The sequence below is a fragment of the Pleurodeles waltl genome, chromosome 12 (assembly GCF_031143425.1).
Source record: "Pleurodeles waltl isolate 20211129_DDA chromosome 12, aPleWal1.hap1.20221129, whole genome shotgun sequence".
NCBI lineage: Eukaryota > Metazoa > Chordata > Amphibia > Caudata > Salamandridae > Pleurodeles > Pleurodeles waltl.
Genome location: NC_090451.1, coordinates 27,430,326 through 27,574,504, shown reverse-complemented (window position 1 = coordinate 27,574,504; position 144,179 = coordinate 27,430,326). Strand labels below are relative to the sequence as shown.

Genomic DNA, 144,179 nt, shown 5'->3' with positions numbered 1-144,179 from the left:
GTGCACTATCTCTAGGGAGCACTGGTGTGTGGTTCACTGAGGGGCAGAGTGCACTATCTCTAGGGAGCACTGGTGTGTGGTACACTGAGGGCAGAGTGCACTATCTCTAGGGAGCACCGGTGGGTGGTACACTGAGTGCAGAGTGCACTATCCATAGGGAGCACTGGTGTGCAGCACGCTGAGTGCAAAGTGCACTATCTCTAGGGAGAACTGGTGTGTGGTATAGTGAGGGCAGAGTGCACTATCTCTAGGAATCACCGGTGTCCAGGACTCTGAGGGCAGAGTGAACTATCCCTATGGAGCACCAGTGTGTAGGACGCTGATGGTAGACTGCACTATCCGTACAGAGCACCTGTGTGCAGGACGCTGAGGGCAGAGTGCCCTATCTCTACGAAGCACCGGTGTGTGGTACACTGAGGACAGATTGCACTATACCTACGGAGCTCCGATGTGTGATACATTAAGTGCAGAGTGCACTATCCCTACGGTGCAACGGTGTGTGGTACATGAAGGACAGAGTGCATTATCTCTAGGGAGCACCGGTGTGTGGTGCACCGAGGGCAGAGTGCACTTTCTCTAGGGCTCACCAGTGTGTGGTACACCGAGGGCAGAGAGCACTATCATTACAGAGCTCTGGTGTGTGGTACACTAAGGCAGAGTGCACCATCCCTACGGAGCACCGGTGTGTGGTACAGTGAGGGCAGAGTGCACTATCTCTAGGGAGCTCCGGTGTGAGGTAGACTGAGGGAAGAGTGCACTATCTCTAGGGAGCTCTGGTGTGTGGTACACTGAGTGCAGAGTGCACTATCTCTAGGGAGCACTGGTGTGCAGGACGCTGAGTGCAGAGTGCACTATCTCTAGGGAGCACTGGTGTGTGGTACACTGAGGGCAGAGTGCACTATATCTACGGAGCACTGGTGTGTGGGATGCTGAGGGCAGAGTGCACTATCTCTAGGAAGCTCCGTTTGTGGTTCACTCAGGGCAGAGTGCACTATCTCTAGGGAGCACTGGTGTGTGGTACACTGAGGGCAGAGTGCACTATCTCTAGGGAGCACTGGGATGTGGGATGCTGAGTGCAGAGTGCGCTATCTCTAGGGAGCACTGGTGTGTGGTTCACTGAGGGGCAGAGTGCACTATCTCTAGGGAGCACTGGTGTGTGGTACACTGAGGGCAGAGTGCACTATCTCTAGGGAGCACCGGTGGGTGGTACACTGAGTGCAGAGTGCACTATCCATAGGGAGCACTGGTGTGCAGCACGCTGAGTGCAAAGTGCACTATCTCTAGGGAGAACTGGTGTGTGGTATAGTGAGGGCAGAGTGCACTATCTCTAGGAATCACCGGTGTCCAGGACTCTGAGGGCAGAGTGAACTATCCCTATGGAGCACCAGTGTGTAGGACGCTGATGGTAGACTGCACTATCCGTACAGAGCACCTGTGTGCAGGACGCTGAGTGCAGATTGCACGTTCTCTGGGAAGCACTGGTGTGTGGTACACTGAGTGCAGAGTGCACTATCCCTAGGGAGCACCGGTGTATGGTTCACTAAGGGCAGAGTGCACTATCTCTAAGGATCACCGGTGTGTGGTACACCGAGGGCAGAAAGCATTATCTCTAGGGAGCACCGGTGTGTGGTACAATGAGGGCTGACTGCACTATCACTACAGAGCTCCGGTGTGTGGTACTCTGAGGGCAGAATGCACTATCTCTAAAAAGCACAGGTATGTGGTATACGGAGGGCAGAGTGTGCTATCTCAACAGAGCACCGGTGTGCAGGATGCTGAGGGCAGAGTGCACTATATCTAGGGAGCAGCGGTGTGTGGTGCACTAAGGACAGAGTGCACTATCTCTAGGGAGCACTGGTGTGTGGTACACTGAAGGCAAAGTGCACTATCTCCAGGGAGCACCGGTGTGTGGTAGACTGAGGGCAGAGTGCACTATCTCCAGGGAGCACCGGAGTGCAGGACGCTGAGTGCAGAGTGCACTATCTCTACGGAGCACAGGTGTGTGGTACAGTGAGGGCACAGTGCCCTATCCCTACGGAGCTCTGGTATGTGGTACACTAAAGGCAGAGTGCACCATCCTTACGGAGCACTGGTGTGTGGTACACTGAGGGCAGAGTGCACTATGTCTAGGGAGTACCGGTGTGTGGTACACTGAGGGCAAAGTGCACTACTTCTAGAGAGCACCGGTGTGTGGTAGACTGAGGGCAGAGTGCACTATCTCTACGGAGCTCTGGTGTGTGGTACATGAAGGGCAGAGTGCACTATCCCTACGAAGTACTGGTGTGTGGTACACTAAGGGCAGAGTGCACTATCTCAATGGAGCACCGGTGTGTGGTACACTGAGGACAGAGTGCGCTATCTCTAGGGAGCACCAGTGTGTGGTACACCGAGGGCAGAGGGCACTTTCTCTAGGGATCACCGGTGGCTGGACGCTGAGTGCATAGTGCACTACCACTAGGGAGCACTGGTGTGTGGTACACTGAGGGCAAAGTACACTATCCTTACGGCGCACTGGTGTGTGGTACACTGAGGGCAAAATGCTCTATCTCTAGGGAGCACCGGTGTGCTGGACCCTAAGTGCAGAGTACACTATCCCTAGGAAGGACTGGTGTGTGGTACTCTGAGGGCAGAGTGCACTATCTCTAGGGATCACCGGTGTGCAGGACACAGAGGGCACTATCTCTACGAAGCACTGGTGTGTGGTACACTGAGGGCACAGTACACTATCTCTAGGGAGCACCAGTGTGCTGGACGCTAAGTGCACTATCCCTAGGGAGGACCGGTGTGTAGTACACTGAGGGCAGAGTGCACTACCTCTGGGGAGCACTGGTGTGTGATACACTGAGGGCAGAGTGCACTATCTCTAGTGATCACCGGTGTGCAGGATACTGAGGGCAGAGTGCACTATCTCTAGGGAGCAACGGTGTGCAGGACGCTAAGAGCAGAGTGCATTATCTCTACGAAGCACTGGTGTGTGGTAAACTGAGGGCACAGTGCACTATCCCTAAGGAGATCTGATGTGTGGTACATTGAGGGCAGAGTGCACTATCTCTATGGAGCACAGGTGTGTGGTACAATGAGGGCAGAGTGCACTATCTCTAGGGAGCACAGGTGTGCGGGACACTGAGGGCAGAGTGCACTATCCCTACAGAGCACCGGCGTGTGGTACACTGAGGGCAGAGTGGACTACATCTATTGAGCACAGGTGTGTGGTACACTGAGGGTAGAGTGCACTATCTCTACGAAGCACTAGTCTGTGTACACTCAGGACAGAGTGCACTATATCTCTACAGAGCACTGCTGTGTGGTGCACTGAGGGCAGAGTGCCCTATTTCTAGGGTGCATCGGTGTGCTGGACGCTGAGGGCAGAGTGACCTATCCCTACAAAGCACCAGTGTGCTAGACACTAAGGCCCTCATCCTGACCTTGGCGGGCGGCGGAGGCCGCCCGCCAAAGTCCCGCCGTCAGGTTACCGTTCCGCGGTCGAAAGACCGCGGCGGTAATTCTGACATTCCCGCTGGGCTGGCGGGCGGCCGCCTTCAGGCCGCCCGCCAGCCCAGCGGGAAAGAGGCTTCCACGATGAAGCCGGCTCGGAATCGAGCCGGCGGAGTGGAAGCTGTGCGACGGGTGCAGTTGCACCCGTCGCGTATTTCACTGTCTGCGCAGCAGACAGTGAAATACATTTAGGGGCCCTCTTACGGGGGCCCCTGCAGTGCCCATGCCAGTGGCATGGGCACTGCAGGGGCCCCCAGGGGCCCCGCGACCCCCCCTACCGCCATCCGGTTCCCGGCGGGCGGACCGCCGGGAACTGGATGGCGGTAGGGGGGGTCGGAATCCCCTCGGCGGCGCAGCAAGCTGCGCCGCCTTGGAGGATTCCAAGGGGCAGCGGAAAACCGGCGGGAGACCAAAGCGCCGCGGTCAGAATGCCCTGCGGGGCACCGCCGGTCTGTCGGAGTGCTCCCGCCGACCCTGGCCCCGGCGGTCTAAGACCGCCGGGGTTAGAATCACCCCCTAAGAGCAGAGTGCACTATCCCTAGGGGCACCAGTGTGTGGCACACTGAGGGCAGAGTGCACTATCTCTAGGGATCACCAGTGTGTGGTACACCGAGGGCAGAGAGCACTATCATTAGAGAGCTCTGGTGTGTGGTACACTGAGGGAGAGTGCACTGTCTCTAGGGAGCAACAGTGTGCTGGATGCTAAGTGCAGAGTGCACTATCCCTACGGAGCACCCGCGTGTGGTCACTGAGGGCAGAGTGGACTATATCTATGGAGCACAGGTGTGTGGTACACTGAGGGCTGACTGCACTATCTCTAAGAAGCACTGGTGTGTGGTACACTGAGGGTACAGTGCACTATCCCTACGGACCTCCAATGTGTGGTATACTGAGGGCAGAGTGCACTATCCCTACGGAGCACCAGTGGGTGGTACACTAAGGGAAGAGTTCACTATCCCTACAGAGCACTGGTGTGTAGTACACTGAGGGCAGAGTCCACTATCTATAAGAAGCACCGGTATGTGGCACACTGAGGGCAAAGTTTTGTATCTCTATGGAGCACCGGTGTGCAGGATGCTGAGGGCAGAGTGCACTATCTCTAGGGAGCACCGGTCTGTGGTACACTGAGGGCAGAGTGCACTATCTCTAGGGATCACCGTGTGCAAGACACTGAGGGCAGAGTGCACTATCTCTAGGGAGCATCAGTGTGCAGGACGCTGAGGGCAGAGTGCCCTATCTCTACGAAGCACCGGTGTGTGGTACACTGAGGACAGATTGCACTATACCTACGGAGCTCCGATGTGTGATACATTAAGTGCAGAGTGCACTATCCCTACGGTGCAACGGTGTGTGGTACACGAAGGACAGAGTGCATTATCTCTAGGGAGCACCGGTGTGTGGTGCACCGAGGGCAGAGTGCACTTTCTCTAGGGCTCACCAGTGTGTGGTACACCGAGGGCAGAGAGCACTATCATTACAGAGCTCTGGTGTGTGGTACACTAAGGCAGAGTGCACCATCCCTACGGAGCACCGGTGTGTGGTACAGTGAGGGCAGAGTGCACTATCTCTAGGGAGCTCCGGTGTGAGGTAGACTGAGGGAAGAGTGCACTATCTCTAGGGAGCTCTGGTGTGTGGTACACTGAGTGCAGAGTGCACTATCTCTAGGGAGCACTGGTGTGCAGGACGCTGAGTGCAGAGTGCACTATCTCTAGGGAGCACTGGTGTGTGGTACACTGAGGGCAGAGTGCACTATCTCTAGGGAGCACTGGGATGTGGGATGCTGAGTGCAGAGTGCGATATCTCTAGGGAGCACTGGTGTGTGGTTCACTGAGGGGCAGAGTGCACTATCTCTAGGGAGCACTGGTGTGTGGTACACTGAGGGCAGAGTGCACTTTCTCTAGGGAGCACTGGTGTGTGGTTCACTGAGGGCAGCGTGCACTATCTCTAGGGAGCACTGGTGTGTGGTACACTGAGGGCAGAGTGCACTTTCACTAGGGAGCACTGGTGTGTGGTTCACCGAGTGCAGAGTGCGCTATCTCTAGAGAGCACCGGTGTGTGGTTCACCGAGTGCAGAGTGCGCTATCTGTAGGGAGCACCGGTGTGTGGTTCACCGAGTGCAGAGTGCGCTATCTCTAGGGAGCACCGGTGTGTGGTTCACCGAGTGCAGAGTGCGCTATCTCTAGGGAGCACCGGTGTGTGGTACACTGGGGGCAGAGTGCACTATCTCTAGGGAGCACTGGTGTGTGGTACACTGAGGGCAGAGTGCACTATCTCTATGGAGCACTGGTGTGTGGGATGCTGAGGGCAGAGTGCACTATCTCTAGGAAGCTCTGTTTGTGGTTCACTCAGGGCAGAGTGCACTATCTCTAGGGAGCACTGGTGTGTGGTACACTGAGGGCAGAGTGCACTATCTCTAGGGAGCACTGGGGTGTGGGATGCTGAGTGCAGAGTGCACTATCTCTAGGGAGCACTGGTGTGTGGTTCACTGAGGGCAGAGTGCGCTATCTCTAGGGAGCACCGGTGTGTGGTACACTGAGTGCAGAGTGCGCTATCTCTAGGGAGCACCGGTGTGTGGTTCACTGAGGGCAGAGTGCACTATCTCTAGGGAGCACTGGTGTGTGGTACACTGAGGGCAGAGTGCACTATCTCTACGGAGCACTGGTGTGTGGGATGCTGAGGGCAGAGTGCACTATCTGTAGGAAGCTCCGTTTGTGGTTCACTCAGGTCAGAGTGCACTATCTCTAGGGAGCACTGGTGTGTGGTACACTGAGTGCGGAGTGCACTATCTCTAGGGAGCACTGGTGTGTGGTACACTGAGGGCAGAGTGCACTATCTCTATGGAGCACTGGTGTGTGGGATGCTGAGGGCAGAGTGCACTATCTCTAGGAAGCTCTGTTTGTGGTTCACTCAGGGCAGAGTGCACTATCTCTAGGGAGCACTGGTGTGTGGTACACTGAGGGCAGAGTGCACTATCTCTAGGGAGCACTGGGGTGTGGGATGCTGAGTGCAGAGTGCACTATCTCTAGGGAGCACTGGTGTGTGGTTCACTGAGGGCAGAGTGCGCTATCTCTAGGGAGCACCGGTGTGTGGTACACTGAGTGCAGAGTGCGCTATCTCTAGGGAGCACCGGTGTGTGGTTCACTGAGGGCAGAGTGCACTATCTCTAGGGAGCACTGGTGTGTGGTACACTGAGGGCAGAGTGCACTATCTCTAGGGGGGCACCGGTGTGTGGTACACTGAGGGCAGAGTGGACTATATCTATGGAGCACAGGTGTGTGGTACACTGAGGGCTGACTGCACTATCTCTAAGAAGCACTGGTGGGTGGTACACTGAGGGTAGAGTGCACTATCCCTACGGACCTCCAATGTGTGGTATACTGAGGGCAGAGTGCACTATCCCTAAGGAGCACCAGTGGGTGGTACACTAAGGGAAGAGTTCACTATCCCTACAGAGCACTGGTGTGTAGTACACTGAGGGCAGAGTCCACTATCTATAAGAAGCACCGGTATGTGGCACACTGAGGGCAAAGTTTTGTATCTCTATGGAGCACCGGTGTGCAAGATGCTGAGGGCAGAGTGCACTATCTCTAGGGAGCACCGGTCTGTGGTACTCTGAGGGCAGAGTGCACTATCTCTAGGGATCACCGTGTGCAGGACACTGAGGGCAGAGTGCACTATCTCTAGGGAGCACCAGTTTGCAGGACGCTGAGGGCAGAGTGCCCTATCTCTACGAAGCACCGGTGTGTGGTACACTGAGGACAGATTGCACTATACCTACGGAGCTCCGATGTGTGATACATTAAGGGCAGAGTGCACTATCCCTACGGTGCAATGGTGTGTGGTACACTAAGGACTGAGTGCATTATCTCTAGGGAGCACCAGTGTGTGGTGCACCGAGGGCAGAGTGCACTTTTTCTAGGGCTCACCAGTGTGTGGTACACCGAGGGCAGAGAGCACTATCACTACAGAGCTCTGGTGTGTGGTACACTAAGGCAGAGTGCACCATCCCTACGGAGCACCGGTGTGTGGTACAGTGAGGGCAGAGTGCACTATCTCTAGGGAGCTCCGGTGTGAGGTAGACTGAGGGAAGAGTGCACTATCTCTAGGGAGCTCTGGTGTGTGGTACACTGAGTGCAGAGTGCACTATCTCTAGGGAGCACTGGTGTGCAGGACGCTGAGTGCAGAGTGCACTATCTCTAGGGAGCACTGGTGTGTGGTACACTGAGGGCAGAGTGCACTATATCTACGGAGCACTGGTGTGTGGGATGCTGAGGGCAGAGTGCACTATCTCTAGGAAGCTCCGTTTGTGGTTCACTCAGGGCAGAGTGCACTATCTCTAGGGAGCACTGGTGTGTGGTACACTGAGGGCAGAGTGCACTATCTCTAGGGAGCACTGGGATGTGGGATGCTGAGTGCAGAGTGCGCTATCTCTAGGGAGCACTGGTGTGTGGTTCACTGAGGGGCAGAGTGCACTATCTCTAGGGAGCACTGGTGTGTGGTACACTGAGGGCAGAGTGCACTATCTCTAGGGAGCACCGGTGGGTGGTACACTGAGTGCAGAGTGCACTATCCATAGGGAGCACTGGTGTGCAGCACGCTGAGTGCAAAGTGCACTATCTCTAGGGAGAACTGGTGTGTGGTATAGTGAGGGCAGAGTGCACTATCTCTAGGAATCACCGGTGTCCAGGACTCTGAGGGCAGAGTGAACTATCCCTATGGAGCACCAGTGTGTAGGACGCTGATGGTAGACTGCACTATCCGTACAGAGCACCTGTGTGCAGGACGCTGAGTGCAGATTGCACGTTCTCTGGGAAGCACTGGTGTGTGGTACACTGAGTGCAGAGTGCACTATCCCTAGGGAGCACCGGTGTATGGTTCACTAAGGGCAGAGTGCACTATCTCTAAGGATCACCGGTGTGTGGTACACCGAGGGCAGAAAGCATTATCTCTAGGGAGCACCGGTGTGTGGTACAATGAGGGCTGACTGCACTATCACTACAGAGCTCCGGTGTGTGGTACTCTGAGGGCAGAATGCACTATCTCTAAAAAGCACAGGTATGTGGTATACGGAGGGCAGAGTGTGCTATCTCAACAGAGCACCGGTGTGCAGGATGCTGAGGGCAGAGTGCACTATATCTAGGGAGCAGCGGTGTGTGGTGCACTAAGGACAGAGTGCACTATCTCTAGGGAGCACTGGTGTGTGGTACACTGAAGGCAAAGTGCACTATCTCCAGGGAGCACCGGTGTGTGGTAGACTGAGGGCAGAGTGCACTATCTCCAGGGAGCACCGGAGTGCAGGACGCTGAGTGCAGAGTGCACTATCTCTACGGAGCACAGGTGTGTGGTACAGTGAGGGCACAGTGCCCTATCCCTACGGAGCTCTGGTATGTGGTACACTAAAGGCAGAGTGCACCATCCTTACGGAGCACTGGTGTGTGGTACACTGAGGGCAGAGTGCACTATGTCTAGGGAGTACCGGTGTGTGGTACACTGAGGGCAAAGTGCACTACTTCTAGAGAGCACCGGTGTGTGGTAGACTGAGGGCAGAGTGCACTATCTCTACGGAGCTCTGGTGTGTGGTACATGAAGGGCAGAGTGCACTATCCCTACGAAGTACTGGTGTGTGGTACACTAAGGGCAGAGTGCACTATCTCAATGGAGCACCGGTGTGTGGTACACTGAGGACAGAGTGCGCTATCTCTAGGGAGCACCAGTGTGTGGTACACCGAGGGCAGAGGGCACTTTCTCTAGGGATCACCGGTGGCTGGACGCTGAGTGCATAGTGCACTACCACTAGGGAGCACTGGTGTGTGGTACACTGAGGGCAAAGTACACTATCCTTACGGCGCACTGGTGTGTGGTACACTGAGGGCAAAATGCTCTATCTCTAGGGAGCACCGGTGTGCTGGACCCTAAGTGCAGAGTACACTATCCCTAGGAAGGACTGGTGTGTGGTACTCTGAGGGCAGAGTGCACTATCTCTAGGGATCACCGGTGTGCAGGACACAGAGGGCACTATCTCTACGAAGCACTGGTGTGTGGTACACTGAGGGCACAGTACACTATCTCTAGGGAGCACCAGTGTGCTGGACGCTAAGTGCACTATCCCTAGGGAGGACCGGTGTGTAGTACACTGAGGGCAGAGTGCACTACCTCTGGGGAGCACTGGTGTGTGATACACTGAGGGCAGAGTGCACTATCTCTAGTGATCACCGGTGTGCAGGATACTGAGGGCAGAGTGCACTATCTCTAGGGAGCAACGGTGTGCAGGACGCTAAGAGCAGAGTGCATTATCTCTACGAAGCACTGGTGTGTGGTAAACTGAGGGCACAGTGCACTATCCCTAAGGAGATCTGATGTGTGGTACATTGAGGGCAGAGTGCACTATCTCTATGGAGCACAGGTGTGTGGTACAATGAGGGCAGAGTGCACTATCTCTAGGGAGCACAGGTGTGCGGGACACTGAGGGCAGAGTGCACTATCCCTACAGAGCACCGGCGTGTGGTACACTGAGGGCAGAGTGGACTACATCTATTGAGCACAGGTGTGTGGTACACTGAGGGTAGAGTGCACTATCTCTACGAAGCACTAGTCTGTGTACACTCAGGACAGAGTGCACTATATCTCTACAGAGCACTGCTGTGTGGTGCACTGAGGGCAGAGTGCCCTATTTCTAGGGTGCATCGGTGTGCTGGACGCTGAGGGCAGAGTGACCTATCCCTACAAAGCACCAGTGTGCTAGACACTAAGGCCCTCATCCTGACCTTGGCGGGCGGCGGAGGCCGCCCGCCAAAGTCCCGCCGTCAGGTTACCGTTCCGCGGTCGAAAGACCGCGGCGGTAATTCTGACATTCCCGCTGGGCTGGCGGGCGGCCGCCTTCAGGCCGCCCGCCAGCCCAGCGGGAAAGAGGCTTCCACGATGAAGCCGGCTCGGAATCGAGCCGGCGGAGTGGAAGCTGTGCGACGGGTGCAGTTGCACCCGTCGCGTATTTCACTGTCTGCGCAGCAGACAGTGAAATACATTTAGGGGCCCTCTTACGGGGGCCCCTGCAGTGCCCATGCCAGTGGCATGGGCACTGCAGGGGCCCCCAGGGGCCCCGCGACCCCCCCTACCGCCATCCGGTTCCCGGCGGGCGGACCGCCGGGAACTGGATGGCGGTAGGGGGGGTCGGAATCCCCTCGGCGGCGCAGCAAGCTGCGCCGCCTTGGAGGATTCCAAGGGGCAGCGGAAAACCGGCGGGAGACCAAAGCGCCGCGGTCAGAATGCCCTGCGGGGCACCGCCGGTCTGTCGGAGTGCTCCCGCCGACCCTGGCCCCGGCGGTCTAAGACCGCCGGGGTTAGAATCACCCCCTAAGAGCAGAGTGCACTATCCCTAGGGGCACCAGTGTGTGGCACACTGAGGGCAGAGTGCACTATCTCTAGGGATCACCAGTGTGTGGTACACCGAGGGCAGAGAGCACTATCATTAGAGAGCTCTGGTGTGTGGTACACTGAGGGAGAGTGCACTGTCTCTAGGGAGCAACAGTGTGCTGGATGCTAAGTGCAGAGTGCACTATCCCTACGGAGCACCCGCGTGTGGTCACTGAGGGCAGAGTGGACTATATCTATGGAGCACAGGTGTGTGGTACACTGAGGGCTGACTGCACTATCTCTAAGAAGCACTGGTGTGTGGTACACTGAGGGTACAGTGCACTATCCCTACGGACCTCCAATGTGTGGTATACTGAGGGCAGAGTGCACTATCCCTACGGAGCACCAGTGGGTGGTACACTAAGGGAAGAGTTCACTATCCCTACAGAGCACTGGTGTGTAGTACACTGAGGGCAGAGTCCACTATCTATAAGAAGCACCGGTATGTGGCACACTGAGGGCAAAGTTTTGTATCTCTATGGAGCACCGGTGTGCAGGATGCTGAGGGCAGAGTGCACTATCTCTAGGGAGCACCGGTCTGTGGTACACTGAGGGCAGAGTGCACTATCTCTAGGGATCACCGTGTGCAAGACACTGAGGGCAGAGTGCACTATCTCTAGGGAGCATCAGTGTGCAGGACGCTGAGGGCAGAGTGCCCTATCTCTACGAAGCACCGGTGTGTGGTACACTGAGGACAGATTGCACTATACCTACGGAGCTCCGATGTGTGATACATTAAGTGCAGAGTGCACTATCCCTACGGTGCAACGGTGTGTGGTACACGAAGGACAGAGTGCATTATCTCTAGGGAGCACCGGTGTGTGGTGCACCGAGGGCAGAGTGCACTTTCTCTAGGGCTCACCAGTGTGTGGTACACCGAGGGCAGAGAGCACTATCATTACAGAGCTCTGGTGTGTGGTACACTAAGGCAGAGTGCACCATCCCTACGGAGCACCGGTGTGTGGTACAGTGAGGGCAGAGTGCACTATCTCTAGGGAGCTCCGGTGTGAGGTAGACTGAGGGAAGAGTGCACTATCTCTAGGGAGCTCTGGTGTGTGGTACACTGAGTGCAGAGTGCACTATCTCTAGGGAGCACTGGTGTGCAGGACGCTGAGTGCAGAGTGCACTATCTCTAGGGAGCACTGGTGTGTGGTACACTGAGGGCAGAGTGCACTATCTCTAGGGAGCACTGGGATGTGGGATGCTGAGTGCAGAGTGCGATATCTCTAGGGAGCACTGGTGTGTGGTTCACTGAGGGGCAGAGTGCACTATCTCTAGGGAGCACTGGTGTGTGGTACACTGAGGGCAGAGTGCACTTTCTCTAGGGAGCACTGGTGTGTGGTTCACTGAGGGCAGCGTGCACTATCTCTAGGGAGCACTGGTGTGTGGTACACTGAGGGCAGAGTGCACTTTCACTAGGGAGCACTGGTGTGTGGTTCACCGAGTGCAGAGTGCGCTATCTCTAGAGAGCACCGGTGTGTGGTTCACCGAGTGCAGAGTGCGCTATCTGTAGGGAGCACCGGTGTGTGGTTCACCGAGTGCAGAGTGCGCTATCTCTAGGGAGCACCGGTGTGTGGTTCACCGAGTGCAGAGTGCGCTATCTCTAGGGAGCACCGGTGTGTGGTACACTGGGGGCAGAGTGCACTATCTCTAGGGAGCACTGGTGTGTGGTACACTGAGGGCAGAGTGCACTATCTCTATGGAGCACTGGTGTGTGGGATGCTGAGGGCAGAGTGCACTATCTCTAGGAAGCTCTGTTTGTGGTTCACTCAGGGCAGAGTGCACTATCTCTAGGGAGCACTGGTGTGTGGTACACTGAGGGCAGAGTGCACTATCTCTAGGGAGCACTGGGGTGTGGGATGCTGAGTGCAGAGTGCACTATCTCTAGGGAGCACTGGTGTGTGGTTCACTGAGGGCAGAGTGCGCTATCTCTAGGGAGCACCGGTGTGTGGTACACTGAGTGCAGAGTGCGCTATCTCTAGGGAGCACCGGTGTGTGGTTCACTGAGGGCAGAGTGCACTATCTCTAGGGAGCACTGGTGTGTGGTACACTGAGGGCAGAGTGCACTATCTCTACGGAGCACTGGTGTGTGGGATGCTGAGGGCAGAGTGCACTATCTGTAGGAAGCTCCGTTTGTGGTTCACTCAGGTCAGAGTGCACTATCTCTAGGGAGCACTGGTGTGTGGTACACTGAGTGCGGAGTGCACTATCTCTAGGGAGCACTGGTGTGTGGTACACTGAGGGCAGAGTGCACTATCTCTATGGAGCACTGGTGTGTGGGATGCTGAGGGCAGAGTGCACTATCTCTAGGAAGCTCTGTTTGTGGTTCACTCAGGGCAGAGTGCACTATCTCTAGGGAGCACTGGTGTGTGGTACACTGAGGGCAGAGTGCACTATCTCTAGGGAGCACTGGGGTGTGGGATGCTGAGTGCAGAGTGCACTATCTCTAGGGAGCACTGGTGTGTGGTTCACTGAGGGCAGAGTGCGCTATCTCTAGGGAGCACCGGTGTGTGGTACACTGAGTGCAGAGTGCGCTATCTCTAGGGAGCACCGGTGTGTGGTTCACTGAGGGCAGAGTGCACTATCTCTAGGGAGCACTGGTGTGTGGTACACTGAGGGCAGAGTGCACTATCTCTAGGGGGGCACCGGTGTGTGGTACACTGAGGGCAGAGTGGACTATATCTATGGAGCACAGGTGTGTGGTACACTGAGGGCTGACTGCACTATCTCTAAGAAGCACTGGTGGGTGGTACACTGAGGGTAGAGTGCACTATCCCTACGGACCTCCAATGTGTGGTATACTGAGGGCAGAGTGCACTATCCCTAAGGAGCACCAGTGGGTGGTACACTAAGGGAAGAGTTCACTATCCCTACAGAGCACTGGTGTGTAGTACACTGAGGGCAGAGTCCACTATCTATAAGAAGCACCGGTATGTGGCACACTGAGGGCAAAGTTTTGTATCTCTATGGAGCACCGGTGTGCAAGATGCTGAGGGCAGAGTGCACTATCTCTAGGGAGCACCGGTCTGTGGTACTCTGAGGGCAGAGTGCACTATCTCTAGGGATCACCGTGTGCAGGACACTGAGGGCAGAGTGCACTATCTCTAGGGAGCACCAGTTTGCAGGACGCTGAGGGCAGAGTGCCCTATCTCTACGAAGCACCGGTGTGTGGTACACTGAGGACAGATTGCACTATACCTACGGAGCTCCGATGTGTGATACATTAAGGGCAGAGTGCACTATCCCTACGGTGCAATGGTGTGTGGTACACTAAGGACTGAGTGCATTATCTCTAGGGAGCACCGGTGTGTGGTGCACCGAGGGCAGAGTGCACTTTTTCTAGGGCTCACCAGTGTGTGGTACACCGAGGGCAGAGAGCACTATCACTACAGAGCTCTGGTGTGTGGTACACTAAGGCAGAGTGCACCATCCCTACGGAGCACCGGTGTGTGGTACAGTGAGGGCAGAGTGCACTATCTCTAGGGAGCTCCGGTGTGAGGTAGACTGAGGGAAGAGTGCACTATCTCTAGGGAGCTCTGGTGTGTGGTACACTGAGTGCAGAGTGCACTATCTCTAGGGAGCACTGGTGTGCAGGACGCTGAGTGCAGAGTGCACTATCTCTAGGGAGCACTGGTGTGTGGTACACTGAGGGCAGAGTGCACTATCTCTACGGAGCACTGGTGTGTGGGATGCTGAGGGCAGAGTGCACTATCTGTAGGAAGCTCCGTTTGTGGTTCACTCAGGTCAGAGTGCACTATCTCTAGGGAGCACTGGTGTGTGGTACACTGAGTGCGGAGTGCACTATCTCTAGGGAGCACTGGTGTGTGGGATGCTGAGGGCAGAGTGCACTATCTCTAGGAAGCTCTGTTTGTGGTTCACTCAGGGCAGAGTGCACTATCTCTAGGGAGCACTGGTGTGTGGTACACTGAGGGCAGAGTGCACTATCTCTAGGGAGCACTGGGGTGTGGGATGCTGAGTGCAGAGTGCACTATCTCTAGGGAGCACTGGTGTGTGGTTCACTGAGGGCAGAGTGCACTATCTCTAGGGAGCACTGGTGTGTGGTACACTGAGGGCAGAGTGCACTTTCACTAGGGAGCACTGGTGTGTGGTACACTGAGGGCAGAGTGCACTATCTCTAGGGAGCACTGGTGTGTGGTACAGTGAGTGCAGAGTGCACTATCTCTAGGGAGCACTGGTGTGTGGTATACTGAGGGGCAGAGTGCACTTTCTCTAGGAAGCACTGGTGTGTGGTTCACTGAGGGCAGAGTGCACTTTCTCTAGGGAGCACTGGTGTGTGGTACACTGAGGGGCAGAGTGCACTATCTCTAGGGAGAACTGGTGTGTGGTACACTGGGGGCAGAGTGCACTATCTCTAGGGAGAACTGGTGTGTGGTACACTGGGGGCAGAGTGCACTATCTCTAGGGAGCACCGGTGTGTGGTTCACCGAGTGCAGAGTGCGCTATCTGTAGAGAGCACCGGTGTGTGGTTCACCGAGTGCAGAGTGCGCTATCTCTAGGGAGCACCAGTGTGTGGTTCACCGAGTGCAGAGTGCGCTATCTCTAGGGAGCACCGGTGTGTGGTTCACCGAGTGCAGAGTGCGCTATCTCTAGGGAGCACTGGTGTGTGGTACACTGGGGGCAGAGTGCACTATCTCTAGGGAGCACCGGTGTGTGGTTCACCGAGTGCAGAGTGCGCTATCTCTAGGGAGCACCGGTGTGTGGTTCACTGAGGGCAGAGTGCACTATCTCTAGGGAGCACCGGTGTGTGGTTCACCGAGTGCAGAGTGCGCTATCTCTAGGGAGCAATGGTGTGTGGTACACTGAGTGCAGAGTACGCTATCTCTAGGGAGCACCGGTGTGTGGTTCACTGAGGGCAGAGTGCACTATCTCTAGGGAGCACTGGTGTGTGGTACACTGAGGGCAGAGTGCACTATCTCTAGGGGGGCACCGGTGTGTGGTACACTGAGGGCAGAGTGCACTATCTCCAGGGAGCACCAGTGTGTGGTATACTGAGTGCAGAGTGCGCTATCTCTAGGGAGCACCGGTGTGTGGTTCACTGAGGGCAGAGTGCACTATCTCTAGGGAGCACCGGTGTGTGGTTCACTGAGGGCAGAGTGCACTATCTCTAGGGAGCACCGGTCTGTGGTAGTCTGAGTGCAGAGTGCACTATCTCTAGGGAGCACCGGTGTGTGGTTCACTGAGGGCAGAGTGCGCTATCTCTAGGGAGCACCGGTGTGTGGTTCACTGAGGGCAGAGTGCGCTATCTCTAGGGAGCACCGGTGTGTGCTTCACCGAATGCAGAGTGCGCTATCTCTAGGGAGCACTGGTGTGTGGTACACTGAGTGCAGAGTGCGCTATCTCTAGGGAGCACCGGTGTGTGGTTCACTGAGGGCAGAGTGCACTATCTCTAGGGAGCACTGGTGTGTGGTACACTGAGGGCAGAGTGCACGATCTCTAGGGGGGCAACGGTGTGGTACACTGAGGGCAGAGTGCACTATCTCCAGGGAGCACCGGTGTGTGGTATACTGAGTGCAGAGTGCGCTATCTCTAGGGAGCACCGGTGTGTGGTTCACTGAGGGCAGAGTGCACTATCTCTAGGGGGGCACCGGTGTGTGGTATACTGAGTACAGAGTGCGCTATCTCTAGGGAGCACCGGTGTGTGGTTCACTGAGGGCAGAGTGCACTATCTCTAGGGAGCACCGGTGTGTGGTTCACTGAGGGCAGAGTGCACTATCTCTAGGGAGCACCGGTCTGTGGTAGTCTGAGTGCAGAGTGCACTATCTCTAGGGAGCACTGGTGTGCAGGACGCTGAGTGCAGAGTGCGCTATCTCTAGGGAGCACTGGTGTGTGGTACACTGAGGGCAGAGTGCACTATCTCGAGGGAGCACCGGTGTGTGGTTCACTGAGGGCAGAGTGCACTATCTCTAGGGAGCACCGGTCTGTGGTAGTCTGAGTGCAGAGTGCACTATCTCTAGGGAGCACCGGTGTGTGGTTCACTGAGGGCAGAGTGCACTATCTCTAGGGAGCACCGGTGTGTGGTTCACTGAGGGCAAAGTGCGCTATTTCTAGGGAGCACCGGTGTGTGGTTCACTGAGGGCAGAGTGCGCTATCTCTAGGGAGCACCGGTGTGTGGTTCACCGAATGCAGAGTGCGCTATCTCTAGGGAGCACTGGTGTGTGGTACACTGAGTGCAGAGTGCGCTATCTCTAGGGAGCACCGGTGTGTGGTTCACTGAGGGCAGAGTGCACTATCTCTAGGGAGCACTGGTGTGTGGTACACTGAGGGCAGAGTGTACTATCTCTAGGGGGGCACCGGTGTGTGGTTCACTGAGGGCAGAGTGCACTATCTCTACGGAGCACAGGTGTGTGGTACAGTGAGGGCACAGTGCCCTATCCCTACGGAGCTCTGGTATGTGGTACACTAAAGGCAGAGTGCACCATCCTTACGGAGCACTGGTGTGTGGTACACTGAGGGCAGAGTGCACTATGTCTAGGGAGTACCGGTGTGTGGTACACTGAGGGCAAAGTGCACTACTTCTAGAGAGCACCGGTGTGTGGTAGACTGAGGGCAGAGTGCACTATCTCTACGGAGCTCTGGTGTGTGGTACATGAAGGGCAGAGTGCACTATCCCTACGAAGTACTGGTGTGTGGTACACTAAGGGCAGAGTGCACTATCTCAATGGAGCACCGGTGTGTGGTACACTGAGGGCAGCGTGCACTATCTCTACGGAGCACCGGTGTGTGGTACACTGAGGACAGAGTGCGCTATCTCTAGGGAGCACCAGTGTGTGGTACACCGAGGGCAGAGGGCACTTTCTCTAGGGATCACCGGTGGCTGGACGCTGAGTGCATAGTGCACTACCACTAGGGAGCACTGGTGTGTGGGACACTGAGGGCAAAATGCTCTATCTCTAGGGAGCACCGGTGTGCTGGACCCTAAGTGCAGAGTACACTATCCCTAGGAAGGACTGGTGTGTGGTACTCTGAGGGCAGAGTGCACTATCTCTAGGGATCACCGGTGTGCAGGACACAGAGGGCACTATCTCTACGAAGCACTGGTGTGTGGTACACTGAGGGCACAGTACACTATCTCTAGGGAGCACCAGTGTGCTGGACGCTAAGTGCACTATCCCTAGGGAGGACCGGTGTGTAGTACACTGAGGGCAGAGTGCACTACCTCTGGGGAGCACTGGTGTGTGATACACTGAGGGCAGAGTGCACTATCTCTAGTGATCACCGGTGTGCAGGATACTGAGGGCAGAGTGCACTATCTCTAGGGAGCAACGGTGTGCAGGACGCTAAGAGCAGAGTGCATTATCTCTACGAAGCACTGGTGTGTGGTAAACTGAGGGCACAGTGCACTATCCCTAAGGAGATCTGATGTGTGGTACATTGAGGGCAGAGTGCACTATCTCTATGGAGCACAGGTGTGTGGTACAATGAGGGAAGAGTGCACTATCTCTAGGTAGCACAGGTGTGCGGGACACTGAGGGCAGAGTGCACTATCCCTACAGAGCACCGGCGTGTGGTACACTGAGGGCAGAGTGGACTACATCTATTGAGCACAGGTGTGTGGTACACTGAGGGTAGAGTGCACTATCTCTACGAAGCACTAGTGTGTGTACACTCAGGACAGAGTGCACTATATCTCTAAAGAGCACTGCTGTGTGGTGCACTGAGGGCAGAGTGCCCTATTTCTAGGGTGCATCGGTGTGCTGGACGCTGAGGGCAGAGTGACCTATCCCTACAAAGCACCAGTGTGCTAGACACTAAGAGCAGAGTGCACTATCCCTAGGGGCACCAGTGTGTGGCACACTGAGGGCAGAGTGCACTATCTCTAGGGATCACCAGTGTGTGGTACACCGAGGGCAGAGAGCACTATCATTAGAGAGCTCTGGTGTGTGGTACACTGAGGGAGAGTGCACTGTCTCTAGGGAGCACCAGTGTGCTGGATGCTAAGTGCAGAGTGCACTATCCCTACGGAGCACCCGCATGTGGTCACTGAGGGCAGAGTGGACTATATCTATGGAGCACAGGTGTGTGGTACACTGAGGGCTGACTGCACTATCTCTAAGAAGCACTGGTGTGTGGTACACTGAGGGTACAGTGCACTATCCCTACGGACCTCCAATGTGTGGTATACTGAGGGCAGAGTGCACTATCCCTACGGAGCACCAGTGGGTGGTACACTAAGGGAAGAGTTCACTATCCCTACAGAGCACTGGTGTGTAGTACACTGAGGGCAGAGTCCACTATCTATAAGAAGCACCGGTATGTGGCACACTGAGGGCAAAGTTTTGTATCTCTATGGAGCACCGGTGTGCAGGATGCTGAGGGCAGAGTGCACTATCTCTAGGGAGCACCGGTCTGTGGTACACTGAGGGCAGAGTGCACTATCTCTAGGGATCACCGTGTGCAGGACACTGAGGGCAGAGTGCACTATCTCTAGGGAGCATCAGTGTGCAGGACGCTGAGGGCAGAGTGCCCTATCTCTACGAAGCACCGGTGTGTGGTACACTGAGGACAGATTGCACTATACCTACGGAGCTCCGATGTGTGATACATTAAGTGCAGAGTGCACTATCCCTACGGTGCAACGGTGTGTGGTACACGAAGGACAGAGTGCATTATCTCTAGGGAGCACCGGTGTGTGGTGCACCGAGGGCAGAGTGCACTTTCTCTAGGGCTCACCAGTGTGTGGTACACCGAGGGCAGAGAGCACTATCATTACAGAGCTCTGGTGTGTGGTACACTAAGGCAGAGTGCACCATCCCTACGGAGCACCGGTGTGTGGTACAGTGAGGGCAGAGTGCACTATCTCTAGGGAGCTCCGGTGTGAGGTAGACTGAGGGAAGAGTGCACTATCTCTAGGGAGCTCTGGTGTGTGGTACACTGAGTGCAGAGTGCACTATCTCTAGGGAGCACTGGTGTGCAGGACGCTGAGTGCAGAGTGCACTATCTCTAGGGAGCACTGGTGTGTGGTACACTGAGGGCAGAGTGCACTATCTCTAGGGAGCACTAGGGTGTGGGATGCTGAGTGCAGAGTGCGCTATCTCTAGGGAGCACTGGTGTGTGGTTCACTGAGGGGCAGAGTGCACTATCTCTAGGGAGCACTGGTGTGTGGTACACTGAGGGCAGAGTGCACTTTCTCTAGGGAGCACTGGTGTGTGGTTCACTGAGGGCAGAGTGCACTATCTCTAGGGAGCACAGGTGTGTGGTACACTGAGGGCAGAGTGCACTTTCACTAAGGAGCACTGGTGTGTGGTACACTGAGGGCAGAGTGCACTATCTCTAGGGAGCACTGGTGTGAGGTACACTGAGTGCAGAGTGCACTATCTCTAGGGAGCACTGGTGTGCAGGACGCTGAGTGCAGAGTGCGCTATCTCTAGGGAGCACTGGTGTGTGGTACACTGAGGGCAGAGTGCACTATCTCTAGGGAGCACTGGTGTGTGCTAGACTGAGTACTGAGTGCACTATCTCTAGGGAGCACTGGTGTGTGGTACAGTGAGTGCAGAGTGCACTATCTCTAGGGAGCACTGGTGTGTGGTACACTGAGGGGCAGAGTGCGCTTTCTCTAGGGAGCACTGGTGTGTGGTTCACTGAGGGCAGAGTGCACTTTCTCTAGGGAGCACTGGTGTGTGGTACACTGAGGGGCAGAGTGCACTATCTCTAGGGAGCACTGGTGTGTGGTACATTGGGGGCAGAGTGCACTATCTCTAGGGAGCACCGGTGTGTGGTTCACCGAGTGCAGAGTGCGCTATCTCTAGAGAGCACCGGTGTGTGGTTCACCGAGTGCAGAGTGCGCTATCTGTAGGGAGCACCGGTGTGTGGTTCACCGAGTGCAGAGTGCGCTATCTCTAGGGAGCACCGGTGTGTGGTTCACCGAGTGCAGAGTGCGCTATCTCTAGGGAGCACTGGTGTGTGGTACACTGGGGGCAGAGTGCACTATCTCTAGGGAGCACCGGTGTGTGCTACACTGGGGGCAGAGTGCACTATCTCTAGGGAGCACCGGTGTGTGGTTCACCGAGTGCAGAGTGCGCTATCTCTAGGGAGCACCGGTGTGTGGTTCACTGAGGGCAGAGTGCACTATCTCTAGGGAGCACCGGTGTGTGGTTCACCGAGTGCAGAGTGCGCTATCTCTAGGGAGCACTGTTGTGTGGTACACTGAGTGCAGAGTGCGCTATCTCTAGGGAGCACCGGTGTGTGGTTCACTGAGGGCAGAGTGCACTATCTCTAGGGAGCACTGGTGTGTGGTACACTGAGGGCAGAGTGCGCTATCTCTAGGGGGGCACCGGTGTGTGGTACACTGAGGGCAGAGTGCACTATCTCCAGGGAGCACCGGTGTGTGGTATACTGAGTGCAGAGTGCGCTATCTCTAGGGAGCACCGGTGTGTGGTTCACTGAGGTCAGAGGGCACTATCTCCAGGGAGCACCGGTGTGTGGTATACTGAGTGCAGAGTGCGCTATCTCTAGCGAGCACCGGTGTGTGGTTTACTGAGGGCAGAGTCACTATCTCTAGGGGGGCACCGGTGTGTGGTATACTGAGTGCAGAGTGCGCTATCTCTAGGGAGCACCGGTCTGTGGTATACTGAGTGCGCTATCTCTAGGGAGCACCGGTGTGTGGTTCACTGAGGGCAGAGTGCACTTTCTCTAGGGAGCACCGGTGTGTGGTACACTGAGGGCAGAGTGCACTTTCTCCAGGGAGCACCGGTGTGTGGTACTCTGAGGGCAGAGTGCACTATCTCTAAGAAGCACCGGTATGTGGTATACTGAGTGCAGAGTGCGCTATCTCTAGGGAGCACCGGTGTGTGGTTCACTGAGGGCAGAGTGCACTATCTCTAGGGAGCACTGGTGTGTGGTTCACCGAGTGTAGAGTGCACTATCTCTAGGGAGCACCGGTGTGTGGTTCACCGAGTGCAGAGTGCGCTATCTCTAGGGAGCACCGGTGTGTGGTACACTAAGGGGCAGAGTGCACTATATCTAGGGAGCACGGGTGTGTGGTTCACTGAGGGCAGAGTGCACTATCTCTAGGGAGCCCTGGTGTGTGGTTCACTGAGGGCAGAGTGCACTATCTCTAGGGATCACTGGTGTGTGGTTCACTGAGGGCAGAGTGCACTATCTCCAGGGAGCACCGGTGTGTGGTATACTGAGTGCAGAGTGCGCTATCTCTAGGGAGCACCGGTGTGTGGTTCACTGAGGGCAGAGTGCACTTTCTCTAGGGAGCACTGGTGTGTGGTACACTGAGGGCAGAGGGCACTTTCTCCAGGGAGCACCGGTGTGTGGTACTCTGAGGGCAGAGTGCACTATCTCTAAGAAGCACCGGTATGTGGTTCACTGAGTGCAGAGTGCGCTATCTCTAGGGAGCACCGATGTGTGGTTCACTGAGGGCAGAGTGCACTTTCTCCAGGGAGCACCGGTGTGTGGTACTCTGAGGGCAGAGTGCACTATCTCTAAGAAGCACCGGTATGTGGTATACTGAGTGCGCTATCTCTAGGGAGCACCGGTGTGTGGTTCACTGAGGGCAGAGTGCACTATCTCTAGGGAGCACCGGTGTGTGGTACACTAAGGGCAGAGTGCACTTTCTCCAGGGAGCACCGGTGTGTGGTACTCTGAGGGCAGAGTGCACTATCTCTAAGAAGCACCGGTATGTGGTATACTGAGTGCAGAGTGCGCTATCTCTAGGGAGCACCGGTGTGTGGTTCACTGAGGGCAGAGTGCACTATCTCTAGGGAGCACCGGTGTGTGGTTCACCGAGTGCAGAGTGCACTATCTCTAGGGAGCACCGGTGTGTGGTTCACCGAGTGCAGAGTGCGCTATCTCTAGGGAGCACCGGTGTGTGGTACACTAAGGGGCAGAGTGCACTATATCTAGGGAGCACCGGTGTGTGGTTCACTGAGGGCAGAGTGCACTATCTCTAGGGAGCACTGGTGTGTGGTTCACTGAGGGCAGAGTGCACTATCTCCAGGGAGCACCGGTGTGTGGTATACTGAGTGCAGAGTGCGCTATCTCTAGGGAGCACCGGTGAGTGGTTCACTGAGGGCAGAGTGCACTTTCTCTAGGGAGCACTGGTGTGTGGTACACTGAGGGCAGAGTGCACTTTCTCCAGGGAGCACCGGTGTGTGGTACTCTGAGGGCAGAGTGCACTATCTCTAAGAAGCACCGGTATGTGGTTCACTGAGTGCAGAGTGCGCTATCTCTAGGGAGCACTGGTGTGTGGTTCACTGAGGGCAGAGTGCACTTTCTCCAGGGAGCACCGGTGTGTGGTACTCTGAGGGCAGAGTGCACGATCTCTAAGAAGCACCGGTATGTGGTATACTGAGTGCGCTATCTCTAGGGAGCACCGGTGTGTGGTTCACTGAGGGCAGAGTGCACTATCTCTAGGGGGCACCGGTGTGTGGTTCACCGAGTGCAGAGTGCGCTATCTCTAGGGAGCACCGGTGCGTGGTTCACCGAGTGCATAGTGCACTATCTCTAGGGAGCACCGGTGTGTGGTTCACTGAGGGCAGAGTGCACTTTCTCTAGGGAGCACTGGTGTGTGATACACTGAGGGCAGAGTGCACTTTCTCCAGGGAGCACCGGTGTGTGGTACTCTGAGGGCAGAGTGCACTATCTCTAAGAAGCACCGGTATGCGGTTCACTGAGTGCAGAGTGCGCTATCTCTAGGGAGCACTGGTGTGTGGTTCACTGAGGGCAGAGTGCACTTTCTCCAGGGAGCACCGGTGTGTGGTACTCTGAGGGCAGAGTGCACGATCTCTAAGAAGCACCGGTATGTGGTATACTGAGTGCGCTATCTCTAGGGAGCACCGGTGTGTGGTTCACTGAGGGCAGAGTGCACTATCTCTAGGGGGCACCGGTGTGTGGTTCACCGAGTGCAGAGTGCGCTATCTCTAGGGAGCACCGGTGTGTGGTTCACCGAGTGCAGAGTGCGCTATCTCTAGGGAGCACCGGTGTGTGGTACACTGAGGGCAGAGTGCACTTTCTCTAGGGAGCACTGGTGTGTGGTTCACTGAGGGCAGAGTGCACTATCTCTAGGGAGCACAGGTGTGTGGTACACTGAGGGCAGAGTGCACTTTCACTAGGGAGCACTGGTGTGTGGTACACTGAGGGCAGAGTGCACTATCTCTAGGGAGCACTGGTGTGAGGTACACTGAGTGCAGAGTGCACTATCTCTAGGGAGCACTGGTGTGCAGGACGCTGAGTGCAGAGTGCGCTATCTCTAGGGAGCACTGGTGTGTGGTACACTGAGGGCAGAGTGCACTATCTCTAGGGAGCACTGGTGTGTGCTAGACTGAGTACTGAGTGCACTATCTCTAGGGAGCACTGGTGTGTGGTACAGTGAGTGCAGAGTGCACTATCTCTAGGGAGCACTGGTGTGTGGTACACTGAGGGGCAGAGTGCGCTTTCTCTAGGGAGCACTGGTGTGTGGTTCACTGAGGGCAGAGTGCACTTTCTCTAGGGAGCACTGGTGTGTGGTACACTGAGGGGCAGAGTGCACTATCTCTAGGGAGCACTGGTGTGTGGTACATTGGGGGCAGAGTGCACTATCTCTAGGGAGCACCGGTGTGTGGTTCACCGAGTGCAGAGTGCGCTATCTCTAGAGAGCACCGGTGTGTGGTTCACCGAGTGCAGAGTGCGCTATCTGTAGGGAGCACCGGTGTGTGGTTCACCGAGTGCAGAGTGCGCTATCTCTAGGGAGCACCGGTGTGTGGTTCACCGAGTGCAGAGTGCGCTATCTCTAGGGAGCACTGGTGTGTGGTACACTGGGGGCAGAGTGCACTATCTCTAGGGAGCACCGGTGTGTGCTACACTGGGGGCAGAGTGCACTATCTCTAGGGAGCACCGGTGTGTGGTTCACCGAGTGCAGAGTGCGCTATCTCTAGGGAGCACCGGTGTGTGGTTCACTGAGGGCAGAGTGCACTATCTCTAGGGAGCACCGGTGTGTGGTTCACCGAGTGCAGAGTGCGCTATCTCTAGGGAGCACTGTTGTGTGGTACACTGAGTGCAGAGTGCGCTATCTCTAGGGAGCACCGGTGTGTGGTTCACTGAGGGCAGAGTGCACTATCTCTAGGGAGCACTGGTGTGTGGTACACTGAGGGCAGAGTGCGCTATCTCTAGGGGGGCACCGGTGTGTGGTACACTGAGGGCAGAGTGCACTATCTCCAGGGAGCACCGGTGTGTGGTATACTGAGTGCAGAGTGCGCTATCTCTAGGGAGCACCGGTGTGTGGTTCACTGAGGTCAGAGGGCACTATCTCCAGGGAGCACCGTTGTGTGGTATACTGAGTGCAGAGTGCGCTATCTCTAGCGAGCACCGGTGTGTGGTTTACTGAGGGCAGAGTCACTATCTCTAGGGGGGCACCGGTGTGTGGTATACTGAGTGCAGAGTGCGCTATCTCTAGGGAGCACCGGTCTGTGGTAGTCTGAGTGCAGAGTGCACTATCTCTAGGGAGCACCGGTGTGTGGTTCACTGAGGGCAGAGTGCGCTATCTCTAGGGAGCACCGGTGTGTGGTTCACTGAGGGCAGAGTGCGCTATCTCTAGGGAGCACCGGTGTGTGGTTCACTGAGGGCAGGTGTGTGGTTCACTGAGGGCAGAGTGCGCTATCTCTAGGGAGCACCGGTGTGTGGTTCACTGAGGGCAGAGTGCGCTATCTCTAGGGAGCACCAGTGTGTGGTTCACTGAGGGCAGAGTGCGCTATCTCTAGGGAGCACCGGTGTGTGGTCCACTGAGGGCAGAGTGCACTATCTCTAGGGAGCACCGGTGTGTGGTTCACTGAGGGCAGAGTGCACTTTCTCTAGGGAGCACCGGTGTGTGGTACACTGAGGGCAGAGTGCACTTTCTCCAGGGAGCACCGGTGTGTGGTACTCTGAGGGCAGAGTGCACTATCTCTAAGAAGCACCGGTATGTGGTATACTGAGTGCAGAGTGCGCTATCTCTAGGGAGCACCGGTGTGTGGTTCACTGAGGGCAGAGTGCACTATCTCTAGGGAGCACTGGTGTGTGGTTCACCGAGTGTAGAGTGCACTATCTCTAGGGAGCACCGGTGTGTGGTTCACCGAGTGCAGAGTGCGCTATCTCTAGGGAGCACCGGTGTGTGGTACACTAAGGGGCAGAGTGCACTATATCTAGGGAGCACGGGTGTGTGGTTCACTGAGGGCAGAGTGCACTATCTCTAGGGAGCCCTGGTGTGTGGTTCACTGAGGGCAGAGTGCACTATCTCTAGGGAGCACTGGTGTGTGGTTCACTGAGGGCAGAGTGCACTATCTCCAGGGAGCACCGGTGTGTGGTATACTGAGTGCAGAGTGCGCTATCTCTAGGGAGCACCGGTGTGTGGTTCACTGAGGGCAGAGTGCACTTTCTCTAGGGAGCACTGGTGTGTGGTACACTGAGGGCAGAGGGCACTTTCTCCAGGGAGCACCGGTGTGTGGTACTCTGAGGGCAGAGTGCACTATCTCTAAGAAGCACCGGTATGTGGTTCACTGAGTGCAGAGTGCGCTATCTCTAGGGAGCACCGATGTGTGGTTCACTGAGGGCAGAGTGCACTTTCTCCAGGGAGCACCGGTGTGTGGTACTCTGAGGGCAGAGTGCACTATCTCTAAGAAGCACCGGTATGTGGTATACTGAGTGCGCTCTCTCTAGGGAGCACCGGTGTGTGGTTCACTGAGGGCAGAGTGCACTATCTCTAGGGAGCACCGGTGTGTGGTACACTAAGGGCAGAGTGCACTTTCTCCAGGGAGCACCGGTGTGTGGTACTCTGAGGGCAGAGTGCACTATCTCTAAGAAGCACCGGTATGTGGTATACTGAGTGCAGAGTGCGCTATCTCTAGGGAGCACCGGTGTGTGGTTCACTGAGGGCAGAGTGCACTATCTCTAGGGAGCACCGGTGTGTGGTTCACCGAGTGCAGAGTGCACTATCTCTAGGGAGCACCGGTGTGTGGTTCACCGAGTGCAGAGTGCGCTATCTCTAGGGAGCACCGGTGTGTGGTACACTAAGGGGCAGAGTGCACTATATCTAGGGAGCACCGGTGTGTGGTTCACTGAGGGCAGAGTGCACTATCTCTAGGGAGCACTGGTGTGTGGTTCACTGAGGGCAGAGTGCACTATCTCCAGGGAGCACCGGTGTGTGGTATACTGAGTGCAGAGTGCGCTATCTCTAGGGAGCACCGGTGTGTGGTTCACTGAGGGCAGAGTGCACTTTCTCTAGGGAGCACTGGTGTGTGGTACACTGAGGGCAGAGTGCACTTTCTCCAGGGAGCACCGGTGTGTGGTACTCTGAGGGCAGAGTGCACTATCTCTAAGAAGCACCGGTATGTGGTTCACTGAGTGCAGAGTGCGCTATCTCTAGGGAGCACTGGTGTGTGGTTCACTGAGGGCAGAGTGCACTTTCTCCAGGGAGCACCGGTGTGTGGTACTCTGAGGGCAGAGTGCACGATCTCTAAGAAGCACCGGTATGTGGTATACTGAGTGCGCTATCTCTAGGGAGCACCGGTGTGTGGTTCACTGAGGGCAGAGTGCACTATCTCTAGGGGGCACCGGTGTGTGGTTCACCGAGTGCAGAGTGCGCTATCTCTAGGGAGCACCGGTGCGTGGTTCACCGAGTGCATAGTGCACTATCTCTAGGGAGCACCGGTGTGTGGTTCACTGAGGGCAGAGTGCACTATCTCTAGGGAGCACTGGTGTGTGGTTCACTGAGGGCAGAGTGCACTATCTCCAGGGAGCACCGGTGTGTGGTATACTGAGTGCAGAGTGCGCTATCTCTAGGGAGCACCGGTGTGTGGTTCACTGAGGGCAGAGTGCACTTTCTCTAGGGAGCACTGGTGTGTGATACACTGAGGGCAGAGTGCACTTTCTCCAGGGAGCACCGGTGTGTGGTACTCTGAGGGCAGAGTGCACTATCTCTAAGAAGCACCGGTATGTGGTTCACTGAGTGCAGAGTGCGCTATCTCTAGGGAGCACTGGTGTGTGGTTCACTGAGGGCAGAGTGCACTTTCTCCAGGGAGCACCGGTATGTGGTACTCTGAGGGCAGAGTGCACGATCTCTAAGAAGCACCGGTATGTGGTATACTGAGTGCGCTATCTCTAGGGAGCACCGGTGTGTGGTTCACTGAGGGCAGAGTGCACTATCTCTAGGGGGCACCGGTGTGTGGTTCACCGAGTGCAGAGTGCGCTATCTCTAGGGAGCACCGGTGTGTGGTACACTGGGGGCAGAGTGCACTATCTCTAGGGCGCACTGGTGTGTGGTTCACTGAGTGCACTATCTCTAGGGAGCACCGGTGTGTGGTTCACTGAGGGCAGAGTGCACTATCTCTAGGGAGCACCGGTGTGTGGTTCACTGAGGGCAGAGTGCACTATCTCTAGGGAGCACTGGTGTGTGGTTCACTGAGGGCAGAGTGCACTATCTCCAGGGAGCACCGGTGTGTGGTATACTGAGTGCAGAGTGCGCTATCTCTAGGGAGCACCGGTGTGTGGTTCACTGAGGGCGGGGTGCACTATCCATCATGTGTCCACGGGTGCTGGATCGATGTCCGGTACCACGATAACCACTGACTCTGTGAAGAAGCTCCGTTTAGATTCCCTATGATCGGTATCTTGTTTGGATATCTTGTTTGGATACCCTGAGGGCCTGGGTTGGTTGCTGGCCACTTGGACACCTGCTGGAATCCCCTGGCTTGGTGTGGGGGGCACCATCTTATAACTGTGAAGAGCTGGGCAGAGGTGGGTGCGTGGGGTACGGGTATGGGGGGTACGAGCACATCATCCTCTGATTTACCTCCCACCTCTCTCCTGCACGGTCCCCCACTATACCCTTGGTCTGTAGAAAAGGGGTGCTCTGAGGGTGCACCCCGCTCCCTGGAGAGATTGCAAGCACAGATCCGGACATCTTCACAGTGCTGCTAGAATCCTACCCTGGGTGCATGTGGCACTATGGGGGGTGTGCCCCCGGGAGCCCCGACTATATAAACGACTACAATCCTGGTGCCTGTAGGGCTCACATAGGAGCCCTTGCTGCCTGCACCCCAGTTCACTCTGCTGTACAAAGATGCCCATGGCTGGAGCAGGATTACTGACTTATAAACTAAATGACACCAGAGCTGAGGGTCTCGGATTGAAAAGAGAAAATTCTGTGGGTCTAGAGGTTCGTTATTTCAGGACGAAGGCCCTCGCCCACCTAACAGGTGTCGGGGTTCAGCCCCGCCCCACCCCCTCCCGCACCGATCCACAAGGCCTCAGTGTCAGCTGCTACCCGCGTGTTTCACGCAGAGCTTGTAGGGGAGGTTTCGTTTCTTATTTAAGAAGGCTGGTGATGTGAGATTGGGGGGAGCTGGTTGTGACCCTCAGCACAGAGGCAGTACGAGAGGGTGCGGACTGAGGTCCATTGGCAGAGCTGCACGGGTCTTTGCGCCGAGAAGCACTGCAGGGGAGAGGGAGGCGCTGCGCTCTGATCGAGGCGCTTGTTCTGTGATAGCAGAGGGCACGCGCTGCTGTCTCGCGGCTTCTGTTTCCCATCACTGATGCTGGGGGCTTGAAGCGGGGAGATGGGACATCCAGGGGCTTCCCAAGCTTCCAGGAGCCGAGGTCACCCATCACCCCTGGCTCGTGCTGGAGACCCTCCGAGAAGTGTGTGCGCCGGATCAAAGGTCTGTGTGTGGAGGCGCGGGCATCCTTCTCGCTAGCAGCAAGGAAGGGGGTGCCAGGAAGGAGCCGCCCTCCTGGCCCCTGGCTCTGGGGTCCCTGCCAGGCAGAGGGACAGGCTCCTGTTTACTTACAGGACGTGTGCAGGGCTCGGCCCCCAGTGCCAGGAAGACGGGCCTCTGAGCGCAGCGCACTGCTGGTAAACAGGACACACGTGCTCACTAAAGCGCTCTAATGCCCCAAGTTCACACATCGTCCCTGAGCCCAGCTTTATGTAATCGGTATGTTACCCAACAAGCCCAACTGATTAGGACGTTTGGGCTAGAGGCACTTTCATATGCCGATGGCTCTCAACTAATCGTGTCTATTACAAGAGAGAACGAGGTCCTACCTGCCAACTGTAACAACTGCAGGAAGGCAGAGGCTCACTGAATGAGGAATAACTGAAACTAACGGAGACAAGGCAGAGGTCCCAACCTCTGGGACTCAACTCTCAAAGAACAAATGGCGCCAGGCGCCTTGGGATCCCCGCCTACCCCCACTGAGTCGGCAGAATATCCGGGAGTGATTGTGGACTGAAGTCTGGATATGCACGGAGCTCACTCGCACAGCTTCAGCCTGCTTTCGCATTATTAGGTGTTCCCCCTCTATTCCAGTACGGGGGTGCAAGCAAGTGGTTCTGCCACTAATATCTTCCAGGCTTGATTTCTGCAATGCACTCTGCCATCAGCACGCCAGCTTTAACCAGGCTGCCAACGGTACACAATGCAGCAGCGAGGCTGGCACTGGACACCCCCAAACACCCCCTGAGCGGGAGTGAGCTCGCTGCCCCGGTCACCAGCGGACAAGCTGATCATGTTCAGCGCTTTGAGTGCTGCTCACAAGGCTCTACACAGCTCAGACCCGTAGCATTTAGAGATGTGTTCCAGTGGGGTGTCGCTACCAGGCAGCCTCGCTCGGCAAATCAGAATTTGCTAGTGGTCCCCAAATTCTGGAAAGCACGGCAGGGAGGTGGAGCCTTCTCGGTGGGCACGAGCTCTAGCACTCCATCCCCCGCCATAATCCCAGCTTCAGGGACCACACATCCTTCGGAGGAACCCTGAACCCCTGGGTCCACCTCAGAACAGGTCGCGCAGGTGACCAGGACGGAGATCTCTTCGCTGAACTCACTGGCCTTTAGCGCCTTGACACCTGCGGGTATGTGTGCGCTTTTACAAATCTGGTTTCATTTCATTCATTCCACATATAAAACAAAAACCTTATAGTTACCTTTAATTCTAGATAAATATGTGTAACTTCTTTAAAACAAACCATATTTGAAGGGATATAATGGGTACACAGAGGAACCTAAATGAGAAGAAAAAAAACAAATTCCCCGCTCATGGTAAATTGTGTAGAGTGAGGAGCGGAACACGGTGCGGGCTTGGCCACGCGCAGTGGGGAGCGGGACACGGTGCGGGCTTGGCCACGCGCAGTGGGGAGCGGGACACGGTGCGGGCTTTGGCCACGCGCAGTGGGGAGAGGGACACAGTGCGGGATTTGGCCACGCGCAGTGGCTAGCGGGACAAGGTGCGGGCTTTGGCCACGCGCAGTGGGGAGAGGGACACAGTGCGGGCTTTGGCCACGCGCAGTGGGGAGAGGGACACAGTGCGGGCTTTGGCCACGCGCAGTGGGGAGAGGGACACAGTGCGGGCTTTGGCCACGCGCAGTGGCTAGCGGGACAAGGTGTGGGTTTTGGCCACGCGCAGTGGCTAGCGGGACACGGTGTGGGTTTTGGCCACGCGCATTGGGGAGCAGGACACGGTGCGGATTTTGACCATGTGCAGTGGGGAATGGGACAAGGTAGTGGATTTGGCCACGCGCAGTGGGGAGAGGGACAGGGTGCAGGCTTTGGCCAAGCGCAGTGGGGAGAGGGACAGGGTGCAGGCTTTGGCCACGCGCAGTGGGGAGAGGGACAGGGTGCAGGCTTTGGCCACGCGCAGTGGGGAGAGGGACAGGGTGCAGGCTTTGGCCACGCGCAGTAGGGAGAGGGACACGGTGCAGGCTTTGGCCACGCGCAGTAGGGAGAGGGACACGGTGCGGGCCTTTGGCCACGCGCAGTGGGGAATGGGACAAGGTAGGGGATTTGGCCATGCGCAGTGGGTAGCAGGACATGGTGTGGGCTTTGACCATGTGCAGTGGGGAGGAAGACACGGTGCGAGCTTTGGCCATGGGCAGTGGGGAGTGGGAGAAGGTAGGGGATTTGGCCACGTGCAGTGGGGAGCGGGACACGGTGCAGGCTTTGGCCAGGTGCAGTGGGGAGCGGGACACGGTGCAGGCTTTGGCCAGGTGCAGTGGGGAGCGGGACACGGTGCGGGCTTTGGCCACGCGCAGTGGGGAGCGGGACAGGGTGCAGGCTTTGGCCACGCGCAGTGGGGAGAGGGACAGGGTGCAGGCTTTGGCCACGCGCAGTGGGGAGCGGGACAGGGTGCAGGCTTTGGCCACGCGCAGTGGGGAGAGGGACAGGGTGCAGGCTTTGGCCACGCGCAGTGGGGAGAGGGACAGGGACAGGGTGCAGGCTTTGGCCACGCGCAGTGGGGAGAGGGACAGGGTGCAGGCTTTGGCCACGCGCAGTAGGGAGAGGGACACGGTGCAGGCTTTGGCCACGCGCAGTAGGGAGAGGGACACGGTGCGGGCCTTTGGCCACGCGCAGTAGGGAGAGGGACACGGTGCGGGCCTTTGGCCACGCGCAGTAGGGAGAGGGACACGGTGCGGGCCTTTGGCCACGCGCAGTAGGGAGAGGGACACGGTGCGGGCCTTTGGCCACGCGCAGTAGGGAGAGGGACACGGTGCGGGCCTTTGGCCACGCGCAGTAGGGAGAGGGACACGGTGCGGGCCTTTGGCCATGTGCAGTGGGACAAGGTAGGGGATTTGGCCACGCTCAGTAGGAAGAGGGACACAGTGCGGGCTTTCGCCACGCGCAGTGGGGAGAGGGACACGGTGCGGGCTTTCGCCACGCGCAGTGGGGAGAGGGACACGGTGCGGGCTTTCGCCACGCGCAGTGGGGAGAGGGACACGGTGCGGGCTTTCGCCACGCGCAGTGGGGAGAGGGACACGGTGCGGGCTTTGGCCACGTGCAGTGGGGAGAGGGACACAGTGCGGGCTTTGGCCACGTGCAGTGGGGAGACACTGTGCGGGCTTTGGCCACGCGCAGTGGGGAATGGGACAAGGTAGGGGATTTGGCCAAGTGCAGTGGGGAGTGGGACAAGGTAGGGGATTTGGCCATGTGCAGTAGGGAGTGGGAGAAGGTACAGGATTTGGCCATGCGCAGTAGGGAGAGGGACACGATGCAGGCTTTGGCCATGTGCAGTGGGGAGTGGGACAAGGTAGGGGATTTGGCTACCCGCAGTGGGGAGCGGGACAAGGTGTGGGCTTTGACCATGTGCAGTGGGAAGTGGGACAAGGTAGGGGATAGGGACACAGTGCAGGCTTTGGCCACGTGCAGTGGGGAGAGGGACATGGTGCAGGCTTTGGCCACGCGCAGTGGGGAGAGGGACATGGTGCAGGCTTTGGCCACGCGCAGTGGGGAGAGGGACATGGTGCAGGCTTTGGCCACGCGCAGTGGGGAGAGGGACATGGTGCAGGCTTTGGCCACGCGCAGTGGGGAGAGGGACATGGTGCAGGCTTTGGCCACGCGCAGTGGGGAGAGGGACACGGTGCAGGCTTTGGCCACGTGCAGTGGGGAATGGGACAAGGTAGGGGATTTGGCCATGCGCAGTAGCGAGAGGGACACGGTGCGGGCCTTGGCCATGCGCAGTGGGGAGAGGGACACAGTGCGGGTTTTGGCCATGCACAGTGGGGAGAGGGACACAGTGCGGGTTTTGGCCATGCGCAGTGGGGAGCGGGTACAGGGCGGGCTTTGGCCATGCGCAGTGGGGACTTGGACAAGGTAGGGGATTTGGCCACGCGTAGTGGGTAGCGGGACATTGTGCGGGCTTTGACCATGTGCAGTGGGGAGCAGGACACGGTGCGAGCTTTGGTCATGGGCAGTGGGAGAAGGTAGGGGATTTGGCCACACGCAGTGGGGACCAGGACACGGTGTGGGCTTTGGCCATGTGCAGTGGGGAGTGGGACAAGGTAGGGGATTTGGCTACCCGCAGTGGGTAGCGGGACATTGTGCGGGCTTTGACCATGTGCAGTGGGGAGCAGGACACGGTGCGAGCTTTGGTCATGGGCAGTGGGAGAAGGTAGGGGATTTGGCCACACGCAGTGGGGACCAGGACACGGTGTGGGCTTTGGCCATGTGCAGTGGGGAGCGAGACAAGGTAGGGGATTTGGCTACCCGCAGTGGGGAGCGGGACAAGGTGCAGGCTTTGACCATGTGCAGTGGGGAGAGGGACACGGTGCAGGCTTTGGCCATGTGCAGTGGGGAATGGGACAAGGTACGGGATTTGGCCATGCGCAGTAGCGAGAAGGACACGGTGCGGGCCTTGGCCATGCGCAGTGGGGAGAGGGACACGGTGCGGGCCTTGGCCATGCGCAGTGGGGAGCGGGTACAGCGCGGGCTTTGGCCATGCGCAGTGGGGAGTTGGACAAGGTAGGGGATTTGGCCACGCGCAGTGGGTAGCGGGACATGGTGCGGGCTTTGACCATGTGCAGTGGGGAGCAGGACACGGTGCGAGCTTTGGCCATGGGCAGTGGGGAGTGGGAGAAGGTAGGGGATTTGGCCACACGCAGTGGGGAGCAGGACACGGTGTGGGCTTTGGCCATGTGCAGTGGGGAGTGGGACAAGGCAGGGGATTTGGCCACGCGCAGTAGGGAGAGGGACACGGTGCGTGCTTTGGCCATGTGCAGTGGGGAGCGAGACAAGGTAGGGGATTTGGCTACCCGCAGTGGGGAGCGGGACAAGGTGCGGGCTTTGACCATGTGCAGTGGGAAGTGGGACAAGGTAGGGGATAGGGACACAGTGCAGGCTTTGGCCACGTGCAGTGGGGAGAGGGACACGGTGCAGGCTTTGGCCACGCGCAGTGGGGAGAGGGACATGGTGCAGGCTTTGGCCACGCGCAGTGGGGAGAGGGACACGGTGCAGGCTTTGGCCACGCGCAGTGGGGAGGGGGACACGGTGCAGGCTTTGGCCACGCGCAGTGGGGAGAGGGACACGGTGCAGGCTTTGGCCACGCGCAGTGGGGAGAGGGACACGGTGCAGGCTTTGGCCACGCGCAGTGGGGAGAGGGACACGGTGCAGGCTTTGGCCACGCGCAGTGGGGAGAGGGACACGGTGCAGGCTTTGGCCACGCGCAGTGGGGAATGGGACAAGGTAGGGGATTTGGCCAAGTGCAGTGGGGAGTGGGACAAGGTAGGGGATTTGGCCATGTGCAGTAGGGAGTGGGAGAAGGTACAGGATTTGGCCATGCGCAGTAGGGAGAGGGACACGATGCAGGCTTTGGCCATGTGCAGTGGGGAGTGGGACAAGGTAGGGGATTTGGCTACCCGCAGTGGGGAGCGGGACAAGGTGTGGGCTTTGACCATGTGCAGTGGGAAGTGGGACAAGGTAGGGGATAGGGACACAGTGCAGGCTTTGGCCACGTGCAGTGGGGAGAGGGACATGGTGCAGGCTTTGGCCACGCGCAGTGGGGAGAGGGACATGGTGCAGGCTTTGGCCACGCGCAGTGGGGAGAGGGACATGGTGCAGGCTTTGGCCACGCGCAGTGGGGAGAGGGACATGGTGCAGGCTTTGGCCACGCGCAGTGGGGAGAGGGACATGGTGCAGGCTTTGGCCACGCGCAGTGGGGAGAGGGACACGGTGCAGGCTTTGGCCACGTGCAGTGGGGAATGGGACAAGGTAGGGGATTTGGCCATGCGCAGTAGCGAGAGGGACACGGTGCGGGCCTTGGCCATGCGCAGTGGGGAGAGGGACACAGTGCGGGTTTTGGCCATGCACAGTGGGGAGAGGGACACAGTGCGGGTTTTGGCCATGCGCAGTGGGGAGCGGGTACAGGGCGGGCTTTGGCCATGCGCAGTGGGGACTTGGACAAGGTAGGGGATTTGGCCACGCGTAGTGGGTAGCGGGACATTGTGCGGGCTTTGACCATGTGCAGTGGGGAGCAGGACACGGTGCGAGCTTTGGTCATGGGCAGTGGGAGAAGGTAGGGGATTTGGCCACACGCAGTGGGGACCAGGACACGGTGTGGGCTTTGGCCATGTGCAGTGGGGAGTGGGACAAGGTAGGGGATTTGGCTACCCGCAGTGGGTAGCGGGACATTGTGCGGGCTTTGACCATGTGCAGTGGGGAGCAGGACACGGTGCGAGCTTTGGTCATGGGCAGTGGGAGAAGGTAGGGGATTTGGCCACACGCAGTGGGGACCAGGACACGGTGTGGGCTTTGGCCATGTGCAGTGGGGAGCGAGACAAGGTAGGGGATTTGGCTACCCGCAGTGGGGAGCGGGACAAGGTGCAGGCTTTGACCATGTGCAGTGGGGAGAGGGACACGGTGCAGGCTTTGGCCATGTGCAGTGGGGAATGGGACAAGGTACGGGATTTGGCCATGCGCAGTAGCGAGAAGGACACGGTGCGGGCCTTGGCCATGCGCAGTGGGGAGAGGGACACGGTGCGGGCCTTGGCCATGCGCAGTGGGGAGCGGGTACAGCGCGGGCTTTGGCCATGCGCAGTGGGGAGTTGGACAAGGTAGGGGATTTGGCCACGCGCAGTGGGTAGCGGGACATGGTGCGGGCTTTGACCATGTGCAGTGGGGAGCAGGACACGGTGCGAGCTTTGGCCATGGGCAGTGGGGAGTGGGAGAAGGTAGGGGATTTGGCCACACGCAGTGGGGAGCAGGACACGGTGTGGGCTTTGGCCATGTGCAGTGGGGAGTGGGACAAGGCAGGGGATTTGGCCACGCGCAGTAGGGAGAGGGACACGGTGCGTGCTTTGGCCATGTGCAGTGGGGAGCGAGACAAGGTAGGGGATTTGGCTACCCGCAGTGGGGAGCGGGACAAGGTGCGGGCTTTGACCATGTGCAGTGGGAAGTGGGACAAGGTAGGGGATAGGGACACAGTGCAGGCTTTGGCCACGTGCAGTGGGGAGAGGGACACGGTGCAGGCTTTGGCCACGCGCAGTGGGGAGAGGGACATGGTGCAGGCTTTGGCCACGCGCAGTGGGGAGAGGGACACGGTGCAGGCTTTGGCCACGCGCAGTGGGGAGGGGGACACGGTGCAGGCTTTGGCCACGCGCAGTGGGGAGAGGGACACGGTGCAGGCTTTGGCCACGCGCAGTGGGGAGAGGGACACGGTGCAGGCTTTGGCCACGCGCAGTGGGGAGAGGGACACGGTGCAGGCTTTGGCCACGCGCAGTGGGGAGAGGGACACGGTGCAGGCTTTGGCCACGCGCAGTGGGGAATGGGACAAGGTAGGGGATTTGGCCAAGTGCAGTGGGGAGTGGGACAAGGTAGGGGATTTGGCCATGTGCAGTAGGGAGTGGGAGAAGGTACAGGATTTGGCCATGTGCAGTAGGGAGTGGGACAAGGTACAGGATTTGGCCATGCGCAGTAGGGAGAGGGACACGATGCAGGCTTTGGCCATGTGCAGTGGGGAGTGGGGAGTGGGACAAGGTAGGGGATTTGGCTACCCGCAGTGGGGAGCGGGACATGGTGTGGGCTTTGACCATGTGCAGTGGGAAGTGGGACAAGGTAGGGGATAGGGACACAGTGCAGGCTTTGGCCACGTGCAGTGGGGAGAGGGACATGGTGCAGGCTTTGGCCACGCGCAGTGGGGAGAGGGACATGGTGCAGGCTTTGGCCACGCGCAGTGGGGAGAGGGACATGGTGCAGGCTTTGGCCACGCGCAGTGGGGAGAGGGACATGGTGCAGGCTTTGGCCACGCGCAGTTGGGAGAGGGACACGGTGCAGGCTTTGGCCACGTGCAGTGGGGAATGGGACAAGGTAGGGGATTTGGCCATGCGCAGTAGCGAGAGGGACACGGTGCGGGCCTTGGCCATGCGCAGTGGGGAGAGGGACACAGTGCAGGTTTTGGCCATGCGCAGTGGGGAGAGGGACACGGTGCGGATTTTGGCCATGCGCAGTGGGGAGCGGGTACAGGGCGGGCTTTGGCCATGCGCAGTGGGGAGTTGGACAAGGTAGGGGATTTGGCCACGCGTAGTGGGTAGCGGGACATGGTGCGGGCTTTGACCATGTGCAGTGGGGGGCAGGACACGGTGCGAGCTTTGGTCATGGGCAGTGGGGAGTGGGAGAAGGTAGGGGATTTGGCCACACGCAGTGGGGACCAGGACACGGTGAGGGCTTTGGCCATGTGCAGTGGGGAGTGGGACAAGGCAGGGGATTTGGCCACGCGCAGTAGGGAGAGGGACACAGTGCGTGCTTTGGCCATGCGCAGTGGGGAGCGAGACAAGGTAGGGGATTTGGCTACCCGCAGTGGGGAGCGGGACAAGGTGCAGGCTTTGACCATGTGCAGTGGGGAGAGGGACACGGTGCAGGCTTTGGCCATGTGCAGTGGGGAATGGGACAAGGTAGGGGATTTGGCCATGCGCAGTAGCGAGAGGGACACGGTGCGGGCCTTGGCCATGCGCAGTGGGGAGAGGGACACGGTGCGGGTTTTGGCCATGCGCAGTGGGGAGCGGGTACAGCGCGGGCTTTGGCCATGCGCAGTGGGGAGTTGGACAAGGTAGGGGATTTGGCCACGCGCAGTGGGTAGCGGGACATGGTGCGGGCTTTGACCATGTGCAGTGGGGAGCAGGACACGGTGCGAGCTTTGGCCATGGGCAGTGGGGAGTGGGAGAAGGTAGGGGATTTGGCCACACGCAGTGAGGAGCAGGACACGGTGTGGGCTTTGGCCATGTGCAGTGGGGAGTGGGACAAGGCAGGGGATTTGGCCACGCGCAGTAGGGAGAGGGACACGGTGCGTGCTTTGGCCATGTGCAGTGGGGAGCGAGACAAGGTAGGGGATTTGGCTACCCGCAGTGGGGAGCGGGACAAGGTGCGGGCTTTGACCATGTGCAGTGGGAAGTGGGACAAGGGAGAGGATTTGGCCACGCGTAGTAGGGAGAGGGACACAGTGCAGGCTTTGGCCACGCGCAGTGGTGAGAGGGACACGGTGCGGGCTTTGGCAGTGGGGAGTGGGATTAGGCCACACGCAGTAAGGAGAGGGACACGGTGCGGGCTTTGGCCACGCAGAGTGGGGAGAGGAACACAGTGCGGACTTTGGCCATGTGCAGTGGGGAATAGGACAAGGTAGGGGATTTGGCCATGCACAGTGGGGAGCGGACACGGTGCGGGCTTTGGCCATGCGCATTGGGGAATGGGACAAAATATGGGATTTGGCCCAGCACAGTGGGTAGCAGGAGAAGGCGTGGGTCTTTGGCCACGCACAGTGGGGAGCGGGACACGGTGCGGGCTTTGGCTAAACCCTGGAATTACCCAATATTCCTCTAAGACCGCTCTGCAAGGTCTTCTATCCAACCCTGACCCCGCTCCTACCCCGACCCAAAGGCAGCTGCGTGCAGCCGAAGGCCGTGTGCAGCTCGTTAATGAGGACATGGGGCGTGCACAGGAAGAGAGCACAGACACCTTTCAGCATGTCACACTATACCTTCAAAGCACTGGACATAACCAGTCACACAATGTGCAGTGGATTAGGGCTGTGTGAAATTTGACTAATTTGGTTTCGCGCAGTTGTGTCAAATTTCTGCAAAAGTACACAAAATGCAAATTCATTATTTACTGCTATATATTATCACAAAATGAGACCTTGCCGCAATATTTGATGCAAGAACATATTTTGCCCTAAAAAAAAAGTGCACAAAACTGAAGTACTGTGAAAAGCAGAAGTTCGTGTCCTGTAGTTTCCATGCATTTGTGGCATGGCACGCAATTACACGAAGTTGCATTATTTAGGCAATTTCGTATAATAAGGGTAGCATGAAATTCCTAAAGTTCTGCGAATTACACTGGTATAATTTAAATTTCACCCAGGCCTGATGCTGTGGGGGAAAGGGCTGAAACTGCACACAATTCCAAAACCATGAATTCAAGGCACCCACGTGGTTCTGTGGCCTGGTACAGCACAGGGTGAGGAGTGAGTTATAAAAGAAAGCCTCAGATCAGTTAGTAAGGGCCCAATGTATCAAAGGATTTTGCATTCGCAAGCGGTGCGAATCGGTAAATGCCACAGTTTGCGAATAAAAAATAGTCTTTCACGATATATAAAAGGCATTGCAGTCCCATTTTAGTGAATCACAATTTTTTGCAATTCCCTAAAATTGCGACTTCAAATAGGGAATCTCAAATAGGGAATTCCTATTTGCGATTCCCTATGCACATGTATCAAGCATTTCCTAAATGCGAACTGGGCATTTAGGAAATGCAATTACCACCAACTCCAAGTTGGTGGTAACCAAGTGAATTTTTAAAAAATGCACTAAAAATTCCTTTTGTTTAAAGTGCATGTGGGGGAGCGGGAGATAGGGGGGTGCATCAAAGGGGGCATTAGCCCGTCAGCACCCTTGGTTTTGCATTTCCTAATTTGCAAATTCCTAAAAGGAATTTGCAAATTAGGAAATGTCAAACAATTCGCACCTATGGGCTTTCAGGCCCATAGGAACGAATGGAGTCTAATTCACTAATAGTGATTGCAAATTTTAAGTAATCGCTATTTTGTTACATTCCATTTTGCATTAACTAAATAGCGATCACCTAAAATTAGCTATTTAGGTAATGGAAATGGAACTTTGATACATCTGGCCCTAAATACTTAAGGTACTTTTGTGGGGTGAATTGTATTCTCTAGAATGTAATGAAATGGCAGGATTTAGATACGAGGTGAGTGTTCTGGAGCACATACAAGGGTAAACCACACGACTCAGCAAAACACAAAATCTAGGATCCAATGTACAAAGCATTTTTACAGTCACAAACATCTGGATTCCGAGTTTGCAACCACAAATATGCTTTTTACAATATACTAATCCCATTTTATAATTCTCTACATTGTTACAGACTGAAAGTGAACACACATATCACTGTTTTTAAACAGAAATCAGGGTGGAAGGCACTAAAAAACTACTGGCTCCTGAACTGTTGTGGTAAGTCATTAGCAAGAAGGAAGGTCCCTGTGAGAATGTCAATAAAAAAATAAAATAAAAGCCACACTGTTGGCATACTGGTGCCCTCTTATAAGTCTATGGTATATGGTACATAGGTACCCAGTGCATTGGGGCACCAGGGGTCCCCCATGGGCTGCAGCATGTGTTATGCCACCCATGGGAGCCCATGCAAAATGTCTCTGCAGGCCTGACATTGCAGCCTGCGTGAAAGGGTGCATGACCCTTTCATCACAGGTCACTACACCGGGTCACTGTAAGTCTCCCATATGGTAGGCCCTCCTAGCCCAGAGGGCAGGGTGCAGGTCCCCGTGTGTGAGGGCACTACAAACTCAAATTCCATTGCACTGGACTTCACAAGTGCAGGGAAAGCCATTTTACCAGTGTACTGGACATAGATCACTGCCTGTGTCCAGCAACATAATGGTAACTCCGAACCTGGGCATGTTTGTTACCAAACATGTCAGAATCATACCCAAATACTGTTGTCAGAATTTGTGGTATGATTCCATGCACTCTGGGGGCTCCTTAGAGGACTCCAAGCATTGCCCCTACTAGTCTTCTGGGGTATTTTGGGCAGCCTGCGCTGCTCCCACCCCTCAGACAGGTTTCTGCCCTCCTGCCGCATGACAAGCTCAGGCGGAGGAAGGCACAACAAAGGATTTCCGGTGGGAGAGGGAGGTAACACCCTCTCCCTTGGAAATAGGCGCTACGAGGCTTTAGCAGGGTAGCCTCCTCAAGCCACCAGTTTGCTTTGAAGGGCACATTTGGTGCCCTCCTTGCATAAACCAGTTTGCACCAGTCCAGGGACCCTCAGTCCCTGCTCTGGCGCGAAACTGGACCAAAGGGGAGTGACTACTCCCATGTCCATCACCATCCCCGGGGTGGTGCCCAGAGCTCCTTCAGATGGCCACTTGATTCTGCCATCTTGAATCCAAGATGTGAAGAGACCACTGGAAGCATCTGAGTGGCCAGGTCAAGCAGGTGATGTCACAGCCCCCTCCTGATAGGCAGTCCCCTTCCAGGGCTCTTTAGGGTCTCCTTCGGTAGGTCCTCAGATTCGATGTGCAATATTCCACTAGGACGTCTCTGCACTGTTTACTTCATCTTCTGCCCATTGGAACCGCAACTGGACACCTCAGGAAACAACCATTTGCAACTTCAGAGACAACTCCGCTTTGCAACATTGTTCCTCCAGCTCCTTACAGCAACTGCAACATTTCCCCTGTTGTGCATGCTCTGAAGTCAGCAAGATGTCAGCCTTCACCAAGAAGTAAGAAGGATTCTCTCTTGGAGTGAAGGAATCACTCCTCTGCATCTGCAGGCACCAACTGCAACGACGACTGGCTGCTGGGATCTGCTCTCCTCCGGAACTGCATGGATCGTGCATCACAGGTGGTGGTGTGGACTGGTCCCCTTGGCCCTCTCCGCCAGCTTTCCAACTTAAGAGACAATATGCCCTTGCCTCTCCTTGCAGGACAATACCACTGTACACCGCAACTCTCTCAGCAAGTACTTCTTCCTGCCAAGCACAGTCTCCTCTTTGCTGCTCCAGCGACGTGGGACTCCTCTCCAGGTGTGCTGATTGGGCCTCACTCCGACTTGCTGTGCCTGCTGCCAGTGGGTTGCCTGTGGGGGCTGCAACTGCTTCTGGTGCTTCTACCGACTGCTGAGGATCACCTCGGACTCCCCTCAAAGAGTCAAGTCCCCTGGACCTCGCTGGCCCTGTTGTGTAGGCATTTTAGTTATAGCTCCATGCACATTATTTTAGCATACTAGACCTGCCGCTGTGCACTCTCACCTAGATATATTTTATTCAGCTTTGTTTTATTATTCTTACAAAGCCACTTTTGCTGAGGCCAGCACTACGTTCTTAAACAAGACATTCTTGCTCATTCTGTGCTTCTTTCAAGGCTGCCGTTAGATAGGTTTTAGGTGAACGTGGTACAAGTTTTGTCTCAGACATTAATAGAAAACATGCATCCTTATGTAGGGACATTTGCTCAGACCATCAGCTGTTTTATTATAAAAACACTTCCCTGTCCATTACACGTTAGAGAGAGATTCCAGCCAGAGAACCACGACTGGATGCCGAATGCTTCGCTACAGCTGTCTTTACAGACTTCAGGCCTTTGCTCAGGTATGGGGGATGATGTCTTCCCAGGGGAACCTGAAGGGCAGAATTAGACCGTAACATGCTTTGCTCTCCTATAGCCAAGGCAGGAATTAGTCTATTGATTCTAGTGACAATATGGTAGCGTTATTCCTATGCTTTACTCTCCTTGTCACAATTTTAATTTTGTCATGCTTTATCGTCCTGGTTATTGCAGCCCATGCTTTGCTTTCTAAGATGCAGTCGCTTTTGTAAAACCTTATTGAAACATATACTGCCTCTGTCATTGTGTATGTGAGACTAATGTAACTGAGAGAAAAGGATGAGACCTGAATGACCATGGTTTCCCTGAGAAATCAATTATGTCATGCACTCGGCTGCCCAATCATGCCTGCCCTTGGGTAGAGATGAGGCACTGCTAGTTAGCCGGGGCAAAACCCGGATGAGGGCGACATGCGTCACCTGTAGTGGGTCAGAATCAGTCTCCCACACCGTAGGCGATTCTGCCGCTCAAAATCTAGTAGTCTCATTAGAATAATGAGAGCCTACGCGACAGTCCTCTTCAGCTTGCAGCTCTCCTTTTTCTTCCTTTGCGTTTGCCAAGGCTTGTTGGTGGTTCTCTGGCACCACTGACCCTCTGCAACCCGATATGGGACACCATCTGCATAGCTTCAGGGACTCCTCTTCATCTCCTGCACTGCACAGCTGGTCTTCCCCGTCGACCTGGTCCTGTATCCACAGAAGGGTGGGTTGTGGCTCCGGCCACGACCAGACACTCCACCATGAAATGGACTTCGCCCCCTTCCTTTGCAGGTCCTCTTCTGCCAGAATCCACCTTTGGGTTCTACCAGTCTGGTCTGGGTCTTGCACAATCCTTTTCCTAAGCCCTCCTGATAGTTCTGGGGAAAACCAGGTACTTACCTATGTTCGCCTGGGGTGGGGGGGGGTGTCACTCTGGTACTCACCTTTTCAGGTTCCTAGCTCCTCCAGCTCCACTCTAACGATTCCCCATCCTTGGGTGGGGGACTATATCTCACATTCTATTTTCTTAGTATATGGTTTGGCCCTCACTATTTTCTAATACTTTTGCCAATGCTTGCTGTTTTTATGCTCCTTACTGATTGCCATTTTGTATATAATTAGTGTGTATACTTCTCTACAGTTGGGGGGACTGCCTAACAGTATTCTAGTATTTGTGTTACCCTATTAAAGTGCCTTAATGTTCGTAACACTGTGGTTCTCATGTTTGCAAGTGCTGTGTGACTACAATGGCAGTGCATGAGCTTTGCATGTCTCCTAGATAAGCCTTGGCTGCTCATCCACAGCTGCCTCTAGAGAGCCTGGCTTCTAGGCACTGCCTACCCTTGACTAATTGGGGATACCTGGACCTGGTATAAGGTGATAACACCATAGGTGTCCACCACACACCAGGCCAGCTTCCTACATGCACAATCTGCGACCTACTTAATTAATATTAATGATATTCATGAAGTAGGTCCGAATACATAATTTCCATTAATTTATCAAATTAACAGCAAGTATTAATTTTGTGTTCTTACCAGTGAAATGTGTATGTTAATATGTGATGTTACGGTTTATGTTTTTTTTTTTCCCAATTTGAATCCTTTTACATTTCCTTTTGTTGTAATATCCAATGTATGCACAAATGTTGTGACTCCACTATTTCTACAGTTATATAGTCTATGCCCTGATGAAGAAACAGTGAGTGTCAGGAAACGTGTTGGTAAAGCCTCCTTCATAGCAAGATACTTTAATGAAACAAACATTTTGTCTGTGAATTGACTGAGAACACTGACTGGAATTTCTTGAATAAATCAATTTCACTAGTATAGCCCTAAAATTGTTGATGCCTCCAATAGTTTTTTTCCCTAATCTTCACACAGTCCAGCAATGGTCCACTTCATAACTAAACTGGCACTAGTCTGTCCAGATAGAACCCTCTAGTTCTGAAAAATTCTGGTCTCCTGTAGAGTCCCCCTTCCATTATCTGTAACTGCACATGGAACCCCATGGAATGCTACCCGGAGCCATTGTTAGTGGTTAGACTCATTGCGAACATTCCTCCCATCACCTTTTGTGTGTTTGAGTAAGTATGGTGACATCAACGGCCTCTTAAGGATACTGCAAATACATGGGGATAGGAAAAAGTCCTTGGGGACACCACAAGCCATAGTTGACAAAAGAAAAGGTGTTTAAGATCATTTCTGTACCAAACTCTACCACCAGAGATGCCTTGTTACTTATACTACGACCCACACAAAGCTACTGAACAGGCTAAGATTAGCCGTCCCTTGTGTTCACTAGTGAAAACCCAGGTTTTAGAAGAGGAAAGGGCCACATAGCAAGACGCAGGATCTCATAGCTAGAGCTGCCTTCAAACTGCCCTTGGTCACGCGGTCTTGAATAAAATGTTGAGTTTCTCTGAAATAAAAAGCACACCACACAAGAGACGAGATTACTGTTCTGTACTGTTCTCAAGATTCTGTAGTCTTTCAGAGTAAGACTCATCACAACAGTAAATAGATGTTTCGAGTATCACAGGAAGCTTTCACGCCTCCACGCCCTCCACACTGCACCAAAAGTGGATGCCTGGCAGCAAAGGTGGTAGATTCCAGATAACAGGAGGCTTCAGTAAGCAGCACCCTCCCAGGTAGAAGGATAGACAAAGTTTTCCTGCACAAAGGATTGGAGGGCAAGATATGTTCAGATGCCATGGTTGTCCACAGGGGTACTGAACCTGTTGCATGAAAGAAGAAGAGATTGTCTTCTTTCAACTTGGTTCCCTACGCTTCACAATACTCTTCTCTTGCTGACACTTGGAGAGATCCAGGAATCTAACTCACACATGCACGCAGAGAGGCACACACTGTGTGCAGAAAAAAGGAAAATCATACACCCAGGCCTGCCTGCCTCCCTATAGCTCTCAGGAACCATCAGGACAGAACATTCACTCCACAGGAGAGGGCAACACTGAGACAGATGCACGACATTGCTCACAAGACGCTTTTGATGAGGGCACACAGAAGGTCTGTTCGCAGTGCACTCAGCCACCAGTCAACCGTTTGCATCAAAAAATGATTAGAACTCTGGGTATTTAATAGAGCCACACAACTGCTTAATCTACCCAAAATAGGAATGAGGTTATTGGTTAAAGGAATTCCATAAAACCAGATCCTGCCTCAAACGTCAGTGCAATACAAACCTGCCCATACCTTCAAGCCAGAACTCATCTGTCTATGTGGAACTGCGTGTAAGCAGCTTACATGAGGTTTGCCCACGCTGCGCCTTAGACCTTGGAGTGCACACACACATGTGGGCCTTCCGTGTCCAGTCACCCAAGCACACCAGCTTCTCTCCTCCATCGGCCAGCATTGGTCTCTGCGCTACACTCAATTCCTGAAAGCACCCAGCACCATGTACTGCAACCTGGTCCCATAGTTTCATGTGTAACGGTCACAGTTAGCAAAGACGTAGATTAGTTGGCTCTAGTGGTCAATCAACATGGAAAGCCATTTTGTGGGCATGGAGCGATATAAATTAACATTTTGCATATTTTAAATATAAGGAAGTAGTCTTCTGCGTCGCTGGCGACATAATACTTGGCAGATAGCTGTCCGCACAGGAAAGATAAATTTCTCCTGAAGGCCCCCTTGTTCCATCAAAGAAGAGAGCAGCCTCTCCTGGCACGTCACACCGCTAGCACCACTCCAGCGTTTGGCCCCATTATAGTTTTCTTTTTGGCAGAGTAAGGAACGACATCAGTGTACTCCACTGAAACCTTGAGTCGACAGTCAAATCCCTTTCACACACTTGCCAAACTCCAGGAAGTACAGTCTTTGCTGGATAGTGATGGGCAACCCAAGCGGCCTCTAGGCTTTCATCATACGCTGCTGTCTTCCAAGAGGGGCTTCTTGCCGTCAGAGCTATCCGCCTGCGCACTGTGGGAGTGGCTCTGGGACCCGTTGCCGTGCTTCTTGTGGGCTCCGGATCGCAATGCCATGTTCGGGTGCTCCGGGATGAAGAGGGCCACGAGGAGTGATAACAGAACAGAGCAGGCACCGAAGACAAAGGGGGGTCCCGGAATGATACTACTCTGTGAAGAGGAAATCGGATAGAGGTTACAAAGTGTTAAATGGAGCCCAACAGGGAGGAAGAGGCAGGAGTTGCAAGAGATAGGGGTCTCTTGAAGTAACACAACTACATGAAATGTAAACAAAAGCTAAAGTGAGTCCTGGAATGGCCTGCAAAATACATAACTCCAGAGGGGGGAGAAGAAAGGGGGAACTGAACCAGCCCAGCATCTGAGAGGATGTGCTGGAATAAGAAGATCTGAGGCAGGGGAGGAATTGACCACAAGACTGGAGATACAATAAGGTGTAGAATGGGCGGGAAGATAATCTCTGAGTCACAAAATGCAACATACGGGGGCTTGAACCAGAATCAGAGGAGAGAAAATAGAGAGGTGTGGAAGGTAATAATCTGAAGAGAGTGTGTGCAAGGTACTCGTGGAAAGAATGGGACCAGACCTACGGAGAAATAAAAACGAAGCGAGGAGAGACCAAAATGAGCAAATGGGGCCTGGAGAATAAGTGCTGCTTCTCTGAGCATACAGCAGGAAGGGGTCTACAAGAGGACATTGGTCTATAGGCCAACACGGGTGGAGAAGGACCATATGGAGATAAAAGGGGCAAACAGAAAGAACCTCTACATATGAATGATACACCACAGAGAGGTACTGATAATGGGATACTGAGTTACCACTATTTCACTCACTTCAGCCTTCCCTGCAACAATAGAGGATGAACAATAGGTCAGCCAGGGGTCATAGGAAATGCAAGTAGAAAGGAAGGGGTGAGGGGGAATTAAATGATGATTGCAGCTGAGGGAATGGGAGCACAGCAATCGAGGACAAGGTGTCAGGAGATGGAGGCAAGGGAGGGCTGGAGAGGAGAAACTAACTGAATGCCAAACGTGAACCCTGGATCGGATGGGTTGAAAACCATATTTTGCTGGAGCGGGACAGCGACACAACAGGTGCCTCATCAGAGGTGTAAGCCACCACGGACTGGACAGAATATATCAGAAGATATTTTGCCAGAGCTGCAATAGGTACCTCGTCAGACGGGTTCGCCATGTTGGGTTTCGCAGATTTATCCTGGGTTTCCACAGCTTCCAGCTCATCGAGCTCCACATGGAAGAGGTAAAATACGAAGCCATAGAGCGCTGGGCCCAGCCCGTTGCAGAGGCCGCGGATCCCTGTAATCATGCCTTGGACCACACCTGCGAATGGAAGAGGATGGATCAGGAGCTGCGCCAGCAAAAACAGACAGAATGGGGACAACTTGATCTTAGGCTACTGTTGCATGCAAGCATCTGTGTTCTTCTTCTACCCCACTCATCTGCCCTCCTCATCGTGGCACGCTTTAGAAATAGGGCCATCTTTAATCGGGCAGCATATTTTGAGGGTATCCCTTCAGCAAACACCTTAATGTATTCAACAGCTCCTATCCTCTGGTACAGGTAAGTCCTCAAATGTGAAAAAGCCCTCACTGGACTGTTCTATGAGTGACGAGCAGTGTCCACTAATCATATCCCTCTGTCTGGGAACAATTGTACCGCTCGCCAATTCAGATACTGGGAGTCGGGGTCAGCACGAGGCTCTCTCACCTCTCACTCTTCCAAGGAGAACCTTTATTGCTTCAGACAAAAGACCTCAGAAAAGAGCTGAAAGTGTTACTAGTGTTCACAAGAAGCACCCAATGTGGCCCTGTATGCCCCTCTTGTGCACAGGTTTACCTCACCCTAAAACCATCCCTCCATGAAAGGAGGCAGCCTTACTCTCCCGAGCACACTGAGCACTGGCCTGGCAGCAGGTACCCACCTTGCTGGTCCGGCAAAGCATTCCTCGACACAATGGCACTGATGGCTGGGAAGGTAATACTGGACATCGCTGCAACAGCTCCAGCTGCCCACATCATCCTAGGTAACAAGAAATGCAGTGGCATAAGCAGTGCTTCACTGGAAGTGGGGTGGGAGGAAGCCAACAGGAATAAAATAATTAATGAGCAGTGCTTCACTGGGGGTGGAGTGGGAGGCACGAGAGCCAATAGGAATCAAACAAGCAATAAGCAGTGTTTCACTGGAGGGTAGAGGGGAGACAGGGAAGCCAATAGGAATCAAACAAGCAGGGAGCGCTGCTTCACTGGGGGTGGAGTGAGAGACACAGGAGCCACCAGGAATCAAACAAGGGAGGAGCGGAGCTTCACTGGGGGTGGAGTAAGAGACACAGGAGCCACCAGGAATCAAACAAGGGAGGAGCAGTGCTTCAGTGGCGGAGTGGAGGGAGACACAGGAGCCAACAGTAATCAAACAAGGGCGGAGCGGTGCTTCACTGGCGGTGGAGTGGAGGGAGACACAGGAGCCAACAGTAATCAAACAAGGGCGGAGCGGTGCTTCACTGGCGGTGGAGTGGAGGGAGACACAGGAGCCAACAGTAATCAAACAAGGGCGGAGCGGTGCTTCACTGGCGGTGGACTGCAGTGGAGTGGGAAACACAGGAGTCAACAGGAATCAAACAAGGGCGGAGCGGTGCTTCACTGGCGGTGGAGTGGAAGGAGACACAGGAGTCAACAGTAATCAAACAAGGGCGGAGCGGTGCTTCACTGGCGGTGGAGTGGAGGGAGACACAGGAGCCAACAGTAATCAAACAAGGGCGGAGCGGTGCTTCACTGGCGGTGGAGTGGAGGGAGACACAGGAGCCAACAGTAATCAAACAAGGGCGGAGCGGTGCTTCACTGGCGGTGGACTGCAGTGGAGTGGGAAACACAGGAGTCAACAGGAATCAAACAAGGCCGGAGCGGTGCTTCACTGCGGTGGCATGGGAGCCACCAGGAATCAAAACAAGGGACGACCAGTGCTTCACTGGCATTGGAGTGGAATGGGACACACAGGGGCCAACTTGAATCAAACAAGGGAGGAGCGGTGCTTTACTGGCAGTGGAGTGGGAGACACAGGAGCCACCAGGAATCAAACAAGGCCGGAGTGGTGCTTCACAGGGGGTGGAGTTGGAGACAGAAGCCACCAGGAAACAAACAAGGGCGGAGCGGTGCTTCACTGGCGGTGGAGTGGAGTGGGAGACACAGTAGCCACCAGGAATCAAACAAGGGAGGAGCAGTGCTTTACTGCAGGGTGGAATGGGAGGCATAGGAACCAACAGGAACCAAAAAAAGAGAGAAACAGTGCTTCACTGGGAAGTGAAGCTGAGTGGGAGACAAGGGAGCCAGTAGGATTCAAACAAGGAAGGAGTGGTGTTTCACTGGTGGGTAGAGAGAAGGCATGGGAGCCAACAGGAATCACAAGGGAGGAGAGGTGCTGCACTGGGGGTGGAGTGGGAGACGGAGGAGCCAAAAGGAATCAAACAAAGGAGGAGCCATGATTCACTGGGGGTGCGGTGGAGTGGAGTGGGAGACACGGGAGCCAACAGGAATCAAACAAGGGAGGAGCGGTGCTTCACTGGTGGTGGAGGGGGAGACACAGGAGTCACAAGGAATCAAACAAGGGAGGAGGGTGCTTCACTAGGGGTGGGGTGGAGCGGGAGACACGGGAGCCAACAGGAATCAAACAAGGGAGGAGCGGTGCTTCACTAGGGGTGGGGTGGGAGCCACAGGAGCCACCAGGAATCAAACAAGGGAGGAGCGGTGCTTCACTAGGGGTGGGGTGGGAGCCACAGGAGCCACCAGGAATCAAACAAGGGAGGAGCGGTGCTTCATTGGGAGAGGAGTGGGAGACAAGGGAGCCAGCAGGAATCAAACAAGCAAGGAGCGGTGCTTCATTGGGAGAGGAGTGGGAGACATGGGAGCCAGCAGGAATCAAACAAGCAAGGAGCGGTGCTTCATTGGGAGAGGAGTGGGAGACATGGGAGCCAGCAGGAATCAAACAAGGGAGGAGCGGTGCTTCACTCGGGGTGGGGTGGGAGCCACAGGAGCCACCAGGAATCAAACAAGGGAGGAGCGGTGCTTCATTGGGAGAGGAGTGGGAGACATGGGAGACATCAGGAATCAAACAAGCAAGGAGCGGTGCTTCATTGGGAGAGGAGTGGGAGACATGGGAGCCAGCAGGAATCAAACAAGCAAGGAGCGGTGCTTCATTGGGAGAGGAGTGGGAGACATGGGAGCCAGCAGGAATCAAACAAGGGAGGAGCGGTGCTTCACTAGGGGTGGGGTGGGAGCCACAGGAGCCACCAGGAATCAAACAAGGGAGGAGCGGTGCTTCATTGGGAGAGGAGTGGGAGACATGGGAGCCAGTAGGAAACAAACAAGCAAGGAGCGGTGCTTCATTAAGAGAGGAGTGGGAGACATGGGAGCCAGTAGGAAACAAACAAGCAAGGAGCGGTGCTTCATTAAGAGAGGAGTGGGAGACAAGGGAGCCAGCAGGAATCAAACAAGCAAGGAGCGGTGCTTCATTGGGAGAGGAGTGGGAGACAAGGGCATCAAACCAGCGACAGACAAATGGGGATAGTTTAAGACACAGAAAAAGCTTCATCATGAAGTATCCTAGGTTTGAAAAAGATGCCAAGTGATCTGCTGCTGGGAGGCACTCTCCCAAGGCAGAAAATACATTATATTATTGTATGTGAATTTCCGAACAGCACAAGCTTTGTCACAGGGTAAAAGTTACTATCCCTACCTAGGGCCCTGTATCTGAATCACCTTGAAGGAGTGAAGAAAATACTCTGCCTCAAGAACTGGCTTTCAGGGTTGTGCAATACAACCTCCTGACTGAATTCCCGGGACACAGCAACTCGCAGCTTGCTTGAAATACTGTGACCCACTAGAGGTGCTCTTTACATGCAATAAACGTGTGGGCTTTTTGGACTGGAATGCCTCATTGCAAGTGAGAGCTCATCTCACATTTTGTTGCCCCCTTGATGGTTTGGAGACAACAGAGGCTAGTGTTGTGAGAGGGCTGCCCAAAATGTCAAGAACTGAAAAACACTTTGAACATTGTTCAACAAATCGAGTTATGCACCATGGCGTGATGCACCTCAAAGGCTGCAAGCTTCTTACTAACCTTAAACTCACACACCGGCAGCAGGCACCAGATCCTATATTCAATGATTCCACCTAAACTGTAAAGCACTAAACATGTTCGAGGACTGTGAATGGACTTGACACGCATGGACTTGACACGCATGCACCCGTCCTACACCCTCTTAGTCTCGCAGAGCACTTCTACAACTTTACACCAGACTCATCAGCCACTGCTTGCACTAATTCAAGTCGATGACCCGCATCAATGTTTCAGGTTCTTTAGTACGAGAAATTTAAAAATTCATTGATCGACACAGACGCACCTCTCCAGTTGCACCTACTGCTTTGAACGGGGGGGGGGTGCAACAATGATTTGAGAGGATTCAGTTGCTTTTTTTATCTAGTTACCCTTTTCCAATTTAATACTAGCCTTATCTTCACACACCCAGTTCTTGATTAACAAACCTTAACCACCGATTCAGTATTGGTAGTCCTTAATCCTTAGTGCCCATGTTTATTTCTTTTTATCTAGGAATAGCCAATCCCTTGAAAGTCTGCGCTTCTCGTGAATCTACGGTTGTCGCAAATCATAGCTCTGTTCTATCACCAATGGCACAGCATCTCAGAGGAGAGGAAGATACCTCACGGTTGGTGGGCCTGCCTCTCTGGCTGCCAGCAAGCTCGGACACGCGGAGAGACTGAACCCGCTCTCCGCCATAGGCTTCAGGTCGGTTCCATGCACATGAAGGACACACAGGCATAGACTAGGGGCATTCTTTCATGAATGATTCACTGTGTACATCACAATCTCCTCCACCTGCCAGTCTCACTTGTGCTTTAAAGAAGCTTAGGCCTTGCCCCCCAAAATACACCTTGTGTATATCGTATTTAAGATATGGCGCACCAGGGCGGTAGTTAGGGGAACCAGTGTCAACATTTTTTACGCTAGTTGCAGCTTTGTAGGATTAGTGTAAAAATTGCAAAGGCCATGAGGCCCATTGTTATCAATGGTGTGCCTCCTTTTAACGCCTTGCCTGAGCAGGCGTTAAAAGTGCAGAAATAAATGACGCAAAGAAATCCCTAACAGGGGAATGCCCTGGCACAGGCATAATGTAGTGCAAAGGGTTACAAAGTGGTGCAAGACATGCATTGCGCCATTTTGTACATTTGGCACGGCAATGTTGGTCTCGTTGGGCCATATTAGCGTAAAAAATAAAAATTGCGCTAATGTGGCAGAAGGAGGCGCTAGGGACTCTTAAATCAGCCCCTTAGTCCTTGCCAACAGAGAGTCTACAACAGGCAATATGCGTACTATTATAAATGGAACTTAAAATGAAATCCTTTTGTACCTAGGCACGGCTTTTTGCATAAATATTCTGTCAGGGAGGGAACCTCATTCCATTAATTCTTGGACTACACAAGAGCATATCTTGCTGGACGTTTGCTGCTGATTTGTAACTGTGCTCGCAGGTATGATACATTCTTATCAGTGACTCAATACAGAGGCTGGTGCCAAGCCAGACGCTCTGCAGCTGCAGTGAAAACTAGAGGCCTTCAGCAACAATACCCAATAAAGTATTGCAGATGCTCTGATACACAGCCAATTAAAAAACCTCTCCTCATGAGGTACCTGCATACCTGGGGCTAAAAGCGTCATAATAAGAAAATACTAACTTCAGGGACTGTATGCATTCTTATGCTCTTGCAAAGTGTTCCAAAGCTAGCCACATGACTTTAAAGCGGGGAACCAGAAGAGGCCATGCAATACAAAGGGATAAAAAGGCAGCTGGCCAGACAACTTACCAAGGCTGGGACCCAAATCCGTACCAGGCGAGCTGCAGGATCTGGAAGCCCAGGCCCAGCAGGATGGTGTTCTTGTTTCCTATGGAGCGCATCAGAAGTCCAAGCACAACGGTCTAGGGAGAGAAGAGGGCATTACAGAGGGAGAATGGATGCAGGGAATGTTACATGGGAGAGCAGGGATGGCAGCAAACAGGGAATAAAGGAGGAATCAGTGAGAAAGTAATGCAGCCAATGGGGAGCCGAGAGAAGAGAAGAGCAGACTGACAAGCCAGTGGATGTTATCCAACAGAAGACACTGGCAGAGTTTCAAGGGTGAGGAATGATCCCACCAGTGACTGGACACCACAGCAAGCCGAAGTATATTTTGCCATTTCCACCCACGGCCTACTAGCCAGGGGGGTCTGTTTCACGCCCAGTGGTCTCTCCAACGCCCAGCAGTCAGCTGAAGCATGTCAAACAAGAAGATAAAGCTTGCGGATGAGTGGTGGGCCCGAACTGCCTGGATCTCCCTTCACGAGCACGCCTAATGTGTGACAATTGTGTGCTGGAAGCCACCGACAATGCATGCTTGATTCACATGGCACTGTTCTTTTGCCCTGCAGCTGCAGGAAGGAAACATTATGTCGCTACTTGCAGCAAAAGTGCTTGGAGATGGGTGATTCACATATAGCGCTATTGAAAGGCAGGTAATCACAATAAAACACAGATTGATTGATTTTTTTTTTTAGTTTATAGACTCTCTTTCTTTGTTGATTCTTATAGGTAACAACATAGAGGGTGCGAAGCAGTCTGGGAGAGGAAGATGCTGGGGACAGACCCGTAACAGGAGCACTGAGGGGGGGGCGACTACAAGAGAATGTGAAAGGAACAAGTGTTTCCCAAAAGATGGAGGAAGGAAACAAAACTGTACCTGTGCGAGTATAGAGAGGATCCCCACCACGCCGATGAAGACTGCCACCGTCTCCAAGGAAAATCCCACCACCTGCAAGGAAACAGAAGGAGACGTCTTTGAAGAGAGAGCTCATATCCTGAGACAAGCGGCTCAGAGTGAAATCCCATGGGCAGCGCCTTAGATATTATGGGGCTGAGGCGAGGTGTCAAAAGCTGGGTTTGGGGGGTGGGGTGGACCTGAACACCAGCAGCACACGTCATACCTGCAGGGAAACCCCTAATGACACCCTTGTCAGCTCTTTTCCCTTCACACATCGGGGATAGAAGGATGAAAACCTCTTTCAAGGAAGAAAAAGTGAAATACAAGTGAACGAGTGTAGGAGGCTGGGCTGGTTTGTAGTGGGTACCTAAGGTACTTACACCTTATACCAGGTCCAGTTATCCCTTATTAGTGAAATCTGACAGTGTTCTAGCAGCTTAGGCTGATAGAGGTAGCTGTAGCAGAGCAGCCAAGGCTGAACTAGGACATATGCAAAGCTCCTGCAATATCACTGTAGTCACACAGCACTTATACACAATAAAAGACAATACTCAGTGTTACCAAAAATAAAGCTACTTTATTTTAGTGACACAAGGCCAAAAATATCTTTGAGGCAATTCTCCTTCTGGAGTTAAGTATTATACACAATATATACACTAGTAACCAAAATCAGGTACGTAAACAGTCATAGAATAGTGCAAACAGTGAAAAAAACAATAGATTGCAATGGGCCTAGGGGCAACACAAACCATATACTAAAACAGTGGAATGCGAAGTCGTATTCCCCCTAGGCAAGTGTAGTGTGTAGAGGGGTGCTGGGAGTGTAAGAAACCACCAAAGGTAAGTAAGGTACCCCACGCCAGAGCCCAGGAAAGCAGGAGTAAAGTACTGCAAGTTTCCCCAGAAAACACTAGAAGTCGTGATGAAGGATTATGCAAAAACCAAGCAAGACTGCAAGCAACCAACAATGGATTCCAAGACCTGTGGAGAGAGGAGACCAAGTCCAGAAATAGATGAAGAGTCCAGGAAGAACGGGAGCCCACCTGGAAGAAGGTGCAAAAGTGCAAAAGCCTATGGCCTTCACCTCTGCACACATAGCACCAGGGCTTTTTATTGTGTGTCGAGTGAGAAGAAGAGGAAGATTATTTATCCCCACCCCCAGAGGAGTGTTGTGGACCTGAAGAAGGTTCTTTGTGTTTACTTCTACCCCCATACTTATCCTGAGATTTTTCACCAACTTTCTTCTTTTCTTTGTCACCCCCTGTATGAGCTTTTCGGCTCACCCTTGTTTTGACTCATTTGTCTGCCTTCTTTCCCAATTCTTGGGGAGAGGTCAGATCTGAGTCCACAAGATACTGGTGTGGCAAGTCAGACACACAACTATTCAATATATGCTCTCTCAAAATCAGATTATACAGGCCCTGGTAATCCGACACTTTACTGCCATGTAACCAACCATCTAAAGCTTTCACAGAACAGTCCACAAAGTCAACCCAATCTCGTGAAGATTCTTTCTTGGTTTTCCTGAACTTGATTCTGTATTGCTCTGTGGTTAGGCCAAAACCATCAATTAGTGCATTCTTTAACATGTTGTAGTTGTCTGCATCCTCCTCCCTAACAGTGAGGAGTCTGTCCCTCCCTTTGTCAGAGAAGGATAACCAAAGTATAGCAGCCCACTGCTTTCGAGGGACCCTTTGAACCTTACAGGCTCTCTCAAGCGCAGCAATCCATTTTTGAATATCATCCCCCACCTTGTATGGGGGAACAATTTTATGTAAGTTTCTGGAGCTAATGTTGTCCTCATTTCTTCTAGAACTGCTAATGCTGCTGCCACCATGGGGAACTAACCCCGACCCCTGTCCTTCCCTTTCCACAGCTAGGGATTCCCTATCTAAGGCCAACTGTTGCTGCTGTAGCCTCAGTCTGGCCTCCTCCAACCTCAGCTTTCTGAGTTCCCTATCTAGGGACTGATCCTCAGGGTTGGATGTGTAGGACACTTCTGACACAGAAGTGACATAAGAGTGAGCAGAGGTTGATCATTTCCTAACTTGTGTAACCCGAGTGACCTGGCCTCTAGGGGTGAAGGGTGCCCTACTTGTGTGTGCCCCCTTCCCACTACCACCTGCACTAGGTGGTTTGTTGAGGGAAAGTTCTGTGGAAGGACCATCCCCTGAATCTACCTGGTCAGAATCTCCCTCTATCTCCTCTTCTGATTGCACATGACCATCAGGATGTTCCTGGTCATCTTGTAAGAGAAGATTCAAGAGGAACTCCTTATTAGGGTTCTTCCCAATCCCAAATCTTCTTTGTAAACAGAGACCCCTCAGACTTTTTAAATTAAGATTTTCATAAGTGGTTTTGACAACCCTGGGGATAGCCTCAATAGAAGACATAGTGATAGAAAAAGTTAGGGAGAAGAGTAAGAAGTAAGCAAACTATTTCAACTAAAAGAAAAACTTTTCAGAACTTTGTAAAACTTTTAAAAAGTTTGAAAAAACTTTTTGGAAGTGAAAAGTGACTGCTAGGTATAACTGTATATATCTGTAAGTATTGGAGTACACTTTTCTTGTGAAAAGCACCAGTGACCAAGTGGTAAGGCGATTGCAAGTACTTACCCCACAACTAAACCAATGTAGGAGGCTGGCCTGGTTTGTAGTGGGTACCTAAGATACTTACACCTTATACCAGGTCCAGTTATCCCTTACTAGTGAAACGTAGGCAATGTCTAGAAGCTTAGGCTGACTAGTGGTAGCTGTAGCAGAGCAGCCAAGGCTGAACTAGGAGACATGCAAAGCTCTTGCAATACCACTATAGTCACACAGTAATCAGTGTTACCAAAAATAAAGTTACTTTATTTTAGTGACACAAGGCCAAAAATATCTTAGAGGAATTACTCCGTCTGGAGGTAAGTATTGTACACAATATATGCACTAGTAACCAAAATCAGTTAAGTAAACAGTCATAGAATAGTGCAAACAGTGAAAAACACAACAGATTGCAATGGGCCTAGGGGCAACACAAACCATATAAGAAAATAGTGGAATGTGAAAGTTGGATTCCCCCCTAGGCAGGTGTAGTGTGTAGAGGGGTGCTGGGAGTGTAAGAAAACACCAAGGGTAAGTAAAGTACCCCAGCCCAGAGCCCAGGAAAGCAGGAGTAAAGTACAGCAAGTTTCCTCAGAACACACTACAAGTATTGGTGAAGGATTATGCAAGAACCAAGCAAGACTGCAAGCAACCAACAATGGATTCCTGGACCTGAAGACCTGTGGGAGAGAGGAGACCAAGTCCAGAAGTTGACGAAGAGTCCAGGAAGAACAGGAGCCCCTGCCCACCTGGAAGATGCAAAAGTGGATTCTCAGGTTGGAAGAAAAGTACAGAAATGCACCAAAGATAGCAGCGGGTTCCTGCTTGGTGCAAGAGATGTTCCACTTCGAGTCGTTGGATGCAGGCTGTTTGCATCACTGGATTCCACCAACAAGCATTGGTTCAATCAAGAACGAGTTTTGCGTCAAAGAGGAGCTGCCCAGACCCAGGAGGGACCTGGGGGTCTCAACTCGGACAGAGGAGGCTCTCAGCACTTCAGAAAGCCCTCAGAAGACCAGGCAGCACCCATGGGAGGCCCCGGGCACGGGGACAAAGGAGTTGGAAAGTGCGGTCATCGCAGCACTACACAGAAGGATCTCACGCAACCAGAAAACAACTCAGCGAGCTGAGCGTCGCAGAATAGAGTGCTGGAGACCTGGGTTATGCTGTGCACAAAGAACTTTTGGAAGAAGTGCACAGAAGCCCAAGGAGCTGCAGATGACGCAATGTACAGGGGTACTGTCTGGCATAAGGAAGCAATCCCTTATCTTTACCAAATTTGGACAGCTGGACCTTTGGTCAGTCATGGTCACTTCAGTCCACCACCTGGGTTCCAGGGATCACGCTCATCGACAGGAGAGGAGTCCGAGAGTACTGGTCGTCGTCACAGAGAGGTGCCTGCGGAAGCAGGGAAGTGACTCCGTCACTCCACGGGAGATTCCTTTGGTTCTTCTGGTGCAGTGTGAAGACAGGCAGTCCTTAGATCATGGACAACCTGGAAACTGTTGCAGTTGCTGGCTGGAGCTAAAGTTGCAGGTCACAGGAGTCATCCTGGATACTTTGTTGCAGTTACAGCGGTTCATGGAGCAGTCTGCGGTTGATCCGACGGTCAGAAGCTGAAGCAGAGGATGCAGAGGAGTCCTGGTGGAGTCTTGCAAACCGAATCTGAGGAAACACCCAGAGGAGAGACCCTAAATAGCCCTGAGAGGGGGAGTGGCTACCTACCCAGGTATGCACCTATCAGGAGGGGTCTCTGATGTCACCTGCTGGCACTGGACACTCAGATGCTCCCAGAGGGTCGCCACATCTTGGAATCCAAGATGGCTAACGCCAGGGACACTATGGAGGAGCTCTGGGCACCACCCCTGGGGTGGAGATGGACAGGGGAGTGGTCACTCCCCTTTCCTTTGCCCAGTTTCGTGCCAGAGCAGGGACTGGGGTTCTCTGAACCAGTGTAGACAGGATTATGCAAGAAGGGCACGGTTTGTGCCCTTCAAAGCATTTCCAGAGGGTCTGGGAGGATACCCTTCCCATGCCTGTAACACCTATTTCCAATGGGAGAGGGTGCGACACCCCTCTCCTAAAGGAAATGCATTGTTCTGCCTTCCTAGGCTTGAGCTGCTCAATCCCCTGGAGGGCAGAAACCTGTCTGTGAGGTGGCAGCAGCTGGGGCTGCAGTGGAAACCTCAAAGAGCTGGTTTGGCAGTACTGGGGGTCCATGGTGGAGCCCCCAGGGTGCATGGAACTGCCCCCCAATACCAGATTTGGATTGGGGGTTCAGTTTCACTATCAGACACCTCACATGGCCATATTCGGAGTTACCATTGTGAAGCTACATATATATATTGGCATATATGTAGTGCAGGCTTATACTGGTGTCCCCGCACTCACGAAGTCCGGGAAATTAGGCCTGGACAACGTGGGGGCACCTTTGCTAGTCCAAGGGTGCCCTCACACACAGTAACTTTGCACCTAGCCTTTAGGAACTGAAGGTTAGACATATAGGTGACTTAGAAGTTACCTGGTGCAGTGAAAATGCCTGTGAAATTGTGTGTGCACTTTTTCACTCAAGCTGAAGTGGCAGTCCTGTAGAAGCCTTTGAATGGGCTCCTATGGGTGGCAAAAGTAATGCTGCAGCCCATAATGATCTCTTGGAGCCCCAATGCCCTGGGTACCTAGGTACCATATACTAGGGACTTATAAGGGGGGGGGGGGGTCAAGTGTGCCAATCTGGAATGAAATATGGTGTCACTAGACTATAGTGACAAATTTGGTAAAGAGAGAGCATAAGCACTGGAGTTCAGGTGAGCAGAACTCCAGTGACACAGTCAAGCATACTGAGAACACATATGGGCCACAAACTGTGAGCACTGGGGTCCTGGCTAGCAGGATCCTAGTGAGACAGTAAAAACACACTGACAAACAGGCCACAAATGGTGGTAACCATGCTAGAAAGAGGCTACTTTCTCACAACGAGGAGGTTTAAAAACCAGTTTACAAGCTCTCCAAGAGTCCACCCATCTCAGCACTTCTGCTCCCTGGGAGGTCAACCATTTCTGTGTCCCTGGGATTCCACCCAACTCTGTGTCCCTGGGTGTCCAACCATCTCTGTGTCCCTGGGTGTCCAACTATCGTGGTGTCCCTGCTCCCTGGAAGTCCACCGATCTCAGAAGCCCTTCTCTCTGGAAGCCCACTCATCTCTTTGTCCCTGCTCCCTGGGAGTTCACCTATCTCAGAGTCTTTTCTCCCTGTGGGGTCCACACATCTCCCAATGTCCCTACTCCCTGGGAGTCCGCTCATCTCTCTGTCCCTGCTCCCTTGGACTCCACCCATCTCTCTGTCCCTGCTCCCTTGGACTCCACCCATCTCTCTGTCCCTGCTCCCTTGGACTCCACCCATCTCTCTGTCCCTGCTCCCTTGGACTCCACCCATCTCTCTGTCCCTGCTCCCTTGGACTCCACCCATCTCTCTGTCCCTGCTCCCTTGGACTCCACCCATCTCAGTGTCCCTTCTCCCTGGGAGTCCACCCATCTCAGTGTCCCTGCTCCCTGGGAGTCCACCCATCTCTCTGTCCCTGCTCCCTTGGAGTCCACCCATCTCTCTGTCCCTGCTCCCTTGGAGTCCACCCATCTCTCTGTCCCTGCTCCCTTGGAGTCCACCCATCTCTCTGTCCCTGCTCCCTTGGAGTCCACCCATCTCTCTGTCCCTGCTCCCTTGGAGTCCACCCATCTCTCTGTCCCTTCTCCCTGGGAGTCCACCCATCTCTGTGCCCCTATCTCTGTGCCCCTGGGAGTCCACCCATCTCTGTGCCCTTGGGAGTCCACCCATCTCTGTGCCCTTGGGAGTCCACCCATCTCTGTCGCCCTTGGGAGTCCACCCATCTCTGTCGCCCTTGGGAGTCCACCCATCTCTGTCGCCCTTGGGAGTCCACCCATCTCTGTCGCCCTTGGGAGTCCACCCATCTCTGTCGCCCTTGGGAGTCCACCCATCTCTGTCGCCCTTGGGAGTCCACCCATCTCTGTCGCCCTTGGGAGTCCACCCATCTCTGTCGCCCTTGGGAGTCCACCCATCTCTGTCGCCCTTGGGAGTCCACCCATCTCTGTCGCCCTTGGGAGTCCACCCATCTCTGTCGCCCTTGGGAGTCCACCCATCTCTGTCGCCCTTGGGAGTCCACCCATCTCTGTGCCCCTGGGAGTCCACCCATCTCTGTGCCCCTGGGAGTCCACCCATCTCTGTGCCCCTGGGAGTCCACCCATCTCTGTGCCCCTGGGAGTCCACCCATCTCTGTGCCCCTGGGAGTCCACCCATCTCTGTGCCCCTGCTCTCTGGGAGTCCACCCATCTCTGTGCCCCTGCTCTCTGAGAGTCCACCCATCTCTGTGCCCCTGCTCTCTGAGAGTCCACCCATCTCTGTGCTCCTACTCTCTGGGAGTCCACCCATCTCTGTGCTCCTACTCTCTGGGAGTCCACCCATCTCTGTGTTCCTACTCTCTGGGAGTCCACCCATCTCTGTGTTCCTACTCTCTGGGAGTCCACCCATCTTTCAGCGTCCCTGCTCTCTGGGATTCCACCCATCTTTGTTTCCCTGCTCTGTGGGTGTCGACCCATCTTTCGGTCTCTCTGAACCCCGGGCCCCACCCATTTCTCAGTTTCCGTGCTCCCTGACAGCCCACCTCTTTCTCCGAGTTTCCCCGCCCGCTGGCAGCCCACACCTTCTACTCCACGGACATCTGGACCCTGAGAGCCACATGCAGACCAGCCGGAGACACTAGGGGCCTGATTTAGGTTTCGGCAGACGGGCTCCGTGACCGACTGCCTGTCCGCCTAACTATCTCAGTACATCCTATGGGATTTATTGTGAAGGAATAACCCGCCCACCGAAAGCTAAAGCATTTGTGTGGAGACATGTCTTCCATCTCAGCGAGGTATGTCCTCCCTTTAAAAGCTGCAGCGTGGGATCTCACAAAGCTTGCACTGAAGAAGGGAACTCACAGTGGTAGCAGTGGCCACCCAGGCCGGTGTGGCTGGATAGGCTTCCGTGCACTGAGATGCCACGTCCCCTGCCTCGCAGCAGAGATACTTCCTGATGGAAGTAGTGTCATTCAATGCCAAGATAATCTGCAGATGCTGCCCAGGGATGATTACACATATCTGTTACAACAAGACATATGGCTTAGGGACAGAGGTCCTCACCTGTCTCAGGTAGAGAAAGAAGCTGGAATACTGCCCGGCTTCCGGAAGGTAGGAAAGAAACACTGTGATGCAGATGAGAAGGACCGTGGAGTCCTGGCCAACCTTCCGCAGTGACTGGAAACAAAAAGAAACACCAGAAATAAAGTACTAACCGAGCACAAACAATTACAGCTTTTAATTTTTTTTAAAAAGACACCAGATCCTCCACTTTCAGCCCCTTTATGGGGCACAGCGAGACAGTGGAGTCCAGAGTTCCCCACCAAGCCCCGCACCTTCACTAGCTGTTGTCGGCTGGCCAGGGCTGAGCACCAGCAGCTTGCAGAAGCAGATGCCTGGGATCACTGAATCCATTTACCTGTTAAGATCCTGCCAAGGGATCAGTGTTTCCCCGTCACTCTGAATCCGACATCCTCCGCTGCAGGCGCTGAGCTGAGACAGACTAGCACCATCGATCTACAAGCAGAAGCTCAGGGCCTGATCGCTCCATCTCTGCCTGGCCTCTGTAGATAACACCTACAGCCCCTGAGCGATGGGACCCGGTGCCCATCACTGCCGCTTAGAGCATGGGAGGGGGCAAAGGGGTGTGCAGAGGTGAGAGCCAGCCCTCGTCTGCCCTCTGGGGTCTCAGGCTTCTGCCAAGCAGGGCCAATGCTGTTTACATACTGAGAGCACAGAGAGCATCTCCCCCGGCGCCTCCCATCTGCTGGGAGCTCAGCAGTCTGCTGCTGGGGGATTCAGCCGCCTGCCCACAGGGAGCTCCACACCTGACATTAACTTTCCTTTTCTCCAGGAAGATGGTCTCATCCTGGGGTCAGAATGAACTGCAACCTTTGAGGACAGTTAATCATGGCACACCGGGTTTTTAGATCTAATTATTAACTTTTTTCAGGGTTGGTGCCTTCATTCCGGGGTATGCCCTGAGTGTGCAGATCTCCAAGCAGTGGGTATCCTAAGTGCAGCAACTCGCCCGTTTGTAGCAACATCCAAGAGCATTTGACCTCAGTGTTGGAAGAGATGCTGTGAGTGACAGATGATGAGGGTGACAAGTGTGTGAGACTTCCACTGAGAGGAAACATGTGCTGAGAAGATGTGGAGAGGATCATCAGAGAAGGTGAGAATAAGAGAGAAAGAGAAAGAAAGATAAGAGTGTGAGGGAAGAGAGAGAGCGTGAAGGAAGAGAAAAAGAGTGTGAGGGGAGAGGGAGAGTGTGTGAAGGAAGAGAGAGAAGAGAGAAAGTGTGAGAGAAGAGAGTGAGAAGAGTGTATGAGATAAGAACGAGAGGGAGGGAGACAGGGAGAGAAAGAGTAAGGGGAGAGAGGGAGAGAGAAAAAGAGATGGAGAGAGGGAGGGATAGAGAGAGAAAGGGAGAGAAGGAGGGAGAGAGATAGGAAGAGAGGGATGAAGGGAAAGAGATAGTGATAGTGAGGGACAGAGGGGGAGAGGGGGAGAGAGAGCTAGAGGGAGAGAGAGGGATGGGGACAGAGAGAGAAAGAGAGAAAGAGAGATATATTCACCCATGGCAGAAGCTGTAAGTATGAAGTCCAGCACGTCCTCTGCGGTGGGAATCTGTGCCTCTCTATGACAAACAAAGGACTGCGATTGTTGACAAACAGAAGCTTTTTGCACGACTGCATTCTCTGTTCATGAATGCTGCATGACTGGGAGAGGATGAGGGTTTAGATGTCCTAGAACCTTGCCATAGGCCAAATTCAACGAGCCACCTACGCACAAGGCTGACTGATGTTTCTCTTTTAAACAGGTGAAATAGCTGCTGACAGTGTGGGCCTTCAGAAGGCAGTGAATCACCCAGGGTCTGCGAGAATTAGTTCCCAACACCGACTACAAAGCTCCCGCCCCTAGCAGCTGTGTCCTGTCCCTCCCGCTCCTCCAGCTCTCTGGGCTCCTTACCGCAAAGGGGTCCGCCTGCTCCCAGGAGATGGGCGCGCCCCAGGACACAGGGCGCATCTCTTCTGGTAGGGACTCCGGGACCACCAGCACAATGAAGCAGAGGTCCAGCAGGGCCACGCCCGAGGCCAGCAGCACCACCAACGCATCTCCATAGGCACGCGAGAGACAGGCCCCGATAGCTGGACTCGTGACCAGGCTAGCAGCAAAGGTGGCGGACACCTAGGGCGGAAAGCAGAAAAGAAATCCTCACTGCCTGAGACAGAGCTCCGGAACCCACCTCGAGCAGGAGGGAATAAGATCCGAGTGACCTGTAGGCTGGGTATCTGGGCTTTATTCCCCCCACATTTACTCCCTTTCTTCTGCTGCCGGTGCACAACAAGCACAACAACCAAAGCATCACATGAGCATCTGGGAAAGACGTACAAACTCAACATCTGCTACAAATCGCAGGCTATGCCACAAAAGTCTGTATGACTAACCTCTAACGCTTAACCCGACACAGCCCAATGCCAACCGAGGATGGCAGACGTGCTGTGGCTGCAAGGAGACACTTTACAAACATGCAGGGAATGCCAAAGCTAAGATCCCACAGGCCGGCAGGAGAGAAGGCTCCCAAGGACACACTAGGATAGCCCATGTGATCTGACCCCTAGATGTTGCAGGTGGGCTTGAGCCAGCTGGATACCAGGGTCTTTCAAGGCAATGCCCAGGAGTGGCAAAAATACCTACTGCATGTCGATGGAAGAGGTAAGATCGCCCCTCACTGGCTCCGGGGCTCTCCAGACTCTGGAATATCTCGCTTTCGAGTAATTAATGAATAATCTTGACAGGAATAAATGCAGGTCGAAGGCACAATGAAACTACTGCTCACTATGTGCTTCCAGGTCTTGAACACTGCATGCTCGCCTAAGTGCAGCATGATAGGACTAGTCTCTCAAGAGACTGGGAGGTGAGGGTTAACTTTGTGATGATCTTTTATGTAAAACAAATATGATTTGTCTTGTTAGTCTTCAGTCGCATGGATGAAAGCACCACCATGAAGGCGGGGTGCGAGGTCAGCCAAAAGAAGTTTGTAGGTATCTGGAGGTAAGAGTCTGAGATATATATGATATACAATGAAATGTGCCTACATTTTGATGCTTTAAACTTCATAAAAATACGCTTGCACAAAAAGAATAGCATTTCGCCTGCTGCACTCTTGTTCCTGGGAGAACCCCTGTTTTCCACATCCCGCAGTGACCCTCACACTCATGCACTCACCAAGCCGTACGCCGTGCTGCGCTCATGCTCCTGGGTGATGTCTGCAACATATGCAAAAATGACAGAGAAGGTGACAGCAAAAACCCCTGACATGGAGATGACAGCAAAGTACCACCTACAGAAGAGAAAGATGAAAAACAACCATTGTTAAAGTACCTCCAACCTCCCGCTGCCCCGGAGGTGTAGTCCGAAGATCCACACTGGACCCAGTGCCCACTAGCCAGCGCTGCTGCACCTGGACCCTCCGCCTCCAGCCCCGCTTCCTTCCACTGTTGGCTCTTTGTCCTTCCAGTTAGTATTCTGCAAGACTGAGTGAGCAAAGAAAGTGTCTTATACTTCAAAGTTCTTTAACACCAATATCAGGGACCTCCTCACCACCACTCCTGTGATTCTTACAGCAACACTGATCCCAGTGCAGTGACCTAGTACATGGGTCTCTTGGAGAATGTGCTCTGCAAAGTATACAATCGTCTAACAAGAAAATTATGTGCATTCCCAGGTGGATCTGCCAGGCTTGATACATGATCATCCGTTCATCCATGTATTAAAGAAGCCTTGTCTACAGCCTACTGGAGGGAGAGGTCACTTTGTCACCATAAGGTTATTTTACCACCCAAGGGAGGTGTCTTTGCACAGCGAGCAACCAAGACTGAACCATTGATATTGTCCTAACAGTGTGCACCACTGCACTCACTCCCCTAATGGGGCTGCCCCCGTTCTGTACAGTGGTGAGGAAACCTCACACTGTGTAGGTATGGGACTTTGACGTGCCTCACATGTGATGCAACCCTACTTTATCCAACCCAAGACCGGACATTGTGAGGCTCTGTACTGTTGCACCTGTGGTGCCAGCAGTTGCAGGTACTGAAGAGGACCACAGCTCTGCTGTCCCAAGGTGTCAATCCTCTAACTTATCAAATAGGTCTGTCGTCTTTCAGATTGTGCCCGGCAACCAGCCGGCCATCTCACAATCTGAAAAATAAGGATCACAGGGACTGCAAGGTCACCTTCAGAGACCACAAGGACTTCCCTGCAGACAGTGATGTCACTCCCTGCAGACGGTAAGGACTCCTTTACGGATCAGAAAGTTTCCCCGACCGAACGTGTGGTTTCCGTTATGGAACATGAGGACTCCTCTAAGGACCACAATGTCTCCCTGACTGAACGCAAGGTCTCCCCAATGAACATGAGGTTCCCCAAACAGAATGCAAGGTCTTCCCACCAGGAAGTGAGGTCTTCCCAATGGAACAAGAGATCTCCAAGGTCACATTAACCCATACTCCTTTAAAGTGCCCGACGATCTAAGGTTGTTAATATCAATCCAAAACATGTCTACCTAACCAACTCAACAACAATGGTTAATTATTTGACTGCTAAAACAGTTCATACACAGTCGACTACATCAACTGATTTTCTGTCTTATGACTCTATCGAACCACCAAGCAGAGGTCTTGTGCATCTGTTTTATTATACATGTTTAATGTTCTATATGCTGCAACAAATAAACAGACCCCGATCACTAAGGTCTCATCATCCCCAAGCTACCAACAACCATCTTGATTTATCCAATCACTGCTTACAGCCGATCTCAGCCTCCTTTTCTGCCAATGGCTGCTAAACTGTGTCCCACTTCTACCCAATCTCTGTTAACAGTGCCCTCCTCTCCCATACCCCCAGATACCTCCATGACCACATCGAGCCAATCGCTGCTCAGAGTTGCACTGACCCATACCCACCCTCAGCAGACAACCTCCCTTCACTTACCTTCAGATGGCCGAGGATCTGTTCTACTCACCATGGGCTAATCTGCATGAGGGGGATAGGAGCGCAGGTGAAGAAGACAGTCAGTAGGAGGAAGGACTTCCTGCCCCAGACATCAGACAGTGCCCCGATAAGAGGGGCACTCAGGAAAGACAACAGACCCTTGAGGGAGATGGAAAGCACACGTCATTGCGATTCCAGCGCCAGTGTCCAAAGTAGCTCTTGGCTATGCTAGGACCAGAATGTGTCCCACAATACTAGTGCCCAGAACTTCTCCCAAACCACAGCCGATCATCCTATTCCAGACCAACCACGACCGCCTGCGTATGTAGCACCCCATGTCCCACAACTAAATTACTCAGCCCCCAAAACACCACTCCCACGGTCTATTCCAAACACGCTGTATCCTACAACATTCTCCACAATCACGGTCTGCCACATCTCCACCGCAAGTCTGGAAAACCATTCCACTCAGCAGCTGTTGCTCTCAAACCTGCCTCAAGAGCCAGCTCTGCTGAGACGGTCTCACACAACCAGCCTATCCAGTAATATCCTGACAGCCAGCCTGTCTAACAGCAGCCCCCACGAGCCACACCTTTTCCTCCTCCGTGAGCGTCTGTCAGACACTAGCACCAAGTGCTGGTCTAACTTGAGACCTACTAGTACTCTCTAGTCACATGGTCCCACTGTCAATCCAATAGTTCTGTCCCACAGCAGCCCCAACCCACGAGCAGTTGTTGCAGTGTTTTGTAACACAGTCTCGAGCAGACACTCGGAGAAGCACAGCTTTTGGCATTTAATAGCTTGAGAATACTAACTTTCTCTTTGATGAAAAGTAAAGGAACTCTGAAGGTTGCCCACTGGCCTAGAGCTGCAATTCTACCTACCAATGGGCATCTGATTGCGCGTGCCCAGAGATGCAGGCACATCCGGCATTACCTTGACTCCATGGATGAGGCCATTCATCAGGAAGGTGTGCTGTGGAAAGGTGGTGTGCAGCACCTGTGAAGAGACACTTCATCAGCCAACCATCAGATCTTGCAGCGCATTACAAGTTGGCATTTTAACCACAGTCCATAGATTTTAACCACACCCCACACAAGCTCTCAACAAATTAAACCATTATCGCTTCACTAGAACACATGCGTGCTGTTGGCTTGAGATAGGTTAGCATAGTTCCCTTGGGGCCAATGTTTTATAAAGAAACAAACATTAGCAGTTTATTTTGGTCGCATGTTTAGTTTACTGAAAGCAAAGGCTTCAAATGCCTCCTCTGGATAACAAATGCCACAAACAGTGGTGGGTATCTTAAGCTGCACACAAGGTATGCTCGAAGCACTGCGGCTTACAGGTGTTCAAACAAGGAAAGTAGAGATGTCAGGTTGTCTCCTACGAGCCCAATGCTGACTGAACCTCTTCGATCCTTGTGTGGGCTGCGCAGCGATGGACTGTTGGAAGGGGCAGAATTACTACAGAAGAAGGTGAGTTGCCATCCCATGCACAAAAAGTACATGTTGCCATCCCATGAGCATGCACGAGTTATGGCTCCACATGCCACTGGCTTCTGCAACATCCATCAGGTTTGCACTCGAAGTTTTTACCTCTACGCCTGACTTTGCGTTGGATGCATGGCTTCCACTCCTGAAGCTCATTTCTGGGACATTAATGGCCAAGCATTGAACAGACCGCCTGAAGCGGCCACAAGTAAGTTGAGCCCCTGTGGTCAGACCCGCAAGTAAGACTCAGGGCCCACACACTCACACTCGCTGTCTGCAAAGTGTCTACATTCCACATTTCAATGTGAACATAAAATTCTGGAAACCCACAAAGCAATGATGAGGTGTTATCACAAAAATGCATCCCATGTAGCCAGTAATTCCGAGGTCGTGGGAGCTCTTTTATTAGAATTGTGACCAAAGTTCCCAAAAACGTGTCTTTTACAGTCTTTATACAAAACTCAACCGAAACTGAATGAGGCAGCAGAGAAGTTGGCATTATCTATCACCACCCTGAACCAGGCCCATGCTTATGGAAGGGAGGCTTGTTTTTGGCACAAACCAATTGTCTTTTCCATAGAGATACAATATCAAAACGCAGTACCCACACAAGTAATTCACAATTTCCTTCTTCCTAGGGACCAGGCTCTCAATGTAATCGAAACAAATATTGCCTGAATTTGGCATACGAAATCCAAAATGTATTATTTTAAACTCACAGAAAAGGACAGGCAAGTCTTTCATTAAATTTGCCATAAAAAAGAGAAATTAAAACTTTATGTTAAGGCTTTGAATTATATGAAATGAAAATTCGGACAAATGACTTTTAACACTGTCTGCCTTCGTTGTAACTCGGAGGTGGTTGTACTACAGTATTTATCAAGTAAGGGGTTTGATTTGGAAAATAAAACGGATGAGTCGAAAAGTACACCTGAGGTCGGATTCCAGGCTTTCGGCTGCATGAGACATACCCATGACAGCAGTACTGAGTATATGGTAATCATAAATATATTTTTGGCAGGCCCAGCATTATATCTTCTCGGACCTGAAGTAACAGCTTTAACACCGGGTTACGGTGAGTACACACTCTCAACTTCCATCACTGACAACCATAGTTTGTAGGATCAGTAAGGCCTCCAATCATGGCCACCCCATCACACAAAAATATGTAGTCTCTGTGACATTTCCTGCTAAAAGCCATCAGGTGTTTTTAATAATGCAAATGTGCCTAAGTTCTCACATTTTGTCTTTGAGTAGTGCCCCCCCAAAGATCTAGCCATACCTGGAGCTTCAAAGTTAAATTACAAGGATGTGAAGCAGTGCAATAGTGAAGCTTTCTAGGTTCCAGTGTCCTCATTTCTCATTGTAGGAAGCAGGCCTGGTGTGTAATGGATTTCTAAGGTAAGTACACCTTGTACCAGGTCCAGGTATCGCCTAGTGAAGTGTAGGCAGTGTTTAGAAGCCAGGCTCTCTAGAGGTAGCTGTGGATGAGCAGCCAAGGCTTATCTAGGAGACATACAAAGCTCAGGCAAAACCACTAATCACACAGGACTTAAACACATGAAAGAAAACACTCAGTTGGACAAAAATAAAGGAACTTTATTTTTGGTCACAATATCACAAAATACTAGAAGGGAAACCCTACCCTAGGGGGAGCCCAAACCATATACTACAAAAATGGAATGCGAACACAGGACCCCCATCTATGTAAGTGGAATGTGTAGAGGGGAGTACTAGAAAACCACAGAGGTAAGTAGCACAGTACACCCAGCGACCAGGAATGCAGGAGTAAATCACTGGAATTTCCCCAAACCATCCAAAAGGAAGGAAAATAAGACACCCAGACAAGAAACCAGCGGTGGATTCCTGGACAGGAAGACCTGTGGAGAGAGGGGACCAAGTCCAAGAGTCACAGTGGAGTCCAGGAGTAGGAGCTACTACCCACCCAGCTGTACTTGCAGGAGTTGGTCGACTGTGAGGAAGAACAGGTCATCACTGCAGTCAGAGAAGAGTTCCTGATGGATGCAGAAGATATCCCACGCTGGAATGACGATTGTAGATGGGTGTCGGTGCAGGATTACACCAACAAGCCTTGGCAAAGGCTAATTCGCTGTTAGTGGAAAATGATGCTGCCGGGGACCATCAAGGCCCAGGAGGATTCAACCTGGAGGGGGAGTCATAGGGGACCCTCAGTGACACAGAGTCCACAGGCGCAAAGGCAGAACCCACAGAAGTCCCACAGGAAGGGGACACAGGAGTCACATAAGGAGCCCACACAGAACTACAGGAAGGGATCCCACGCCACAGGAGAACCACGTAGAGGGCTGTGCGTCTCAGGAAGGAGTGCTGAGGGCTGGAGCTGCACGTAGCTTGGAGTTCCCTTGGAATAGATTAAACAAGCCTTGGCAGCAGCAAGAGACGCAGTGCACAATGGTACTGTCCTGCGTGGGAAGGCAAGGGCTTACCTCCACCAAAGTTGGACAGCTGGTAGAGGACCAGGAAGACTACTTCGGACCACCATCCGTGATGCAGGATCCATGCCGCTCAGGATGAGATCCACACAGCCGGTCCAGTCATCATTGATGTAGGTGCCTGCGGATGCAAGGGAGGGACTCCTTCACTTCAAGGGAGATTCCTTCTTCCTTCTCGTACAGGTTGAAGGCTTACCGCGCTCAGAGGCTGCACAGCCGGGGAAATGTCGCAGAAGTTGGAAGGAGCGGTGGAAGCAATTTGAAAGAACAGACTTCTTCGTGGGTGCAGAATGTCGGTTCCTGGAGGGTCCAGTCGCGGTTCCAGTGTCTAGAAGCCGAAGTGGAGGTTGCATAGGAATCCTGCTAGAATCTTGCAAGCCAAATTTAAGGACCCACCCCAGAGAAAGACCCTAAATAGCCCTGAGAGGGGGCTTGGTCACCTAGCCAAGTTGACCACATATCTGGGAGGCGGCTCCGACGTCACCTACCTGGCCACTCAGATGCACCCAGAGTTCCCTGCCAACCTTGGGTTCAAGATGGCATAACCCAAGGACCCTCTGGAGGTGCTCTGGGCCCCACCTCTGGGGTTGTGATGGACAGGGGAGTGGTCACTCCCCTTTCCATTGTCAAGTTTAGTGCCAGAGCAGGGACTGGGGGCCACTGAACCGATGTGGACTGGTTTATGCATGGAGGGCACCAAATGTGCCCTTCAAGGCATACCTGTGGCTTGGGAGGCTACCATTCCTGAGCCAGTCTATTTCCAAACGGGAGGGTGTTACCTCCTCTCCCAAAGAAAATCATTTTATTTGCTTTCCTGAGCTTGATCAGATCAAGCAGCAGGAGGGCAGAAACCTGTCTGAGGGGTGGCAGCAGCTTGGGCTGCCCAGAAAGCCCCATAAGACTGGTGGTACAGTGCTGGGGGTCCTATAAGAAGCCCCCAGATTGCATGGGATTATACTTCCAAAACTTGCAACAGTATTGGGGTATGATTCCAATATGTTTGATACCAAATATGCCCAGGTTCGGAGTTACCATTATGTAGCTGGACATAGGTAGTGACCTATGTCCAGTATACGTGTAAAATGGTGTCCCCACACTCACCAAGGAGAATGGAGCTGACGTTCACGGGAGCACCTCTGCTAGTTCAGGGGTGCCCTTACACACAGGTTCCTGCACCCTGCCCTCTGGGCTGAGAGGGCCTGCCGTAGCGGTGACTTAGTGACCTGGTGTAGTGACCTGTAGTGAAAAAGGGTGCATGCACCCTTTCATGCAGCCAGCAATGGCAGGCCTGCAGAACACTTTGCATGGGCTCCCCCTGGGTGGCATAATACATGCTGCAGCCCATGGGGATCCCCTGGTACCCCAATGCCCTGGGCCCCTTTTTACCATATACTAGGGACTTACATGTGGGCACCAGTATGCCAAATGTGGGGTAAAAATGGTACAAGTTACCAAGTTTTATGGGAGAGAACATAACCACTGGGGTCCTGGTTGGAAGGTTCCCAGTGGACACAGTCAAACACACTGACAACAGGTAGAAAATGGGGGTAACCATGCCACGTAAGAGGGTAATTTCCTAAACTCATCAAAATTGTTGGTCACCGAGCTCATCTTGCACGTTTCTTGCTTTTTCAGGGTCAGATGTATGAACAGAACAGATAAAGTATACTACATATTAGAATGACTGCGCAATTCATGATTAAAAGCTAATGTTTAAGATTTGTGGTATCCCTTGGCAATTAGATAGATAGATAAATAGGCAGAGACAGACAGACTTGTTTCACAACAGTGAAAATAAGGTGGCCCAATAATACGTTATTTAGAGCAACTGTACTAAAAAACATGCATTAACACATTTATTACTACAATGCAAATGTAAAGTCGACTTTATGACCACAGTACAGCAAAGAGACACAGGAAAACACATTTTACTGCCTCAGCCATTGGACGGAAAACCATTTTACACAAGGACACAGCCATCCTATTGGTCAGATATCACGAGTGTGATTGTACCTTGATGCACAAATTTAACCTCTTCAATTTGTGTTTTGGTTAAATATATTCGTAAAACAAATACAAATGAAAAAAAGCCATGGCATAAACCATGTATGCAGAGACACGGAATATAACTAGGCCTGGGCAGAGTTCTGCTATGCAGAACACCATGAAGTGCCGAAAAAACTCTGCTCCCCTGTGTGGAGTTCCGCGAGCGACAGAGCTTGGGTAAGGCGCGCTGTACGCACTGATGATTTTCAGCGCAGGAGTTTCTCCCAAGCTGTGAAATCAGTACGAACGGCATCACGCAGAGTGCTAGAGGGTGCTAACTTATTTTTGATGCTCGAGTAGACTTTCTACATGCGCGGCACCTTCCTCAACACGAGTGGCAGCTTTCTCATCATGAGCAGGCACGGCCTACCGTTCCCGCTTGCGTTCGGAAAGCTTGCTCGCCAACTTAGCGATTTCTCTTACTCGCACTCAGGTGCCCCCTGCAAAACCTAACAGCCCTGGCATGGTTGCCGAATAGTTTTCACCAGCCTACCACCACCAGACTAAAGTTTGGACTTCAGGGGTGACAGCCTCTGCTCTCAGGAACCTGAACACAAAGCCTTTCCTGGATGAAGGTTTTACACCTCCTCCCCAGGCACCCAGGCCAAGCGGTCGGCTTCAAAGGCTTTACCGCCTTCGAAATCTGACCGCTGATTTGGCTGCTAGCAGCAGATGGCCATCCAATGGTTTTCCCCCACTTTGAGCTGGAAAACCGGCGGGAAAACTTAGCCAGAGTAGGAAGAGTAACCACCCCTCGCCTGCACCACCACCCCCAACCCCCCATCTTGGATGGTAGGAAAATAGCCAAATAGGGTTAGGGGTGTGAACCCTATAGACAGGAAGCGGTCACATTGGCCACTACCAGGAACTCCCCCTAATGCCAACTAAATGCAGTACTTAGTAGGCATCCCTGGACCTACAGAACAGATTTACACAGAAGGCCAGCGACAGAGAAGACCCAAGGTTTGAGAAAAGAAGTCCTGCTGCCAGAAGAAAAAAGCGCCAACCCTGCCTATTGCACCCAGGACTCTACAATCTCCACTGAGGGGTTGACCGGACATCGGATGGACCCTAAGAAATCCCAGAGGACCTCCAACCTTCTAAAAATCACCAAGAACCTTGCTCTGAGTGAAGGTATCACTCCCTGTGGCCAGCAGGCAACAAACCAGTGAAGTCCAGTTCACTGACCGGCTGCTGGCCAACGAGCCGGACACAGAAGCCTGACCAAATTCCACCCAACGGACCTGGAGGACAAACCCTGCTAGTGTGCCAAGTTTGGTGGCACTGCGACCTCCAGTGGCTGAGACGTGCCATAGCCCGAGGTACTGGACCCCCAACGTCAGACACCAAGAAGAAAAGTCCAATCCGGACTCCCCGAGGTCCAGAAACAAGCTCCAGTCATGGGACTTCAGGACTCCAATGAAACACCTCCCAGAGTGGCCCTGCTGACCTGCAATCCACCCCCAATGTGTCATGCACCTGCCTCCAAGGACCATAGGATGCACAACCCTTGGATGACCAATCCACACTGCACCCGGTCTCTCTGGCCCCTGCATTGACAAACCAGTTGTGCTCTAAGGGTCCCCAACCCCTTGCGACCTGTACACTCCAACGGGACCCACCAGACATAATTTTAAGTCCATCTGAGCAGTGTCTTCCCAAGTGGTCCCCTTCACTGTTCTGCACCAGCTCGAAGACTTTAAGCCGCTGCTCCCGCCAAAACCGGGAACCGCCTGCACTTCTCCTACTGGCCCACAGGACATCTCGACAACCTCGACCTAAAAACAAAAGGCAACACTTGTAAGAACATTGCCTGGTTTAATATGCATTCTTAAAGTTTTGTCCAATTGATTCCTATGGTGTGTGATTACCTACAGAAACAGAACATTTTCAAAAACTTTGAAAAATCATAACTTCAAAAGTGCTTACCCAATTTTGATGATTTTGGTCTTAAAATGTTATAAAAATCTGAAGTATTTTTGTAAATTGGTCTCAAGTTATTCTTCCGAGTGTGTGTCCATATTTATTGATACTGTTAGTACAACAAATGCTTAGCACATCTCCAAGATAAGCCTAACTGCTTTCCCACACTACCACAAAAACAGAGCATTAGGTGGTCTGCTGTTTACCTCTGGAAACCAAGGAGGGATTGCTTGGATTCTCCACACAGTGCACTTCATTTTGTACATTATATAGAGAACCAGCCTCATACAGTTGCGGACCCCCGGCCTTGGGGACCACCTCTTCCCCAGGGCTAACTTTATTGATGGAGGGGGGCCGCCGGGCCTCCTTGTGGGACCAATAATGGTTCTGGCGACTGCCACCCCCCAAGGGCCAGCTCCTGCTATGTCCCAGGGTTCCCACTCCCAGGACATTGCTGTTTGCTCTGACTTGGCGGGAGCTTTCACAGCTCCCGCCAAGACAGAGCAAACACTCTGGCTCCAGCAAGTGAGAGCTGTCAAAGAACTCTCACTTGTTGGAAGTGGATGTTCCCCCTGTTTCCCTAGGAAACAATTGCCGTCACGCACAGGGAGCTGCATGTTTAGCAGCTCCCTGTCTGCGACAGCAATGTCGGCTCCCGCAGGAGGAGGGGAGCTGGCTGGCACCGCAGCAGACTTGAGACTCCCCCCACAATCCCAAACAATGGTGACTGGGTGCCCTGGGAGCACTCAGGTGACATGTCTGGGCCCTGGGGGATGGAGTCCCGGGACCAAAATTAAACTCTCCTCCATTTAATAAAGGTGGGCCCTGGGGGATGGAGTCCCCAGGGCCGAAATCGGTTGAGGGAATCCTGCCCTCCTCCCCCCTAAAAATATATGTTAAAGCCGGGCCCCAGGGTATGGGGTCCCCAGGGCCGAAATCAGCTGGGGGAAGGGGGCCACGTGCCCCCTATCCCCCTGGAACCCAGGGAAAGGAAAAGAAAGAACCCACTCATCACAGTCACATAAATTGCACTCCAATAGATTAATGATGCATTGACCTCCACAAAGGATTTCAGATAATTTCAATATAGGAATCTCAGAGTCTTTGCCAAGCCCAGGAGTTAGGATCATTTGTCCTTTCCAAAAGTGGAGTTTCAACTGTGGCACCTGATAAGTTTATCTTTGTAAATGCTTCCCGTTGAGGTTTAAATTCTGTGAAATGAGCATTATGGCCAGAAGGGAAGCTCACCTGCTCATTTATCCAACAAGAGTCCACAGTTTTGCACAACATTTCTACCCAACTGCAGCACTTTCTACTGGTTAGTCAATAAGTGCTACCTTGTTGGGTAAATGTCCAGTGTGCATTATACACTACAGCTGTGTAATGGACCACGAGGAAATATCTCCAGTTACCTTGTGTGCGTTTAGCAATATGATTCTTCCTCGTGCATCTTTCTCAGAATTCTGTGATAAGATGAATCCTCCTATAGGCCAATGAGATGACAAAGTCGCCCCAAAGGGCACTCCCAGTGCATTTCCTGCCGATTTTGATGGCACATTCTTGATGGTGAGGAATACGAGGACATCGCCACAAAACAAAGAAGCATTTACTTCATACAGATAAGAGGAAGGACTTCGGTCTGGTGGATATTTATGTCTTTGCAGTCTTGGTGGCCTCTCTACTGGAAGATTCAGGTTATCACAGAATTCTAGAGAAACAGGCAACAGGAACAATCACATTGACAAATAGAAAAAAAGTTCCCTGGTGACATTCCCTTGTGCTTCATTACACAGTTGTAGTGTAGACAGGTACTGGACATCTACCCAAAGTCAGAAAGAACTCCACTTGGGTAGATATTTTCTGCAAAGCTGTGGACTCTTGTTGGATAAAAGGGCAGGTAAGGTTCCTTTGTGGCAGAGTCATTCACACAGTTACTGACACACCCACACACACACACCCAGAGACTCACACACCAAATCAGACACTCGCGCACCCTCTTGCAGACCCACTCAGACACTCTTGCACGTACTCACAGACTCACTCAAATTCTCACACATACACTCACAAACCCACACACACTCAGTCTCACACCCACTGTCACATCTAGAGACACCCTCTTACACCTATTCTCACACCCAGACAGACCCTCACACCCACGCTCATATCCACATAGACCCTCTCACACCCACTCTCATACCCAGTGTCACACCCAGAGAACCAGGCCTGCGGCAAACTCTTGCCGCACATGGCCAAAGGCCTTGCGCAGCGCGGGTTTGGGTGGTTAGCAGGGTTGGACGCAGGGTCTGGCCCTGCGGTCAACCCCGCCGCACACGGTTGGATTAATGTATTGTAATGAAAATTATTTTATGTTAAATAAATAAAAACTAGAAATTCACCTAAAAAACAAAGGTTACAGGGACGTTATAGTTAGGTTCTGAATTTACATGCACAAAACTAGAGAAATTCAGCAGTTAAAGAGCCATTTCAAGTAACTATAGATCGCGGTCTAAGGTAACTATAACTTGCGCCCTCGCCATGCACTGCTAGTTACCCCAGATATTACAGCACTCAGAACAACTTATATAACCTCAAAAATATCAATGAAACATTAGAAGTTAAATTATCAAAGAAAAAACTGTGCATGGCGGGGGCGCAAGTTATAGTTACCTTAGGTCGTGAGCTATTGTTATTTGAAAAAACTCTAATTATAACTACTGAATTTCTCTGGTTTTGTGCGAGTAAATTCAGAACCTAACTTTAAGGTTTCTGTAACCTTTAGTTGCTTACATAAATATATATATAGATATGCAAACACAGCCCCAAAGCATGTGCTTAATGGGATGACAATATGATAAACTTCAACGTAAAGTCTTTGCACTGTGGTTTAGTCATCCCTGGTTGTGTTTGATCAATGCCGTCACCACAAGACTAAAAGAGAAGTTTGCAAAGTTAGTCCAAGGCGGCCAGATGCAGGCCAGGTTTTCAGGATGTCCACGTGGCACAGACTCACCAACCGTACACATTAATGGGAATCCTTTACATTGCCAGTGGTGTCCTGAAAGTCAAGACTGGAAACAGCTGTGGAAACCTAGCCAAGTTGGTACTGAGTAGAAATGTCTGGATGCCTGCCCACATTGACTCTATGCAACATAACCCTGACGATTCATGAAAAAAGAAAGAAAACAAGTGCCACTTACCGATAACATGGGGGTTGTAAGTAGACCCCAGGCAAAGAACTCCAAAAATATAACAACCACCGCATGGTAGACACTGGGCTCGCCAATCCCCAGCCGCTGGGGAGAAAGAGGAGAGAGAAGCCATTAGTGCACTCTGTGGCATGTGAGAGGACAATGCTGAGTACAGACAAGGGACACACAGTTCCCTTAGAGGGGATTCATACAGAAAGCCAGGCAACCACCAATCCTCCGCTCTGGCACTGATGTCTTGTTACACGTGCTAGTGTGTACTACAAATCAACACGACTCATAAAATGTTTTCATTAATTTAGGGAATGGGGCTCTTTCATGACTACAGATCAAGTCTAACTTAGCAACCTCCCCAGATCCATGACTTCTGTTTTCTATGCCCATGTGAGGTTTAAAGAATTGAAAATATCAGTTCAGCTGCTCCCGACATCACAATCGAAGCTGGACAACCTATGGCTAGGAAGCTGCCTATACCTCCCAAACCTCCTCCCAACCACATGAAGACAGACGGGGCACATCACCGCCGCCTAAAGAGTCAAAAACACTGCAGAGAAAGAAGAAAGCGAGGGGCAACCGCAGCACCCACCAAAGCATCCATTGGGGCTTGAAGAAATGACTAAATCAAGTCTTCAGGGTATGGAAGTTCTCGGTATTTTAATCGTTGTTTCTGCCGGAGCCCTTCCTGGGGTTGGGAGCGGGGACCAATTAACAGACCTGTCCCAGCTACTACTACACAACTGCAATTACTAACCTCTGAGTAAGTCTTTGCTTTTACGTGTGGCGGCAGCAATCCATTAAACTGCCCACTGACTGGCCAAGCACGCCCCGCTCACTGCATAAAATGAAAGGTCCATCCAGCAGCAGGAGTGATGCTACAGACCATAGGCACAAGGTGGATCACCAACAAACCCGGGCTTCGCTTGTCTGCATGTGTGCTGGAAAAGGACGAGTATCCCCAGTCCTAAAGTGTTCGTTCACAGGAGCAATGGAGGAGTTGGACGATGGCCGAGTCACATAAACTAATAATCTGTGGCTACAAGTTGCAGCGGAGATATTAAGAGCTGACCCATGTTCAACCTTCATTCCTACGAACACAGAGGCTCACTGGAAGCTGGGACTGGTTGCACGGAGACCTCCCTTGCCTTTTACATCAATGCCAGAATGGGATCGTTCCCTTGGTACCAGACATCCACTGCTCTGCCTATCACACTGGCACCAGACCAAGTGCAATCTCGATGCCCATGAAGCCTCCTTTTGGTTCTATTACACACACCCATCACAGAAACAACATTCACAGATCTCGGAAATGTCAAATCAAAGGACGAGACATTGCCGTAAGAGTTGCCATAACTATGCCAGAGCGTGCTACTGTAAAATGGGGACTTCTTTATTCTCTCGAAATATACTTACAGCCCAAGATGGGCCGCCCTTCCAGCCAGCAGAAGAAACCCTTGGCACGAATGCACCTGGGCTTGTGGAACTTGCAACTATATACTTTACAGCATAATGCAGATCATGGTAAGGCAGAAAGCAAGCTATCTGCTGGGAGACCTGCAAGTGCAACTAGAGATCAGCTGAGTGGCGGGTGAGGAATACTCAGAAAAACTACTCATCAAAGTGGGGTGCCCATACACACTTTCTTCACAGCACAAACACGTCTCACCATGACTCCCTTCAACAGAGAAGTTGAGAAATGAGGGTGTTGCAGAGTTGAAGATACTGTAGTGGATTCCTCAGGGAAATCCATACAGGTGCCTGGTGTCTACCATCACCAAAGACCTCCCCATGCCAAGAGCCTGTCATTCTGTGGTGTTTAACTGTCCTCTTCGCTTTCATACCCGGAACAGGACCTCACCTCCTGGACATGCTAAGGGACAGGATCAACCACTCCTCTGAAACCACCTCAAAGCTCCACATTTTACCTATTTTTGCTGTGGATCCACCCCCCTCTATTTTTCTGTACTTTCTGCTGCCATATTGGGGTTCATTTATGCGGTTCGTAACAGCATCCATTACACAAAGTGCTCAGCAGTTACTGCATGTACTGGTGGTTAACATCAGCCATCTTCAAAAGAAACGCCACCAACCTCAGTCTTTCTGCATGGCTTCTATAATGCTGCAGAATAACTGAAAGCTCTTCACTCATTCTGAAGAATCCTAAAGAAACGAGAGGGGGGATTATCCCTTTGGTTCTTTTTTTAAACTCTGTGATGGACTCACTTCGCTGACAGGCTTATGTGCTGGTGAAGTATTGTGGCACCAAGTTGCACCTAATGGGTCACCACCACAGTGTCACACCGCGAGGGGAGTTTCAGTAAGTTGTATGCCTCATACCGCCGAACTGAACACACACTGCGGGTCTAATACTATTCACCGCCCTTCGGTCACCCTTGGTCCTTCTTCAATCCCTGAGTGTGATCTGAGGAGTAACATTTCAAAGAAGAGCAATCGCATGGTACTACAATGACCAGGACATTGTGCTGCCTGCTTGTTAGACAGACAACAGTCAACCAAGAGCAGGAGCCTCTAAAAATATATTTTAAGGATTGGTAATCTACATTAAGAAACTCAATAAAACAACCCTGCAGCGCCAGTGAGCATCTGGTGGCAGGAAGTAGTAAAGGCAAAGCCTGGAGGAGTCCAACATTTTTTAAAACACACACCTTGGTGAAGGTTGGCCCCTTAAAGGCCAGCCAGCTCAATAAGCACTTGATTGTCTCTCCCACCTCACTGATGTTGTAGAAGACGATGAGTTTCATGGTTGCGCTCTATGTATCTGCTGCATCAACCCACTGGTGTGCTCTCGCGGCTGCACTTCTCCGTCCCCAAGAGCGACTACTCAAGAATGGGAGGCCTCTCATCCCTCAGCCATGGGCACTGCCGCAAGGAACGGTTTCCGCTATAGAAGCTAAAAGCTCAAGCAAATATTCACATTCTTCAGCGTTCAAAGCCAAGCTAGAGTCTGATGGTATCGTGGGTCACATCAGTGACATTTATTAATCCAACTAACGTTGGGACTTATATAAGTCAGAAGGAATATCGTCAGTTGATGTCATTAAAGTGACTTTTTACCACTTAGCATTTCTTAGCATTTAACAAAGCAAACACTGACTTTCCGCGGAGGAACAAAGTGTAACTGAAAGACGAGGAATATCAAATAAGCTACAGGGTGGAACCTCCCCAACAACTGCTTGCGGGTATTTAGGGCATCATGCGGTCTGTCCCTCTGTAGGACTGCGGATGATGAAGTGGCCGCCATTTTGGCGAGGACATTGGAACACATAATTACTGAAAAGCAAATCTGGCCTGCTCATGGCCACGGGGCTGGGTGCACACCTGGAGAATGCTGGGATTGCCACAGTGTTCACCAGACATGGGCAACCACTCCATGGAAAAACAGACTTCAAAACCATCTTATGAAATAACCAAAACTCTGAGATGCAGGCAGGCAACCTCTTCTCCTTACAACATATTCCCCTAACACGACATCAAGCAGTGCTAAATCCAACCAGACCCACGTCCTGCACGTTTTAGGACTGGAGTAATTTATTATTCACGCTTCAGCATGTTTGGGGGCAGGAGACTGATAGTGAAATTAAGTGGAGGCCAAATATAGTGGAGAAATGCCGACATAAGATAGAGGTTTTGGTCCTTGCGAGGTCTATGAATTGCAGTCTAAGAGTTCACATGGTCGGGTATGAGCAGACAATTGTTGCGAGATCCTGCGCGAGTAGATGGTGGTGCACAGCTATCAGGCAGGCCGAGATAAGCAGTGCTGGTCCCACTGGAAGCTGCACAGCTATCAGGCAGGCCGAGATAAGCAGTGCTGGTCCCACTGGAAGCTGCACAGCTATCAGGCAGGCCGAGGTAAGCAGTGCTGGTCCCACTGGAAGCTGCCCAGCTAACAGATGGACCAAGGTAAGCCATGCTGGTTCCACGGGAGGCTGCACCTCTAACACGCAGACCAAGGTAAGCAGTGCTGGTCCCACTGGAAGCTGCACAGCTATCAGGCAGGCCGAGGTAAGCAGTGCTGGTCCCACTGGAAGCTGCACAGCTAACACACGGACCAAGGTAAGCAGAGCTGGTCCTACTTGAGGCTGCATTGCTAATAGACAGACCAATGTAAGCAATGCTGGTCACACTGGAGGCTGCACAGATAAGAGGGAGACTGCAGGGGGCAGTGCTGACTCCACTGAAGACTGCATTAGTAAGAGGGAGGCTGCAGGGGGCAGTGCTGATTGTACTGGAGGCTGAACAGGTAAGAGGTAAGCTGCGGAAAGCAGTGCTGATTCCACTGGTAAGAGGGAGATTGCAGGGAGCAGTGCTGATTCCACTGGAGGATGTACAGGTAAGATGCAGGCTGCGGGAGGCAGTGATAGCTTTGCTACCTCCAGTGTAACTAACAGGCAGGCCAAAGTAAACAATGCTGACTTCACTGGAGGCTGCACATGTATGAAGGTGACTGCGGGAAGCAGTGGTGATTCTACTGGAGGATACACTTGTAAGAAGGAGGCTGCAGGAAGCAGAGCCGATTCCACTGGCGGTGCACAAGTAGGAAGGAGGCTGCAGGAAGCAGTGCCGATTCCATTGGTGGTGCACAAGTAGGAAGGAGTCAGCAGGAATTAGTGCTGATTGCACTGGAGGCAGTAGAGCAAGAAGGAGTCAGCAGGAAGCAGTGCTGCGTCCACTGGAGGCAGCACAGGTAAGGAGGAGCCTGAGGGAAGCAGTGCCAATTCACCTGGAGGATGCACTGGTAAGAGGGAGGCTGCAGGAAGCAGTGCTGATTCCACTGGAGCATGCACTGGTAAGAGGGAGGCTGCAGGAAGCAGTGCTGATTGCACTGGAGGCAGCAGAGCAAGAAGGAGTCAACAGGAAGCAGTGCTGAGTCCACTGGAGGCAGCACAGGTAAGGAGGAGGCTGCAGGAAGCAGTGCCGATTCACCTGGAGGATGCACTGGTAAGAGGGAGGCTGCAGGAAGCACTGCTGATTCCACTGGCGGTGCACAAGTAGGCAGGAGTTAGCAGGAATTAGTGCGGATTCCACTGGAGGATGCACTGGTAAGAGGGAGGCTGCAGGAAGCAGTGCTGATTCCACTGGAGCATGCACTGGTAGGAGGGAGGCTGCAGGAAGCAGTGCTGATTCCACTGGAGCATGCACTGGTAGGGGGGGGGGGGGAGGCTGCAGGAAGCAGTGCTGGGTCCACTGGAGGCAGCACAGGTAAGGAGGAGGCTGCAGGAAGCACTGCTGATTCCACTGGCGGTGGAAAAGTAGGAAGGAGTCAGCAGGAATTAGTGCTGATTCCACTGGAGGATGCACTGGTAAGAGGGAGGCTGCAGGAAGCAGTGCTGATTCCACTGGAGCATGCAGGAAGCACTGCTGATTCCACTGGAGGATGCACTGGTAAGAGGGAGGCTGCAGGAAGCACTGCTGATTCCACTGGAGCATGCACTGGTAGGAGGGAGGCTGCAGGAAGCAGTGCTGATTCCACTGGAGGATGGACTGGTAAGAGGGAGGCTGCAGGAAGCAGTGCTGATTCCACTGGAGCATGCACTGTTGGAGGGAGGCTGCAGGAAGCAGTGCTGATTCCACTGGAGGATACACTGGTAAGAAGGAGGCTGCGAGAAGCAGTACTGATTCCACTGGAGCATGCACTGGTAAGAAGGAGGCTGCGAGAAGCAGTACTGATTCCACTGGAGCATGCACTGGTAGGAGGGAGGCTGCAGGAAGCAGTGCTGATTCCACTGGAGCATGCACTTGTAAGAGGGAGGCTGCAGGAAGCAGTGCTGATTCCAGTGGAGGATACACTGGTAAGAGGGAGGCTGCGAGAAGCAGTACTAATTCCACTGGAGCATGCACTGGTAAGAAGGAGGCTGCGAGAAGCAGTACTGATTCCACTGGAGCATGCACTGGTAAGAGGGAGGCTGCAGGAAGCAGTGCCGATTCCACTGGAGGATACACTGGTAAGAGGGAGGCTGCGAGAAGCAGTGCTGATTCCACTGGAGCATGCACTTGTAAGAGGGAGGCTGCGAGAAGCAGTGCTGATTCCACTGGAGCATGCACTGGTAAGAGGGAGGCTGCAGGAAGCAGTGCCGATTCCACTGGAGGATGCACTCGTAAGAGGGAGGCTGCGAGAAGCAGTGCTGATTCCACTGGAGCATGCACTGGTAAGAGGGAGGCTGCAGGAAGCAGTGCTGATTCCAGTGGAGGATGCACTGGTAAGAAGGAGGCTGGGAGAAGCAGTACTGATTCCACTGGAGCATGCACTGGTAGGAGGGAGGCTGCAGGAAGCAGTGCTGATTCCACTGGAGCATGCACTGGTAGGAAGGAGGCTGCAGGAAGCAGTGCCGATTCTACTGGAGCATGCACTGGTAGGAGGGAGGCTGCAGGAAGCAGTGCTGATTCCACTGGAGGATGCACTGGTAGGAGGGAGGCTGCAGGAAGCACTGCTGATTCCACTGGAGCATGCACTGGTAGGAGGGAGGCTGCAGGAAGCAGTGCTGATTCCACTGGAGCATGCACTGGTAGGAAGGAGGCTGCAGGAAGCAGTGCTGATTCCACTGGAGCATGCACTGGTAGGAGGGAGGCTGCAGGAAGCAGTGCTGATTCCACTGGAGCATGCACTGGTAAGAGGGAGGCTGCAGGAAGCACTGCTGATTCCACTGGCGGTGCACAAGTAGAAAGGAGGCTGCAGGAAGCAGTGCTGATTCCACTGGAGCATGCACTGGTAGGAGGGAGGCTGCAGGAAGCAGTACTGATTCCACTGGAGCATGCACTGGTAGGAGGGAGGCTGCAGGAAGCAGTGCTGATTCCACTGGAGCATGCACTGGTAGGAGGGAGGCTGCAGGAAGCAGTGCTGATTCCACTGGAGCATGCACTTGTAAGAGGGAGGCTGCAGGAAGCAGTGCTGATTCCAGTGGAGGATACACTGGTAAGAAGGAGGCTGCGAGAAGCAGTACTAATTCCACTGGAGCATGCACTGGTAAGAAGGAGGCTGCGAGAAGCAGTACTGATTCCACTGGAGCATGCACTGGTAAGAGGGAGGCTGCAGGAAGCAGTGCTGATTCCACTGGAGCATGCACTGGTAGGAGGGAGGCTGCAGGAAGCAGTGCTGATTCCACTGGAGCATGCACTGGTAGGAGGGAGGCTGCAGGAAGCAGTGCTGATTCCACTGGAGCATGCACTGGTAGGAGGGAGGCTGCAGGAAGCAGTGCTGATTCCACTGGAGCATGCACTGGTAGGAGGGAGGCTGCAGGAAGCAGTGCTGATTCCACTGGAGCATGCACTGGTAGGAGGGAGGCTGCAGGAAGCAGTGCTGATTCCACTGGAGCATGCACTGGTAGGAGGGAGGCTGCAGGAAGCAGTGCCGATTCCACTGGAGCATGCACTGGTAAGAGGGAGGCTGCAGGAAGCAGTGCCGATTCCACTGGAGGATGCACTGGTAAGAAGGAGGCTGCAGGAAGCAGTGCTGATTCCACTGGAGGATGCACTGGTAAGAGGGAGGCTGCAGGAAGCACTGCTGATTCCACTGGAGCATGCACTGGTAGGAGGGAGGCTGCAGGAAGCAGTGCTGATTCCACTGGAGCATGCACTGGTAGGAGGGAGGCTGCAGGAAGCAGTGCTGATTCCACTGGAGCATGCACTGGTAAGAGGGAGGCTGCGAGAAGCAGTGCTGATTCCACTGGAGCATGCACTGGTAAGAGGGAGGCTGCAGGAAGCAGTGCTGATTCCACTGGAGGATGGACTGGTAAGAGGGAGGCTGCAGGAAGCAGTGCTGATTCCACTGGAGCATGCACTGGTAAGAGGGAGGCTGCAGGAAGCAGTGCTGATTCCACTGGAGCATGCACTGGTAGGAGGGAGGCTGCAGGAAGCAGTGCTGATTCCACTGGAGCATGCACTGGTAGGAAGGAGGCTGCAGGAAGCAGTGCCGATTCCACTGGAGGATGCACTCGTAAGAGGGAGGCTGCAGGAAGCAGTGCTGATTCCACTGGAGCATGCACTTGTAAGAGGGAGGCTGCAGGAAGCAGTGCCGATTCCACTGGAGGATGCACTCGTAAGAGGGAGGCTGGGAGAAGCAGTACTAATTCAACTGGAGGCTTCACAGGTAATAAGGAGGCTGCTGGAAGCAGTGCACGTCTGCATAATTAAAATTAATACCATAAAGCTTGTTTTCCATCTCTGGTATGCTTCACGAGACCGTTTCTTCGCTTGGGAAATTGCCAGTGTGAATAAAAGCATTTGAGTCATCTGCCTTGTGTCAATATTGACAGCTGGCAAGGCGAAACGGATGGTTTTAACTTCAGGGGTAGGACGCCTGCCTGAGAAGAGTAGTGCTGGAGAGATGTGACGTCAGAATAAGCCACCCACCCCTAAAAAGGATTAGAACATTTAGGAACCAGGGGCTAAATGGAAGAAAAAAAAATGATTAAAAAAAATATATATTGCGGTTGTAAACTCTGCCTTTCAGAAAATCACTAGGTTTGCGGCTCTTTTTGTAAAAATAGAATCGCATTTTGAAAGTTGCAAAACTTTTTCTGAGTCATAAAATGGGTTTTGAGACCCACCACACTTAGTTGCAATTTTGTAGGGGCGTGAAAGGGACATTCCTTGCAAACAGCGATTCAATATGTTATGTTTCAATGGCCTGTGACCGCCATTCCAGTCGCAAACCACTGAAAAGCTACAAACTCCTCAAAGAAAGAGGTAACGATTCCCAAGGGGTAGGGCTCTGTTCTGCAATGTAATGAAGTGATTGGTGGTCTGCTGTCCCTTGTAGGCCACGCTCCTTGTGTCTGCAAACAATCATCGGTGGTTGCAAATTGCGACCCAGCTACTGAATATTAAGAGTTCAGGTAATTTTTGGGACTTTCTGCAAAGGGTGACTTTGCGTGCTTACCTAACAGTGCAAAGAGTCAGCTGTACTATTCACTGGTTGCAGTTTTCAACCACTAGTTTTAAGATCAGTAAATATCTTTAAGAATCAGCCTATTTCCCATTAGGTCTCCCATTAGGTCCGTTGGTAAAACAGAATTGGACTGAGTCTCAATCTGCCTTACCTTACTAACATTATTATTATTTATTTTTTTAAATGTACATTAACAAATGGAAAGGGTTTCCCGAAGAACTATTTGCAAATGGATTACCATCTCCTTTGAAACAGTGGTAAACGTTCAAAGTTTTGCGACCGAATTTGGGTAGCAAACTATTGATACATAAGATTCTAATTCTGTATTTGAAAGGGACGTCTACAACATGCCCCTTCTAGATACCAAATCAGTATCCATTTGGAATCCTATTTTAGAATCTGACAAAACTCTTTCTGACTCTTAAAATGGGATTGGTACACAGAGCAGGTGTAAATGCCGAAATGGGGCATTTCTGACCACACAAATGCTTAGTACAGTGGTTCCCAGCCTGTGGTCTGCAGACCCCCAGGGGTCTATAGGCCGAGATTAGGAGGAAGGCACTACTCCAGCTGGGGCCTCTGACAAACATGTGCGTGTTATTATATTTATTACGTCTTATGTGCAACAGTTTTAAAAGCCTTGCGAAGTTCCTTGTATATCCAGCAGCATTTGGGCAAAAATAAAAGGATCAAGATAACTCAAGTGATTAATGTGCCTACTGGGGAGAGATGGGAGTTTTGCCTAGTGGCATTTTTGACCCAAAGGTAGCGCAGATGGTGAATATGCCTGCTGCAAAGAACGTGTCATGCAAAGAACAGTATTTTATGAGCATAACACAGTGGGTTACTGCTTTTGTCACAGAGATTCTTTAGTTATGGCACAGTTCATAAGTTACAATTGTAATCTAGCACAGTGATCTGTGAACTGCCACTAAAGAGCTGCTTGCAAACTCTTGGCCCAAATCATAAAGTTGTTTTTTCCATTTTCCCTGCACTGCTAAAAAAAGGTTTGCTTGTGTATACTTTGAGAGGCCCGTATTGCTTTTCTTCCTTTTCCCACAACATATTTATGTGAAAGAGCTTTCTAAGATCTTATGTACATAAAAAAATAAAAACAGAAATCACTTGGGAAATGTAGAATGTGACCTGAGAATTCAGCTTTCCTAAATAAAACTAAACATTAAAAAGTTAGTCACTGAGATGCAGTGCCAACCTTCCCATTAAAATGTTTCAATTTTTGCATATTTTTTCAATTTAAAATAATTATCTCTTTAGTAATTTGAGTATGTGTTTCGTGTGTACTTGTTTGTGTATTTTTTTCAAAGTACTGTTTTAAGGTTTGAAATGTAAATCATACAAATTGCTTGGGGCTCCCCGGCTTCCAGTAATGATTCAGTGGGGGTCGTCGGGAGTTGGGTTGGGAACCACAGGCTTAGTACATCTGGACCATAATGAGGCTAAGTTCGCAAAATCAGATTCCATTCGCAAAATGAGCCTATGGAACAAGGAAATAAGGAACAGCCACAACTACAGCCAAATCTAAGAATACAGACACTTATAATCTGAGGTAGCAAGCACTCTTACAGGAATCAAACTAAAACAGAAAAACATACTGCACTATATAAAATAAGGAGAAGCCTGAAATTCTCAAAATCCCCTCTGAACCCTAAAAATAAGACCTAGGGTAATGAAGTTGAAGAACACACAAAAAACCCTGCCAATACTGGTAAATAAATAAATAAATAAATAAAAAGCTCAGACTGCAAGTACCAAAGTGCATTCACTGGTTGACTTAACACTTGGCACACAAGAACGCTACAATGAGAAGTAAACAGGAATTTAAAAATCAAAAATTAACTATCAGTGCATCGAGAGGCTGCATTTTACAAAGGCGAAGGTCAGCTGCAGAGCAGGCTTCAGAAGAGAACTTAGACTATCTGACCCAGGGAATTTTTTGGTATCTTGGGTTGTCCAGTCTAGTGAAACCCTGCCCTTCCAAAACCCCTCAGGGTGTTCTTCCATCAGAAAGACCACCTAGGATCAGGACAGAGACCTTGAAAGTGATGCAGCCAATCTCTGATGGAATTCTATTCTGAGGAGGCATTTAGTACAAAGCGTATAGACGGGTCACCAAACATTCAACCTTCTAATGTGAAATTTAATGGAGAGCGGGTTTAGCCCTATTATGGTCATGAAAATGACAGCTGTTGTAAGTAACTACGGCTTTGTGTCTTGTTGTCGCCATAAAGCTTCAAGGAGGGACTCACTGCAGTGGTGTAACCAAGTGATTCAAGTGCCAGCTGAGGACCTGGAAAACCTTAGTTGCACTCGGGCATCCCCCTTGACCACACTGTGTGATCATGGTCCAAATTACTATATCCTCGGCTGCAGAGTTCCTGTAGTGGTAAAGACTGAAAAGAACCAGAAACATACTACATGCCAAAACACTACGGGCCTGATTATAAATGAGGCACACCAAAATGTACTCATGCTTGTATGCGGTAATTCTGCTCAGTCTGAGGAGTAGTGGTTAGTTTTTTAAGCAGCTGGATCTACCAGGTGTGAAAGAGCTGACCTACTTTTTCCAGCAAGAAACATCAGGTTAGACGAAGCGTCCTGCAACTATAAAAGAAAAAATGTTGCTTTCCCTATTCCACACATCCCAGCATACACTTACTACTTGCTGCGTGCAGGTGGTAACTTTATGAGGAAAAACTTGTGGAATGGCAAATAATTCTACGTGGTTTTACTGCTGGTAAAGTCAGTCATACAAAGTAATTCCCCCATTCCATGGGGTTACAATCATAACTGCACGACAGTAGGCTGATTTTACTGCATGGTAAAAGTAAATTCACCCCAGTACCATGCAACTCGTCAACAGAGCCTATATATCTAGCCTGACCAAAACGTCTTTAAAACTAAAGCTGCAACATCATAAATGCAAGAGTGTGTTTGCCATTGACAACTTTCAGGGGCGACTCACTGTTGCTTTTAAGCACTGTAGAAAATCAGGAGACCAGAAAACCTAGGTTAATATGAGACCAGCTTCCCACACTTGGCCACACTGTGGGATGCATTGCAAATGATTTCCTGTCTCCGTGCTTGATTTTCCAGATTTGTCAAAATTGTGAGTTAAGAGAAAGAAGCCAAGTGTCAGGATGGTGCACTACATAAATAATCCCACTGGAAAAGATACAAATCATTTGTAAACCTACCTGACCTACACCATTAATTACATGGGATACAAAGGATATCAATCTTTTGAGGAGAAACATCTTTACTAGTGTATGTTAATAGAATTGTCCTTATGCTACGAAACTCAACCTTGTATTCAGAGCCGTTTTAGCAGTGCAGCCGGTCTCTGCCAGTGTACATGTACCTAGCTGGTGAATCCTCTTCACCCTCCACCTAACGTGACCAGGTGTCCCAGACTCACCGGGACAGTTCCAGCTTTTCACCAGCTGTCCTGCAAGGTTTCAGCAAATTTGTCTTGTGTCCCAGTTTTCAGAGAGGGTCGACTGCAAACTGTTAGAGGCACATTTTCATGTGTTCCAAAGAAGGGTTAGCTAGCAAATGTTAGAGAAATGCAACTTATTAATGGGTGTGATACGGAGTTTAAAAACTGCATTTTATATATTTTCTTAGTGGTTATTCTCTATTTCTGTGTTGATGAGTGCTGTCCTTCTGTGGCACTCAGATAATGTAGAATTGTAGTCCTCCTTCTATTTTTGAGAAATGTCCCGGTTTGGGGGTTTTAAAGTCTGGTCACCCTACCTCCACAACTGACCCCAAAAAGCTGCAGACGGTTTCACCACCCATCACCTCTTGAAAGTACCATCTGCCACCACATGTCTAACACGATACTACTTTTGACCCTTACCAGCCTATTCCAACATGAATACTCTCCCTGCTGTGCCCACATACACGTGCCACCTCTGCTTCCCAACCACACTTTCACCAGGCCAAAGCCTTTTACTCACATTTATGGTGATACTACCAGTACAACAGGACTAACTGTCCTGCACTCCTCCCTGGTGACCCACCTCTTCACTTCTACTTCACAGTCCAACCTTTTAATGGAGTTACTCCTCTTTTTTTGGCCAGATCTGGTGGCTTAGCGGAGTAATGCGTCTACTGCAGGGGCCTGTGTTTGACCTCATGATCACAGGTTCAAATTCTGGTGGGTCCACTCAACCTTTCATCCTTCTGAGGTTGATAAAATGAGTACCATTGAGTTGGTTAACAATAAACATCTGTTATTCAGTGCCAAGATGCCCATGGGTGAACATGTGCTTTACAAATACACGTTATGTTTACAGTAACTTCATCAGAGGCAACTTGAGCAGATGGTCATCTTACCCTTTACAACCCTCTTGTGGAGAAGGAAACTTCATTCCGCTTCTCCCTTGCCACTTCCCTGCTATTGTTCTCCCTTAGGGAAGCCCTCTCATGCCAGCTCCTTATTTTACCACCCGTGAGGATGCTCCACAGTGTTCATCACCCTCTCGTTGAAAAGTGGCTTCAGTGGCCCACAGAATGCCAGCATACTGCTCCTCAATGCCCCCTTCCTGGTGAGGGGTCACTCCTGCTCCTCACTGCCCCCTTCCTGGTGAGGGGTCACTCCTGCTCCTCACTGCCCCCTTCCTGGTGAGGGGTCACTCCTGCTCCTCACTGCCCCCTTCCTGTGCTCCTGACTGCCCCTTCTTGGTGGGGGGTCACTCCTGCTCCTGACTGCCCCTTCTTGGTGGGGGGGTCACTCCTGCTCCTGGTGGGGGGGGGGGGGGGGTCACTCCTGCTCCTGACTGCCCCTTCCTGGTGGGGGGTCACTCCTGCTCCTCACTGCCCCCTTCCTGGTGGGGGGTCACTCCTGCTCCTCACTGCCCCCTTCCTGTGCTCCTGACTGCCCCTTCTTGGTGGGGGGTCACTCCTGCTCCTGACTGCCCCTTCTTGGTGGGGGGGTCACTCCTGCTCCTGGTGGGGGGGGCGGTCACTCCTGCTCCTGGTGGGGGGGGGGGGGGTCACTCCTGCTCCTGACTGCCCCTTCTTGGTGGGGGGGTCACTCCTGCTCCTGGTGGGGGGGGGCGGTCACTCCTGCTCCTGGTGGGGGGGGGGGGTCACTCCTGCTCCTCACTGCCCCCTTCCTGGTGAGGGGTCACTCCTGCTCCTCACTGCCCCCTTCCTGGTGGGGGGGGGAGGGGTCACTCCTGCTCCTGGTGGGGGGGGGGGTCACTCCTGCTCCTGACTGCCCCTTCTTGGTGGGGGGGTCACTCCTGCTCCTGGTGGGGGGGGGGCGGTCACTCCTGCTCCTGGTGGGGGGGGGGGGGTCACTCCTGCTCCTCACTGCCCCCTTCCTGGTGAGGGGTCACTCCTGCTCCTCACTGCCCCCTTCCTGGTGGGGGGGGGGGAGGGGTCACTCCTGCTCCTGGTGGGGGGGGGGGGGGTCACTCCTGCTCCTGGTGGGGGGGGGGGGGGGTCACTCCTGCTCCTCACTGCCCCTTCCTGGTGGGGGGGGTCACTCCTGCTCCTGGTGGGGGGGGGGGGGGGGGAGGGGTCACTCCTGCTCCTGGTGGGGGGGGGGGTCACTCCTGCTCCTCACTGCCCCTTCCTGGTGGGGGGTCACTCCTGCTCCTCACTGCCCCTTCCTGGTGGGGGGGGTCACTCCTGCTCCTGGTGGGGGGGGGGGTCACTCCTGCTCCTCACTGCCCCTTCCTGGTGGGGGGGGGGGTCACTCCTGCTCCTGGTGGGGGGGGGGGGGGGGAGGGGTCACTCCTGCTCCTGGTGGGGGGAGGGGTCACTCCTGCTCCTCACTGCCCCTTCCTGGTGGGGGGTCACTCCTGCTCCTCACTGCCCCTTCCTGGTGGGGGGGGTCACTCCTGCTCCTCACTGCCCCTTCCTGGTGGGGGGGGGGGTCACTCCTGCTCCTGGTGGGGGGGGGTCACTCCTGCTCCTGGTGGGGGGGGGGGGGGGGGGGGGTCACTCCTGCTCCTGGGGGGGGGGGGGGGTCACTCCTGCTCCTGGTGGGGGGGGGGGAGGGGTCACTCCTGCTCCTGGTGGGGGGGGGGGGAGGGGTCACTCCTGCTCCTGGTGGGGGGGGGGGGTCACTCCTGCTCCTCACTGCCCCCTTTCGGAAGGCTCCGGCTGCCCCAGCTCACACATGGCGCTGTGAGTCAAGAAGGGGACTGCACGGATCGGGCAGCAGAAGGCCGGCGTTGCTGGGGCCACGCACGGGACCTCTCGGCGGCCCGGCTCTTCACCCCCCCCCCCCCCCCCCCCCCCCCGGCCAGAGCCCCCCGATCCCTCCGTATCCCCCCTCTTCTGCGATGCCCCCTCGCCCCGAAGCTAACGCGCTGCAGGGCTCCGCTCCTCCTTCCCGCGGCGCCCCCGCGCACCCCGCCGCCTCCGCCCGCTGTGCGCCACCTGCCCCAGCCCCCCCGAGACGGAACGAGGAGAGCGCTCACCGGCCCCCCCTCCTTGATGATCACTCTCCTCCCCAGCAGCGTGCTGCGGCTCGGCCTCTTCTTCTTCTCGCCGGTCATGCTGCGGGCGGGGCGGGGGTCATGCTGGCCCGGGGGGCGGTGTCACGCTGGCCCGGGGGGGGTCACGCTGGCCCGGGGGGGGTCTCTGCTTCAAACACCGAATTCACCCGCTGCTCGCGGGACGGCTCCCCACTGCCTACACGCGGAGCCCCGCCCACACGCGCCGTGCCATTGGCTCGGAAACCACTCACTCACAGCCCATTCGTCAGCTTCACTATCACTCAGACCCGCCCTCGGCCTGCCATTGGCTCAGGGCCCGGCAGGTTTAGGGGGCCGCCGCTCCGCCATCTTGGAGGTGGCAGTGACAGACACCTGTGTGAGGGAAGCGTGGAAACGGACCCCTCCGCCACATCTCTGCCTCCGCCCGTGCGTGTCTGACCCTCGCACGCCAGCGAGAATGCCCAGTCTGATGACCCATGCGGGCGATGGCGTCCGAGGGGCTTCCTTGCTAGTGCTTGCTAACAGCTGTCAGTGCTAGCCCCGCCCCCAGCTTTCCATTGGACGGCCAAGCTACGATCCTGTCACTCATTGGGCCAGTCCGCTGCCATTTACAGTGGTAGGACTCTGTACCCGGAAACGGTTACGACAGAAGAGACAAACAATGCGTAAGCAGGCCCCGCCCCCGCACAGGCTCCTCCCTAAACTGCGCGCAGGCTCCGCCCTCTGTAGAAGAGCTGCTCGTGCACATGCTGCGGTGCAGAAGTCCCGCTCCCTGCTGCAGGCTCTACTCAGTAGTGTGCACGCACTGCTCTGCTAAGGGGCTTGTGAGACGAAGTGAGTTCTTGTTATCTTCTATGCAGGGGCTCCAACCTTTTCACTAATGACAGCTACATTTGTTCCACAAAATCATCCGTCCTACCAAAATAATTAGTTTTGTACACTTAAGCCAAGACTACTTTAGTGACCACCCATGCAAGATTACCAGCTGTGATCACCTTAGTACAAGGCTGCCAACAGTAACATAAAAAATACTTAGTCAGTCAGGGATACCTCTACCAGGGTAATACATAACAGCCATATCTGCAATGCCCTCTACAACAAAGGGAATAATGATCGTAAGAAGTCACACAATGTTGCATGATTTATCATTCAAATATCAGCTTTAAATATATTTTAGAAATTATGGATTTTGAAAATACACACATTTTCGTCTGAAGTACACACTTCTCAGTTTTGGTATACACATAATAATTAAACCATACAAAACGTAATTTGGTATGCTGGGCTGCACACAGGAGAGCTACTCACAGGTAGCTGGAGAGCTACCAGGAGCTCAGGAGCTACTGGTTGGAGAAGCCTGTCATATAGGAGTTTTTGCTGTCTGTTGTACCTCAAAGTGTTACATGGAACTACAGAAAACGTGCCACGAAACTAGAACTTTATACAGAGCAGGATCTGTCATCTCTCGTGTAAATCTGTTCAGTATTTTTTGTGATGTTACAGAAACGTTTTGGTTGGCTTTCAAAGGGTTACATTTTATAACTATCCTGGATGTAAAATGCTATAAATTGAGTCTGTTTAGAGCAATATATTTGGTTGTTAAAGTCTTTAAGCTTTCCCTTGCCATCTTCAGTTTGCAAGATTGTACAAATTTATGGTAGAAAAAATATTTCTAGTGATTTGGGAAGCAGGATGGGGATTGTTGGAGCCGAGTGGGAGGCAAGGGCAATGTGGAAAATGGCTTTTGTCAGAAAACGGTCTTTAACAAATTGAACTACTGCAGTCAGCGTAAGTCAGGTTGTTCAGATTTGCAAGTTAACTCAAATTCACTGTTCTAGGCCACAGTTTTAAAATATGCAATATGTGGTTAAGGTGTAGTTTTCATGAAATGAAGTTGTTGAATTTGCTTATACCATTAGTGGGATTTGGCAAATCTACTCAAAATCTGGCAGGCATTAGTATGTTTAGATTACGGTTGGATTGTCTCTTCCATGTCTGTCAAAGGCGGCCTAAGGAAAAGTAGGCATCATTTTCATTTGCTACGAATGTTAGTACTGTTCCTTATGTTTTGCCAGCTGCGGCAATGAGGTGGGAAAACTAAAGAGGGAGGGGTAAAAAAATCTTATCTTTGCTTTGTGCATAACAGCACCATTGGATGGAGCTGCGCAAATGCTGAGAAACTAGTGCAGTGTTTACTTGCCAACTGCATTTGTAGCAGGAAGTTGGTCTCATGGGAGGTTGGGAGCAGGGCCTGGCCACAGGGCACCAACTGCTGAACACAGCAGAAGGCCATGAGCAATGGGTAATGGCCGAATTGTGCCTCTGGAGTACGTCTGGCAGCAACCCCTACTGTGCAAGACAAAATGTCATGCACAGTGTGGGTTGTTTGTACATGAGATTAGGTGTCAGATTTTGACCAGTCCAGGATTGCTGTAGCACCTGTGGCCAGGACCTGTGACCAACTTCTGTTGCATATGGCTAAAGGATACATTCACTGAGTGGGCAGTCTGGTATTGGCTGTTTGGGAGGTGGGCATAGGGCCTGGTTATGCAAACAGTCCGTGCTGCACAGGGCCAAGGACTGTGCATACCTAGGGTTGGCCTCAAGGTCTGTTGGGTGCAGGGCTTGGTCTTCAGACGTGAGCACAAGCGGATGGTGCATGGGAGGCTGGGCACAAGACTGGGGGGGTCATTCTGACCCTGGCGGCCGGTGACCGCCAGGGTCACGGACCACGGGAGCACCGCCAACAGGCTGGCGGTGCTCCCGAGGGCATTCTGACCGCGGCGGTTCAGCCGCGGCCAGAAAGGGTAAACCGGCGGTCTCCCGCCGGTTTACCACTGCCCTTGTGAATCCTCCATGGCTGCGGAGCGCGCTCCGCAGCCATGGGGATTCTGACACCCCCTACCGCCATCCTGTTCCTGGCGGGTCTCTCGCCAGGAACAGGATGGCGGTAGGGGGTGCCGCGGGGCCCCTGGGGGCCCCTGCAGTGCCCATGCCCATGGCATGGGCACTGCAGGGGCCCCCGTAAGAGGGCCCCGCAAAGTATTTCAGTGTCTGCTAAGCAGACACTGAAATACGCGACGGGTGCAACTGCACCCGTCGCACCCCTGCAACTACGCCGGCTCGGTCCTCGTTGCAGGGGCATTTCCTCTGGGCCGGCGGGCGCTCTTTTGGAGAGCGCCCGCCGGCCCAGAGGAAATGTCTGAATGGCTGCCGCGGTCTTTTGACCGCGGTGCGGTCATTCAGCAGCGGTACCTTGGCGGACGGCCTCCGCCGTCCGCCAAGGTCAAAATGACCCCCTGGATGCCTTAGGGAGCTGAGTACCATGCACATATCATTAGGTGTAACGGAATATAAAAACATGGAAGCCGAGTAAAGTTTTCATTAAAAAAGCACTGAAAAACATATTAAGGTTTAAGTTATGATTACTTTTGCTCACAACACATTACCATATGCTTTGAAAAGCTCTTAGAAATTCTCTGAAAAAATATATTTAATTTGAAATTATAGAAACTGTTTTCAGTCAAAAAGCTATTGAAATTGCCAGTAGTGGTTAATCTGCCCTAATACACTGCTCATGACCTCACAAGCGATGTCACAGATGAATTACAAATGAAATTATCAGCATAACTAGTGAGTTCACATTTAACCTTAGCACTGACTTCAATGACATCAGCATGAACTCAGAATTGTTTATTAATGTATGTGCAATTATTTGCGGATTTTGTGTTGCTATGTGTCAATATGTAGTGTTGTCATAAGTCACCTCACCTTCGACCAAGCATTGCCCCCAGCCCTTGTGTGGACATAATCCACTGTGCATGGCCTTCTCCCTGGCACTGCAGAGGTTAGCTTTCGGTCAGTCCCTCCTCCTGTAAACCTCACTGCGCATCCTTCAGCCACATGCAGCAGTGTCTGAAACCAGGGCCTGTCCTCTAGCCTTGTAATGTGTTAAGCATCATTATCAACATATCCCACTGTGCACAGTTTGGGGTCACACACATGCCGGATGAACTTAGGATCCAGCCTTTAGTCACACCCTACACAAAGCCCGCATGTGAACCCTGGCTTCTTTTTCAATTACTAAAACAGGCTCTGATATCAGCATTGCTTTTCCTCTAGTTCAGCATCAGGTTGAAAGGCAGTCATTGCTTTCTTAGTTCATTTGATACAGCAATACTATAATAATGCTTCCTAGTTTCATAATCATCTCTCGCTCTCTCTCTCATATATATATATATATATATATGTGTTCATTTAAAAAAAACAAAGGTTACAGGGACATTATAGGTAGGTTCAGATTTTACATGCACAAAACCATAGAAAGTCAGCTGTTATAGTTAGAGTTATTTCAAGTAACTATAACTCGTGCCCTAAGGTAACTATAACTCATGCCTCTGCCATGCACAGTTTTCTGATCAATAATTTTACTGCAAATATTACAGTGATATTATCAATGATGTCATAGATGTCATGAGTGATATAATATCTGGGGTAATCAGCAGTGCACGGCAAATGCGCAAGTTATAGTTACCTTGGGGCACAAATTATAGTTACTTGAAATAACTATAACAGCTGAATTTATATGTTTTTTGCATGTAAAATCTAAACCTAACTATAACATCCCTGTAACCTTTTTTTCATTGAATTTCTAGGGTTTGCTTTACATTAAGTAAGATGCCCATCGCAATGCGCAGTGGGGGGGTTGGAGGCAGGGCCTGGCCTGCATTGTGCTGCCCCCACTCAAGCATGCTGCTCTTGCCCCCACCCCCACTCCTCCATTGTCCAAGTTCATGCCCCAGCTCCCTCATTACAGCCCTGTGTGGCCATTGTTCTGCTATTGCCCTTCCCGCCTGCCCTGAACAGTTATCTTGCTGCACCATCCACCACCTCCCTACCCTCTGTTATCCAAGTTTATGCACCAGCCCCCTCCCATTTGACCTGCCTGGCCAAATGTGCTGGTACTGCAGTCCTTTTAGCTTGATGTCCCTGCACACTCCTTCTGCCCTTCATTGCCCAATTCTATGCCCCATCATTACCCTCCTGCTTAGCCTTTGTGATTAGCTTGCTGCCCTTACCCTCCTTTTCCTGCCCTCCAATGTCTGTGTGCTTGCCCCTGTTCCCTCCTTTTTTCCCACCACGTTCCATAGACCTGCCACTGCCCCTCCTTTCTACTCTGAGTGTTCTGTTGAGCTGCCTCTGCCCCTCCCACCTGGCTGCCCCATGTCCCTACCACCTCTGCCCAGCCTGTCCGAGATCCATGCCTCTATACCCTCCCTCCTGTCCTCCATGGTCCATTTTGCTGCCACTCCCTTCTGCCCTCCATGCTCTTTTGTGCTGCAACTGCTCCTCCTGCCTGTCCTGCATGATGTGTTGTGAAGCCCCTTCCCCTGCCCTCTCTTGTCTGTGTCCAGCCCCTACCCTTCCCTTCTGTCCTCCATGGCCCTTTGTGCATGTCCCTGCCCCCTCCCTCTTGCCCACCATGGCCGTTGTGCTGCACCTAACCCTACGCTTGCCATGCATGGGCTTCTGTGCCACAGCCCTCCCACCAGCCCTGTGTGGTCATCCTCTGACCCCCTTCCTATTTCCCTCTGTTGTCCTTGTATATGGCTTTGTAGTCTCACTGATGCCATCCATGGTGTGTTGTGCTTCCAGTGCCCATCCCGCCTGCCCTCAATGCTCAGCTTGCTGCTCCTTCCCTGCCGCAGCCCTCCGTTTTCCCTGTGCAGGCTCCTACCCCCTCCCTTGCGCCTTGTCTGGTCCGTTGTCGTGTCCCTGCCTCCTCCCTCCTGCCCTTCATGGTCCGCTATGTTGCAGCTGTCCCTCCTGTATGTCCAGTATGGTCAAATTGCTGCCCTTGCCTCTTTCCCTTCTGATCTCTGTTGTCCATGTGCATGGCCTTGTCCCCTCCCTATTGCTTTCCATGGTCCGCTGTGCTGCACTGTTATCCCGCTTGCCCTGCGTGGTGTATTGTGCTGGTGCCACACCTGACGCCTGATTTATAGGGTCATTTCGGTATCTCTGTTCATCTCCCTCCTGGCCTCCGTGATCCAGTGTACCATACTTGCCAACATTTTGAACTTGGTAAGAGGGAGATTTTTAAAATAACAAGCCTGGGTAATAGATTTCCCCCATTGACTTACACTGAAAAGAGGAAACTTTAAAACACCAGGAGTCTCCTGCCTAAATCAGATCTGTTGGCATTTATGGTTGTACTGCCACTGCCTCTTCCTTCAGCCCTCAATGGTCTCTTATATTGCCACATCCTCTCACACCTGTACTGCATGGTTGGTTTGTTGCCCCTGTCCCCCTTTCCACTGCCCTCCATGGTCTGTTGTGCTGTCGCTGCCCTTCCCCCTGGCCCAGCATGGTCAACTTGTTGTCTTTGTACCCTCCTCCGTGCCCTCAATTATTCAAGCCCATGTCCTTGACCTCAGCCTCACTACAGTACTCTAATGACAACTTGATTGCTAAAATTCTTTATTTGTTGCAAAAGTGTAGCATGCCTGACTGCACCCTATGAAACTGTACAAAAAAAAAAAGTGTTTTGCACACTTTTGTCATTGGCCTATATGTGGGCTACATTTGGGTGATGTTTGTGCTGCATTTGGGCTCTTTTGTCTCTGGTGACCATCTTGGGAGACTTGTTTGTTATAAAGCTCCCTAATTTCCACAGTTACTTCAGTATCCTCAGTAGAAAATGCTTTCAGTTTTCCACTTAAATTTCATCAAGATGGCATTTAGATGTGCCACACTTTTGGCATAAATTGAGAATGTTAGCACTCGAGTTGCTCATTATTCAGAATGTTAGCACACAAGTTGCTCATTAGAACTCTCTAGTAAAGCTGCTGTTCACCAGGAAGTACACTGGCAGTCTGCTGCTGGTGTTGAAAGTGCATGTTTCAGTCTGCATGCCAGAATATCTTAATGAAAAATAAGAGTAAGATATTTGTGAACTCACTTAAAACATGTCCTATTTTTTCTTTCTACAGCACTAACCATATTTCTATAGCTGTTCTCTAGAACACTCTAGGAGGCTGCAGTAGGACACAAGGGAATCAATTCTATGTCAGGACCGGAGGCTTCGGATTATGCTTGTTTTATCTTCACTGCTAAAAAAGCAGCCAATTAGAACTTTTTAACATTATCGAATGAAAAACATACTACTTACTACAAATGACATCACATTTTCTGTCCAATCATGTCCCTTTGCAGCTTATATAACCTGCTGTCACCATCTTTATTCCTGTTCCTTTGCTGCTCAGCAGCCGGGAGATAAGTGAATTGATATTCTTTATATGAGTTTATGTTATAACGCTTTGAATTTGCATTGCACTCACCGGTGCTCTTTACTGCATGTGCTCCCAGTAGTTATCAACCGTCCGGTGAGAGACGCACAGTGTGCGCAGTGTATGCTTTTTTTCCCCATAGCACAATGCTAAAGAGTGACTGGGAAGGGGGGATATCTGCATACAGCAATCGCCGTCTTTGTTTGGAGCCTCTAGTAGGTTCCAGGGCCCAGCCTTGTTGACGGACGCCTGGGGGGAGAAAGGAGCAGGACGCGCGCTAGTTACGCAGTCCTTTTTTTATTGTGGGTGCCCGGCGGCGCATGCGCGAGGCACCCACGAGGTTGAGCGCTCGTTAAATCGGGAAGTCAAGGATGAAAGACTACTGTTTGACGAGTCCTACCCCTGCTCCTTCCTACGCCTGAGGGGACGCACAAAACCTGATCAGAGCGCTTCTCGGGGGGGTCATGCACCTCCCCCAGTAAACTGAAAAGGACTAGAACTGTCGTCTTGGTCCCTATATTGTGCACAGGCGTGAATCTAAGGCTGCTGGCATGTGCCTGGTTGAGGCCATCCCCCCACCCACACTTTGATCCTCACCACAAGAACTGCCAAAAATAGACATATTTCAGAGATTCCATAAAAAATAGCAGAATATACCCAAGAGGGGAATTGTGAGGGCTATACTGATGGCCACTATGGATATGATGACCCTTCAGGAATTAAATTTGAAGACCGATTGGTGAGAGCAATTGATGATTCCATACAGGATTCGGCCAATAGAGCTTTGGCGGCCGCTCTACAACCCTTTCGACGCCCACTAACAAATTTTACCATCTGAGATAGAGAGCGTATAGCTCTCTTCCTTGTCTCTCTTCTCTGCCTCTCTTCACTGCATAGTTCTCTTTCCTGTCTCTCTTCACTGTATAGCTCTCTTCCCTGTCTCTCTTCACTGTATAGGTCTCTACCCTGTCTCTTCACTTTTTAGCTCTCTTCACTGTCTCTCTTCTCTGCCTCTCTCCACTGCATAGTTCTCTTTCCTGTCTCTCTTCACTATATAGCTCTCTTCCTTGTCTCTCTTCTCTGCCTCTCTTCACTGCATAGTTCTCTTTCCTGTCTCTCTTCACTATATAGCTCTCTTCCTTGTCTCTCTTCTCTGTCTCTCTTCACTGCATAGTTCTCTTTCCTGTCTCTCTTCACTGTATAGCTCTCTTCCCTGTCTCTCTTCACTGTGTAGGTCTCTACCCTGTCTCTTCACTTTTTAGCTCTCTTCACTGTCTCTCTTCTCTGCCTCTCTCCACTGCATAGCTCTCTACCCTGTCTCTCCACTGTATAGCTCCCCTCCCAGTCTCTTCCCTGTAAAACTCGCTTCTCTGTCTCTCTTTCCTGTCTCTCTTCACCGTATAGCTCCCTTCCCAGTCTCTTCCCTGTCTCTCCCCTGTCTCTTCACTGTATAGTTCTCTTCTCTGTCTCTCTTCCCTGCCTCTTCTCTCTGTCTCTCTTCTCTGCCACGTGTAGCTCCTAACGCCGATGCTTCAGTGCGCATGCGTTAAATAATAATGATAACACCGCTAATGAGAGCTGAAAGCTACGCGTGCACGTTAAAGATCCACTCGGGCCTGCCATCGCGTGAACTCGGAGTTAGGGACTGCATCACTGCTCCGGGAAGCTCTGCCTCACAGCCTACTCTGACCTCATCAGGTGGTGATGATGTATGACGTCAAATGCACTTCTTTGTGACGCATACACGAAAGCTTTGCTAGGATAATGAGTGTAACGACAAAGTATCATTCTTTTAAAAAAGAGGGGTACGCTTGAGCTGGTACAGCTAATTTGGGGTGTTGCGCGGAATATAACATTCTTTGACTACACACTGCATTATTGGCAGCCTCTAGTTTTACTAGTCACCATATTTTATTATTTTATACGTTTTGTCATCATTGAGATCTTTGGCAACAGTTCCTGGATCCTACGATCAGAGGGTTTCCTTAGTTTTTGCTCAGCTGTTCAGCAGTTACTACTTGGCCCACAGGACATGAGGAAACCACCAGCTCTTCCCTCACCCAAAGGTAGGTGAGGGCATGATTTCCAAGGTGGAAGGAACACAGCACTTTGTTACCCCTGGTATGACCCACAATTCCACACTATGACCTACTGTAGTGGTCTATTCTCATCTCTTAGTGCCCTCCGGCATGTAAGGGATTGGCACAACAAGCGAGGCCCTATGGGCGCTGCGTTTGCACTGAGGTGGTATTCGAAGGCCTGACATTGGCCCATGGAGGTGACGAGCCTCGTGGCAGCCGTCGGACCCGAGGTGCGATCTTACCTCCCTCGGCTGTGAGGTCGGCGGTGCTGGGCAGGTGGCGAGAGCCCTGCAGACTGTCCGCACGGGCCCTCGTAGATATCGGTCATATCTTGCCCGGACTGATCAGATGATACAGAACAAGCGAAGGGGGCCTGAAGCATTGACCAACATCCTGAACTTCAGGAATGGAAGACAGGGGTGGCTGAGACCTGTTTGATTCCCACCCGGACCGAAGAAGACCGCCTCTCCTCCCTAAAATATTTTTTTAAAGAATTAAGAGGAACTGAAAGCGGATCTTGCTTCCTCCCTTGAAACCTTCAAATATGATATTAATGCCAAGCTCATTTCACTCCAACAAGAGGTGGACTCGATAGGCACCTGGACCTTGGATCTCAACATGAAATGCCAGGGACTGGAAGAGAGGATGGGCTGGATGGGAGATTTGGAAGCACAACAGCGGAACCAATACCATTCTGCCCTTTTGAAGTGTGAATATTTGGAAAATCACTCCTGGCAAGATCACCTTTGGATACTCAGCCTGGAAGAAGGGGCCAGATGCCCGGACCGGGAATCGTTTGTGGTAGGCATGTTCTCTGAGATCCTGTGGGAGAACCACACAGAAGTAAAGTTAGATCAAGTGCATAGATCAAGTGCACAGAGTAGGTCCGATAACTCATGGAGGTGGGAAGCGACCCCGAGATGTACTGGGAAAGCCGTACTCCTACACAACCAAATAACTGATTTGCCAGGCTGCTCGGAAGCTAGAGACAGTTTACTTCCAGGCGACCTCATGCTTGATTTTCCAGGATATTGCCACAGCTACACTGTCTTGTTGCTTACAATTGAAGCCAGTTACAGAAAGACTTTGCCGCAACCACGTCAAGTATAGATGGACTTACCCCTTTGGTCTCGCCTTTCATTTCAAAAGAAATCTAACCACTTTACAGAGCTGCAGATTCCCCGTACACCTCTGCCAGGGGTCAATGACAAGTGCATCGTAAAACGAAGTGCCAAGGCAAATGAGGGACTTTGAGATAGGGTGTGCCCAACAAAGCTTCCCCTTCAATCTCAGCACCATGCAAGGACTGATGCCCTTGGACGCCTGCCCCAGGTTCGGGTCCTCAGCTCTGTGTGGGAGGAACACTACAGAAAGGATGTGGTATGTTTTGTTGAGTGATGGACTAGTGAACTGTACCGAGGCACAACTCTGGCTGTGTACCTGTTGGTCACCTTGCCGCCCCACTGTCCAGATGCCAGCGGCCAGTCTACCTTGATATCTAATGGCATCTCATAGAATACTACAGCATTTCTTGACTTGAACACCTCAATTTTACAAGTTCAATGTCATTCTAACTCAAGGTTGGGGAGTTAGATTTCCTGTTTTTCCTGTTACAATGTTTTTGTAACTAATGCATGAGTCGGGGGCGTTCTGAATAGATGGGTAAGGGGCGGCGGGGATGGGTCGGGTGGAAGCCAGGAACAATGGAGTGGTTTGAGTTTGGTCGACAGCAACAGAGATTTCATCCCATCCTCCATCACTCTGCGCAGACAGTGATGCACATGTAGGAAAGTGCCATCTTTCTAGCATAGTTACCACCACTTTTTGTCTGATGTCAGTGTGTTTAGGCTGTGGTTAACTGGGATCCTGCTAATCAGGACCCCAGAGATTGTGCACTCTCCTCCCAATTTGGTGGCTGGTAAACTTTTTACACCCACAGTTGGCATACTGGTGCGCCCATGAAAGTCCCTAGTATATGGTACTTAGGTGGTCAGGATATTGGTACACCAAGGATCTCCCATGGGCTGCAGCATATGTTGTGCCACCCATGAGGGCCCATGCAAACTGTGTCTGCAGGCCTGCCATTGCGGCCTTTGTGAAATGATGCATGCATCCTTTCACCACCAAACCTGGTCACTGCACTTAGGCACTATAAGTCAACCCTCTAGTAGGCCTTTCAGCCCAAGGGCATGGTGCATGTCCCTAAGTGTGAGGGTACCCCTGCATGAGCAGGGTGCCCCTGCACACCCCAGGCCATTTCCTGGACTCTGTAAGTCTGCAGAAGCCATCTTAAGGTATGTAGTGGACACTGGTGAACACGAGTGGTCCAACTACATGATGGTGCCTCCAAACCTAGGTATGTTTGGTATCAAACATGTTGGAATCATGCAACTACACCAATGCCAGTGTTAGTTGCATGATACCATGTACTCAGGGGGGTTCCTTGGAGGATCTCAAAGTTCTGCCTGTGCAGCCTCATGGGGTCTAGCTGCCATCCCATGCAGCTGCTGACCCCAGACACTGTTCTGCCCTCTTGCTGGTGAGCCTGGTTTAGGCCAGAGAGGCAGAACAAATTATTTCCTGCTAGGTAGAGGTGTGACCACCTCTCTGCATGTATTAGATGTCTAAGGGCTGGGGTGGGTGGCCTCGGAGTGCCACCATACTGCTTTGAAAGGCACATTTGAAGCCCTTTTTGCATAATCCGGTTTGCACCAGTTCAGGAACCCCCGGTTCCCGCTCTGGTGCTAAACTGAACAAAGGACAGGGGAGTGACTACCCTCCTGCCCAGTTCCTCCCCTAGGGAGGTGCACAGAGCACTGCCAGATTGCCACTTGATTCTGTCACCTTGGAAACAAGATGGGCAGAGGCCCCTGGTAGCAGCTGACTAGTTAGGCCAGGTAGATGACGTCCCTGACCCCCTCTGATAGGTGGGTCACTTCAGATGGTGACCAATCCCCTTTTAGGGTTACTTAAGGGGTACTCTGTGGGTTGGTCCTCAGATCCAAAAAGCAAGACTCTCCAAGGACCTCTCTGCAAGACATCTGCTTTTGGCCTCTCAAACAGCTGCTGGTCTGCTTTGGAACCAAAATACATCTGCTTCTGGTGGGAAGGCTCTGATTGCAACATTGTTTCTCCAGATCCTGCAAGAATTCTGAAAAATCTAAGGCTGTGCATCCTCCAGGGTAACAAGGACTCTTTGCACCAGGAAGCATGAAGGAATCTCCCTTCATAGAGTCTCCTGGACCTTGTTGGTCCCCAAAAATGTGCAAATACTTCTTCAGCTCCTGCTTGCATTTGTCAGTGCTTGTTGGTGACCTGGCTGGCCACTGACCCTGCAATCCAGCGACCATCGAGGGACAGCTCATAGGCAACTACTGAGATCTTCTGCAGATCCTGGACCCCGGAGCCAGACTTCTTCTTCCACCAACATGCAGGAACATCGCTCCTAGGAGGGTGGGCAATGCCACCTGTACCACCTGGGTACCTCCAAGGGTGCTGGACTCTGTCCATTTCCTTTTCATGTCCTCCACATCCGGGATCCATCCTTGGGTTCCACCGGCCTAGTCCACGGGTTGTGACAGCAGCTGGGCAATCCGAGGCACCCACTGACTACAGAGAGAGTCCCTTCTCCCTTCTGCATCCCTGGTGTAAGTACTCCTGACTTCTGGGTATCTTCAGGTGGAGGCACTCTCTAACCTCCCTCTTGTTTGCTGGTTTCCCTGGGTCCACCTGGAAGGGTCTTGAAACCCACAAACTCCAACCACTACTCCCTGTGCTAGCCTATGGGATGACTGGGTGGGTAATTACCTTGCACCTGGTCGCTGGGGACAATTACTGTACTTACCTCTGGTGTTTTTATCTACTCTAGCCCCTAGCTAACTACCACACTTACCTTGGTTGAGTTCACTATTTTGCATTCCACTTATTTAGTATATGGTTTGGCCCCTTAGGGCCATATATATTTTATGCTATTTCTGTTGGTTATTTTGTGTTAAGTGTTGATATCTCCAAAGGGAGATATATCAATGCTAGTCTAGTAGTAGTGCTGTAATAAATTCTCCTTTATTTTTGCAATACTTGTCTGTTTTATTTTTTGTGAGTGAGTGAGTGAGTCTGACTACTGTTGTATTGCAAGGTCTTTACTTTCCTCCTGGATAAGCTTCAGCTGCTCGCCTCAGCTACCCCTAAAGAGCTTTTTCTATCTGGACACTTAAACACTCTCACTAAGGGTTGCCAGGACTCAGTTTAGGGTGCCACACCACAGGTGTACACCATAAACTGAGCCAGCTTCCCACAGCATACCTACTACTTTAAACCTATGGTACCGAATCCATTGTCGTGGAATACCAAAGGCCTCAATTCTACAGCTTTGGACATACATTTGTGACTGGGGATTCGATATTATGGGGGTCATTACAACATTGGCGGTAAAAGCCGCTTACCTCCGTGCAGAAGACCGCCAACACACCGCGGCGGCAGCGGAATTCCGCCACGGTCATTATGACCCACTGCTCGGAATCCGCCAAAATTGAGACACCCACACAAGTCCGCCACACCAAAGGTCAGTGATAAATTGGCGAAAACAAAACCTCCACCGTCACGCCAACAGGAATACGCCCACACTATCACGACCCACGAATCCACACGGTGGTCTTTCAACCGCGGTATTCCATTGGCGGTACACACCGCCGCGCTCAAAATACACACACTCTTTCAAAACACTAACACATTGGACAATTCGAACTACACACACCTGATACACATACACACACCACTCCCACACACCCAATACAATATAAAACACACACCCACATCGCCCACAAACCCCTACTACCAAAAATTCAGAAAGAAGGCCAGAGACAGACACCACATTCTACAAACAAGCATCCACAGGTACTCAATACCATCACTCACACAACATCCACGCACCTCACACAACACAGCACTAAATATCACCCCACACATCACAACACACACCACCGCACACATCACCCACACCACCCCATGGTACGGCAAAGACACCCCAGGTTCTCTGAGGAGGAGCTCAGGGTCATGGTGGATGAAATCATCCGGGTAGAGCCACAGATATTCGGATCACAGGTGCAGCACACCTCCATAGCTAGGAAGATGGAGCTATGGCGAAGAATAGTGGACAGGGTCAACGCAGTGGGACAACACCCAAGAAATAGAGATGACATCAGGAAGAGGTGGAACGACCTACAGGGGAAGGTGCGTTCCGTGGTCTCAAGACACCACCTTGCGGTTCAAAGGACTGGCGTGGACCCCCAACTCTTTCCCCACAACTAACAACATGGGAGGAGCAAGTCTTGGCTATTCTGCATCCTGAGGGCCTCGCAGGAGTAGCTGGAGGAATGGACTCTGGTAAGTCAAATCTTAACTATTACATCCCCCACCCTACCTGCATGCTATCACATACCCCCACCCTCACCCTCACCCCCATCACTCCTACTCCTCACAAATGTCCCAATATCACAAACCACCCATCCCAACACCAAGCCCTGCATGCAACACCAAAGCATGGACACCCATCACCAAAGCATGGCCACTGCACATACCCATACACCCCCAAACCATCATCACACAAGGTCCCACACAGGAATGCAAGCACTGGGGTACAGGGTCACCCACCCATTGCACACCATGGCACACACAGATGCAATAATCATGCTTTTACACCCCTGCAGGACCCCTACCCCACGTCACCGGACAGGAGGGTCCAGACATGTCCACACCACCAACAGAAGAGGCCCACAGTCATGACAGCAGCTCTGTCCAACTGGATCTAGATGACCAGCCCGGCCCATTTGGGACCTCGGGACAGTCGGTTCCCCTCACACAGTCACAGGCCACTACAGAGCTTCCCCCCTCTGGAAACACCAGCACAGCACCCACCCAGCGGGCTCATACCTCTGTCCCCAGGACACGTCAAGCAGCAGTGTGTCCACCACTATAGGGAACCCAGGCTAACCCACCACCACAACAACAACAGGGACCTGGGGGCAGTGGCAGAGGGCACACGGTTCAGGGGCCAGAGGCCCAGGAACAGAGGGGAACTGGGAGGGCTGCTGTGCGACAGGGGGAGGACAGGCCCAGGGAACCCACTCTCCACAAGGCCCTCTCCAACATCATGGGAGCCTACCACCACTCCCAGGAGACGATGGCAACGGTACTGGCCAAGTTTCAGGAGACCCAGCGTCTGCAGGAGGAACAGTATTTGGGCTTCAGTGAGGAACTCAGATCCATCAATTCCACCCTGGGCACCATCATAGGGGTGCTGAAGGAAGTCCTCAACACCAGGAGGGACACTGTGGCACAACAAGGGGCCCCTGACACTATGACACTAGCCTGGACGATGAACTGCCCACCACCTCCCCCGGCGGTAGTGGACAGGAGGCACCGCCACAGGACCACCACACCAGCACCTCACCCCCTGCAGAGGGAGAACCACCCCGCAAACGGTCCCTGAGATCCAGGACAAAGACAGAGAACGATGCCAAGACCCCGCCAAGAAATTCAACCACCCTGATTGTCATCCTTCTGTCCCACTTTGTCACGCTGTCCATCATCAAACTGCCCCAGCTCCACTTCCTATGCCCCTTTGGACAATGCACCTGTGAGACTAATAGACTGGACTCTGCCATGGACACTCCTCCGCCATCACCCCTCACCATTTAACAACCCCCTCCAATATTGAGCACTTAAATAAACACCCTTAAAGCACAAAACAATCTGGAGTCTGTCTGTGATTTCGAATTAGTGTATTAACAATTACAGTGACAAAATGCTCTTTCAAGTTTAATGTCAACATACCTATGTCACACAGCTCTAGTCCATGAGGAAACAAAGCAGATGTCACACAGTGGTACCCACATCTGTGAAATCGTAAGAGAAAGTGACAACTCAGTAACCATACACTGGGTGAAAAGGACAGACAGTAGAGAGGTAGTAGTGTTAAAGTACATGTAGTAGGCAGGTTTGTCTTCTTACCTGTGTCTCACTGGAAGTATTGCAGGATCACAGAGTTCCTGTTGTCGATGTCCTCTTCTTCTGCTTCCTCGTCTTCACTGTCCACAGGCTCCACAGCTGCCACAACACCTCCATCTGGACCATCCTCCTGCAGAAAAGGCACCTGTCGTTGCAAAGCCAAGTTGTGAAGCATACAGCAGGCCACGATGATCTGGCACACCTTCTTTGGTGAGTAGAATAGGGAACCACCTGTCATATGGAGGCACCGGAACCTGGCCTTCAGGAGGCCAAAGATCCGCTCTATAATCCTCCTAGTTCGCCCACAGGCCTCATTGTAGCGTTCCTCTGCCCTTGTCCTGGGATTCCTCACTGGGGTCAGTAGCCATGACAGGTTGGGGTAACCAGAGTCACCTGCAAATGGCGAGGGACAACTGTTAGACACACACTAACTCTTAGGAATACCCCCAGACCCAGACAACTATTCCCACTGATTTGGTTCCAGGTGCTCACCTAGTAGCCACACACGGTGCCTCTGTAGTTGCCCCATCACATAAGGGATGCTGCTATTCCGCAGGATGTAAGCGTCATGCACTGAGCCAGGGAATTTGGCATTAACATGGGAGATGTACTGGTCTGCCAAACACACCATCTGCACATTCATCGAATGGTAACTCTTCCGGTTTCTGTACACCTGTTCACTCCTGCGGGGGAGACCAAGGCCACATGTGTCCCATCAATGGTACCTATGATGTTGGGGATATGTCCCAGGGCATAGAAGTCACCTTCCACTGTTGGCAAATCCTCCACCTGAGGGAAAACGATGTAGCTCCGCATGTGTTTCAGCAGGGCAGACAACACTCTGGACAACACGTTGGAAAACATAGGCTGGGACATCCCTGATGTTATGGCCACTGTTGTTTGAAATGACCCACTTGCAAGGAAATTGAGTACTGACAGCACCTGCACTTGAGGGGGGAACCCTGTGGGATGGCGGATAGCTGACATCAGGTCTGTCTCCAACTGGGCACACAGTTCCAGGATTGTGGCACGATCAAGCCTGTAGGTGATGATTACATGTCTTTCCTCCATTGTCGACAGGTCCACCAGCGGTCTGTACACCGGAGGATGCCGCCATCTCCTCACATGTCCCAGTGGACGGTGCCTATGGAGGACAACAGCGAGCACAGAGTCAACCAACTCAGAGGTACGTAAACACAGCTTACTCGGAAAACTATTCATAATCCAAAATTTGCCTGTATGAGTGTTGAGCCAAGGCCTAGGTATGTGTGACGCAGTTAAAAATAAAGCCATGTGGGCCCCTGAAATGGCGGCTGCCTGACCTGTAAAGTTGGACAATGGGATATGAGGTAACTGCACTGGCGTTGTACACTGTCGCAGTAGGCGGTCGAAGACCGCGGCGCAATTCTGCATTGGTTAACATTGGACCCTATGGGTCCCAGGACCCAATGACGATGTACGCCGGCGGTGACGGTACGCACCGCCACGGACGTGACCGCCATTTTCTATCAGTTAAATCACTCGATACCTGATCTGCGACAGGAGAGGACCTACACTGCAAGTGCTGCTGTGACCTCAGTCTGGAAGAGACAATGGCTCGTACATCTGGGAAAAGGGCCCCTGCCTTCAGCACGGAGGAGTTGGAGAAACTCGTGGATGGGGTCCTCCCCCAGTACACGCTACTCTACGGTCCTCCAGACAAACAGGTAAGTACACTGTGAGCATGCTGTATGGGCAATGCCTGTGTGGAGTGGGGTGGATGAAAGATGGGGGAGGGGAGAATGAGGCGTGCATGAAACGACGGTGAGTGCATGTGCGTCATGGCAAGGGTAGGGATGCGGGCCAATGACTGTGACGGTGCAGTTGGTAATAACTTTTCTTTTTCCACTGTACAATTCCTGTAGGTCAGCGCCCACCAGAAGAAGGATGTTTGGCGTGCCATCGCCAAGGACGTCCGGACCCTGGGGGTCTACCACAGACGGAGCACCCACTGCTGTAAAAGATGGGAGGACATTCACCTCTGGAGCAAGAAGAAGTCGGAGGCCCAGCTGGGGATGGCCTCCCAACGTGGGAGGGGTGCCCGTCGCACCATGACCCCCCTGATGTTTAGGATCCTGGCGGTGGCGTATCCGGAGTTGGATGGGCGCTTGAGGGCATCACAGCAGCAACAAGGGGGTGAGTACACTCTCATTCTGCTGATTCAGCGCGCAGTGGAGGTGTCTGGGTGGGGAGGTGGGCTGTGGGTTCCCCTAGGCCAGGGCAAGTGTGCTAGTTAAGTCCCCTTTTTCAGGCAGACCCTGTGGCACCCCACCTGGGTACAGTGCCAACTACACCTAGTCAGGCTCCTGTGACATCCATGTGTGCAGATATCGGCCATAGCCTTGTAGGCAATGTCCCGGGGATTGAATAGTGGACCCCAAGTGCGCGGCGTAGTGCAGGGGGCTTCTGTGTCGGTCGTGTCCGCCAACGGTAGCGGTAATGCATGCACTCAACATGTCTTTCTTCTGTCTCCCCCCCCCCTTTTTGTGGTATCCCTGTACTTGTGTGCATTAGCATCATCAGACAGAGGAGCAGTGGCACCTGAGCAGGAGGGAGCTGCATCCCACATGGCCCTGGAGGGCAAGACTCCGGACTCCGATTTCACCAGTGGGACGGAGGGCGAGGGGAGCTCCACGGTAGGGACAGGAGCTGACACCAGTGATACGGACTCGTCCTCTCATGGGAGCTCCCTTGAGGTTGCGGGCCCAACTGTGTACCCTGCATCTACAGGTACAGCCGCCACCACCCCCTCCAGCACCGCCCTCCTAGCAGCCCCTCAGCCTTTGCCCCATGCCCGCTCACCCAGGAGGGTGGGCATAACCTTCGCCCCAGGCACCTCTGGCCCTGCCCCAGTCACCCCTGCTGCCCTCAGTGAGGAGGCCATTGACTTCCTCAGGTCCCTCACTGTTGGGCAGTCTACCATTGTGAATGCCATCCAGGGTGTAGAGAGGCAGTTTTAACAAACCAATGTATTCCTGGAGGGCATTCATTCTGGTCAGGCAGCCCATCAGCGAGCTTTTCAGACTCTGGCCTCAGCACTGATGGCAGCCATTGTCCCTGTCTCAAGCCTCCTCCCTCCAACTTCCTCCACCCAGACCCAAACCCCTGTACCTCAGCCTATCCCAAGCACACCATCAGACCAGCATGCACACACCTCAACACACAAAGGAAGCTCTGGCAAACATAAGCACCACACATCCCACAGGCACTCACGCAAGCATCACACACATGCAGACATACCAACATCCACTGCCTCCACTGTGTCCCCTTCCTCCTCGTCTCCCTCATCCCACCCAGTCTCGTCTCCACTCACACCTGCATGCACTACATCTTCAGCCACTACATCCATCACCAGCACACCCACCACCACACCACGCTCACGTGCAGACACCACCCCTACTACCATTCACACATGCCCTGTGTCCTCTCCCAGTGTGTCTGTGAGCCCACCTCCCAAGGTACACAAACGCAGCCACACACCCACCCAACAGCCATCCACCTCACGACAGCCTCCAGCCCATGCACCTTCACACAAACTCAGCAAATGTACACCTCCTACGACCACTACCTCTTCCTCCACTCCCAAACCCCCTCCCTCTACCCGTCCCAGTGTTCCTAAGAAACTTTTCCTGGCCAGCCTTGACCTCTTACCCTCACCTCCCCCACCCCGTCAATCTCCTAGGGCCCGACTCTCCAGGTCCCAACCTAGCACCTCAGCCGCAACATCGGCGGGACCAGTGGTGCCAGTAGTCACCGGATTCTGGAGTGCACCAGGCAGCAGGGCAGCCAGTGTGGCAAGGAGCCACAGCACGGACAGTCCCCCACCTGTCAAGCATCAAAAGTTGGCCAGTGCCCGGCGGGAGTGTGGGAAGACACCAGCCACCAAAGCTGCTCCCAGGGGTACAGGTGGGAGTGTGGAGTCAGCTGCGACACCTTCCAAGGTGGGGAAGGGGCACAAGAAAACATGCAAGTCTGGGAAGATCAGCACGGCGGAGAAGGCCGCCATCAGCCCCGCTGCCAAGGACCCGACCGCCAGCAGCCCCACTGCCCCAGACAGGACCGCCAGCAGCAGCCCCGCTGCCAAGTAGCCGACCGCCAGCAGCCCCACTGCCCCAGACAGGACCGCCAGCAGCAGCCTCGCTGCCCATGACAGGACTGCCAGCAGCAGCCCCGCTGCCCAAGACAGGACTGCCAGCAGCAGCCCCGCTGCCCAAGACAGGACCGCCAGCAGCAGCCCCGCTGCCCACAACAGGACCGCCAGCAGCTGAACCGCTGCCAAAGACACCGCCGCCACAAGCACCGCTGCCAAGGACACCGCCGCCACAAGCACCGCTGCCAAGGACACCGCCGCCACAAGCACTGCTGCCAAGGACACCGCCGCCACAAGCACCGCTGCCAAGGACACTGCCGTCACATGCACCGCTGCCAAAGACACCGCCGCCACAAGCACCGCTGCCAAAGACACCGCCGCAACAAGCACCGCAGGCCCATGAGCGCCAAAAGCTCTGACGCTACTGAGGCCGCCACGAGCAGGATGAAGCACTCTTGGAACAAGGCCCCCTCCAGAACCAGTGGAGAGATACATCCACTACCTCAGTCCTTCGCAGGATGAAGCACTCTGGGCACAAGGCCCCCTCCAGAACCAGTGGAGACTGTTACCCACTTGAGAGACTGTGGCTTTGCACTCCCCAGGATTGAACAGTGGGCAAACCACCCACTGGAGAGACTTGAGTGACTGTGGCTTTGCACTCCCCAGGATTGAACAGTGGGCAACCCATCCACTGTAGAGTCTTGAGAGACTGTGGCTTTGCACTCCCCAGGATTGAACAGTGGGCATGGGGCCCCCTCGTGGATTTGGCATCGTGCACTCAACCGGCTGAGGTGCCCACCCTTTCCCTTCCCCCTGAGGTGCCTGTTCTATTTCTATCTGATGCCCCTGCAGTGTTCTCTCCGTCTTGTTCGGGTATCTTGTGTGGGCCTCGCCCATGCCTTTTGGGCCCAGTGGTCCTTGGACTTTAATGGTGGAATACCTTGGACTAATATTCTTGGTGTATATATTTGTAAATAGTGTATGTATATTTTTTGAATACTGAATTTTTATATATTACAATCATTCACCTCATTTCCTTTTGTCTTTGCATTCTTCCGGGGGGGTTGTAGGGGGTGTTGTGTGTGTTGTTGTGGGTGAGGGGGGGTGGGGGTGTTGCGTGTGTGTGTCACTGTTTTTCCCCTCCTCTCTCCCCTGTGTCGTAGGTGCAGTACTCATCGTGGTCTTTGCCGCCGGCGTTTGTGCTCCTGGTAGAGGAGCAAGAAGATAAAGGCTGGAAAAATGTGGAGCTCTGGTTCCATGGCGTCCTGGTTCCTCGTGGAGTGTGCAAAGGTGAGCGTTTTCCCTTGAAAATCCTGTTTCCTCCGTGTTTTTGTTCGCGGTGAATCCGCTCCGGAAAAGGTGGCGGATTGGTAGGTTGTAATTCTGTGGGCGGTACATTGTCCTCCGCCTGTCTGTTGGCGGTGACCGCCGCGGTGTTCGTTTGTAGCGCCGTGGCGGTCGGAGTGTTAAAGTGGCTGTCTATGTTGGCGGTTTCTGCCACAGTCGTAATTCCATTTTTTTTACCACCGGCCTGTTGGCGGTCTTACCGCCACTTTAACACCGACCGCCAGGGTTGTAATGACCACCTATGTCCCTCCAGGAGATGCACCTTAAGCATAGTGAAGATCATGGGCTAAACATAGAGCATACCCGCTGATTTACAAGTCATCTGCAACCACTAAAGACAATGGAGTGGCCCTCCTCTTTCACTCCTTGACCTTCCAAATAACCAGCAGCAAAAAAAGACAAAGATGGGAGGGTAGTTATGGTCAAGGACACTTCAAGGGAAGGGTCTGCACTATAGCTTTGGTGTACGCACCTACTATTGGACAAGCCAAGTTTGGCCACTCTTTGCTTTCTCTCCTGGGTATATTTGCAGAGGGGGACATTATTTTGATGGGCAACTTCAACCTAACCTGGGAGTCCATCCTTGAGAGCATTCACCTCCATAGAATACAAACTGGAAACTTTTCAAAGGCACTAAAGCAAGCTATCCTCGATTGGAGTTTGATAGACGCCTGGAGGGTCATTCACCCTTCATCGCAGGATTGTACAGTCTTTTCCTATACCTACAGCAAGTATTAATGGATCAACTACATATTCATAATCCAATTAATATAACACACTATTACTGAGGCTAGATTTCATCCTATAACACTCTCAGATCATGCTCTGGTGGAGCTTATACTGGAGTGGCAAGCCCCGAGATCCAAATTTCTGAGATGGTTTTATCCAGCACCACTGACCCAGGACCATCTCTTCAGAGACAAACTCAGTAAGACCATCAGGGAATATTTCCAGATGAACAATCTCCAAGACACCGACCCTTCCAAAACCTGGGATACTTCTAAAGTGGTCCTTAGAGGGAAATGTATCTCATTAATGACTACTCTGTCCCAACAGAAGGCCCGAGATTGAATAGCACTCAAGGCCGAACTCAAGTCAGCGGAGCAAGCCCATCAAAATTCCCCCTCCCTGCTTACAACAGACAGTGACAGCCTTGCTGGGCCAGCTTAACGCTAAATACACAAACAGGGTGGAACACACCTTACTGTGCCTTAAAAAACTACATATGAACAGGGGAACAAGATAGGCCGATCTGGCGCATCTGCTTCAAGTTAAGCAAGAAAAGCAATACATTTGCCAGATGCGCCTAGACTCCAGAGAAGCTGTTAGTACAGAAGAGAGTAAGGCTCAGGCCTTTCAAGATTTTTTTTATAAACAATTATATACTTCAGACTCCACTGAGGAGATGGATCAACTAGCTTATCTAGAGAGACTGGAACTCCCCCAGGTGACCGCAGACCCAAATGAGCTCCTAGAATGCCCCATCTGGGATGACAAAGTTCAAACTGCTATTGACACCCTCAAACTGCATAAATCACCCAGGCCAGATGGGTTTATGGCTCAATTTTACAAGACCTTTAGCTCTGACTTGGTTTTACACTTAACTGCCTTACTTAATTACATAGCCGAATCCTGCAGAGTGTCACACACTATGGGCGAGGCTTTCATATCTATTATTCTGAAACCGGGTATAGATGATCTGCCTCTGCACGTCTTAGCGACCTATTGCACTGCTCAATCTAGATACCAAAATCTTGGCCAATAGGCTAGAAGATATCATGCCAGAACTGATCCATCCAGATCAATCTGGATTAATTAAGGGGAGGCAGACTCATGACAATCTGAGGAGCATGGGCCACATGGTCGAGAAAAGCAACTAAGAAATGTACCCTGGCAGTTCTCTTGGTGTTGGATGCTGAGAAAGCCTTGGACCTGGTGGACTGGCCCTTGCTCTTTCACACCCTACATGGATTTTGCTTTGGGGAACAATTTATAAACATGGTCCAAGCTAACTATGCCCATCCAAGATCAGGCATGGTAGTGAACCTACCTGCCTCTGATCCTTTTGGTCTGGAACGCAGCACGAGACAGGGGTGCCTACTATACCCGCTTTTATTTGCTCTGCCTATTGAACCCTTAGCAGCCAGAGTGAGAGCACGGCCCTACATCCGTAGGTTATCCTCTGGCTTGACAGACCACAAAATATCTACGTTTGCAGACGATGACCGGCTGTCCTTCACATCCCCTTCGACTTCACTAACAGCCCTACAAGCTGAACTTAAGACCTACAAGATGGTGGCTGGTTTTCGCAAGAATCTCCACAAATCCTTTCTACTTAATTTAACTCTCTCCATGAGCGAGATTGAGGAAACAGCCAGATCTGAACCCTTTCAATGGGCTAAAAACAATCTGACCTATCTGGGGATTAATATCACTCTGAGAGTGGCTGACCTCTATAGAGCAAACTAACCCCACACCTCCCTTTAAGTACCAACTAAAAAACAACCTTAAACATTGGGCCACTCTTTCTATCCTGGCTCGGGCACATTAGTGCAGATAAAATGACCAATCTACCATGGGTTTTGCACCGTTTTCAAGGTCTCCACATTGCCTGGAGAGGCAGGGGGTCTATCCCTACCCAAGTTACACCCATGTACACTACAACGCAGCAGTCCCACCAGCGTTGCTTCCAGGCCCTTTTGATTCATGGTGAGAAGGGGAATGCCTCACTATCTCTGCTCTACCCCTGGTGGGATATCCTAACTTTTGAACACTGCCAACAAGACTTTACTTTCCCACTCACAGAAATGTAATTAAACCCAACTAAAACATTGGGCACTCAAGCCAGAAAATAGACTAGCAGCTTCAGGAGAACTTTCCCCCAGAGAAAAGTTTGGACGGAGAGCAGGAGGGCTACAGGGTAAAATTTTGTTTCTCTACCTACTCTGAATCTCCTCCACACGCACAACAAGACCTCGTCACATAGACTTTTGGGAGCAAACCCTTGGGGTGGATATTACCCCAAAGTAATGGAGTAAGATTTGTAAAGATATAACTAGATTCAACCACTCAGTGGGGATGAGAGAAACACACTATAAAGTTCTTTATGATTGGTATTTATATCCTCGAAACTTAAAAAGATTTACCCAACCACATCTGATTTACGTTGGAGGGGCTGTGGGATACTTACGGACTTTAAACACATCTGGTTGGACTGACCCATTATTACACCATTCTGGTCTCAGGTATTGGCCAGATTAAGGAGGTCTTCAGATATTCCCTTCCATATACTCCGGGGTTTGCCTTACTGGGGTTCCGTAACGAAACATTCAAGCAGCAAACCTCTAGCGATTGCTCCAAGTTATGGCTATGCTTGCTGGTGGCTCAGACTGCTCTGGCTACAGCCTGGTAGAAAACGGAAGCCCCTTCATTCTCGCAATGGCATGCCCGCTTATGCGAGCACTAACCATGGAGAGAAAGGTTGACATGCTCTTAGAAAAACGTAAACATTTTGAATATACATAGGGTCCCTTGGTACGATTTCTATCCGCTGGCTTACCCTTATTTGCCTGTCCTAGATACACTAGAGTGTGACCCCTTTTTCAGACCTAATGCCAGACGGTGCTCCTGCCCATCTCGTGGGCTCGAGGACGTTGATTCACTCTAGCATCTGTCCTGCTGACTTTACCATCGTACGCGCAGTTTGAAACTCCCACATCACTACTCACTCTATTTAATTGTTTTGGGGCGGCGGGGGGCTTTAAATGGGTAAATGTTTGGTATACGTTGTGACTGACCTGAAAGTGATAATCCATCTTTTTGTTTTCTCTTAGCTGAGAGGCCTGCGAGTTATAGACACTGTTTACTCTACTGCGTACTCAACATGTACTTATGGTCAGGGGCTGCTTCTTCGCAATGGTGAAGGAGTGTCGCCCCACCCCTGAACCACTCCCCACCTCCGGTTAAGCCAGGAGCTGAAACATAGCACAATATTTAATTATCATTTTATCTTTCAGCTGCTGGCTCAGCTAGCAGCATGTTCAGGAAGGGACGGGGCTGGGCCACGGGAGGTGGGAGGGGAGATAAGGAGAGAGTGCACCTCAGTGCCCCTGCGTATTGGGCCAGCTGTCTCAGGCCGGCCAAACACACAAGCACACTTAGGTTTCTCCAGCCCGGCTGTGTTGAACAGCCTGGCTGGAGAAACTGCACAGACTCCAGGGTTGTGTCTGAGTGGCAATCCAACCTGCTTAGACCAATCCTGAGGCTGCTTTCTTGCTATGTTCATCATGAAACAGCTCCAGGATTGCTGGAGAGCCTGTGCTGGTGTCCCAGTGAATGCTGGGACACCAGAAGAAGAGAAGTGACAAGAGAAGTGACAAGCAAGGTGGCAGGAGACGGCGGCTATGGGAAGACGTACGTTTAAAAAAAAAAAATTATTTCCCCCCATCCCCCCATCCACCTATCTCTGTCCTTCCTTGAGATCTGCAACAGCCGCAGCTGCTTATGGTCTCCTATTTGCGCAATGCTGTCACTGTTTGTGCCTGGCAAAATCAATAAAGTTTGAGGAGAAAAAAAAGGCTGAGGTAGATCCCCTTCCAGGGTGGCCATAGGAACAGAACACCCCACTCTTTACAGGAGTGTTGGGAAAGAAGATTATCCACAAAGGAAAATGTTTTTAGCATGAAGAAAAATAAAAAATATGCACATTTGCACAGCAAGACTGCCTTTCCCCTGCAAAAAGTTTTACTCTGAGCACAAATCCACTTTGTGTAAAAATCAAGTGCCACATGACATTCCAAGTATTGCATGACTTGCAGCTTTCAAAGCTACTAAGGTAATATTTTTAATTGCCACATTTTGTTTTTAATACCCATAGGTGAGCGGATCCTCTGGACAAGTTTTTTTTCTTTGCATTCTATGATTTGTAGTTCTGTTTGTCTCATTATAAGATCAGGACTAGAAGTCCCAGATTTGAAATAGGAAAACTTGGGCCAGATTTACAAGGCCCTAGCGCCTCCTTGTGCCACATTGGAGTCATTTTTTTTACGCTAATGTTACTCAAGGAGGCAATTTTCACTGCGCCATATTTACAAAGTGGCGCTATGCATGCATTGCACCACTTTGTGACCCCTTGCGCCACATTATAGTATACTGAATGGGAAGAAACATTAAGGGGAAAAAAAGCGCTCCCAACATTCCCCTCTTAAAATTAAAAAACTAAACCACTTAAAGATACGGTGCTCCCGACCTAGGAGGATTCCCCCCTTCCTCCAAAACTGTGTCAGCACAAACACAACAAACTTTATAACAGAGACCTAGGCACTCGTAAATTAATTTATAGCTATAGAGTCAATAATACATAACTTTCAAATTCATAATTCAATGATCCAATTCACATAAGACATGCAAATGAACAAAAATCCAGTAGAATCCTTTCGAGTGAAGAATCCATCTTTAATAAGACACAGAACAGCCAACACGTGTTTCGTCATGGGAGTGAATGCTCCCCGTGACTTTTTCAAGGCTGCAAAAATATCAAACATAAAATACATATATAATATAACATAAATCAATACATACACTGTACATGACACACAAGACTTATTAAATCAACATATCACAATTAATGAAAAAACATTTTTTTATGTAATCCACGCTTTTACAATTGGATCTGAGATTCCATTATTTACAATCAATTTAGTACTGAAATGAACCCAAAATCAGCCCCATCTAGTTTGGAAATGAACGGGAGGAACCAAGGCACAACCCGCGAGGAATAATGACACTATATATAAAGAAAGTCAAAAGGACTATAACCAAGAGCAATCCGTAAGTGAAAAGACAAAAGAAGTGCAAAATTATCCAGTGCACGCCCAAAAGAGGAATATAGCTATAAAAGAGTATAATACATATACATAGAATATCTCCACGCAAACCAATTGTGTGCAAGGAATCCCAAAGTGTACCCACAGAGACCCAGAACAAAGCAAACCATACCTCAGCTGGGTGTGACACGGGAACCAACAGTATCCCAAAATTCATAACCAATAAATAAACTCGACTCTGTTGACACAATACATTGTATATCACTATCAGAGCACAACAGGAAAACCGTGAAATAATAATTAAAGTAATAAACACCCTGTGAAATCCACCCAAAGTTCAACATAAAACACCTTCCAGCAGTTGACCATATACCTGTGGCTACATACACAATTAAAGTGTGTCACTGACACCTGGAACAATAGAGTTAACACAGGTTAAAGCAGTGAATATATAAGTCAAATGATACCATCCAATAATGTTTACTGCGCTATCGGCGCATATGATGATTTGCAGCCCCCACTCACCTTAATTCAAAATCAGTCGGAAAGTACGAAAGCGGAGCCCGAATTAACAGCTCCGAAAGACGAGTGGCAAGGCGTTCGATTTGTCTGCCATCATTTAAACAACACGGTAATTCTCTTCCTAATATCGCGGGAAGATGAAGTCCCTCACGCGCGTTCGAACAACTCGAGCGCGAATGAAACGTATTAAAAGGAAAGGAAAGTAATAAGGAAGAAACACGGGCGCCATCTTAAAAGGGGAAACCAAGATTAGTCCGTATCCCCAGCGTATCATAATTGCCAATTGGACCGATCCTAATTTAAATAAACACACGTAGTAAGAGAAAAATGACTTACAAAAAGGAAGAAAAGAAAGCAAGCGGCATCTTTAAAGAGGAAACCAAATTTAATCGTATCCCCAGTGTACCATGATTCCCAGCTAGAGCGACCAAAATATTTTGATGTACACACGTAGCGAATGAAAATTACTTACTCAAATCTAATTACACCGATATGAAAACAGAGTAAAAGACTGCGCTTATTACTAATCACAACTCAATAAAATCCACCTATTATTCACATAATCTATAAATAAATTCAAGTCACGTTTGTGCCCCGGTCCCTACCTCACAAACCAAACCAGATGGTAACATAATTACTAAAGAAAAAAAAGAAAAAAGCATGTCCTCTGTTTTAGCTTTAGAATAGGAGCATCAAATAGCAAAAAACGGAGAAGGCCACCATATAGTATCTAATAGTGACACAATTAGTAAGATATGAGTATCATTATCCCATGCTATCATAAGAAGCCAAACAAACATTAGATAGACAATATAACCAGCTATTATGTGTATCTCTCCAAGATGTCCTGTATCACCATTATCAGTTCACATATAACTCTAGGGGTTATACAAATACATAGTATAGGCCTGTGATTACAATGATATATAAAAATGAAAATTACCCTGTCCCCTAAATATTTTGAAATGAGAAAATAATGTATTTTGAAGATTATATTGCTACAGAAATGCAGATGAGAAGTTAATTTAACCAACATTTACCCCAATAATAAGGGCCCATATGTGAATAGTGCTAAAGTAATATGAAAGATAAGACATCAGCACATATAGTATCATTAAATCAATCCAAGAAGTATTCCATCTCATAGTTGGTATTGAGACCCATTTCCACCGCTCTTAATTTGAGAATCCAAAAGCATTCTCTCTTTCTCAGATCTAACTCTCTATTACCACCGCATGGACCAGCATGTACCTTCTCAAAACCAAAAAATTCAAAAGCCCAAGTGTCAATCTGTTTATGGCATTGATACATGTGCGTGACTATGGGATAGCGTTCATCCCGCTGTATCAGAGCTCTGTAGTGTTCACTAATTCTTACTTTAAGGGATCTGATGGTGCTACCAATGTAATACAGATCATATTTGCACACAATCATGTAAATTATAAAACAGCTGTCACATGTGATATTAGAGGTGATACGAAATCTATCCCCCATTAGACTATCGAAAGTGGAAATCCCTGATCTACTCCATTTACACATCCCACATCGACCACACTTAAAAAAAAACTTCCTGCGAGTCGTAAGCCAAATGTCCTGTTGGGGTGTCAATGAGTAGCTAGGAAATAAAATATTTTTAAGGGTTCTTCCTCTGCGATAAGTAAAAGTAGGTGAGCCAGATATTTGACCTTTCAGGGTTATATCTGCCTTGAGTATGTGTCAATGTTTTCTCATACATCTCCGTAGGGCCGCTGAAGCAGGAGTATAGTCGACTACACACCTTACATTATTATCTGTAACTTTATTCCTATGTCTCAAAGTGTCAGCCCTGGATAAGCATCCAATCCTACTATATGCTTTGTCCAGAATGCCTGTAGGATAGCTCCGTGATTTAAACCTGGCTGTCATGTCTTCGATATTATTTCTGAAGTCCACTTCCAAATTGCAATTTTTCCTGGCACTAACCATTTCCCCATAGGGAATGGAGTAAATTTGGTGTCTCGGATGTGCACTACTTGCGTGCAGAATTGAATTACAGGCTGTGCTTTTTCTATATAAGCGACTCTCGATCTTATCTTGAAGGATGAAAAGTTCCACATCCAAAAAGGTAATGCTAGTCTCGCTGTGTTCCCAGGTAAACCTTATATTGAAGTCATTTGAATTCAAATAACTGACAAATTCATTCAGTTGAATATTATCTCCTGTCCAAATCATAATGCAATTGTCGATGTATCGACCCCAAAATAGTATATTCGAATTCCAAGTTTTCGCCTCCTTGCCCCAAATGAATTTATGCTCAAGGAACCCCATAAAGAGGTTTGCATACGCTGGTGAAAATCGAGACCCCATGGCTACACCTCTTTTCTGGCGATACCACTCCCTTTTGAAGAAGAAGAAATTGTTATCTAAAATCATCCTGATCATGTCCAATATCATGTTAGTGTGTCCATATAAACTGGCCGATTGACTGTATAGAAAGTGACGTAGGGCAATCATGCCCAAATCGTGATCAATACTCGTGTATAATGAGGTAACATCCAAAGTCACTAATGTCATACCTTGGTCCCAAGTAAGGTCACTAAGGATACCAAGAATATGCTTAGTATCCTTAATGAAAGAGGGGAGGTTGGTAACAAATGGCTGTAAGAAGATGTCGACATACTCAGATAACCTCTCCGTTGGACCACCCATTCCTGATACTATAGGTCTACCAGGTGGTGAGCGAGAGTCCTTGTGAATCTTAGGTAGAGTATAAAGACATGGGAATCTAGGTCTAAACACTCGCAAATACATGTACTCTTCCTCCCTCAATAACTGTCGATGCAAACAGAGTTTCAGGAATTTATTAATCCTATTGGAAAGACCTGGTATAGGGTTAGATTTAATTCTCTCATAACAATCTGGATCACCCAACTGTCTGGCGATCTCCAATTCATATTCCTGGCTGTTCATGATTACAATATTCCCACCCTTATCAGCCTCTCTGATGGTAATCTCATTGCAAGTACGTAAGTTTTTAAGGCACTCCAGCTCTCCTTGATTCAAGTTACTACAACGAGTCCGATAACGAGCCTTATTCTTACTCTCCGCTTTAATGAGGTCCTGCCATACCAATTTAAAGAAAGTATCTATGCAGTTACCCCCACTGAGAGTAGGTGTCCATCTTGACTTAGATTTAAGACCACTTGCCATGGTATCTGGCACAATATCCATATCCTCCAGAATCTTGGATATTGAGGTAGGATCCTGTTCGTAATCAGTAATGGAAAGCAGCACAGCTGTGTCTTGTATGTCTTTAATGGAGAGAGAGTGGTAGTCTTTACTACAAGCAGATAGGATATCCCTATCCTTAGTGCCACTGTGAGCACTAAAAAACTTTTTGAGTTTAAGTCTCCTAACATATTTGAAAAAGTAAATTTTAGTTTTTTGAAAGTCCCCAAAGTTATACGGGCAAAAACCCAGGCCCTTTGTCAGTAGTGTATTGGCATGCGTTGACAGTTCCAAACCAGATAGATTGACAATAGTAATTGCCCCACTACTGTTCCCCCTTATTTCCGCTTGTGCCATGACCTGGTTTGAACCCCTACTTTTGTTTCTGTGTGATCCCCCTCTCTTACTCCTCCTTGTTTTACGGGGTCTTCTGTATGTCTGTTTGTCTCCCTCTGTCCTTATCTGATTCTTTGAACCTCGGCTAAAAAAGACAAAGTGCCCTGTTTATTGGTGACATCCTGCCCTGAGGTATTGGACACCTCACTAGATTCACTGTTACTGGCTGAGATGTTACTAAGCGATGACTGGGAGCCCATTTGTTGGATCTGCAAACATTCTGTATCCTTAATTAAATGGTCATACTTGCGTGAAAATGTAAAGACTCTCCCTCTCATATACTCCAACTCGTCCTGTTTAAGTTTACGTGACTTCCTACGTGTAACCTCTATCTGGTGTTGACTAATGATCTCATTTAGAATTGCATAGTTCTTTACAGTCGCCTCCTCCATATTCATATCTTTGATTTCGGTTTCTAAACAGGAAATGTCTGCCTGAAGTTTGTTAACTTTCCTCTTGGAATTCTCTATTAAAATATTCATCAATTTCATAGAACTTGATATCAGTTCCTGTTCCCAACTGTCTAATAGGTCTGGGTCCAAATCGTCAAACGTGGGGAATATATGAGATCTCAGACCTCTAGGTATCCTATTAAGTTTAACATAATGTTTCAATGTGGCCCGTCCCACCATTTCAAGACCTCTTGCTTCTTTAATCTCTCAAATTTGATAAATTTATCCCGTAATCCAACCCTCTCTGGTCTACTGCATGAAGGGTTGGAAGAGTGGGCATCTTTCGTAGATCCAGAATCACCAAATAAGTCCGCTGCCAATTTGGCACGATCCATATTGAACATTACAGTAAAGAAAAGAATCAAGGTGTATGGAGCTGCTACCCTTACACAAACTATATAGTATACTGAATGGGAAGAAACATTAAGGGAAAAAAAAGCACTCCCAACATTCCCCTCTTAAAATTAAAAAACTAAACCACTTAAAGATACGGTGCTCCCGACCTAGGAGGATTCCCCCCTTCCTCCAAAACTGTGTCAGCACAAACACAACAAACTTTATAACAGAGACCTAGGCACTCGTAAATTAATTTATAGCTATAGAGTCAATAATACATAACTTTCAAATTCATAATTCAATGATCCAATTCACATAAGACATGCAAATGAACAAAAATCCAGTAGAATCCTTTCGAGTGAAGAATCCATCTTTAATAAGACACAGAACAGCCAACACGTGTTTCGTCATGGGAGTGAATGCTCCCCGTGACTTTTTCAAGGCTGCAAAAATATCAAACATAAAATACATATATAATATAACATAAATCAATACATACACTGTACATGACACACAAGACTTATTAAATCAACATATCACAATTAAATAATTTTTTTTTAAAATGTAATCCACGCTTTTACAATCGGATCTGAGATTCCATTATTTACAATCAATTACATCAATTTAGTACTGAAATGAACCCAAAATCAGCCCCATCTAGTTTGGAAATGAACGGGAGGAACCAAGGCACAACCCGCGAGGAATAATGACACTATATATAAAGAAAGTCAAAAGGACTATAACCACGAGCAATCCGTAAGTGAAAAGACAAAAGAAGTGCAAAATTATCCAGTGCACGCCCAAAATAGGAATATAGCTATAAAAGAGTATAATACATATACATAGAATATCTCCACGCAAACCAATTGTGTGCAAGGAATCCCAAAGTGTACCCACAGAGACCCAGAACAAAGCAAACCATACCTCAGCTGGGTGTGACACGGGAACCAACAGTATCCCAAAATTCAGAACCAATAAATATACTCGACTCTGTTGACACAATACATTGTATATCACTATCAGAGCACAACAGGAAAACCGTGAAATAATAAGTAAAGTAATAAACACTCTGTGAAATCCACCCAAAGTTCAACATAAAACACCTACCAGCAGTTGACCATATACCTGTGGCTACATACACAATTAAAGTGTGTCACTGACACCTGGAACAATAGAGTTAACACAGGTTAAAGCGGTGAATATATAAGTCAAATAATACCATCCAATAATGTTTACTGTGCTGTCTGCGCATATGATGATTTGCAGCCCCCACTCACCTTAATTCAAAATCAGTCGGAAAGTACGAAAGTGGAGCCCGAATTATCAGCTCCGAAAGACGAGTGGCAAGGCGTTCGATTTGTCCGCCATCATTTAAACAACACAGTAATTCTCTTCCTAATATCGCGGGAAGATGAAGTCCCTCACGCGCGTTCGAACAACTCGAGCGCGAATGAAACGTATTAAAAGGAAAGGAAAGTAATAAGGAAGAAACACGGGCGCCATCTTAAAAGGGGAAACCAAGATTAGTCCGTATCCCCAGCGTATCGTAATTGCCAATTCGACCGATCCTAATTTAAATAAACACACGTAGTAAGAGAAAAATTACTTACAAAAAGGAAGAAAAGAAAGCAAGTGGTATCTTTAAAGAGGAAACCAAATTTAATCGTATCCCCAGTGTACCATGATTCCCAGCTAGAGCGACCAAAATATTTAGATGTACACACGTAGCGAATGAAAATTAGTTACTCAAATCTAATTACACCGATATGAAAACAGAGTAAAAGACTGCGCTTATTACTAATCACAACTCAATAAAATCCACCTATTATTCACATAATCTATAAATAAATTCAAGTCACGTTTGTGCCCCAGTCCCTACCTCACCTACCAAACCAGATGGTAACATAATTACTAAAAAACAAAAAGGAAAAAGAAAAAAGCATGTCCTATGTTTTAGCTTTAGAATAGGAGCATCAAATAGCAAAAAACGGAGGAGGCCTGTGTCAGGCATAATGTATGCAACTGAGGCCTTCCGGCGTTAGGGTGCCTGCAAAAATGGAGTCGTGAAATGTACAAGATTTCACTGAGCCAATTTGCTCAGAACAGGCATTAAAATTACGCACTCATTGAAATCAATTGTCCACTTTGCTACACTAGTGTAAAAAATGTTGATGCTAGTGTAGCAAAGCCCCACAATAGCTTAAAAATTTTGACACCATTATTCTAACTACTGCCATGGTGTGCCGTATTGTAAATAAGGCGCACACATGGTGCAGTTAGGTTGGGCACGGGCGACGTAAGAAAAGTGGTGAATCAGTACTGATGCAACACTTTCTTGTAAATCTGGCCCCTGGGCTTTTAGAGTTACTCGCACACCAGCCTTGGACACTTGAGAGTTGTGTACGAGCTGGACCAAGCACTCATGCTAGGTACAGCACTCGTGCTCAGTGCAGCACACACACGGAGCTCAGCACTCATACTAGGTTCAGCACCAGTGCTCAGTATAGCGCACACACCCAGCTCAGCACTCATGCTAGGTACAGCACCTGTGCTTAGTGCAGGGCACACAATGAGTTTAGCACTCATGCTAGGTACAACACTTGTGCGCAGTGCAGCACACACATGGAGATCAGCACTCATGGTAGGTACAGCACCTGTGCTCAGTGCAGCGCACACACGGAGCTCAGCAAAAAAGCTAGGTATAACACACAGAGCTCAGTGCAGCTCACATACGGAGCTCAGCACTCATGCTAGGCACAGCACCTATGCTAGTGCAGCACATGTGAGGAAAAGGCCTCTTTTGTCATATTTCATCAGCTGTGCTGTTCTGACGCTTGCCGTGAGGTTTGGGCCTGTTAGAGCCCACCTCCCACGAGGCATCTAGCGGCAGACATATTGGGAGGAATTTAGGTCAGCAAGCTAGTTGCTTGCTGACGCTCGCTGACGCGTTGATCTCTGGGGTGCCATTAACTTCAAATGCTGGCACGAAAGGGGACGCGCGCAGCGGGCGCGCCTAAGGCGCACCAAAGGCAAGCCTGTCTGCGTCCGTCTGCGCCCGTCCGTGTCCGGAAGGGGCCGGGGGACGGACACTATGCTACAAATCATTCTGTTGCATACTTGAATTAGGACTTATTGTCTTTAAATAAAATCCCTGTTAAGTATTGTTGCAGTCGTTTTGATCCGGCAGGGGATTTGAGCGTGATCTGTAATCATTGCCATTGGAAACCCAAGCCTAATTTGGAACATGGGGATATTCCAGATTCGCAGAGTAATATGAAGCTTTCCAAGCAAAGCATGGTATGGGGTTTGATCAATGCCCGCTCTTTAATTTAACATGCCCTTGAAATTAACAAATTAATTAAGTCAGACAATTTGGATTGTCTCATTGTTACGGAGACTTGGGCCTGTGAGGACTCTAATCCAGATTTTATAATTGCTACTCCTCCAGGCTACTCCTTTGTGAGACTAGATAGAATAGGAAAAAGAGGAGGAGGGTTAGCCATTATCTTTAATAATAAGTTAAGTTGCTCATTAATGGAACATAAAGGCTGTCCCCAGACTTGTGAAAGTACCTATTTCAAAATTAAAATTCAGAATAGCCAGGTTATAGAAGGTCTGCTTCTATACAGACCGCCAGGCCCCAAGAATGCTTTTTTGGCGGCCTGGCCGTTAATGTTGGAACCTTTGCTCCTAGTTAAGAACGCTCTGGTTCTAGGCGATTTCAATCTTCATCTAGATGATCTCGCTGACCCTAGTATGGTGGACCTCACAAGCTATATGCAGAGCTTGGATTGGCTCTCTGGAGATAGCGCTCCTTCTCATAGAGCTGGCCATAGGCTAGACGCAATCTTTTCAAGACCAGGATTGATCTCTAGGAATAATAGGGAGGTAGATTGGTCTGATCACTCTCTTCTATCTTTTACTCTTTCCCGGTCACCACCTATATCTAAACCCCTATTCAATACTGCTCTAAAAAGACCATGGTACAAAATCAATAAGGGCAATTTTTCTCAGGCCTTGCAAGCAGGTTGGGTCCAAGCTAAGTCATTAGGAGGATCCCAACTGGAAATTTTTGAGTGTGGCTTGAAAAGGGCCATTGACGAGCTTGCCCCTCAGGCCAGGATAAACTCTAATGGCCAGCGGGCGCAATCTGCTCCCTGGTTTTTGGAGGAGTTGAAAGATCTTCAAAGAAACTATTGTAGGCAAGAGCGAAAATGGCTTTTTGAATAAATCCCTTCCAGAAAGAGGAATTCTTAGGGAAGCCCTGAGGAAGTATAAGACAGCCATCAAGCTAGCTAAAACTTCACACTTCTCCAATGTTATTAGAGGGGCCTTGTATTTGCCTAAGGAACTGTTTAATACAGTTCGTTCTTTAACCGCTCCCTCAGCTACAGTTGCCTCACTGGAAAATTCCCTACAATTCTGTCAGTCAGTGGCGGATTTTTTTAATCATAAAATTATTAAATTGCTGACTAATTTTAGTCCCCCTCTCCCTGTTTTGGCAGACTCAGTGGATATAGCTTCTTCAGGCACGGTAGAATCAGTGCAAGTATTGGATAATTTTCAACCTCTCTATGTTAACAAAATTAGTGATTTTCTTATCACTCTTAAATCAGGGGCACCCACAGATCTTTGCCCACCCCGTATTCTAAAGCTAGCCCCTCAGATTGTGGCCGAGGCCCTTGAACCGGTGTTTGCGGAGATTCTCCAGGAAGGAATCTTCCCGGCAGCCTGGAAGCAGTCCACTGCGATCCCGATTATTAAAAAATCAGGAAAAGAAGTGGCGGATCTCACTAATCTTCGCCCGATTTCTCTACTCCCGTGGTTGACCAAAATATTAGAAAAACATCTTAACTATGAGTTGTCAGTTTTCCTTCAGGAGAATGGTAAACTGGACCCTTCGTAGCATGGCTTTCGGGGTGCTCATAGTATGGAAACAGCACTCATTTCCACGTCTGACATGATCCGTCGAAGAGGAGATTTAGGTGAGGGCTCGATCTTGGTGCTGTTAGATTTATCAGCAGCTTTTGATACTATTTCTCATACTATTTTATGTAACCGTCTGGCCCTTGCTGGAGTGAGAGGGAAGGCCTGGCAGCTTCTTAGCTCCTTCCTCACGGACAGAACTATTACGATGGCAAGTGGTGATCACCGGGCTTCGCCCTTCCAACTCCCGTGTGGCGTCCCGCAGGGATCTTCTCTCAGTCCGACGCTCTTTAATCTTTATATGGCACCTTTGGCGAGCCTGGTACGCTCATTTGGGGCCCAGGTCGTCTCCTATGCAGATGATACGCAGATAATTGTGCCTATTTCTCACAATTTGGTGGACACAAAGGAAAACTTTCAATGCTGCATGTTAGCAATTAATAATTGGATGACATGCAACTGGCTTAAACTCAATGGGGACAAGACAGTGATTATGTGCTTTGGCTGCAACAACTCCCCTTGGGACAATAGCTGGTGGCCTCCCGTCTGTGGGGGCGGCCCGTCGCCCGTGCCTGTTGCAAAAAATCTAGGCATCATTTATTGATGATTCATTTTCTTTTAAGCTACAGATTAATCATCTGGTCAAAGTTTGTTTTTGGATATTAAGAACACTTAAGAAAATTCTACATCTTTTAGAGGATGACCTAAGACGACCGGTGGTATTGGCATTAGTCACGTCTAGACTAGACTATTGTAATTCGTTGCTGCTCAATGCTAAAAAAGCTTCCCTAGATAAATTGCAGTCAATTCAGAATGCGGCAGCTCGTTTAACCTTAAATTTTCATCAGTCTATATCTGCCAAAAGATGTGTTATATCCCTACATTGGCTCCCGATTAGGAAGATAATTATTTTTAAAACACTCTGGGGGTCATTCTGACCCTGGCGGTCATGGACCGACAGGGCCAACGACCGCGGAAGCACCGCCAACAGGCTGGCGGTGCTTCTGGGGCCATTCTGACCGCGGCGGTACAGCTGCGGTCAGAAAAGGGAAAGGGAATCCTCCACGGCGGCGCTGCAAGCAGCGCCGCCATGGGGATTCCGACTCCCTTCCCGCCATCCTGTTTCTGGCGGTTTTCACCGCCAGAAACAGGATGGCGGGAACGGGTGTCGTGGGGCCCCTGGGGGCCCCTGCAGTGCCCATGCATGACTGGCATGGGCACTGCAGGGGTCCCCTAACAGGGCCCCATTGAGATTTTCAGTGTCTGCTTGGTAGACAATGAAAATCGCGACGGGTGCAACTGCACCCGTCGCACACCAGCAACTCCGCCGGCTCCATTCAGAGCCGGCATCCTCGTTGCTGGGGCTTTCCCGCTGGGCGGGCGGGCGGCCTTTTGGCGGTCGCCCGCCAGCCCAGCAGGAAAGTCAGAATGACCGCCGCGTTCTTTTGACCGCGGTACGGTCTTCTGGCGGTTCCCGCCAGGTGGGCGGCTTCCTCCGCCCGCGGGGGTCAGAATGACCCCCTCTGTCTTACGCACAAAGCACTTCAGTCGGTAGGATGCGATTATCTGAAATCCACCTTGTCGTTCTATCAACCACCGAGACATCTGAGATCATCCTCCAAATTTATGATCAAGGTGCCGCGCTGTAAAAAAGCTAGATGGGGAGATCGGGCTTTTACGGGGGAAAGCGGCCAGGCTATGGAATGGTCTGCCTATATCGTTGCGTCAAACTTTGACTCATTTCTCGTTTAGGAAAAGTCTTAAAACCTGGCTCTTTGCTAATTAGATATTTGAAATAGCTTGTGTCGTTTTCTGTATCTCTGGTCTGAATAGCGCTTCGATGCTTTTTGCCGGAATGCGCTCTACAAATAACCCAATACAATACAATACAATATTTAGCCCCCACTCTTTGCCTGGTATATGATATGGTCTCAAAGTTGTTAGTGCCCAGGGCCCCTGCTAACCAGGCTCCCTGGGCCAGATCTCTTTTCAAAAACTGTTGTGATGCATTGGCACAATTTGAAACACCTTTAGATTGTGCCACCCTCAAGGGCCATGCATCCAGATTCACTCAGCACTGTCATTGCAGGCTAAGTGTTCTGGTGCAATCCTAAAATGCTAACTCCACATGGCACACAGTCTGTGTGCCCTGTTCACTACACACTGCATGCAATATAGGTATGTCACCCCTCTGGCAGGCCTTGTAGCCCTAAGCAGGGTGCACCATATTGTATGTGTGGACATAGATGCATGAGCAATACGCCCCTACTGTGTCCTTGACAAACCTGGAACAATGTAAGTAAACAGAGCAGCCATTTTAAATGCAAGTGCTGGATACTGGTCGGTACGAGCTTCACACCTACATGATGGCTACTTTGAACCCTGGGTTGTTTGGTATCAAACAACTCAGAATGAAAAATAGAAACAAGTACCAGTATTGGATTTATTACAAAATGATTCCAGGGGTCACCTTAGAGGTGCCCCATGCAAAAGCTAATTACCCTGACAAGGTTGGTGGCCAGTCACAACAAGCCTGCCACCACCAGACAAGATTCTTGAACCCTGGGGTGAGAGATCCTGCTCTCTGGGTCCCAGAAAAAAGCTCTTCCTGGGCAGAGGTGCTATCACCCCTCCTCCCAGGACTGTGCACTGCTCTGCTAGCGAGCTTCAAAGGGTTCGCTGCCCATGAAACTAGATCCCCAATGCAGCTGCTAGCAGCAGATGTCTCCTCTATTGCAAACCAGCACTTTTGGTGGGATCAACGGCGAGAAAACGCATAAAGGACAGGAGGAGTGGTCAGCCCCAGCTTGCACCACCCCTAAGGTGTTGCATATGAGGTGACCCCTCCATTTAATTTTCCTCCATCTTGCATGGAAGGGAAATAGCCAATCAGGTGTAGAGAAGTGACGTTTGCCCACAACAAGTGGTCACTTAGTGGGTATAGCCACCCTAAGGTAGATGACCCATTGGTCACTCCGAGGTACTCCCCTAAACACCCACTAAATACAGTATTTAGTAGGCACTCCTAGACCAGAGATTCAGATTCCAAGGACACAAGAAGACCAGCAACAATGAAGACATAAGCCCTGCGAACTGAAGTCCTGCTGCACCAAGAATAAGGCGCCAAACCCTGTCTGCTGCACCCAGGACTCAACAATTGCCGCTGAGGGATTGCTTGGACATTGGGCAGACTCTACAAACCCCCAGTGGACCTCCACACTTCCGAAAATCACCAAAGATCTCCCTCCAGAGTGAAGGATTCACTCTCCTGCAACAAAGACCAGAAGACCAGTGAAGTCCACTTCACTGACCAGCTGCTGACCAGGGAACCAGATACCACAGTCAGACCAAACTTCATCTGATGGACCGGGAGGACAAACCCTGCAAGTTGGCACTGTGATCTCCAGTGGCCAAACCACGCAATAGCCCCAGGTACTGGTCATTCCACATCGGACACCCAGAAGGATAGTCCAACGCAGACTGTAAAAGGACCAGGAGGAAGACCCAGTCAAGGGACTTTAGAAAAAAAACAGGACTTCCCACCAGAGTGCCCCTGCTGTTCTACAAGCAAAGTGACCTACCTCTTGCTTCCAACAAGCACCTTTGTGCACAGCTCCTAGCTCACCGATTCGCTCTGCACCCAGCCACCCTGTGCCCTGCATCGATGAACCAGATGTGCCATAAGGGTCCCCCACCCCTTGCAACCTCGACACTTCAAGGAGATCCACCAAACTCACCTTGAAGTCCACCTGTGCTTTGCTTTTTCAAGTGGTCTCCCTCAGTAGCCTTCCACCAGCTCCAATGACTTTCTGCAGCTGCTCCTGCAGAATCTGGGAGCCGCCCAATCATCTCCAGCTGGTCCATAGGGCCCGCTAATGACCTTGACGTACCTGCAAAAGGAGACAGTGGTAAACGCATTGCCTGATTTTATATGCATTTTTAAAGTATTTCTTCATTTATTCCCATGGTGCATAATAACTCACAGAACTGAGACATTTTCTAACCTTTGAAAATTCATAACTTAAAAAGTACTTACCCGATTGTGATGACCTTGGTCTTAAACTTTTATAAAAATCTGAAGAATGTTTGTAAATTGGTCTCAATTTATTCTTTTGATTGTGTGCTTGCTTTATTGATACTGTGAGTACAACAAATGCTTTGCACTTCTCCAAGATTAGCCAAACTGCTCGACCAAGCTACCACAAAAATTAGAGCCGTAGGTTGTCTAGTTTTCAACTCTGTAAACCAACATGTGGTTGCCCGGACCCTCTGCACAGTGTACCTGGTTTTGTACCCTACATAGAGGGGCAGCCTCCTACATTTGTTGTATCAGCGTTGGGATAAAGACTTTGCATTTGCTGATACCACTTTGTCAGTTTGTGAGCACATGAATAACTCTCCAAATAGTCTTAAGCTTAACTGCATTTTTTTTCAATTGGCTAAAAATGTTTTTAATTTAAAAAAATAAAATGTTGGGCTCCTGTTAGGTCCGTACAACACTATCAAAGGTTTAAAAGTCCTTACTTTACTTGGCCTTTTCAAAAAGGGCTCCAAATTCATAAAAAGGTCCCAACTTTAGTAAAGTAAACATGTCTGTTGCAAGGAGCCAGAGCCAAGAGCTCAACCTGGATCCTTACCAGGCATACAGCTTTGCCCAGTTAAGGAAACTCTGCCAGATGTACCAGATGTGTGCCGGGAAAAGTCCCACCACAGATAAGCTTAGGCTTCTGGTGGCCTAGCATGCGAAAGATCACCCCACAGATGGAGTAAATGATTAAGGGGGTCATTATGACCCCGGCGACGGCGTTAATGTGGCGGTAGTACCACCAACAGGCTGCCGATACTTACCGCCACATTCTGACATTGGTGGGTTGGCTGAAGCCAACCCGCCAATGTACCAGTCCAACCGCCATGGCGGTAGCAGCCGCTGGGCTGGCGATAACCATCTCCAGCCCGGCAGCCACCATTGTGCCGCCTGTGGGATTATGACCCCGCCTACTGCCATGGTTTTCACGAAAACCATAGAAGTAGGCCCCATCAGTGACAGTGAAATCTTTTCCTGTCACTGATAGGATGCCCCCACCTCTCCAAAAAAAAAAACACCCCTACAACCACACCCCCATGCACACACACATACAGACACACACTCATTCACACATACATACATGCATGCATACATCCAATCACAAACACAACCGCACACACTTCAAAGCATACATGCAGACATGCATTCCAATTTCTATACATATACGCATTCACACTTCCATACATTCATGCACGCAATCAACACTAAACACACACCCGCATTCATGCACACACTCACACATACATGCACACACCCCCACACACACACACAACAACCTCCTCCCCTGTCGGAACCTGGATCCAGGGGGTCTTCCGGCAGGGGACGGGACGGGGCACTGCTACCGCCAGCAGCGCCCGCCAGCAGCGCCCGCCAGCAGAACACCGCCAGGCCGTATTATTATTCATAATACGGCTGGCGGCGGTCTACTGGTGTGGCGCTGCTGGTGGTAGCAGTGCCACCTTACCGCCATCCACCAGTATGGCCACAGCCGGATTTCCGCCCTTCTGGTGGTGGAAATCCGGTTGTGGTCCTAATATGGAGGACGGCTGGGAGCCGCAGCAACGCTCTTTTGGCGGCCGCACTGCGGTGGTAGGTGGTTTTTGCCACCAATGTCGTAATGAGGGCCTAAGTCTCTGGGGAAGAAGAGAACCCTGTGGACAATAGAGATGAGGGTAGCTCCTCTAGATCCAACACTGGTACACCCACAGAGGAAGACCTGGCCATAGCGGGCCTGACCAAAAGACTGTCCCCGGAGGCTCAGCTTCTAGAAATTGAAACAAAAAAAAGAGTTGGGCCTAGGACCCATCTCTGGTGGCAGCATCCAAGTATTGAAAGGGAGACCTTTCAATCTTGAACTCCCAATAGGAGTTGTCCTTCCCTTTACAAAAGGGAATGATTTAGTGAAATAGTTTTCTGCCATTGAAAGAACCTGTATTAGGTGGGAATTTGATACAAAACACTGAGGCACACTGTCGTGGGAGCTAATCTCAGGAAAGTGCAGGGATAGGCTCCCGGCACTGAATGAGGCAGATTCTAAATCCTATGACCTTATCAAGTGTACCCTGATTGAGAATTTTTGGTTTACAACTGAAGAGTACTGCATAAAGGTCAGGGAAGCTCAAAAACCCAGAGCCAAAGTTGGGTAGAGTTTGTGGACTATTCAATAAAAATGCTGGGTGGTTGGTTAGCTGGTAACAAGGTACAAGATTATGATGGGCTGTACAACCTATTCATGAAATAGCATCTGCTGAGCAATTGTTACAATGAGATGCTAAGTCAGTATCTGGTAGACTAAGGTACACTTCCCCCTCAAGAGTTGGGGAGGAAGGCAGACCACTGAGTCAAAAGAAGGGTAACCAAAACTACCACTGGTGGGGGCAAAAAAAAAGAAAAGAAAGAGGCCAAAAAACCCTCCCAAGGGAGAGATGGGAGCAGAAACGAAAATAAACAGTCTTCTCAAGTTCCCCAAAAACATGCAAAGGAGGGTGGGCCCAGGGACACCTCACAGTCTAGGGGTGGGTACAAAAAAAAGAACCTTGATCCCAACAAGGCTTGGTGCTATGATTGCAAGAATAGAGGGCACCAAACTGGAGACTGTAGTTGAAAAAAACAAATAAAATGCCTCCACCCAACCTGCAGTAAATGCAGTAGCTAATCTACAGGTCTACAGGTCAGCTCAGAGGTAAGGCCTGACCATGTCAGTGATTCTAGGAGGCAACACTAGTCACCGAGGGAGGGGTAAAATTATCCTGTGCTGCCTGGTCAGTGTAATATGCAGAAATACAGGCAGTGCCCTTTGATTAATGGGGAGAAAGTTGAAGCCTTGAGGGACACAGGAGCCAGTGTTACCATGGTAACTCAGCACTTGGTCCACTCAGACCAGTTCCTGGTAGGGAAGTCTTATCCTGTCACCAAAGTTGGCAATGAGAAAAAGGTCCACCTTATGGCAACCTTCGATTGGGGGAGTAGGAGGGCAGAAAGAAGTGGTTGTGTCCTCAACCATCTCAGTAGATTGCCTGCTCGGAAATGACCTGGAGCATCCCCCTGGGCTGAAGTAGAACTGAAGACCCATGCAGCCATTCTTGGGATCCCAGAATGGGCTTGTGTCAAGACTAGGGTACAGAGTAAACTTCAGAGAGAAAAAGGAGAGTTGGATCCTGAAATAGTGGACCAGACTCCCAAGAGAAGGGGCAAGAAGACTGAGGAACCAACTTCAAATCAGATTACAAGTCAGAACCCCCCTTCCCTGGAAGAGGACCTGATTTTCCCAGTGGGAACTGAGCCTGCAGAGCTTGGGCTTTTCCACTCAGAGCTCTTCAGCCCAGGTGGACCCTCTAAGGAGGATCTGTGCCAGGGGCAGAGAACCCGTCCCACTCTTGAAGGTCTGAGGCAGCAAGCCGCACAAGGAGAAAAGATTAGTGTCAGTGGTACCCACAGGTTTTATTGGAAGGATGGACTCCTTTTCAATGAGACTGGAGACCTCAAGCCTGGTGCAACCAGAAGGGTGGAGTACCTCAGCAGTTCAGAGAGTTTCTCTTCCCTCTAGCCCATGACATTCCCCTAGCTGGCCATTTGGGCCAAAATAAAACTTGGAGTAGGGTGGATAACCATTTTTACTGGCCAGGAATGTCCCAAAAAGTGAATGAGTGTTGGCAGTTCTGCACTACCTGCCACGCCAGTGGCAAGGCAAGTGGACCCTTAAAGGCCCCCTTAATGTCACTACCTGTGGTTGGGGTTCCCTTGGAAAGGGTAGGGCTTGACATTGTTGTCCTCCTTGACCTTCAAACAGCATCAGGGCACATATACATTCTGGTGGTAGTGGATCATGCCAGTAGATACCATGAGGCTATACCCCTTAGGACCATCACTCCTCCTGCAGTAGCAAAAGCCCTCTCGGGTATTATTACCAGAGTGGGGTTCCCTAAGGAGGTAGTATCAGACATAGGCCCTCATTACAACTTAGGTGGGCGGCAAGCACCACCCGCCAAGTTGTAACCGGGGTGCGGCCGCCAATGCGGCCGCACTCCTGCAGTGCCCATTATGACATCCCCGCTGAGCCGGCGGGCGGAAATAGAGATTCCGCCCGCCGGCCCAGCAGGGATGTCGGCCGCAAAATGGGAGCTGGCTCCAAATGGAGCCGGCGGTGTTACGGCCGTGCGACGGGTGCAGACAGTGAAAAGCTGTGTGGGGCTGTGCCAGGGGGCTCCTGCACTGCCCATGCCAAAGGCACTGTCCCCCTGGGGCCCCGCGACTCCCCTTCCTGCCAGCCTTTCCCTGGCGGTTCCTACCACCATGAAAAGGCTGGCAGGAAGGGGACTCGTAATCCCCTTAGCAGAGCTGCAAGCAGCGCTGCCCTGGCGGATTAAAACCGCCGGGACCACCGTGGCAGAAAACCGCTGGTCCCGACGGTGCGACCACAGCGCTTCCGCCGCGGTCGTAATCACCGAGTTTGCACCACCAGCCTGTTGGCGGTGCAATCTCCACAACAGCCCTGGCGGTCTTTGACCGCCAGGGTTGTAATGAGGGCCATAGTTTCTACTTTCATGTCTGCATACTTAAAATACATGTGGAAGGAGTGTGAAGTGACGTATAAGTTCATTACCCCCTACTATTCACAAACAAATGGGCTGGTTGAAATGTTTAACCAGACCCTAAAAGGCATGATTGGAGGACTCCTGAAAAACTCAGGAGATGGGATGTCTTACTTCCATGTCTGTATTTTACCTACAGGGAAGTGCCACAAAAGGGAGTAGGATTCTCTCCATTTGAACATTTGTTTGAGCATCCTCTTAGGTGACCACTAAGTCTTGTGGGGTACAGCTGGGAGAAACCTCTCAAAGAGCCCAAACAAGACATTGTGGACTATGTACATGGCCTATGTTCAAGGATGGTAGAGTACATGGAACCAGAAGCTGCAAAAGCTCTGGTATGTCGAAAAACTTCTATGGTGGAGTTCAAACCAGGGCAGAAAGTTTGGGCATTGGAGTCTGTTGCTCTTAGGGCTCTCTAGGACAAATGCTCTGGGCCCTATCCCATTCTTCAAAAGAAAAGGAAAGTCACCTACTTGGTGGACTTCTGCAGTTGCAAAAAACGTAAAAGAATCATACATGTCAACCGTCTAAAACCCTATTATGATAAAGCTGATGTGACCATGCTCTTGGTTACAGATGAGGGACAGGAAGAAGACATTGAACCTCTCCCTGATCTCCTCTCTAGCAACCTACAAGATGGTTCTGTGGATGGAGTGGTCTTATCAGACACCCTCACAGAACAACAGCAAGCTGATTGCAGGAAAGTCTTCAAACAGTATGCTGAGCTAGTCTCCCTGACCCCTGGGAAGACTGATTGGTGTACCCATTATGTGGACACTGGAGACAGCTTGCCTGTCAAGAACAAACTTTACAGACAGTCAGACCATGTCAAGGAAAGCATACAAGCAGAAGTCAAAAACATGTTGGATTTGGGTGTCATTGAACCCTATTAGAGTCCCTGGGCTAGCCCAGTAGTTTTAGTCCCCAAACCTGATTCTAAAGGAGAGGAAAAGGAAATGAGGTTTTGTGTGGATTACAGTGGCCACAGTTATGTAACAAACACTGATGCACACCCAATCAGAAGAGCTGATGAGCTCATTGACAGACTAGGGGCAGCCACATATCTGAGTACTTTTGATTTAACATCAGGGAACTGGCAGATTGGTCTGACCCCAGGAGCAAAAGAGAGGTCAGCATTTTCTACTCCTAGTGGGCATTATCAGTTCACTGTTATACCCTTTGGACTAAAGAATGTACCTGCCACCTTCCGAAGGTTGTGACCCAAGCCCTTGCTGGTCTGGAATCCTTTAATGCAGCTTACCTGGATGACATGGCTGTCTATAGTGCGGCCTGGCAGGATCACCAGATCCACCTAGGGAAGGTTCTTGAGGCTCTGTAGATGACAGGCCTCACTATCAAGGTCAGTAAGTGCCAGATAGGGCAGGTTAAAGTTGTTTACTTAGGCCACTTGTTTGGTGAAGGTCAAATTCAACCCCTCCCACACAAGATTAAGACTATTCTGGCTTGAGAAGCTCCCACAACCCTTGACTGGGGATTATATCAATCAATCAGTGATTTTTAAAGCGCGGCTAATCACCCGTAGGGATTTAAGGCATTTGTGGGCGTGCTGCTCAATCGAAGAACCAGGTCTTGAGGCCCTTCCTTTCCTGCTTCAGTGATGTTGTCTGCCTGAGCTGGAGAACTAGAGTGTTCCATGTCTGGGCTGTGAGGTAGGAGAAGGATCTTCTTCCTGCTCTGCTTTTCCAGATCTTGGGAACGGCTGCAAGGGCGAGCTGGGAGAAACAGAGACATCTGTTGGGTACGTAGAAGGCGAGGTGGTGGTTGAGGTATGCCGGTCCTATGCACACATCTCCTATTATAGGAGAATTTTGAAGGATTATGGCACCATAGTTGCCCCCTCATAGAGTAAATCTCCAAGAAAATGCCCAAAATGGTTAACTGGACAGTGAGTTGTCAAACAGCCTTTGGCTCTCTGAAGAATGCTATGTGTTCTGCTCCAGACCACGCCAGGCAGTTTAATGTTCAAACAGATGCCTTGGAACTGGGAGTAGTTGAGGTCCTAGCCCAGAAAAATGATGATGGACATGACCAGCCTGTTGCTTGCCCAAGGGGACAAAAATGGAATGCCATAGATAGGGAAGCCTTTGCTGTGGTTCAGGTCCTGAAGAAGCTGAGGCCATATCTGTTTGGCTCTTACTTCATACTTCAGACTGACCACAGGCCTCTCCGACGGCTACAACAGTTTAAAGGTGAAAACCCCAAACTGCTTAGGTGGTCTGTTTCCCTACAAGGAATGGACTTTCAAGTGGAACACAGACCTGGAATTGCCCAAGCCAATGTAGATGGCCTTTCTAGGTTCTTCCACTTAGAGGATGAAGACTCACAAGGGAAAGGATAGTCTCGTCCTCTTTCATTTGGGGGGTGGGGTAGTGTGAGAAAAGGCGTCTTTTGTCATGGTTAGACCCACTTTCTGACTGGTATTTGATGTGGTCTCAAAGTTGTTAGTGCCCAGGGCCCCTGCTAACCAGGTTCCCTGGGCCAGATCTCATTCCCAAAACTGTTGTGATGCATTGACACAATTGGCAACACCTTTAGTTGCCACTATAAGTCCCTAGTAAATGTTACTTAGGTACCCAGGGCAAGGAGTACTAAGCGTAGGTCCCTCAGGGCAGCAGCACTGATTCTGCCACACTCCAGCGCCATGCATACAGATTCACCCAGCACTGCCATTGCAGGCTGAGTGTTCTGGTGCAATCCTAAAATGCAAACTCGACCTGGCACACCGCCTGTATGCCTTCCACAATACATTGCATGAAATGTAGGCAAGTCACCCCCCTGGAAGGCCTTCTATCCCTAAGGCAGGGTGCACTATATTGGATGTGTGGGCATAGATACAAGTGCAATATGTCCCTACTGTGTCCTTCTTACACACAATGTGAGAGAAGGGAGGTTTAAACCTCCATACTATCTCTCAAAGTCGTAGCCGGGAACACAAAAAGTATGGAGGGAACAAGAGACAGGACCTGCTTATTGGTTGCGACCTCTTTTATTGTGATCCCGTTAGTCTCTTAAGGGATGGTTTATGAAGGCCGTTAATTTGGAACCTATGCTGGGGGTTTCTCCTCAAGAAATAGGTGGTCCCACACACATATTAGTGTCATGCTTCATCATTTGGCCATCTATCCCCACCCAGGAAGGACAGTGCCACCTGGGCAGACTCAACCTTGAATATCTTAAATATAGATTTTCTGGATAATACAGGGATCCAGTCATCTAAATAAAATTACCTAACAACTAACCAGTGTAACTCACACCTTCAATAATGGCGCCTGCTGGTAAAATTAAAAACAGGAAATGGACGGTTCTTGAGAGTAATGACTCATTCCGTCTCTACAACCATTAGGCCAACATGTTTCTGCCCTCACGCTAAGCCATAACTGCTCAGGGGCATTCTTCAGGGCCTGAGATCCCTATTAATTCTTGTCTGAAGTGCCACCGATCCTATCTTACTAGTGAGAGGCTCATATACAACATACTCAAGGCCTACCTGAGTATTTATTCAAATCATGGAGGTACCTATGTGTGAGAAAAATAGGAACAGAACACATTAAACCTGCTCCTTCACTGGAGTAGCTATGTATGTTGCATACACTGATGACTATATATATGAGCGCGTCTTTTATACTAACACAGCACACCACTGAAAACAAGGCACCAAATATCATGCTACATGTGGTATCACAAACCATGCAAGTCTTTATTCATGGGGACGTGGTGTCTATCATTGTTACTTATCACATCCACTTATTCTCATTGTTTCACGAGAATGTTCATACTGTTATCCTAAACTTTCAGGGCAGCATGCCCTTGGTCTGGGGTGGGGGTGATGCCCCTTGTAGTCACACATTGCGGAAAAGGGAAAGAAAAACACTTGCTACGGGGTGGTACTAGGTGTCTAACACCTCCACTGCATGTCCTATCTAGCTCAGGTGATAACCTACTTGCTCTGTAATAAATTATATATGTAGAGTGACTCAGATTATCGAGTCTATCTGTGGTAGTACTTAGCACTAAGAGATAAGCATTGAGAGACAAAACTGGTAGTCTGCTAAGTGAAATTCTGGTAATTCCTAGTAGGTATATATAGTGTTAAGTGGCACGTTTCAAACCTTACTGTTTAGCCAAAGAGGTATGCCAGCTTTGACATCCCCATGTCCTCAGCGTGTGTGACAGGCTATGCGGTATAAACCAGACTGGAAACGGCGTAAGGAGGTGAGTAAA

At 51.2% G+C, this 144,179-nt stretch overlaps 1 protein-coding gene across 5 annotated transcripts; it reads right to left on the bottom strand.

The window, feature by feature from the left end:
- Window positions 1–44,477: 44,477 nt before the first annotated feature.
- LOC138267493 (hippocampus abundant transcript 1 protein-like) lies at window positions 44,478–127,689 on the bottom strand. Of its 5 annotated transcripts, none has more exons than XM_069216485.1 (12): window positions 127,613–127,689; window positions 78,360–78,455; window positions 68,166–68,228; window positions 67,261–67,388; window positions 65,466–65,580; window positions 64,206–64,424; window positions 62,298–62,411; window positions 54,500–54,571; window positions 53,590–53,702; window positions 48,639–48,736; window positions 47,871–48,037; window positions 44,478–46,850 (listed from the first exon to the last, which is right to left on the bottom strand). In XM_069216485.1, the coding sequence occupies exons 2-12, from the start codon at window positions 78,366–78,368 to the stop codon at window positions 46,638–46,640; spliced, it is 1,311 nt and encodes a 436-aa protein (XP_069072586.1). In that variant the 5' UTR covers window positions 78,369–78,455; window positions 127,613–127,689; the 3' UTR covers window positions 44,478–46,637. The 5 variants fall into 5 exon arrangements, with proteins under 5 accessions (XP_069072586.1, XP_069072585.1, XP_069072583.1 ...); XM_069216484.1 differs by lacking the exon at window positions 127,613–127,689 and adding an exon at window positions 121,948–122,082; XM_069216482.1 differs by lacking the exon at window positions 127,613–127,689 and adding an exon at window positions 93,729–94,271.
- Window positions 127,690–144,179: the final 16,490 nt, after the last annotated feature.

Bases quoted from the DNA above. Each gene is read 5' to 3' on its own strand.
- LOC138267493 (XM_069216482.1), bottom strand. From the start codon at position 93,806: ATGACCGGCGAGAAGAAGAAGAGGCCGAGCCGCAGCACGCTGCTGGGG. The intron at 64,425-65,465 runs GTGAGTGCATGA...TTTCCGCCCTAG, and splicing joins GCAGCACGGCGTACGGCTTG to GTGTCCGCCACCTTTGCTGC. The intron at 54,572-62,297 runs GTGAGGACCTCT...GTTTCCTTGCAG, and splicing joins TCTTTCTCTACCTGAGACAG to GTGGTGGGATTTTCCTTGGA.